Source organism: Oryx dammah, unplaced genomic scaffold (assembly GCF_014754425.2).
Source record: "Oryx dammah isolate SB20612 unplaced genomic scaffold, SCBI_Odam_1.1 HiC_scaffold_2, whole genome shotgun sequence".
Lineage (NCBI taxonomy): Eukaryota > Metazoa > Chordata > Mammalia > Artiodactyla > Bovidae > Oryx > Oryx dammah.
This window is the reverse complement of record NW_024070186.1, coordinates 5,098,310-5,241,670: the sequence shown is the minus strand read 5'-3', so window position 1 is coordinate 5,241,670 and position 143,361 is coordinate 5,098,310. Positions and strand designations below refer to the sequence as shown.

General features: G+C 48.1%; 2 protein-coding genes across 4 annotated transcripts in view; one reads left to right on the top strand and one right to left on the bottom strand.

Annotated features, from left to right (window-relative positions):
• The window catches only part of CAPN7 (calpain 7), a 47,725-nt gene extending 2,678 nt beyond the window's left edge, over nt 1-45,047 (top strand). Inside the window, exons 2-21 of one of the 2 annotated variants that reach the window (XM_040263786.1) lie at nt 1-10; nt 7,569-7,726; nt 9,318-9,385; nt 11,402-11,602; nt 13,310-13,396; nt 18,389-18,515; nt 19,322-19,407; nt 20,654-20,747; nt 22,475-22,621; nt 24,380-24,486; nt 25,225-25,345; nt 35,381-35,525; nt 35,641-35,740; nt 36,356-36,491; nt 37,057-37,132; nt 40,223-40,368; nt 41,094-41,156; nt 41,694-41,824; nt 43,699-43,791; nt 43,885-45,047. The exon at nt 1-10 is cut by the window's left edge and continues 99 nt beyond it. In XM_040263786.1, coding sequence (XP_040119720.1) covers nt 1-10; nt 7,569-7,726; nt 9,318-9,385; nt 11,402-11,602; nt 13,310-13,396; nt 18,389-18,515; nt 19,322-19,407; nt 20,654-20,747; nt 22,475-22,621; nt 24,380-24,486; nt 25,225-25,345; nt 35,381-35,525; nt 35,641-35,740; nt 36,356-36,491; nt 37,057-37,132; nt 40,223-40,368; nt 41,094-41,156; nt 41,694-41,824; nt 43,699-43,791; nt 43,885-44,029 — 2,241 coding nt within the window. In that variant the 3' untranslated portion in view covers nt 44,030-45,047. The remainder of the gene's footprint in view (nt 11-7,568; nt 7,727-9,317; nt 9,386-11,401; nt 11,603-13,309; nt 13,397-18,388; nt 18,516-19,321; nt 19,408-20,653; nt 20,748-22,474; nt 22,622-24,379; nt 24,487-25,224; nt 25,346-35,380; nt 35,526-35,640; nt 35,741-36,355; nt 36,492-37,056; nt 37,133-40,222; nt 40,369-41,093; nt 41,157-41,693; nt 41,825-43,698; nt 43,792-43,884) is intronic. The other variant, XM_040263789.1, reaches the window with a different exon arrangement.
• Nucleotides 45,048-46,210: 1,163 nt separating this feature from the next.
• Nucleotides 46,211-121,444, bottom strand: SH3BP5 (SH3 domain binding protein 5). 2 transcript variants are annotated; one of them, XM_040263794.1, is made up of 9 exons: nt 121,191-121,444; nt 119,469-119,531; nt 91,799-91,927; nt 59,389-59,553; nt 52,583-52,713; nt 51,049-51,091; nt 50,227-50,449; nt 47,626-47,886; nt 46,211-47,267 (listed from the first exon to the last, which is right to left on the bottom strand). In XM_040263794.1, the coding sequence occupies exons 1-9, from the start codon at nt 121,335-121,337 to the stop codon at nt 47,068-47,070; spliced, it is 1,362 nt and encodes a 453-aa protein (XP_040119728.1). In that variant the 5' UTR covers nt 121,338-121,444; the 3' UTR covers nt 46,211-47,067. The 2 variants fall into 2 exon arrangements, with proteins under 2 accessions (XP_040119728.1, XP_040119733.1); XM_040263799.1 differs by lacking the exons at nt 119,469-119,531; nt 121,191-121,444 and adding exons at nt 103,636-103,645; nt 113,413-113,419.
• Nucleotides 121,445-143,361: the final 21,917 nt, after the last annotated feature.

Below are 143,361 nucleotides of genomic sequence, written 5' to 3'. Positions count from 1 at the left end.
CATTCAGCAGGTTGGTAAAGACTACTAACCATGTCACTATTTTTTTTTCTTCTTTCCTATCCCATCTTACTTTTCCCTTATGTTTCTCTTTCCTTTTTGTTTTTATCTTTGATTCTTGATCTTCACTTGTTTGCTGCTCATTCCTCTTTTGGTAATCACATCTTTGAAAATAGTAATATGAAAATAAGTGATCGATCTGTGAAGAGGAACCTCAGAGATCATGTAATGTGATATCCTAATTTCCCAGAAATGGACATGAATCATCTGCATTCAAATAGTGTATCATTGGCAAAATCGGGACTAGAATCCTGTTAAAATCTGCCTTTAAGTATCTGTTACGTGCCCTCTCCTGCTATTAAAATTAAATGACTCTTTCTCTTCAGTGTCTAAAGACATCAGCAGTGGATTCACAGTCTTTACCGTATCAGTATCCTCAACCTCAAGACCTTAGCTAAACTCTTATTTTAGAGAGTTTGCCAGTATATCTTGGGAAAGTGACATGTAAGCAGAGACCTGGGACAACCTGTTTATTTTTGTAAGCCTCATGGCAAATGCTGTGGCACAAGTTCCCAGGCTTAATGTTCATAGTTCTGTTAGAAGTAAGAGGGTTCTTGGCAAAATCTGTTGTTTACATGGTAGGAAAGAAAATGATCATCTGTTGGTATTTTGTTTCAAGAATATATTCATGTCACTGAGGACTCTTTTTTGACCTTTTTTTCCCTGTGGCTATCTAATAAAGCCACAAACTTAAGAGAGGTCTTATTCAGCATTCTCTGACAGACTTTGTGCTACTTTCTACCACTTATTCTGAACAGATAGTAGCAGTTGCCAACCAGCTTATAGTTAAGATAAAGTAGATTTAATTGTTGGGTTTCTTATTAGGACAGTCCCCTTACAGACAGTATTTCCTTTTAAGAAACTGCATGCACCGACAAGTGAACTATTTGTGTCAAGCTCTCACTTGATACAAATTTATACTGATCCATATATTCAAAATACCATGGAATTCAGAGACACTTCATTTTCCTTGCTAAGTAAATGAAGTTTTTAAATTTATAAATGTGATGTTTATATGATACTCAGACGCAGAATGAGATAGCCCTAATCTCTTGAAGAATGAAAACTTGTCAGTAAAACAGAAGTAAAGCTCAAAAAAGGATTTTTAGAGCGTAACATACCTTAAATGTTTTGCCAACTTTTTGACCCATTTTGTTCAGCAAGTGAAAAATAATCTGTAGGAAATTAAATGATTGACTTAGTTATCATTTCATCCAGAAGAGTTCTTTATCAAATAAAAATCTTGTTTGTAATCCCAGTTTTTAAAACAGATAGAGTCTGCTGACAGTCAAGAAACTTTGAGAGATGACATGACTTTGTGGGTGGGGAAGGTAACCCAGTTTGTATTTCACTAGTGAAGTGTAAAAAACTCAAGACTTGGAATTAAAAGATCTAATTGAGTCCTTGCCCTTCCACTTATAGCTGTGAAACCATAGGCTAGATAGTCATTCTCAACTAGAATCAGTTTTGCCTCTCAGGAGACATTTTACATTGTCTGGAGAGATGTTTGTTGTTTATGTTAGGGGTCAGGGTGTAGTGTGCTGCTAACATCTGGTTGGGTGGAGGGCAGGGACAGTGCTACAGGGAAAATTCTACAATGCATAGGACCATCCACAGCAAAGAATTATCCAGGAGAAAATGTCAGTAGGGCCAAGGCTGAGAAACCTTGAGCTGAATATTTTAACATTCATTTAATAAATGGGATTAGTATAATACATGGCTTAAAGAGATGTTACTGAGGATTATAGTTTTTTTAAAAGATCAAGCACAATTTTGAGACAACATTTAAAGCTTTTTTAAAAAACATTTATTGAGATATAATTCACATACCATAAAATTCATTTTTTATAATATACAGTTAAGTGGTTTTTAGTGTATTCCCAGAGTTGTACAACCATCACCACTATCTAACTGCAGACATTCTCATCACTCTAGAAGAAACCTCTTAGCCATTAGTAGTCACGCCCCATTCCTCCCATCCCCTTGGTGTTGCTACTCAATTTGTCAGTCGTATCCAACTCTTTGCAACCCTGTGGACTGCAGCATGCTAGGCATCCCTGTCTTTCACTATCTCCTGGAGTTTTCAAATTCATGTTTATTGAGTCAGTGATGCTATCTAACCATCTGTCTCCCACTAGGCCCTCTGTTCAGTTCAGTCGCTCAGTCGTGTCCAACTCTTTGCGACCCCATGAATCGCAGCACACCAGGCCTCCCTGTCCATCACCAACTCCCGAGGTTCGCTCAAACTCATGTCCACTGAGTTGGTGATGCCATCCAGCCATCTCATCCTCTGTCGTCCCCTTCTCCTCCTGCCCCCGATCCCTCCCACCATCAGAGTCTTTTCCAGTGAGTCAATTCTTCTCCTGAGGTGGCCAAAGTACTAGAGTTTCAGCTTTAGCATCAGTCCTTCCAAAGAACACCCAGGGCTGATCTCCTTCAGAATGGACTGGTTGGATCTCCTTGCAGTCCAAGGGACTCTCAAGAGTCTTCTCCAATGCAGGGAAAGAGAGAGGCAGTGGAACTTCCCTCAGCAAAGCCTAGGGGTCCCGAGGAGAGGTGAGCCTGCTGTCCGCCAACCCAGCCCCTCGGTGAGCGAGAGACAATCAGACGCGACAGGGGTTCCCTCTAAGCGGTTCCTCTTTATTGCCACAAGCTCCCAACTTATAAAGGCAAGCAGGGGGCGGTTTGCGAGGGACTTTCCATAGTTGCACCAATCACATTAAAGGTCAAATCGTCCTGTGCCATCATTATAACAGGAGTCTATGGTGATCACGCACTGTCCATATGCACGGAAATCAAGAGAGCCAATCAAAAACTTTGACAGACAACTTAAGCCGCGCCCTCATCTCTTCCGCCAGGCGCCATCTTAGCTCTAAACCACAAAGCTAGCCCTTCTTTTCTAAAGTTTCCCATTTAGAGCCCCACACTCCAATACCACAGTTCAAAAGCATCAATTCTTCAGCTCTCAGCTTTCTTCACAGAAACCAACTCTCACATCCATACATGACCACTGGAAGAACCATAGCCTTGACTAGACGGACCTTTGTTGGCAAAGTAATGTCTCTGCTTTTCAATATGCTATCTAGGTTGGTCGTAACTTTCCTTCCAAGGAGTAAGCGTCTTTTAATTTCATGGCTGTCGTCAACAGCTGCAGTGATTTTGGAGCCCAAAAAAGTAAAGTCAGCCACTGTATCCACTGTTTCCACATCTATTTCCCATGAAGTGATGGGACCAGATGCCATGATCTTCGTTTTCTGAATGTTGAGCTTTAAGCCAACTTTTTCACTCCCCTCTTTCACTTTCATCAAGAGGCTTTTTAACTAAAAAGCCTCTTCTCTTTCTGCCATAAGGGTGGTGTCCTCTGCATATCTGAGGTTATTGATATTTCTCCCAGCAATCTTGATTCCAGCTTGTGCCCAGCATTTCTCATGATATACTCTGCATAGAAGTTAAATAAGCAGGGTGACAATATACAGCCTTGGCGTACTCCTTTTCCTATTTGGAACCAGTCTGTTGTTCCATGTCCAGTTCTGACTGTTGCTTCCTGACCTGCATACAAATTTCTCAAGAGGCAAGTCAGGTAGTCTGGTATTCCCATCTCTTGAAGAATTTTCCACAGTTTATTGTGATCCACACAGTCAAAGGCTTTGGCATAGTCAATAAAGCAGAAATAGATGTTTTTCTGGAACTCTCTTGCTTTTTCCATGATCCAGCAGATGTTGGCAATTGGATCTCTGGTTCCTCTGCCTTTTCTAAAACCAGCTTGAACATCTGGAAGTTCACGGTTCACGTATTGCTGAAACCTGGCTTGGAGAATTTTGAGCATTACTTTACTAGCATGTGAGATGAGTGCAATTGTGCAGTAGTTGGAGCATTCTTTGGCATTGCCTTTCTTTGGGATTGGAATGAAAACTGACCTTTTCCAGTCCTGTGGCCACTGCTGAGTTTTCCAAATTTGCTGGCATATTGAGTGCAGCACTTTCACAGCATCATCTTTCAGGATTTGAAATAGCTCAACTGGCATTCCATCACCTCCACTAGCTTTGTTCATAGTGATGCTTTCTAAGGCCCACTTGACCTCACATTCCAGGTTGTCTGGCTCTAGGTGGGTGATCACACCATCGTGATTATCTTGGTTGTGAAGATCTTTTTTGTACAGTTCTTCTGTGTATTCTTGCCACCTCTTCTTAATATCTTCTGCTTCTGTTAGGTCCACACAATTTCTGTCCTTTATTGAGCCCATCTTTGCATGACCTGTTCCCTTGGTATCTCTAATTTTCTTGAAGAGATCTCTAGTCTTTCCCATTCTGTTGTTTTCTTCTATTTCCTTGCATTGCTTGCTGAGGAAGACTTTCTTATCTCTCCTTGCTGTTCTTTGGAACTCTGTATTCAGATGCTTATACCTTTTCCTTTTCTCCTTTGCTTTTCGCCTCTCTTCTTTTCACAGCTATTTGTAAGGCCTCCCCAGACAGCCATTTTGCTTTTTTGCATTTCCTTTCCTTGGGGATGGTGTTGATCCCTGTCTCCTGTACAATGTCACAAACCTCATTCCATAGTTCATCAGGCACTCTATCTATCAGATCTAGGCCGTTAAATCTATTTCTCACTTCCACTGTATAATCATAAGGGATTTGATTTAGGTCATACCTGAATGGTCTAGTGGTTTTCCCTACTTTATTCAATTTCAGTCTGAATTTGGCAATAAGGAGTTCATGATCTGAGCCGTAGTCAGCTCCTGCTCTTGTTTTTGTTGACTGTATAGAGCTTCTCTGTCTTTGGCTGCAAAGAAAATAATCAATCTGATTTCAGTGTTGACAATCTGGTGATGTCCATGTGTAGAGTCTTCTCTTGTGTTGTTGGAAGAGGATGTTTGCTATGACTAGCGCGCTCTCTTGCAAAACTCTGTTAGCCTTTGCCTGCTTCATTCCGCATTCCAAGGCCAAATTTGCCTGTTAACCCAGGTGTTTCTTGACTTCCTCCTTTTGCATTCCAGTCCTCTAGAATGAAAAGGACCTCTTTTTTGTGTGTTAGTTCTAGAAGGTCTTGTAGGTCTTCATAGAACCGTTCAACTTCAGCTTCTTCAGCGTTACTGGTTGGGGCATAGACTTGGATTTCTAAGGTATTGAATGGTTTGCCTTGGAAACAGAGATCATTCTGTCATTTTTGAGATCGCATCCAAGTACTGCATTTTGGACTCTTGTTGACCATGATGGCTACTCCATTTCTTCTGAGGGATTCCTGCCCACAGTAGTAGATACAATGGTCATCTGAGTTAAATTCACCCGTTCCAGTCCTTTTTAGTTTGCGGATTCCTAGAATGTTGACGTTCCCCCTTGCCATCTCTTGTTTGACCACTTCCAATTTGCCTTGATTCATGGACCTAACATTCAAGATTCCTATGCAATATTGCTCCTTACAGCATTGGACCTTGCTTCTATCACCAGTCACATCTACAACTGGGTATTGTTTTTGCTTCGGCTCCATCCCTTCATTCTTTCTGCAGTTATTTCTCCACTGATCTCCAGTAGCATATTGGGCACTTACTGACCTGGGGAGTTCCTCTTTCAGTATCCTATCATTTTGCCTTTTCATACTGTTCATGGGGTTCTCAAGGCAAAAATACTGAAGTGGTTTGCCATTCCTTTCTCCAATGGACCACATTCTGTCCACTGTCCCTAGGCCCTAGCAACTACTAATCCTGCTAATCTTTAATCCTAATCTATTTTCTGTTTCCATGGATTTGTCAGTTCTAGATATTTGTTGTAAATTGAGTCATCCAGTATGTGGCCTTTTGTATCTGGCTTCTTTTATTTAGCATAATATTTTTAGCATTTATCCTTGTGGTAGCATATCTCGTTTCTTTTTATGGTTGAATAATATTTCATTGTGTTAATATACTGCATTTTATTTATCTGTTCATCAGTTGGTGGACGTTGGCTTGGTTCCACCTTTTGTCTGTTGTGAGTAATGCTGTTTTTGTGTGGACATATGTTTTCAGTTCTCTCAAAACCAAGAAGTAGAATTACTAGGTCATACAGTACCTTTGGGCACATCAGTGGCCCAATGGTAAAGAATCCACCGGCACTGCAGGAAACTCAGGTTTGATCCCTGCGTCGGTAAGATCCCCTGGAAGTGGGCATGGCAACCCACTCCAGTATTCTTGCCTGGAGAATCCCATGGACAGAGGAGTCTGGCAGGTCACGGTGCATAAGGTTGCAAAGAGTTGTACCTGACTGAAGTGACTGAGCACCCATGCACACACGCGGTAGCTTTACGTCTAACTCTGAGGAACTGCTAAACTGCTTTCCACAGCAGCTTGACATTATACAATTATATCAGCAATGTTCTATTTCCTTCACAGCCTTATCAACACTTGTTATTTTCTGTCTCATTTTAGCCATCTTTCTGGGGATAAAATGGCATCTTACTGTTGTTTTAATGTTCATTTCCCTGATGGCAAATGATGAGCTTCTTTTCAGGTACCAGTTGGCTGTTTGAGTATCTGCCTTGGAGAAGTGACTATACAGATTCTTTCCCCATGATATAAGTCAGGGTTCTCCAGAGAAACAGAACCAGTAGGGTGTACATAAAGAGATTTATTATGAGAAATTGTCCCATGCAGTTATGGAGGCTAAGACGTCCCACTGTCTGCCCTCTGCAAGTTGGAGATCCAGGAAAGCCAGTGGTGTGGTTCAGTCTAAGTCCAAAGGCCTGAGAAGCAGGGGACCTGATGGTGTGAGGCGCAGTCCAGGGCCCAGGGAAGACCAGTGTGCCGGCTCCCGCAGTCCTGCAGTAGACAGGTTCTCCCCCTCTGCCTTCTGCTCAGTTCAGGCCCACAGTGGGCTAGATGATGCCCACCCACATTGGGGAGGGCACTCTGCTTTCAGTACCAACTCAAAATGCTAATTTCATTCAGAAGTATCCCCATAGGCTACCCAGAAATCTTGTTTAGCTAAACAACTGGGTAACCTGTGAGCCAATCGAATTGACACAAGTTGATGAGATAATCACCACACCCATTTTAAATTGGATTTGTCTTTTTGTTGTTGAATTACAAGAGATCTTTACATATTCTAGATGAAAGTCTCTTATGGATATGTATCTTTATATTAAAAACAGAAGCACTTATGTCTAACAGCAATAAAAATATAGCTTACTCTGGACCCTGATGAATAGGAAACAGCATGAATTTTATCATCAAGGCCTGGTAGATTATGCAATTATTGCCTGTACTAAAAAAAAATTTAGAACATGATTGAGTTTATTTAGATCTAGTGTTTTCTAAGTTTCAGTCTTGTTTTTTGTGGGGAGAACGCTAATGTTCATTTTACTTTTTTAAATGATGAAAAGTGCTAGTAGGGACAGAGAAGAGTTCAGGGAAAATTTAAAGATTTCTTTTTACCTTGCTAAGTTTTTTACATGAAGGATTACAGAATTTTGGTAGAGTGTATTAAAATGACATGTTGTTCCCTGGATGTATATATAGGTATGTGGCTTTTTTCTGATCCTAGTTCAGTCAAAGAGTGCGGATCCTTTGAAATCAAAACATCAGTTGGACTTAGAGCGCGCCCATTTCCTCGTGACACAAGCTTTTGACGAGGATGAAAAAGGGAACGTTGAAGATGCTATAGAACTGTATACAGAAGCTGTAGATCTCTGTCTGAAAACCGTATGTATAATAATACTTACCAGTTAAGTTTGGTAGAACTGTCCTAAGAAATTTCTCCCCTTCCTAGTGAATTTTATGTAACAATTCATTTAAAAAAAAAAATCCTATTATTATAAATGTAACTTAAGTTACTCCTCATTAAAAGATAATGGGATATGTATATATGTGGCTGAGTCCCATGACTTTTCCATGAAACTATCACAACACTGTTAATTGTCTATACCCCAATACAAAAATAAGTTTAAAAAAAAAGCTAATGAAGAGTAGAATTAATAATGGATTTTTAACACCTTGTTAAAAATTTGACAGTGTTAATTGAATCACTTGGCAATTGTTTTTTAAATTACAGGTAGCACTTTTGACCATCTTACACTCCTGTAACTAAAATTAACTTATTACAGGAAGAATTCATCACAATCTGTGAATTTAAAATAAAGTTCCTGTGAGAGGGATGAATTAGGAGTTTGGGATTAACATATACACACTACTGTATATGAGATAGATAAACACCAAAGACCTACGGTGTAGCACAGGGAACTAGACTCAATATCTTAATAATAATCTATAATGGAAAAGAATTTGAAAAAGAATGAATATGTGTATGTATATAACTGAATCAGTCTATTCTACACCTGAAACTATTGTAAATCAACTATGCTTCAACTTTTTTTAAAAAAGGGGAAAAAATTGGGTGCGTCATAATAAAATAAAGCTCTTCCCCCTTTTATTCAGTTTGATACACTAAGAAACCAGTTAGTGGTTTTGGAGAGCTGTATTAATTTACAGTATGGAGTCTGTGTGCCGCGCGGTTTCATTCTTTCCTAAGGAGAAGCGGTCAGCTCTAGGAGTGGTCCGCTGTGTAGGAGCGGGCAGTGCACTGATAGGAGGGTGGGAGGCTGTCGGGAGCGGGGTTGTCAGTGCTGTTCCGAGGGCCGGCTCTTTGTCCCAGCTCTCTTATCCAGAAGAACCGTCTAGCCTCATTTCTGTAGGTACCTGAAACTGCTGGTAAGTGCTGGGGGGTTTCGGTTTTAGTTACATACAGTGCAGCATTATAATTCGACGTCTGCACGCGCAGCAAAGTGATAACCACCGCAGGTCTGGTTACCTTCCATCCCATGCACTTGACCCCCTTTGCCCATTTTGCCCGTCCCCAGCCCCCTCCTCTTCCCCTCTGGAATCCACTAATCTGTTCTCTGTGTCTGTGCATTTGGTTTATTTTGTTTATCCGTTTTGCTTTCAGACTCCACGTATAAGTGGAGCTCTGAGGTCTGTCTCCTCCTGACCTGTTTCACTTAGTGCGGTAACCCTGCTCTGCTGGGGCTCCCGCCGCCCAGCCTTCTGTAGCACCGTGATTTTTCAGTTGTGTCCCACTTACCGCTCGTCCACATTAAGTGGTCTTAGGGTTTACCTCAGTGATGAGTTTCAACACAGTTTTAAGTGATACCTTTAAGGATAAAAATAAAGTGTCTTCGTTTATTCTCATAATGTTTACAAGTATAATGTGCATTGTAAGTTTCTTTTTCTTGCTTAGAAATATCATGGATCAAGCAGATTAATATGCTTCAGAATGTCTGTCTCTCTTTTTCTTAAGTCTTATGAAACTGCTGATAAAACTCTGCAAAATAAGCTGAAGCAGCTGGCTCGGCAGGCACTAGACAGGTGAGTTTGGCTCCTCAGCTTTGGTCCCTGCAGCGTGTGGTGTAGCTTCAGTGTGACGCGTTTATCCGAATGTATGGGGAGCTCTTGGTAACAAACCTGACGTCCAGAGCAAGTCTGCCTTCTTTCTCTGTGTGAACTTGCTCCTCCCTAGTTCCCTGCTGCTTTTTTTCCCTGTGTCATTTTGCCTTATTGGATGGTAAACTTCTTAGGGGAACAGAGCTAATTTATTGCTGTGTCCTCATCCCTCCTCTAAACTCAGAAAGTAACAAATCAGTCAAGAAATGTTTCACTTAGTTTTTGCGGTGTCTAAAACAAAAACGGTTATGGTATTTAAAATGGAAGCCTTCCCTTGTGTTGTGTAATATGAGACTTCCGAAGATAAGCTTGAAGAGAGCCTTCCAGAGCCACTACGAGAAATGGAGACGTTGAGAATGAGCCAGCCATTCACATACCCCACATCATACATGCGTGAAGCTCCCTTAACTCTTTGCTGGAATGTCAGCTTTTCATTAAGGCCTGTGCTCGCCATTCTGTTTAAAATTGAAATCTCCTCTGGTACTTCCATCCTGTTTGCTCTGTTGGAATATTCTTTCCCATAACTCTTTACTGTTTTCTAAGGTATATAAAATTGATCAGTTTGTCATATTTGTTATCAGTATGTGTGTGTCTTTTCTAACCCTCGCCCTCCGAATATAAGCTCTATGAGGGCAGAGAATTTTGTCTTTGTCCATTGCTGTAACGAAGCACCTAGCAGAGTGCCAGACATCCAGTATGTGCTCAGTAAATATTTGTTGAGATAATGAGTATATTTGCACGGTAGAATTATACCTCTTGTACAGACAAAGCATTATAGACAAAGGAAAAGAGTGGAATGGCATTCATAGTTACAGCATGAATTAGTACAGTTCCTCCTTCTGAGGCTCAGACTAGGGAGCTGTGCTACCCCCAGCCCTTCTTTTGCACTGAGATATAGGGGTCACCCCTCCTTTTCATTACTGTCATCTAGCATCATTTGTTTCTCCAAATTCATGGAGCTGTGGGCACTTGACATACCGTCAGCCTCTCCCTTTTGATGTCTGACACCAGTCAGAATCACGGATGGCCCCTGCTACCTGTGTGGGTAATTCATCTCGTATTCTCTGGGTGCGCCCTCAGCACAGGGACACGGGCCAGTCACGAACGCTTCCTGTGACGATTAGTTCAGAAGAATGGATACGCTCTAGAGAGAAGATAGCATGACATTTTTATCTGCAGACAGTTTCAGAGTGTTAACAAGACTGCTAAATCGCATATTAAGGACCTCAGATTAAAAACTTCCATCCTTTAGCTTGTTGGTTCTTTGACAGGACAAAGTCCAAACGCCCTTCAGCGCCAATGAGGTCTTCCGTGGTCCAGTCCCTGCCCCCGCCTCATCTCCTGCTGCCTCACTTGTGCGCTGTTCACAGGGGCTCTCGACGTTCTGTTGAAATTGCTGTAACTCACTCCACTGTTTCACAGATCTGCGCGTTTGCTCATGCTCTTCTCTCTACTTAGAACCCTTCCCAGCTCCCCAGGTCGACTCAGAGTTCAACGCTGAGTGCAGCTCAAATGTCAGTTTGGAAAAACGCTCCCTGACTTGCCCTCTTCCCATCATTAAGTTAGTAACTTCTGCTGTGCATTCGCCGGCGTGGAACGCCTCCAGCCTCACGTCCCACTTCTGATGCAACTGTCTTTCCCTGCAAACCTAGGGGTACCTTGAGAGTAGGGATTGTGTTCTATACATTCTTATATGCCCCTTACCTTCCATAGGATCTGATAATGCTCTAAGTGCTTAATTACCGTTGTCAATAAAATGTTTGCAAAAATACCTTACCTCTGGGAGTAGCTTAAGTAGTGAACTATTGACTAGAATGTAAGAATTTTAGATGGTAATTTTACCTTAGAGATGCTTGACTGTTCTCAAAGTAAATACTGTGTTCTGAAAAACTTAAATGTGAGGAGAAAAACTAGAATGGTGTTTTTGTACCTCTATTATAGAGCAGAAGCATTGAGCGAGCCTTTAACGAAGCCGTCATGCAAAATCAAGGCAACAAATACAAAGCCAAAGCCGCCTCCAACGAGAGCACACTTTCCACTGGGAACTAATCCCTTCCTTGAAAGACCTCAGCCTTTTATAAGTCCTCAGTCATGTGATGCACAGGGACAGAGATACACAGCAGAAGAAATAGAAGTTCTCAGGTAAATAGGTTCATGATTTGTGGTAATGAACAATTTTGTTAACATCAGTGCAGATAATGTTACGCTCGTTAGGTTTGAGGAGTCATCTTTGTTGTAATGTGTCATGCTATTATCATGTAATTATAAACTGTCACACAGTCACAACTTGAAATGTTTGCAATTTGTTCTCATATATTTTAGTATTCGCGTTTCCTCTAGATGTATTTTTTTTTCCCTGAAACTCTTCAAAGTTGAATAATTTTATGGGGCAGAGTAGAACTGTGGCAGCCCTTTCATCACCTCTGCCGCCTTGTGACCAGAGCCCTAATTGCTACCTTGATACAGCAGTCTAGGCCAGTCAGCAAAGGGCAGCCGTAAGCTTTGAATGCTTTCATATATTTCTTAAAAGGGTTGCAAAAAAGAAAGCAAAAAGAGCCAGGATATGTGACAGAGACCTCATTGCAAAGCCAAAACGATATACTTTCTGGCCCTTTACAGAAAAAGTTTGCCATCACCTGGGCTGGGAAGCCAACTCAGTTCTGGAAGCAGCTCCAGGCGATATTTAAAGTGCAAAAGAACGAGATTGTGGAAACCTTTGATCGCATCCTGAGGCGGTGTGGCGGCTCCTCACCTGGGCTCTGAGCATCAGCCAGCTTAGAGCTGGGAGTGTTGTCAAGTTGCTCTTTCTGTTAGTCTCCTGTAGTTGTGCTGGAACGGTTCCTTCCTCTGCAGCAGCCACCTGAGGGCATTTTTCCCTTTTCCTGCTGAAGGTTTTACTTCTGCTTCTAGAAAAAATGGTGCTGTCTGCCTAGAAAAAATCGCTTTTGAAACTACACAACACAAAGCGGGACAAAAAGAGTGGTTTTGGACCCGAGACACAAGTTTATAACTGTCCAGCACTTTGGCTACTCAGCGTCCACATGCTGCCTTCTCCACACGTTTGAAATTCCACACTCCTACAGAACAGCTCTGCGTTTGTACCTAACAGGACGCAGCTGTCCTCCACGCAAGTGCAAAGCTCTCCCCAGCTCAGGATGAGGATACACACAAATGTTACATTCATGTGTTAACTAGCCCTCAAATTCAGTCCTGGTCTCACTGCATATTGTTACCTGGAGGCTGACTGTGAAGTTACTCTGCAACTCCTCCTAAATAAAATGCGGGGAAGGGACAGAAGGAAATAGCTAATATGTACAAATAAACATGTGACACAAAATAGGAAGAGAATATACAAAGCTGCTACAAGCCACGCGTCTTAAATTTGTCAAGAGGCCGTAACTGTTATCTGTGCCGCTTTCTTCCTCACTACCCATTCCTTAGTCTCATAACCAGAACATATAAAGAATTTATTTCCCAGAATCCTTTGAATCCTCAAAGCAACCAGGCAATTGCTTTCTTTCTCTAGGCTGAAGATACAATTCGCTTTGTGTCCTGGGGACAATTTCATTGCCTCTGGTGTAAGCCTATTTTGAGATAGTTGTTTTGTTGTAAAGGATGGTAGTCTCAAAAGAATAACTTTGGGATTAAATTGGAGTAATTGTTTTTTTGGTATTCAACTATCTCATGAAACTTTTGTTCAGATAAAGTTACCAAGATTTACATGAGATTATCAGTTTAATTTTATTACAGTACCATACCTTGTCACTTAAATTTTAAGGAGTTTAAATAAAACTGATAATTAAGGTTGACTTGACATTTACTTTAGATTTTTTTCTTATTTTTTAATAGGACAACATCAAAAATAAATGGTATTGAATATGTTCCTTTCATGAGCATTGATCTGAGGGAACGTTTTGCTTATCCAATGCCTTTCTGGTAAGTAAGCACTACTGCAATTCTTACTTTCAAAATTGTTTTAATTTTTCAGTACTTTTCCCATCTGCTGAAGTCCAATTAAATCCATAGCCTTGAAATTAAAATTTGTAATAAAAATTCTGGTTGGAAAAGAGACAAGGCTGAAGGAAGGAGGTGGGACCACATGGCAGGAGTGCCTCTGGCCTTTTCCTGGTGATAGGACTTGTGGGTCTTCTTTAGGCTAGGTTATGCTCATAGTGTCTAACATGGATCCTAGTACAAGAGAAGTAAGCAGTGAGTAAATATTTGTCTAATTTGTGTTGGACCACAACAGAAATGCAAGTCAGCCAAGGCATTGAATGGAAAGGTGGAGAGAAATGACTGGGTTGTTGTTTACTAAGAAGATCCAGTTCAGAAACAGGGTTCATTATGAAGGTGTTGGCATAGCCTTCCAGAACAGTGGCAGCTCATCTCAGGAACCTTAAAATCATTGTTTCAGGACTCCCAGATTCTAGTCGTCCTAAGGAAATTAAAATTGGGACAAAGATGTCTATCATAAGAGCACTTATCAGAGTGTTTGTTACAGCAAAAAATTATCAAAACAAACTTGGTATCCAGTAATATCAGAGTGATTGAACAATGGCATGTTCATATTATTCTGTTACATATTATGTTATCCACAAAAAAAAAACTCTTTGAAAAATATAGGGAAAATGTTTGTAATATATAAATTTTAAAAGATGGAAAATTATAAATATAAAATATCCGAATTTTATTTTTTTTCATGTATTTATAGACATACAGAATGAAATGATGTAAAGTGATAGGTGAGAATGTTCACAGTGGTTACCTCTGCTGCTGCTAAGTCGCTTCAGTTGTGTCCAACTCTGTGCAACCCCATAGACGGCAGCCCACCAGGCTTCCCCGTCCCTGGGATTCTCCAGGCAAGAACACTGGAGTGGGTTGCCATTGCCTTCTCCAATGCAGAAAAGTGAAAGTGAAGGCGCTCAGTCGTGTCTGACTCTTAGCGACCCCATGAACTGCAGCCTACTAGGCTCCTCCATCCATGGGATTTTCCAGGCAAGAGGACTGGAGTGGGGTGCCATCGCCTTCTCCAGTGGTTATCTCTAAGCAGCAAAATTAGGTGATTTACTTCTTAAAACATTTTTATTTTTTTAAATTTGTGCCATTAGCCTATTTATTATCAGAAAGCATCAGGGAATTGAATGCTTATTGTGTACAGAATACATAAAGACTATAAAAACAAGACCTGCTCTCACACGTCTAGTGCTTGTCATTCTTGGATGGGCAGAAGGTAGACATCTCAAGGCCAGGAAGTTACCAGCATAAGGTTTTCACTCAGGCACCTATGTGATGCTGGTGGTTGATCTGGATCTAGGAAATGGTTGTTGGCACCCCACTCCAGTACTCTTGCCTAGAAAATCCCATGGACAGAGGAGCCTGGTGGGCTGCAGTCCATGAGGTTGCTAAGAGTCGGACACGACTGAGCGACTTCACTTTCATGCATTGGAGAAGGAAATGGCAACCCACTCCAGTGTTCTTGCCTGGAGAATCCCAGGGACGGGGAAGCCTGGTGGGCTGCCGTCTATGGGGTCGCACAGAGTCGGACACGACTGAAGCGACTTCGCAGCAAGACGCTTACAGCACTAACATCAAGGGCACAGATCCCGGACCCATGCTCTCCAGCGTCATAGCCTCTGTGACACCATGCAAGCTTTTCAATCTGCTTCAGACTTGAATAATAGAATCCACCTTCTGGTGTTACTGTGATGATTAAACGAGTTAATAAAATGTAAAGCACTTATGGTGGTGCTTGTTCTATAGAAAGCACTTTGTAATAAGAATAAACTGTTAGGAAATAACTATCTTGCTGAATACTAAATTATATAATTTAGCTGTACATTTCAAATACTTTAAAAATGTTTGACCAGTGATTTCACTTCAAGAAACCAATTTTTAAAAGTATTTACAGATCTAGTCAAAGATTTATATAAGAGACAGTTAGCAATATTATTCTACTTATGAAAATGTGAATCAGTTATTCTAGGATGCTCTTAAATGGTAATATCCAAGTAGAGATATAAACTTGTAGTTCCAATCTTTGTGTAACAGGTGAAGATAAATCATGTTTTTAGTGCTCATACAACAGAATGTCCCTGGAAAGAATTGTATACACTCATGAACAAACAAGTTTTCAAGAAATTAAGTAACACGGGAAAATGCTTACACTGTAATTAAAAATATAACTGTCTTATAACTATCAAAAATATAACTGTCTTACAACAGTTGTTAAAATGTAACTCCCCTTATTACCTGGAAAATGCAATGGATGGAGGATCTTGGTAGGCTACAGTCCATGTGGTTGCAAAGAGTCGGACACGACTGAGCGACTTCATTGGCAGAGCTGGGATTTTACGTTGTGTGTGACCCCTTGCTCTCTGCTTGTCCTGCACGTGGGAACCTGAGCTCCATGAGGACAGAGAGTGTTTGCCTACACGGTGTCCCACGAGGCAGGTGCTCAGTGAATGCTTACCAAGGTAGTTAAATTTTAAGAAAAATCAAGTAAAATTAAATGCTCTAACTGGCAAGATTTTTCCTTTCTTGTTTTATGGATTATTTCACAGAATAATCAGAAGAAATAGTAACAGTAAACATTTTAAAATTCAAAGATTGCAGACTGGTGGCAAAAAGCTCCCCAGTGTATGAATCTTTGGTTAGAAAGATTCAGTTCAGTTTAGTGCAGTCGGTCAGTCATGTCCGACTCTTTGCGATCCCATGAACCGCAGCACGCCGGGCCTCCCTGTCCATCTCCAATTCCCGGAGTCCACCCAAACCCATGTCCATTGAGTTGGTGATGCCATCCACCCATCTCATCCTTGTCGTCCGCTTCTCTTCCTGTCCTCAATCTTTCCCAGCATCAGGGTCTTTTCCAATGAGTCAGCTCTTGGCATCAGGTGGCCAAAGTACTGGAGTTTGAGCTTCAACATCATTCCTTCAAGTGAACACCCAGGACTGATCTCCTTTAGGATGGACTAGTTGGATCTCCTTGCAGTCCAAGGGACTCTCAGGAGTTTTCTCCAATACCACACTTCAAAAGCATCAATTATTCGGCACTCAGCTTTCTTTATAGTCCAACTCTCACATCCATACATGACTACTGGAAAAACCATAGCCTTGACTAGATGGACCTTTGTTGACAAACTAATGTCTCTGCTTTTGAATATGCTGTCTAGGTTGGTCATAACTTTCCTTCCAAGGAGTAAGCGACTTTTAATTTCATGGCTGCAATCACCATCTGCAGTGATTTTGGAGCCCCCCAAAATAAAGTCAGCCATCATTTCCACTGTTTCCCCATCTATTTGCCATGAAGTGATGGGACTGGATGCCATGATCTTAGTTTTCTGAATGTTGCGCTTTATCTAATCTTTTTTAGAAAGATTGGGTGACTAATTTTTTTACTTTTCTGGCCATGTATTATAAATTATAAAGTACTTTAAATATTTCAAAGTTCTAAGAAAAATTTAGTAATTCAGTGGTGACTTTTGAGAGAACAAGTATTAAGGAGTCGTGGATTTACTGAATTGTGGTTCATATGGCAGGGCAATAATATTGAGTAATTTGATTATAGATTTGAGTCAGTTATTTTTTCTCAAACTTTTGTGATGGCTGTTCTTAAATTCTTCTAAATTCATTCAGCTCACTGTGTGTTACCAGTCAGGTCCTGATACTACACAGGTACAAATTGCCTGGAATGCTAGTGGTTCTATGAGATGTATGAGGTGATCATCAAAAAAGTTTGAGAAGTATTATATACCATATAATGCTCTAAGAGATTTCCAGCAAATACTGGCTTACTAAAGGTTTAGAGGTGTCCTTCCAATGGAAAAAAAAGAAAAAATACTTCAGCCAGGAGTTTTCAGATCACACATCACCACAAAACCCTCTTTTTCATTATGTCTGTCAGCATTCTGCTTTTAAAAAAACACATTTTTTTCAGGTTGCGTATCATTCACCTTATATCATCCTATAAATCTTTCAAAACCAGGTTTGTTGCCCTTGCTCTGGAAGCACTTTGAAGAATGGCAGGCTTAAACTTTTGTGCTGCACATTAATTATAGAGAAATACTTCGCGTGTATTCCCTACACATTTTGAGTAGCGAATAATGGATAAGATGCTGGATTTGGCACCAAAGACCTGGAATCCGATACCCTTCCTTCTGTGTCTTAGCTCAGCAGTGTCACAGATTATTTGATCACTTAAAACTTTTTCTAAAAAATTTGCTCTAATAAAATTGTTTTGAAGGTCAAATGAAGAAGATATGTAAAATATTTTGTGTGATGCCCAGCACACGTTTAGTGCGTGGGTATGTGCTCAGTCGTGTCTGACTCTTTGTGACCCCATGGATTGTAGCCTGCCAGGCCCCTCTGTCCATGAAATGCTCCGGGCAGGAATACTGGAGTGGGTTGCCGTTTCCTACTCCAGGGGATATTCTTGACCCAGGGACCGAACCCGCGTCTCTTGCGTCTCCTGCACTGGCCGGCGGATTCTTTACCATGGTTGCCACCTGTGTATTAGTAACTAGGTATTCTCATTATTAGTCCTGCAGAGATGAGTTTGTCAAGAGCCAATATAAAGATCTGTAGCTTCCTTGATTCTTTTGAATGAATCAAATGGCTCCATTTTATTGAAACTGAATTTCTTGAATATAACCATGCTAAATTTAACTCTTAAAGTATATTCTTAAAATTAATATAAAAGTGTTTAATTGCCCTTCTGTTGTCAGTTATGTGTGTACCTTTTTTTTAAATTGAGGTGGATGATCAGATTGGATTCAAGGTCAAATATAAAAAGCCAAATTTGACCAGAGTTTTTTAGAATTCACTGTATAGCTGTGATCACTATACCAAAAAAAATTCTCTGGGAAATTTAATCTTGTTTTTAAGTCATTTTTTAAGGTTAGTTTTATTATTAAATTTTTATTATCACCTCAGTGATAGATGTGGCAAGTTACCGTTATCACCTAAACAAAAAGCTACATTTTCTAAATGGGTACGACCGGAAGACCTCACCAACAATCCTACGATGATTTATACTGTGTCTAGTTTCAGCATAAAGCAGGTAAACATTTATTTTGTATAATTTTTTATGAAAAGCTAATATTTTAAAGTAATTTGAATGTACATTTGCCTTTTTTTTAGATTATTTATTCAAATGCATTAGTATGATTGGAAAAATTATTCATCTCGCATTTGACTTAGACATACTGAGATATAATAACTCTTGAACAGTTAAATAGATTTTTGTGTACCCTATTGATATATGCTTGCAGATGAGAATAATTGAGAATCTGAATTTTATGCTTGATGAGAGAAAATAGAAAAGATAAAAAGGTATTGGGCTTATTTAAAACACTTCAGTGGCAGAACAACTCTGTGACTTCATTGTAAACTTTATTAATGACACATTAGCCCTGAAGTCATAGATTTTTTTTCACAGTAGTATGAAAATAATGCTCCTGAAACACTGTGATTCAAATTTTTTGATGTGCATATTGATTTTAATTTGTCATATTGTAATTAACCAACTTTTAAAAAATGCTTGTAATTTTTTATTAACCAGTTTTTTTTAAATGCTTGTAATTTTTTGTTATTAAGTGTAATTCAATTGAATATGCTTTTATTCATTAAGAATACATCATGCATATTTAATTATTCTAAAGTAACTTAATTGAAATACTTGTTTTTCCGGGGATTTGTACAAACAAAATATGTGTTAGTTGGCACTATGGCATTTCTGTTTATTATTTTCCTATTCAAGCAGCACTCAAGATATTTAGTATAAAAAGACTAGATGCGATGCTTAAATATTGTGGTAATGTTGAAATTGCATGAGTAAATGAATGTATTAATAATTCTTATTAACAGACAATAGTATCAGATTGTTCTTTCGTGGCATCACTGGCTATCAGTGCAGCTTATGAGAGACGATTTAATAAGAAGTTGATTACCAGGTAAGATTTTATATTTGTCCTTTTAGCCCTTTTCATGGAATTGTCTCTTACTTGGAAATAGAAGCTTAGGCTTTGTCTGCACAGAAAGGGCATATCACTTAGAACTGTTACGGCCTTTGTATGTCAAGCAGATGGTTTGTGAATGTGGAAGGATTTGCTAAAACAATCTAAGAACATATGCACATATAGTTAGAATAATATAAATGAAATAAATGAGATTGATCAAATTAAAATCATATCATATTTATAATTTGACTGTACTGCATAGTAGCCACAAGTCTCATTTGGATATTACACACTTGAAATGAGCTGAATTTGGACAGGCTATAAGTGTAAAATGGATCAGATTTTGAAAATTTAACACACAAAAAAAAAATCTATTGGAAAATGTCTCAAATTTTTATATCATTTGTTGAGATAATGTTTTTAATGGGTTAAATAAGACATTAATATAAAACATACAGTATATAGGTCTATAATATAACATATAGATCTGTATATAACATAATATATATAACATTTTTGTTGGCTAGAACAATGTACTGAAATGTTACCATGAAGTACTTTTTCTTTCAATTTTTGGAAGTTTTATTAGCTTAAAATTATTCATTATAAAAATTAAGCATTATAATTTTTTTGTACAGCTTTTCCTGAGTTGTTTTTGTTATGTTAAGTCCTGAAAGAACAAAGGTAAATAGATACAGAACTTAGTTTCAAGTCATTTGCCATTTTGGATAAACAGAGCTTGTAAATAAATCTTACGCAGTTTGAGAAAGAAAATTGATACTGATAGTTTCTACGAGTATCTTACTAGATAATTTTGTGTACGTTATCAGCGCTCTGCTGACTTTCGTCAGAGTTATAATTTCCTTAGTTGTGATTAACTGAAATGATCTCTTTATGTGTTAGAGCCAATAGTAGGTTATTTTAACTAGTTTAAAATATATCCAGTTACTAGAAAATTTATTAGAGGATATAATTAATTAAAAGAGCATTTTTCAGAATATTATGAAATGTATGTGCTACTGTATGATCTCATAAGATACTGTCTTCATTTATTTATATTAAATAAAAACTTTGAGGTGAAATTCTTTTTCCATTACAGGTCTATTATAGACAAATATTCTTACATTTATTTTTGTAAAATTACTAAGACAATAGCATATGTCTAAACAAAATTAATATTCTGCATAGTTTATATTGAATATTAATGTTGGTATTTCACCATTTCTTTCCCTTACTAAAGCATAATTTACCCTCAGAATAAGGATGGTGAGCCAGAGTACAATCCTTGTGGAAAGTATATGGTAAAACTTCACCTCAATGGTGTCCCCAGAAAGGTGAATAACGTTTCTCTCCATATCAACCCCTTCTCTCTTCCCTACCTTTGAATCTTGAGTAGAGTCATTAAGAAATGTTATTTATGTAAACATTTTAAAAGTCAGTTTAGTTGATTTTGACTCTGTGATATTATACATATTACTACCAATAACATCATCAATAATAATTAAAAATAAAAAATCATGGCAAGCATAAAGTCTTTTAAAAAATGAGTTTGGGAAAATTTATAGAAAGCTCCAAGAAGTAGCATTGAGCTAATGATTGCTTATGCTTAAAATGAATTTTAATCTGGTGGTCATTAATTACCTTTTTGATTAAAAAGATATCAGACACAGTGTGTCCATTAGACAGTCCATTAGAACAGTTTGTGTGTGTAAATCAAGATGTAAGACACCTTTAATATTGTTTTCCTTTGTGAAATATATACATAGTTTTAAATTGCAAATCTTTCTTTAAGGATTCTGAACCATGTTGTAAGGGCCTTGTATTGTTAGGATTCTCTAGCTCCTGTCAACTTATTAAGTCCAGGGATCAACATTACTATCACTTGGGAATTTGGGGGGGCTTCCCAGGTGGTGCTAGTGGTAAAGAACTCACCTGCCAATTTAGGAGACATAAGAGACATAGGTTTGATTACCTGGGTCGGGAAGATCCATGGAGGAGGGCATGGCAACCCACTCAAATATTTTTGCCTGAAGAGTCCCATGGACAGAGGAGCCCAGGGGGCCTACAGTCCGTAGCACTGCAGAGTCAGACATGACTGAAGTGACTTAGCATTCATGCACAAAGGAATTTGTTAGAATTTCTGAACTTGGGCCTCATCCTGGACCTGCTGAATCAGAATACTCATTTAAACAAGATTGCATACTGATTCTAGTGTGGGAAGCTTAGAAGTTACTCTCTAGTTGAATAAGAATCAAACTTTAGGGTGCACAGAATCATTTGGAGTGCTTGTTAAAAAAGATTCCTGGGCTCCACCCCCAAAGCATCTGATTCAATAGGTCTGCAAAAGAGCTATAATTTGCATATCTACCAGGTTTCTAGGTGATGGTGGTGATGCTGTCTGAGAACAATCTTTGAGAATGACTGCTCTAGCTAATTTCTTAAGGACTAAACAGAATTTTTGAGAATGGTTTTTCTGAACTATAATTTGTAAATAATCTCTGGTTTAAAGAATCTTTCAAAATGCAGTTGCATAGTTTTTCTATTCATAAATCAAAATTCTTTTTATCCTCTCATTTCCCAAATCACTCTATAATGTGAATTAGAGGCTGCATGTTTGTGGTGATTACTTCTATGCATCTATATTATTTAAATGTATTATTTAGCCATAATGTCTTACTACTAAGTATAGCATGAATCTTTTTGCAGATTTAGGGTACTATTGTTATTTACCTTAATAGTGAGAGGCCCTTTTGTAAATTATTTTAGATATAAAGTACATTTCTAGAATCCCTAATAATTTTGTTGGTAGATCCATAACATTTTCCAACCAATTAGCTCCAAGTTAATACCTGAGAGGGAGATTAAATTGTAAACCTTAAGAAAGGCATCACAGAACATTTTATAATTGATCAGTTTCCAGAAATATGAAACTACCATTATCTTAGTAATTGACATAGCATGCCTTTTATTTTATCAGTATAAGAGGTGTGGAAGTTTTTTGATAAAAAAGATTTTAAGATATTTTGTACCACCCAAGGAAATTAATGTTCTCTTTCTCCAGGTGATAATTGATGACCAGTTACCTGTTGATCACAAAGGAGAATTGCTCTGTTCCTATTCTAACAACAAAAGTGAATTATGGGTTTCTCTCATAGAAAAGGCATACATGAAGGTCATGGGAGGATATGATTTCCCAGGATCCAATTCAGTAAGTAATAAGATGATCCAGACACGGGCTTATGCTACCTAATGTGATTATTCTCAGTTTGAAAGATTGTAGATGATGTATTTGGTTTAAATGAAAACATTATCAGCCCCTGAAAAATATTGATCAGTCAGTTACTATGGGAGTGCATGTTTTCTTTTGTAAGATTTGCACGTTGTATAGATTCAGTATTCAGGAAAGCCTAAAGTGTATGTGTCTACTGTTCTGGTGGGATACAGGGCCAAATAAATGTGTACCTTTCCAAAGAACCCTCTGCAAATCTAAGCAATGAGTCATATTGTCATCCTTCTGTGTTTTGTTTTGTTTTGTTTTTTTAATAAATTCAGGCTCAAGGACTTTGGGGTTAGTTTTTCCCAACCTTAACACAATTTTATCTGTAAAATCAAGGTATCTGCCAGTGTCCTTTAGTTGTCAACTACAGCCTTAGGCCAGAAATTATTGAGACTAGCATGACTTTAAATTATAACACTAATCAGCCTTAGAAAAAGTGTTTACCCTTTCTTAGCTTCTTTGCTTGTCTATAACATGAGGATAATATCGGCCTCTCAAGAACTGTAAAGATAAAATGAGGTAATATATGCAAATCACCTATTACTCGTACCTGGTTAGTATACTAGCCCAGTGCCTGGCCTCCTGCTGCTGCTGCTGCTTATAATGCTAGTCAAAGAATGTGTAGGTCATAGTTAAAGGTTCAGTTCAGTTCAGTTGCTCAGTCGAGTCCGACTCTTCGTGACTCCATGAATTGCAGCACGCCAGGCCTCCCTGTCCACCACCAACTCCTGGAGTTCACTCAGACTCACATCCATCAAGTTGGTGATGCCATCCAGCCATCTCATCCTCTGTCATCCCCTTCTCCTCCTGCCCCCGATCCCTCCCACCATCAGAGTCTTTTCCAGTGAGTCAGCTCTTCGCATGAGGTGGCCAAAGTATTGGAGTTTCAGCTTTAGCATCATTCCTTCCAAAGAACAACCAGGACTGATCTCCTTTAGAATGGACTCTAAAGAGTCTTCTCCAACACCACAGTTCAAAAGCATCAATTCTTCGGCACTCAGCTTTCTTCACAGTCCAGCTCTCACATCCATACGTGACTACTGGAAAAACCATAACCTTAAAGGTAGAAGGATGTTAAAAAATTTCTTCCCAGTCTCCATGTTCAATTGCTCTGTCCTTCAAATATTTTTAGTTTAGCTTTCTAATCCATTGCATGTTGATTTACAGAGTCAGCTTAGAGAGGGAATGAGCATAAATGCAACTGTCATCATCATCATCAAAGCAGTTTTTTCTATTAAATGTTTTGAGTTTTCATCAGATATATCAGTAAATATATTCTGGAAAAGCAGCAGAGAGTGTGAGGAAAAGATAGGTTTGTGCTTAAATCCAGCCGGGAATTTGAGTTAAGTAAGAGGTTTATTTTTCTGAAGAAGGAAAATGCAATGCACCCAATAATAAAAGATTTATTATCCCTGGAGAGGGAAATAGCAACCCACTCCAGTATTTTTGCCTGGAAAATCTCGTGGACTGGGGAGCCTGGCACGCTACAGTCTGTAGCGTCACTAAGAGTTGGACACGTCTGAGCACACACATACAAGAGATTCATACAGATAGAAAAAACTTAGTGCCTTCTGAATTATTCCTATCAGAATCATCGTATCAGATCAGTGAGATTTAATAGCGTACCCTGGGGACTTATTTAGGAGCTTGAAAACCACAGTGACAGTCCTAACTGGGTTTATGTTGCAGAACATTGATCTTCATGCCCTGACTGGGTGGATACCAGAAAGGATCGCCATGCATTCAGACAGCCAGACTTTCAGCAAGGATAATTCTTTCCGAATGCTTTACCAAAGGTAAACACTTCTCTCTCTCTCTTTTGTACTAAAAGAGGCCATTTAAAAACTTCATATCTTGTTGAGACTGGATACTGCAGAGGCTGTCATTCTCAGTTATTAGGGAAGTTGTGTTTTTAAAATATTCACTTGATGCACTCGCTCCAGCCAGCCCTCAGTGACGCTTGCGGTTAATCCAGATGGTAGATAATCCAAAACATTTGGATAAAGGAATATTGGAAAGACTATTTTGTACTTCCTGAGTACTTACCAATTTGAGGGAAGGTGGGAAAAGAGGAGAGTGAGAACATAAAGATAGCTTAAGCCTTAAATGGATCATCCATGTGAAGAGCTAGAAAACTGTCTGTACGGTAATACACATTCAGTCTTGAAACCAGAAAGCTCAGTGATTTGACAAATAAAATTACATGGCTTTGGGAGAAATGCATTTGGTATTTTCCATCTTCACCTTTGTTTGTAAATCATTTGAAAATTTAGTATTTATTTTTCTTCATTGATAGGTTTCTGAGAATTAGTTTGTCTAAAACTGGGAGGGAAAAGAAATAAATGTGATAGTTTTTTCTGATTTGCTATAAAATAAAAATGTACTTCTCTGGTGAGTGTTGAAAATAGCCTGTTTTAGAAAAGATTTCCACTTGGTGGAAATTTTGATGTAAACCACAAGATGTAAGGAAAGATGTGTAATCTGAGGTACGGATGTGTTTACCTTTGGTTGTTTATCTGTTGGGTCCATTCCAGATTTCACAAAGGAGATGTCCTCATCACTGCGTCCACTGGAGTGATGACCGAGGCTGAAGGCGAGAAGTGGGGCCTGGTCCCCACACACGCGTACGCTGTGCTGGACATCAGAGAATTCAAGGTTCTGCCTCACATTTCATTTCCCTTGCTTTTCTCGTTTGCTAGTAAGACGTTGCAGGCATTCCAAATAACATGCGAGCTTTTTAAATACTGAGAAGTCAAGGTTTAGACCCAAGTTTGAAAACCGTTCTACCTATTACATTAAACTTGACCTCTACCTCTACCATTGGAGGTGATGAATAAAAAGGTGGGAAATGTAAAGACAGTGGCAGTACAGATATTGACAATGGAACGGGAACGTTGTACGCCTCTTTTTTAGGGTTGAGGTGAACACATGTCCCTCGAGGCTTTGGGCTGTCTGTTGGCTTTGGGGCTCAGACACAGTGTCAGACTGTAGAGCCTTCAGTGAATACTTGTGCCCGGACGAAAAATAAGAGGATACCTATGAATAAGGAACATGCCAGTGTGTCTGCAAGTGTTTTCCTAGCAGCCCTTGCACTGTGTGGCCTTTTTCAGACCCTTTCTCTGTGTTCTGGTATTGGCACATTGACTTTATTACTTCTCGTGTTATTGGTTAGTTTTTTTCACCGAAAAATACGTCTGTACATTGGATTAGAAAATATAAACATCATTAAGGAAAGAGCTCTCTTTCCCTTATGGTATAGAAACTAAGCTGTCTAGTTACTGAAAAGTTTAACTAGCTGTATATTCAGTTTTCCTGCTTAAACTTAGAGAAAGAAGTAGTGATCAATCACCAAGAACAGGGTACTACTGTGTATTTAAATTGATTTTCTTATGTGGCACATGGAACTGTATGAATTATGAAGGCAGTAGGGATGTGCTGCAACGTTTAAAAGTTTATAGTCTTAAAGCCACCATTGTGCCACTAACCATTCTGTATAGAATTATCTCTCCCTTTAAAAGTGGTGTAAAAATTGACTGCATAAAGAAAAAAATTTTTTAATTTATGTGAAATAAACTGAAATATCTGTGTTTGTTTAGGAATGTATCTTGCCACAAAAACCAAGTAAAACATTGAGAATAACAGTTGCTATTATTTAATAATAAGTTTACTGTTAGAATATCCTTTGAAATAGATGTTAATAAATGTGTCTGGCAAGAGACTTAAATTTAGACAATGAAAACAGTATGAAAGTAAGCTTGAATGTGAGGAGAATTTCTGTAAAGATACATCATTTACTTCAAGCAGTAAGTATTTGTTCTGATTGTTTAGGAGAAACTGGGAAAATAACATATTTAAGAGAAAAATAGGTACCTGTGGTTCGACTTGAAAACAAAGCATTAAAAAGTTATTAAATCTCGGTGAAGTAAGCTTCTCAAATAATAGCCTTGTTAAGAATCAGTAGCATTAGTCAGCCAGTATCAGTTTGGCGTGTCGGTTACTGTGTAATGATAAAGGTTGCTTGTGTTTTTCATACTTTGTGTTAAATCGAGGTGTGACAGATGTGCAGCCCTGGGTGGTGGAGAGCATGGTGAAGTGATAGCTCCGTGCATCACAAAACAGTCGCCACAGTCAGTCACCATCGGTCCCCACGCAAAGTCATCACGGTATTATTGACTGTATTCCCGGCGCTGAACATTTCATCCCCACCGCCTGTTTATTTTGTAGCTGGCAGTTTGTGCCTCTTTGCCTGCCTGGCCTATTTTACTCATGACCCTCCCTCCCCATCCCACTCAGGCAGCCACCTGTATTTCTTCTGTATCTGTGAATCTGTTTCTATACTCTTTGCTCATTTGTTTTGTTTTTTAGATTCTACACATAAGTGAAATCATACGGTATTTTTCTTTCTCTAACAGTTTCACTTAGCATAGTACCGCCAAGATCCAAGACAAATGGCAAGATTTCATTCTTTTTTAGTGGCTAACATTTCGTTGTGTATATGTTTACCAGTTCTTTTTCTTTATCCGTTCATCCATCAGTGGACAGTTAGTTGCTTCCGTATCTCAGCTCTTGTATATAATGTTGCAGTGAACGTTGGTGTGCATTTGTGTTTTTCAGATTAGTGTTTTTATTTTCTGTGGACAAATGCCCAGAAGTGAAACTGCTTGATCATATGGCAGTTCTGTTTTTAATTTTTTGGGGGGTCCCCATACTGTTTTCATTATGCCTACACCCATTTCACATTCCCACCGAAAGTGCATTTGTTTACATCCTTGCCAACGTTTGTTATGTGTTGTCTTTTTTACTGTAGCTGTTCTGACAGGTGTAAAGTGATGTCCCATTGTGGTTTTCATTTACATTTTCCTGATTAGTGATGTTGAGTATCTTTTCATATATGTGTTGGCCATCTGTATATCATCTTTGGAAAAAATGAATGTTCAAGTCCTTTGCCCATTTTTTAAAATTAGATTCTATTTTTTTCATGTTGAGCTGTATGAATTCTTTGTTTTGGATATTATCTCTTTATCAGATATATTATTTGCAAATATTTTCTGCCATTCAATAGGTGGCCTTTTCATTTTGTTGATAATTTCCTCCACCTTGCAAAGTTTTGTAGTTTGATGTAACATTATTTGTTTGTTTTTGCTTTTGTTTCCCTTATCTGAGGACACAGATACAAAAATACTTTCAAGGACCATACTGCTTATGTCTTCCTCTAGGAGTTTAATGGTTTCAGGACTTACGTTTAAGTCTTTAAATCCATTTTGAGTTTATTTTTGTATATGGTGTAAGATATTGTTCCTGTTCCTTTTTTTTAACATGTAACTGTCCAGGTTTCCTAACACTATTTATTGAAGAAGCTTTTCTTTGCCTCTGTGTATTTTTGACTCCTTTGTCTGGGTTTGTCTCTGGGCTCTGCACTGTTGCATTGATATATGTGCCTGTTTTTGTGCCAGTACCATATTGTTTTGATTACTGTAGCTTTGTAGTACTGTTTGAAATCAGAGAATTGTGAGACTTCATAGCTTTGTTTTTCTTTCTCAAGACTGTTTTGGCCCTTTGGGGTCTCTTGTGTTTCTGTGCCAGTTTTAGTTATTTGTTCTAGTTCTGGGGAAATTGTTGGTATTTCAGCAGGGATTGTAGTGAATCTGTAGGCTGCCTTGGGTTGTGTGGGCACTCTAACAGCATTAGTCCTTCAGTCCGTGAGCTGACATGCTTCCCATCTGTTTGTGTCATCTTTCATTTCTTGCATCCGTGTCTCACAGTTTCAGAGTGTAGGTCTTTCCCTTCCTTGGTGAGTTTTGTTCTTCAATATTTTATTATTTTTCTTGCGATTGGAAATGAAGTTATTTTCTTAATTTCCCTGGTTGTTGTTAGTGTATAGAAGCATAACAGATTACTGTATATTAATTTTGTATCCTGTAGCTTTACCAAATTCATTTAGTAGTTCTAATAGTTTTTTGGTGGCATCTTCAGGATTTTCTGTGAATAGTATCATGTCTTGTGCAAACAGTGACAGTTCTGTTTCTTACTTGACAATTTGGGTTCCCTTTATTTATTTTGCTCGTCTAGTTGCTGTGGCTAGGACTTTGAATAAAAGTGGCAGGAGTGGACATCTTATCTTGTTCCTGATCTTAGAGGCGATGTTTTCAGTTTTTCACTGTTGAGTATGAAGTTAGCTGTAGGCTTGTCATATATGGCCTTTATTATGTTATGGTCCCTCTGTACCCACTTTGTTGAGAGTTTTTATCATAAACAGATGTTGAATTTTGTTAAAGCTTCTTCTGCCTCTATAGAAATGACCATATGATTTTTATTTTTCAATTTGTTTATGTGGTGTTACCCCTTGATTGATTTGCAAATGTTGAATTGTCCTTGCATCCATGGGATAAATCCCACTTGATCGTGGTATGTGACCTTTTAATGTATTGTTGGGTTTGGTCTGCTAATATTTTGTTGAGGATTTTTGCATCTTATATTCATCAGTGATACTGGCCTGTGGTTTTCTTTTCGTATGGTATTTTTAGTTTTGGTATCAAAATTGCTGGTCTTTGAGATTGAGTTTGGAAGCATTCCTTCATTTTCAGCTCTTTGGAATACTTTGAGAAAGATAGATGTTAATTCTTCTTTAAACACTCAATAGAATTCACCCATAAAACTATCTGGTCCTGGACTTTGTTTGCTGAGAGTTTGTAAATTACTGGTTCAACTTCATCACTGGTCGTTGATTGGTTCATGTCTTGTGTTTCTTCCTGATTCCATTTTGAGAGATTGTACGTTTCTAGGAATTTATCCATTTCTTCCAGGTTGTCCATTTTACTGGTGTATAATTGTTTGTAGTAACCTCTTATGATCATTCGTACTTCTGTGATGTCAGTTGTAACTTCTTTCTTATTTCTTATTTGACTTATTTGGGCTCTCTTCCTTGATTAGTTTAATTAAAAATTTGTCTATTTTGTTTATATTTTCAACAAAGCAGGTCTTAGTTTCACTTTTCTTTCTTTCTTTTTTTTTTTTTTAGTTTCTATTTCATTTATTTCTGCTCTCTTCTTTATGATTTCTTTCCTTCTACTGACTTTGGGTTTTGGTTGTTTGTTTTCTAGTTCCTTTAGGTATAAAGTTCGGTGTCTGAGGTTTCCTTTATTTCTGAGGTGGTCTTGCGTCGCTATAAACCTCCCTTTTAGAATTGCTTTTGCTGATTGTGATTGTTGTGTTTCCATTTTTATTTATCTCAAGATGTTTTTTTTCCTCTTTGACTTCTTCAGTGACCTATTAGTTGCTTAGCTCTTAGGTGTTTGTGGTTTTTGCAGTTCTTTCTTGTGGTTGATTTCTAGTCTTGGATTCTTGTGGTCAGAAAAGATGTTTGATGTGGTTTCAGTCTTTTTAAATTTATTGAGACTTGTTTTGAGCCCTGGTGCGTGATTTGTCTTGGAGAATGTTCTATGTGCCCTTGAAAAGGATGTGTATTCTGCTGTTTTGGGATGGGATGTTCTGTAGATATCTATTAAGTCCATTGGGTCTAATGTGTAAGATAAGTGGTTTGCTTAATGATGATTTTTCTGCCTAGGTAATTTATCCATTGATACAAGTGGCGTGTTACTACCTCCTAGTAATATTGTGTTACTGTTCATTTTTCCCATTATGTCTGTTAATATTTGCTTTATGTATTTGGGTGCTCTTATGTTAGATGCATATGTATTTAAAATTGTATCTTTTTTTGGATTGATCCATTGTCTCTTGTTACAGTCTTTGTTTTAAACTCTATTTTGTCTGATACAAAGTATTGCTATCCCAGCTTTCTGTTTTCCATTTACATGGAATACCTTTTTTCATACCCTCACTTGGAGTCTGTGTGTGTCTTTAGATCTGAACTGAGTCTCTATAGGCAGCATTTATATGGGTCTTGTTTTCTTTATTTTTTTATTATTTATTTTTCTTTTCTTTATCCACTGTATGTCTTCTGATTTAGTCTGTTTACATTTAAAGTAATTATTGATAGGTATTTGGTCATCATTTAGGGTTATTTTTGTAGTTTTCTTTGGTTCCTTTCTTCTTTTGTTCTCTTTCATTATAATTGATGACTATCTTTAGTGGGTTCCTTCTTTGTCTTTTCTGTGTGTGTCTATTAGAGATTTTTGACTTGTGGTTACCATGAGGTTTGTGTGCTCTATGCTGGGCTCACTCAGTCATGTCTGACTCTCTGTGACCCCATGGACTCTAGCCTGCCAGGCTCCTCTGTCCGTGGGATTCTCCTGGCAGGAATCCCATAGTGGGGTGCCATTTCCTCCTCCAGGGGATCTTCCTGACCTAGGGATTATTGAACCCATGTCTCTTATGTCTCCTGAATTGACAAGCAGATTCTTCACTACCAGCACCACCTGGGAAGCCCCAAGGTGTGCATATAACAATACATATAATCATGCGTCTGTGCATATACATATATTTACATATGATTATTTTAAGTTCATGTCCTTTTAAGTTCAGATGCATTCTAACAACTGTGCATTTTTACTGACACTGTCCACATTTCATGTTTCTGGCATCACATTTTACATCTTTTTGTTTTATGTATCCCTTCAGTTCAGTTGCTCAGTTGTGTCTGACTCTTTGTGACCCCATGGACTGCAGCACACCAGACTTCCCTGTCCATCACCAACTCCCAGAGCTTGCTCACACTCATGACCATCGAGTCAGTGATGCCATCCAGTCATCTCAACCTCTGCCGCCCCCTTCTCCTCCGCCTTCAGTGTCCCAGCATCAGGGGCTTTTCCAGTGAGTCAGCTCTTCGCATCAGGTGGCCAAAGTATTGGAGTTTCAGCTTTGGAATCAGTCCTTCCAATGAATATTCAGGACTGATCTCCTTTAGGATGGACTGGCTGGATCTCCTTGCAGTCCAAGGGACTCTCAAGAGTTTTCTCCAACATCACAGTTCAGAAGCATCAATTCTTCGGCGCTCAGCTTTCTTTATAGTCCAACTCTCACATCCATACATGACTACTGAAAAAAAACATAGCTTTGACTAGACAGACCTTTGTTGGCATGTATGTATCTCTTACCATACTTTTAAGTTATGTATGTATCCCTTAACCATACATATTGTGGATATAGATGATTTTGCTGCTTTTGTTTATTAACCTTTCTACTAGCTTTATAAGTAATTTATCTACTGGCTTTACTCTATGTAGTGTGTGTGTGTGTGTGTGTGTGAATCATTCAGTCATGTCCGACTCTTTGTGACCCCATGGACTGTAGCCCACTGGGCTCCCATGTCCATGGGATTCTCCAGGCAGGGCTGCTGGAGTAAGTTGCCATTTCCTTCTCCTTGGGGATCTTCCCAACCCAGGGATCGAACCCTGGTCTCCTGCATTGCAGGCAGATTCTTTCCCATCTGAGCCACCAGGGAAGCCCCTTTTATTGTACACCTACGTTTACCAATAAGATTTTTCCTTTTGTAATTTTCTGGTTGTGGCCTTTTCTTTTTCACTCAGAGACGTGCCTAGAGATGTAAAGTGGGTTTAGTAGTGCTGAACTCTTAGCTTTTGTTTATCTGTGAAACTGTCTTCCCTTTTTCTCAAATCTAAATGATAATCTTACTTGGTAGAGTATTCTTGGCTGTAGGCTTTTTTTCCTTTCAGTACTTTTAATATATTGTGCCTTTCCCTTCTGACCTGCAAGGTTTATGCTACAAGTCAGCTGATGGTCATATGGGAATTTCCTTGCTCTTCTCTTGCTGATTTTAAGATTTTCTCTTTGCCAATAATTTTTCCTATTTTAACTGCAGTGTATCTTGGTGTGGACCTTTAAGTTCTCTACCCCTTTCTCTATTCTCCTTCTCAGACCCCTGTGATGGGAATGTTAGGTCAATATGCTTGATGTTGTCCCAGAAGTCTCTTAAAGTATCCTCATTTTTAAAAATGCTTTTCTTTCTTCAGCTAGGACAGTTTCCGCCTCTCTGTCTTCCATCTCAGTGATTCATTCCTCTGTATCATCTAATCTAGCACTGATTACTTCTAGTACATACTTCTTATTTCCACTGTTGTATTCCTCAGCTGTTTGTTTCTTTTTCTAGTTATTCTCTAACAGTTTATTAAACATCTCACTGTGTTCATGCATTCTCCTGAATTCACTGAACATCTTAATGACCATTACCTTGAACTCTTTATCAGGTAGATTGCTTAGTTCTTCTTCTGGGGTTTCTTTGTTCCTTCACTGGGGACATTTTCTTCTTTTGCCTCTTTCTGCCTCGTTTTATTTTTGTTTTTATGTGTTAACTATGTCACTTGTGTTTCTTGGTATTGGAGAAGTGGAGACGTCCCTGTGGAGGAGACGTTCTGTGGGCCCGGTGGCACGCCCCTCCGCTCAGCCAAGCTCGGTGCCCGAGCAGTGCCCTCTACGGGTTGCATGGGCCCCTCTGAGGGGCTGACTACCATGAGTCCAGTTGGATGCCAGGCCCTGCCTCACATACAGGCTGCCAGCCACGGGTGGGCACAGTCAGGTCCCAGAGCAGCTGTCTGAGAAGCCCAGGGGCGCCTAGAGCTGGTGCTGGCGTGTTGATGGGTCGGGCTGTGTCCCATGATTAAGGCACTTTGGAGTGTGTGAAGATGGAGTGAAGTGTGGCCTGGTGATGGGTTTCTTTACCGTGATAATGCTGACATTCACATCAAAATGCTATGAAAGTTACTGAGCAGAAACACAACCAGCCTGAGCAGGCTTCTCACATGATGGATTGGCTCCGGGAAGGTTGCTGCTGTGAGCCCCATGTTATGCCGGAATTCATGATCTCCAGAGGAGAGGATTTTGATCCGAGTTCAGAGATGAAGCATGACTACTTGGAGCTTTTTGTATAGCCCAAGGGATCCCTGAGGCTTTTCCTTTGCTGCCACTTGGAAGTACCTGGACGTGGAATGTTTTATCATAAAGCTGATTACTTTCTCAGTTCTCTAGCATTTATTCCCCCATTCAGGTTCCTCTGAATTGCTGGTTTTCTGTCCAAACAAAATTTGCAGCCATGCCTTCGTGCCCTTGAATGTCAGTGATACCTGGGACCTTCCTCTGAAAAGCTTAGCAGCAATTCTTGTTTATACTTTCTACTCCTTTATACTCCTTACGTTAAAGAGTGATGAAGTCCTGAAATAAAGAGATGTTCTGCTCATGTAGAAATAGGTTTCATGTGTCAGAAAGGAGTTTAGCGTTTGTTGGCTGATGTGTGGCAGGGGCAGGGTGAGGCACAAATGATATAGAAGAGACTAAGAACAGAAATTGTATTGATGAGCTTCTCGGAAATGTGGCCTTAGAGAAATTAGTCTGATTTATGTCCAAAAATCACATCTATCCCAGGCCATGATTTGCCACATTTAAAATAGCAAAGAAATGTGTGTATGTGTGTGTGTTTTTAAATATCTTCCAAATTGTTTGGTTTGTGACATCATTAGAAAAAGAATATAAGTTTCTAAGTTGACTCCTTGAAATAAGACAGATCTTTTGGATTTATACGCTCTTTTGTTTTTCTGAGTCAATATGATCAACTCTGTAGACACACCCAGTATTTATTGAGCGTATATGGTGTTCTGTAAACTCAGTAGAGACTTCTGAAACAGGATAATAATGTTAACCATTTCAAGGATTTTATAGTCGCATTGGGGAGACGAGACTCCTGCATTAGAAGTAGGAAATGATGTAAGATAGGATGTTGTTTGTTGTAAACTAATGTAATACAGATTGTTAGCCCTGTGAACTTTAAAGGAGAGGTAGTAATTACAATGAGAAGGGCCTTCCCTGGTGGCCTCAGTGGTAAAGAATCCGCCTGCCAGTGCAGGAGACGCAGGTTTGATCCCTGGTCTGGGGAGATTCTGCATGCCACGGGGCAACTAACTCCTGTGCCGCAACTATTGGACTTGTGCTGTGGAGCCTGGAAACCGCAACAGCTGAGCCCACACACTACAACTGCCGAAGCCCCCGTGCTCCAGAGCTCGAGCTCTGCACCAGGAGAAGCCCCCACCATGAGAGGCCCGTGCACTGCGCCTGGAGAGCAGCCCCCCTTGCCAGAACCGGAGAAGGCCTATGTGCAGAGGAAGGTGCTAAAGAGCATCTGAAAGCAGAGCAGTCAGAGGGGACCAGAGGGCCCGCCAGGAGCAGGGGCAGCGTGAGCAGAGGCGTTCAGTGTGGGGACTGAGTGTGGGCCCCAGCGGGGCTGAGAGCAGGGCCGGGGAGAGCCAGGCGTGGGGACAGGGCACTGGGGGCCGGGGAGAGCCAGGCATGGGGACAGGGCACTGGGAACCGGCAGGCCAGAGCAGAGGAGGCCTTGAGAGGACAGGAGACACCTCATGCTCTAGGGCAGCCTGGCCCAGAGGCACTTCCTGCCAGGATGAAACGTTCTGTGCCCATGCTGTGTGATATCTAGCTCCCAGGACGCTTGGTCCTTGAGCTCTTGAAATGTGACTACTGTGACTAAGGAGCTGATTTGTAAACTTAATTATCTATGACCACGAGTGAGTAGTGATTACGTACGGATAGCGTAGCTCTAGAGATAGGTAGCCGTTTACAGCTTCTGATCGGATGTAGGACTCAATCAAGTGCTGATTAAAGAATAGTAATTTCAGATTCAAACTGCATCCTCACTTGGAGAATGATATAACTAATAAAAATGTGGTAAAACTGTTTTGTAACTTTGTTATCTCCTGGCTTTTTTATTAGGGGCTGCGATTTATCCAACTGAAAAATCCTTGGAGCCATTTACGTTGGAAAGGAAGATATAGTGAAAATGATGTAAAAAACTGGACCCCAGAATTGCAAAAGTATTTAAACTTTGATCCTCGAACAGCTCAGAAAATAGACAATGGTAAATAACTTTTTAATTTAATAATACGTGTTTAACATGCTTTAACAGTGTAAAATGTACTCAACTGACAAGTGATTAAGGTCTTTTTAGACTAACAAAGACATTTAATTTTTAGGAATATTTTGGATTTCATGGGATGATCTCTGCCAGTATTATGATGTAATTTACTTGAGTTGGAATCCAGGTCTTTTTAAAGAATCAACATGTATTCACAGGTAACTTTTTTGCACATTTCAAAATATGCTTCATAGTAGTGTCCCTTTTTTCATTTAAAATGAAATTATTTGGGAAGACTAGTATTCTCTCTTTTTATCATGCCCATAGAGGGCTTCCCTAGTAGCTGAGCTAGCAAAGAATCTGCCTGCCAGGCAGGAGACCCCGGTCATTTCCTGGGTTGGGAAGATCCGCTGGAGAAGGGACAGGCTCCCCACTCGAGTGTTCCTGGGCTTCCCCTGTGGCTCAGCTGGTAAAGAATCTGCCCGCAGTGTGGGAGACCTGGGTTCGGTCCCTGGGTTGGGAAGAGCCCCTGGAGGAGGGCATGGCAACCTACTCCAGTGTTCTTGCCTGGAGAATCCCCATGGACGGAGGAGCCTGGCGGGCTACAGTCCATGGGGTCACAGAGTCGGACATGACTGAGCGACTAAGCACACTGCTTGCATAGAGAACTACCATGTAATAGTCACTCTTCCTCGTATGCTTCTTGATTACGCCAAAAGAACAAGGAAACCTTATAACCTAACTGTATTTGAAGCCAAACTTTTTAAAATAGCGTCTCAGCTTAGCTCTGTGAGAAGTTTCACTACGACCTCCTTGCTGATGTTGTCTCTTAGTACGTGGGACGCTAAGCAGGGACCGGTGAAGGACGCCTACAGCCTGGCCAACAACCCCCAGTACAAGTTGGAGGTGCAGTGTCCACAGGGGGGCGCCGCCGTCTGGGTTTTGCTCAGCAGGCACATAACGGATAAGGTACTGGCACCCCCTTGCACCCACGCAGACACTGTCAGACACAGACCCGTGCGAGCGGGGCGCAGCTTGGCCGCCGGCCGGTCTCCGGCACGTGGGTGGCTCGAAACCGTGTTTCCTTAGATGAACGAACGTTTTCCCCAAAGCAAGTTGATGGTTTACAGTTACACACTTCAAATCTCTTTCAGAAGTCATGTATGAAGAACAGTGTGAGGGGGTCTGTGCTTTCTAGTGAGAGTTGTAGTGTTGATTATATACACTTTAGGTCTTAAGAATATGAACGTAGAAATACGCTCCAGGGGTCTTGGAAATGCCGATGCATTAGGCCTGGTTTTATAACGGGAAACCATAATGTTAATGGTTTCAGAGTGTTTCTGTAGCACATGCTTCATACAGCGTGCTCATCTACTGAAATTACAGTTTAATTGACACATTTTATAACACTAAATGGAAATGCTTTTAAACTTAGAAATAATCTCCTCCTCCCCTCCTCATCTACACACACACACACACACAGGAACATAGTGAGTCGATTTTCCTAACCATATTGAATTCTTTGTGCTTTTAGGATGATTTTGCAAATAATCGAGAATTTATCACAATGGTTGTATACAAGACTGATGGGAAAAAAGTTTATTACCCAGGTATGTTTAGTAAACAGACATTCAAACAAACACTAAAATTCTATTTGTGTGGTTAATTTGAAAAATGACAAATTTTATGTAGGTAATACAAATAAATTAATAATTATGCTGATAAGACTAATAGAAACCGCTCACACAGATGTGTGGCTATTTATGCTACTTGTGTGTGTTATTTTTTTTTAATTTAGAGACCTCAGGAATTTCTGCACTCGCACATTGCTGTCAGAGCTTTATTTCTAAAATTTAAATCCTATCTTTTTCTCTGATCAGAAAATCTGTGGTTTTCTGTGGACTCTTGGATAAAGTCCAGGCTCTTGAGTGAGATGTCTGAGGCTTTTTATACTCTGGCCTTCTCCTTAAGGCATCCTCGGCACAGGTCTGGCTGCTCCTGAATACATCATGCCCGTGTTGTCCTCCTCTCTCTCAGTTCTTCCACCAAGAGTCTCTTCTCCCTGGCCTCTTCCCGCATATTCCTTTTCCTCTATTCTTTGTAATGAATGTGTTAAGATCCAGTTCATGTTATTTCCTCTGTGATAACCTTCCTGCCAGATACAGTGAATCTTCCCCTAAGGCATTGACTTACTGTGTTGAGACCATTTTGCTTTCACGTTAAAAGAAAATTTTTTATCATTTACTCCATGGTAGGAACTACTGGTTTATATTCTAGTTTGGGAGACAGAAAGAGAAAAAAGTTTAATACTGACACCTGTGTAGAAAGAAGTAACATAGGGTGTTCATGACTGCTTGTTCACTTTGGTTGGGTGGCCGTGGAAGGCCTTTTGAGAAGGAGGAAGAGAAACTCTGAATGACGAACAGGAGTCAGTCGTGCAAAGACAGAGGTAAGAGCGTCGCAAGCAGAGGGAACAGCCAGTGCAAGGACCCTAACATGGGCCAAACATTGTTTTCTGGGAAGAGAAGGAAGACCCGGAGGCCTGGGCAGTGGGTGTCAGAAGTGGTCAGATGTATGCAGGCTTAGATCACGTGAGGTTCCGTCAGCCCAGCCCAGGAAAGGGTCGGAATTTTGCTCCAAGCATGATGGAAATCTTTGGAGGGTCTCAGGAAAATGACATTATCTGATGTGTGTATGTGTTTTGTTTTTAAGAAAATTCTTTGTAGAATATATTTGAGGGGACAAAAAATGGAAGCAGAGAACCCAATTAGGTGATCTTTATTTCTGTGAGAAGCGACGGTGGGTTGAACCTGTGGTGGTAAAGTGGGGATGAGGAGGGGACAGGTTTGCGTTTGGTTAGGATTGTCAGGACTTGCTGGGTTAGAGGGGGGATGGCAGGAGTCCAGGACGGCGCCTGCGCTTTTGGCTTGAGAAGCAGAAAGGCGTGACGCCGACTGCGGTGCGGGGGCCGGACAGGGAGCAGAGCTGCTGTGGAGGGAAGCAGAAGTTAACTTTGGGTCTTGTTAGATTTGAGATCCCTGTTAGCTCTCCCATTGCTGTAACCTATTGAGATTAGATTAGAGACAGGTGGACTTAGCTCCCCAGCAGCATCTTTGACCTTGACAGGGACAGAGTGGCCACAGGTGGGCTGGGATCCCAGGGGAAAGGATCAGGCGTGCCTGAGGTGAGGCTCTCTCAAGAAGGCCATGTGGAGGAGCAGACAGGGATGGCTAAGGTGGGGTCAGAAGTGGAGGAGCAGGCACGGATGGCTAAGGTGGGGTCAGAAGTGGTTTTGTCGAGTTTCATTTTGCTTGATCTTAGGAAAAGGTAGCCTTCTTCCCCGCTGCACCAAGGGTATCCTGAGGTTCTCTGGGGTGGGCACGACACACAGTCGATCCAGTGATAAACATCAAGTTAAACAAGCCACATTTTCCATGGTGGTCATTATACATCGAAAACACAAAGGTGGTGAGTTACAATCCTAGCGTTAACGTATTACACGGCTTTGGAATTTCAGAGAACTTGTTACTCTTTATGCTGGGATTTTTTAAAAAACAATTTCCTTCCTCTCTTACACAGAGCGACTTTGCCACTCCAGGGCACTTTCTGGTTTACAGTTTTATTTTGATCACGACACTCAGAAGTAAATTGGACTGTTCTCCATCCGACAGAAAAGTACATTGAGACATAGGTCAGACTATTCTGGATCACAGACGCGCCAGTCCTTTCCCGCTCACACTGGACCACACCACCTCTAAGCACGAGAGACTCACTACATTTGAGATACTAAAGTTTTTTCTACAAGTTACATTATCCAATATTCAGTGTTTCTAAATAATATCAGCAATATAGCATTGATCTTAAATGACTTAATTGATATGCATGAAATGACTTTATTGTATCAGCCTTGACTCGAGCCTGTCAAAGAATATCTCAGGCAGCATTTCCTATAGCAGCAAAATCCTGGAAATAAACCAGATCTCCACATCATCTGGACACCTAGATGGGGAAGCACAGATACAGTGTGTCCGCCTCACATGATGGCGTATGTTGTTGCACATGCAGATTTGAAAGGAGTGAACCTCTGTAGACCAACACGGATCTCAAAAGCCTGAGTGAGAAATGAGGTGCAGAACAAGACACACTGCTTGTTTCTTTAGATACATGGTCACGAGTGTGTGTGTGTAAAAGTCTGCAAAGATGCCCATCAAATCCATCAGCGTGGAATGGAATAAGACTTAATGGTGGTGGTTAAAGGAGCTGTTTTACAAAGAAGCTAGAATGACAGAAAAGGATAACTGGATCCTGAGTGGTGGAGAATATAGATAACGTGTTTATATACTTCTTTGTGTCTTTTTAAAAATTTTCCTCAAAAGGAAAAAAGAAGTTAAGGTTGATTTTAAAATCTTCTGCCAGGAGAGAAAAATAAGAGACAGGGCAAATAGCAGGGATTATCATATACCTCGTTGAATGTATTCCAAAAAGATTGCTTTCTGTGTATTAGAAATTATTTAATTTTCAAGTTTTAAGTTGTTTAAAGTTTTAAATTGAAATTGTAATTCTTTAATACCATTGTATTTTAAAGACAGAATTAAGGGGATGTCCATCCATTTAATTATTTTTCCTACCGTCAACCATAAAACTTAAAAACTACAGAGAATGAAGTCCCATCTTCTGTAAACCCACTTGTTTATTCGCAGCTGACCCACCTCCATACATTGATGGGATTCGAATTAACAGCCCTCACTATCTGACTAAGATTAAGCTGACCACTCCAGGGACCCACACCTTTACGCTAGTGGTTTCCCAGTATGAAAAGCAGAATACCATCCATTACACAGTGCGGGTAAGTAAACCAGCACGACAGAGTGATGATAGAGAGTACATAACGCCTCTGCTTGTGAGACTACCTACAAAAAGGCTTATTTATGAAGATTGACCTTTATACACTGCTGAGTGTGTATTTATCTGTATAACAGTTTTGTTAAATTATGACGGTGATTCATGCAGAAAATAATGTTTTTGAACAGTAATGAAATGTTTTTATTTTGAATAACATTTTGAATGAATATTTTAGGTTTTAGAGTAGTGGTTTAGTCCCGAGGCAATGTGGTATATTGGACCAATAAACCTCACAGAGCAATAAAAACTCCTTTAGTCTTCATAATACTTTTATTGACTTAAAAAAGAAAACTTTGAACTTAGTGAAAGGAAATTGACTGCCTGTAAACATATTGCTCTCATGTAACTGGGAAGGTCATTGTAATTGTCTTCTTCATAGATCTGTTTGCCGTAACTTAGTAAAGAAGCTCGAACGAATAGATTTTTAGTGATGAAAGGGACACTGGGGAGCTGCTTTCTTAAGATGCAGAAGCCAGGACCTGGGGGGTTGTGGTGTGTCCCGAGATAAGCACCCTGGCCACCCCCCTGCAGTCCTTTAATCCTGCCCTGATACAGGAGGCCCACAGAATCGGGGCTGTCAACTACCCCGATTTCTTAGTCTTCCAGAACATTCTAAAGTGTATTATAAGTATACATTGTATCACTATAATAATTTTTTTTTCACTCTAGGTGTACTCAGCATGCAGCTTTACTTTTTCAAAGATTCCTTCCCCATACACTGTATCAAAACAGGTAAAAGAGATTTTTTTTCTTTGGGTCACAGTCTCATTGAAATCTTAGAAGTCCCCCTTTTTTTTTCTTTCACATTTAACAGTTTCTTACAAAGTAAAAACATTGTAGGATTTGACTGTAAGTATAGTCTCCAGTCCGGGTTGGGACACACGCACTTCAGTGGGCACAGAGTGATCCTGTGGGGAAAAGTTGAATTCAGAGAAGGAAGATGCGTGCACACCTTGGTCAGCAGGGACGGCGGTGTGCAGGAGCCTTTTAAACAGCATATGAGACTGATTCTACAGGGCGGGCTGGACGTGGGCAAGAGGATTTGAGGGGGAGTCCTTGGCAGGGAGGACTCCAAGACGGGGGGTGGAGACAGGGCTGAGACAGCAAGGTGGCCGGGCTGATTGGAGAGTCACACTGGAGAGATAGATGATGGAGCCACAGTGGAAAGCTGCCTTTTTTCTTTTTTAAAGGTGCAGAGGAATTTTATTGTCTTTAAAGCAGAATTCTAGAATGTGAAGTTTTGTTAATACAAAGGCTTTGTTTTATTAGATTAATGGAAAGTGGAGTGGTCAGAGTGCCGGAGGTTGTGGAAATTTCCAAGAGACTCACAAAAATAACCCTATTTACCAATTCCATATAGAAAAGACGGGGCCGCTACTGATAGAGCTAAGAGGACCAAGGTTTGTGATAAAGTTAACTTTCTTAAATTAATGATACTGTGTTAAAAATGAGCTTAGTGGAACAGGATAGGGTTTTGAAACATATTTGTATGGACACTTCGTCTGTGATTAAAGACAGTATTGCATAAAAGTGAGGAAGATGTGCTGGAATAATTAATAGCCATGTACAAGAAAGGTGATCAGGCCTCTGACTCACATCCAGTCTAAAATTCAGTTCCAGGTAGCTTACTGAAAATAGGAGATAATAGCCTCAGGATAAGGAAAGACGTCTCAAGACAAGTACATGAAAAGATTTGTAAATATCCTACGTTATTAAGAAAAAAGTCTGTAGGTTTTAAAAAATAACAAGAATAAAAACTTTTAACAGGCATGTCATAAGAGAAACAATCCAAACAGCCAATAGATTGTAAGAGCCAAAATTTAGACCAGCCAGTGTTCATCAGTGGCTTTTAAAAGACTATAAAATAGTCATGCGGTAGAGTCCTATGTAACAGTGAAAATAAAGAACAGCTCCCCACAACACGCTTGGTGGGTCTCAGGACCGAGGCTGAGCAACGGAAGCCACACAACACAGTATGTACTGCGCTTCCACTTGCATGAAGCCAAGAGCATGTGGAGCTGAGCTGTCGCTGAGGGTGCACTCAGGCAGCCACAGCGCAGGCAGGGCAGGAGCGGGAGCAGCAGACGAGCTCGCTCTGGGGACAGAAGCCGTGGCCAGAGGCCCACATGGGGGCGCTCCTCACGGCGCTGCCGAGGGGGTGCCTGGGCGTCTGTTCACTTTTGCTAAGCTTCGTTTGTTTCATGTGCACTGTTATATTTCTTATGTATTGTGTTGTATTTCCCAGTTTTAAAAGGTTTAAAAAAGAGAATACAAATAAAAATAGTACCAGCTTCTAAATAAAACTAGGCTTAATTTTGCCTGCCGGTAATTACAAACTGTTTTGAAAGAAACTAATAATCCTTTAGATAGGACTAAGCTATTTTTCTACAATCATTTTCAAAAATGTCTTTTGATTGGCAAAACAAGGTACATAATTGCCCTTTTGTATTTCATTTCTAGGAAGCTTGAATATGGAAAAATGTTTATTGACTGTGTATTTTTTCTCTCTTCATATATTTATTCATATCTTTAGCCCATTTTTCTGTTGCACTGGTCATGTTTTTAATTGTAAGCATGAATAGGGTATGTATGTAGAATATTAACTCGTTCACATATTTGCAGGCATTTTTCCCAGATTTTTTTTTCTCACGTAACAAAAAATTTTTCATTATAATCAAACCTGTTTCTTTTGGTTTATTTTGCTGTGGCCAGGAAGTCTTGCCCTAATATCAGAGTTTCACTGTACTTTCTTCTAGCTCTTTTATGGTTTTAATTCTTTTTTTTAAATACATATGGATTGTGTTTTATATTTGGTGTGAAATACAATGAAACAATTTTTTTTTTCTAAGTTTTTGTCATCACCACCTGCGTAAATAATCCTTTCCCTACTGATTTGGAATGTCATGTCTACCATAGGCTAATTCTTCTGTAAATTTAGATTTTATTTCAGGGTTCTCTCCTTTTCCTTTTTTTTTTTTTTTTGCCTAATACACTGTTTTAACATTATTCTCTGAGGGCCTGTGATAAAAATAGTCTTTTATAAAGTAAATTTCGTAAAATGTCCACCTTTATGGCTTCAACTTAAAAAGATAAATGACATTTTCTGTAATTAAGAGTAAAAATAGTATGCATGTGCCTCAGAGTGCTGTTTCCTCCTACTGAAGCTTTAGAAACCTGTACTTAATAGTCTGTCTGCACTTTAGGTATAGTGATTTTGGGTATATGTGTGAGACAACTTAATAACAGCAGTGATTTACTCTTTTTTTACTGCTAGGCAGTACAGTGTTGGATTTGAAGTTGTAACAGTTTCTGTGGTGGGAGACCCTGGTCCCCATGGGTTCCAGAGGAAATCTAGTGGTGACTACAGGTAATGTTGGCTTTCTGATTGCTGTCTAATTCACACTCTGCTTTCTGGGGCATCATCACTTAAAAACCTTGTTCTCATTTTCCCTGAACACAGGTGTGGGTTTTGCTACCTGGAACTAGAAAATATACCTGCTGGGATCTACAATATCATTCCCAGTACTTTCTTGCCTAAACAAGAAGGACCCTTTTTCTTGGACTTTAATAGTATTATCCCCATCAAGACAACACAGCTACAGTGACAGAAACCTCAGCAACCACTGGATCTTACACTCACCAAACATCAGCTCTGCAACTGAGGACACAGATCTCGAGGACACTGCAACACAGCAGTCAGAACAGAGCGGACTCTCTCAAAACGCTCCTGTGGAATCTGGCGCTGAAGTCAGGCTGTGTGGTGAGAACTGTATGTAGTCAGAATTGCCCTCTGTCGCTCAGAAGTACTGTTTACGTGGTTGTGTGTGTACACAGAGTGGGCTTGCACTTAGGGGCCGTGTTATATGAAAGCGTGTAGACGATCGTAAAGGTTAGACACAGTCAAGCACTGATATGGACGCCCGTACCGAGACCGCATGAGGGAAGTGCAAACTCGCGGAGCAGAACGGCGGCTGGGATGCTTCTCTGGAGTACTTACGCTGTGTTTGTCTTTTGGCAGCACATGTTGTAAGGTAAACCTGCTTGTGTTGTTAACTCTCCTGTGTGTCCTGGGCAACAAATGACCAAATGAATTGTGTTACCATGAGATTTTAGTTCTGTGTTAATTATGACTTTAAGTGTTTACTGTTGCCCAGAGGTCATGAAAGGATAAAGCGTTCAAGAAACACAGTTGACTTTATAGCGCGGAGATGCTCATGCTTAAGAGTGAAGGTTGCTGAGGCTGGACCCCTGTCTCCCACTGACTCATTGAAGAGGACTGAGATATGGTCATCAGTGCCGTTTTATCTGGTTGAGGAAAGCAGTAGTCTGAGACACTGAAAACATTTCAATTTAGTTTGTATAGCCTTTCTTTAAATTGCTCCATACAGTTCAGTGTTCTTACGGTAAGAGCACTCTAAAAAAACATGATTAAGAATTTAATACATGGTGATTGGGTCGCAAGATACTGTTATGTGTAACCCATTGTTTACATAAAAATCCATTAGAGTAGAATGACTCAGTCAAGATTTTAAAGATCTAAAAATAGTAGAATTTTTCATCTCTATTAAAACTTTTGTATTTCTATTACCTTTAATCGAAATAAAATGTTTATACTTATGGAAACTGCATAGTTTAACCTGGAGAAATTATTAAAGAACTTCATATGGTATGTTCCATCTAAAAGAGAACTCATGACTTGCATGAAAATTCACATTTTTACCAAAAAAAAAAAGTCTATTCTTCATTCAGGCTAGTGGCAGATTGTTGTGTTAGTGAGATGTCATTTTGGTAAATACTTCAGTGCTTTCACTTTTAATATATTTTAGGTAGGTTAATTTTCCGTGACTTGAAAGAAAAATCTAAAGCCTAACAGGTATATTTATTATAGGCATGATTTGAGCCTTTTGTGTTAAAGATCTTCTCACAGATGCAAACTGGGACCTAATCCCTGCCTTCAAAACCCAATGGAGGAGACCTATATAAACAGTTACTGTATTGCAATGCTGAATTCTGTAGAGAGCTGTAAACAGAGCACACGATGACTAACTTTGGTTGGACCGATACAGAAAGAGAACACAATCAGCTGGGGAGCTTTTCAAAGCCCAGTGCTGCCCGCATCACTCACCAGCCCCTGCGGCTTAGACCGGGAGACGCCCGGGCCTCCAGCCTAAGCGCTTGTCTTTATTTCGCGCTGTGTCTCCATACTGCTTGGCTTCAGTAGCAGCAGAAGTGGAATTCCAATTCACACCTGCTAATCAGGGCGTACACTGTTAGGACCCAGGACCTTAACAGAAAATAAGAACAGGTGACCAGTGCACGCATGCGCCTCCTTATGGCAAGAGGGCTGCCTCGAACAGAAGATTGGGGCAATAACAGGATTCCTTATCTGAAGTCACAAAAAGACATTTTCTTAAGCCATTTTTATTACACTCAAGGTATTAAGACAAGTACAAAATAACCTTGTAATTAGGATACTGTATCAGTCATTAAAAAGAGAGGACAGTGTGAAGAGATTTACAAATGACATAGATATATATATAAGTTGACAGACGTGAATGGGTTTTTTTTTTCTTTTAGAAATGCTGTTTTCTTAACAAAAAAGGACAAATAAAATACAGTGCTCTAAATACAGGTAGCCATGGAAACAAGACAAGCAGTGCTACAACACTGAACACTGTTAGCATAACAGACACCATCGCTTCTGTCAACAGCCTCTGCCACCCTGTGCCCACTCCCTCTCCTAGCTGTAAGAACAGTTTCCGCTTAAGAAATACTAGTGCAGCATAACCCTTAAATAACTGTTTATTTTCAAAAGTTGCAGCCTACAGAGAAACCAACACCCTGTCGATCTGGAACAACACTGGCCACCATTCCGCATGCACGGGTCTTAGATAAGTCCCCTTGGCTGGTGGGGTGAGGTTTACGCGACAGGACTCCCCGCCCCCCTCAGCCACAGGCCCCCATCCACGACAGGCCCCTGCCCGAGTCCCCCCATCCCCACGCGGCATTCACCCTTCCCACCCCAAAAAGTGCAGCTCATGGCAACCTTCGACAAAGAAAAGGATTTTAACGGGCATCCCAGCAAACACATTTTAAAAGCCCCCGTCTGAAAATCAGAGGTGATGAAAATGAATTCTGTTCTTGGATTTTTTTTTTTTATTTAGCCTTCACTGGATCAGAAAGCGTTGTTGCAAATATTTGAGTTTCATTTGTGTGCACTTGTTTTCCTTTAGATACCACCCCCCACCCCCCCACCCTGGGATCTAAAGGAGAGAACAAGGCCGTTTTCCCAAATAAGTGGGCCCTTGAGTCTGCTGGGGGCTCAGCTCCCCGGGCCCTCGGCTGGCTCAGGGTCTTTTTCTGGGAACAGGTTACTGCTTGCACGACACTGTAACCGGGACTGTTCCAACAAAGGCCGTGGACCCGGTCACAGCCCACCCGGAACAACTGACTGCACCAGAAAACACACCAGCCCAGGAGCACTCGCCCCGAAGACAGACCTCCAGCCCTCGAGCCCACTGAAGCGTCACTCGTGCAGTTTAGAGGAAAGGGCTGGGATTTGGCATATATTTTGTGATTATTGGCACAATGTTCTCCGTCCGGTTCGTGTATAAACACTGGCCCGCGCCGGGGCCAGGGCACGTCAGCCGATCCGCACCACATGTGTGTCTGTGAGGCCCGCACGCCCCGGGCCCCGCAGGGACAGCCGCCGCACCCCGTCCTCCAGGGCCTGGCCCGCGGGCTTCGGGGGGCTCCTGCTGCCATCGCCGCTGCTGCTGCCTAGCCTCCGGTGGCTGCCCGCCTTGTCACCCGTCTTATTCTCTGCCCCCTCTGCTCTGTCCCCTGTGGAAGCAGAAAGACCCTGCAGTGAGTCCTGACAGTCCCAGGGGTCACCCGGGGCCTCCCCACATCCAGCCAGCCAGCTGCACCTCCAGACGCCTAGGGGGCACAGAAGCGCCTCCTGCTTTCCCTCCCTGAGGAGCTGTAGACATCCCTGACCCTCGGAGATGAGACCTGTCCTATGCTAACAGCCGGGAAACAGAAGCCTCTCTGGCGGGGGTGCCTGTCCAGAGGACTGTTGTGATGAGAGCGAGCGAGCGAATCACGTCAGGAGCCACACCGCGGCGCATTCAGAGAGGCCCCGATCGCAACATCCAGCCTGGGGTCCCTGCCTCCCCCCGACTCAGGGGGCTGCACTCACCTCGCTCCACCTCACACTCGGGGGACGAGGCCCCGCTGCACTCGCTGCGGGGGCCCAGCCCCGGGAACAGCACCCCGAACTCTGACAGGGACACGGGGCTGGGCAGGTCCAGGCTGGCGGGCCGCATAGCCGCGGGGAACTGCTCAGGCATCTCCGACGGGCTTGTGGGGCCCGAGCTGAAGCTGGACAGGGACTGGGTTTCCGAGTCATCCTCAGACACAAAGGCGCTGCAGTTGTCATCTTCGAAGGCCTCGGAGGCCACTGGGACGAGGGAGAGAGAAGAGCCATCACTCAGGTCTAACCGAGGGCCACGCAGTCCCTGACACACCCTCCGGGTGTCCGCACTGCAGAGACAGGGCCAGGCAGCCGCAGGACCCGGCCACAGGACCCCGGAGAAAAGGGCCGTGGCCGCCTCAGCTCGCGAGACCAGACTGCAGAGCACCCTGAAGGGAGGAGGCTGGACCCACCAAAGGCCAGGGTCCTTAACGTCACTGCAGCCCCCGTCTCAGAAGTCGCCGTCACCAGACACTGCCTGAGGTGGAATGGAAAGCGAATTCAGCCTCAGGTCGGGTTTTTCTCCACCCCGGGCCACAAAACGGACCCCACGGGCACAGGAGGAGGGCAGGCCTGCGTGACGCGTCCTGATGGAGCCAGCCAGGCCTCAGAGCTGCCTCCTCCCATAGAAGGAGCCGCGGGAGCTGACGGACAGTCCTGCATGGGGTCTCTGCTGGGACCTCCGTCACCTTCTGAGTAGGCTGCCATCTCATGAGACGTGCTCAGAGTCCACTGAGATCACCATTTGCCACAAAAGAACACAGTTCCCTTGCGGTCCTCTGTAGCCTGTGCCTCACTCGGTTTGTGGGCCGTTCTAACTGAGGCCAGAGACACAGCTTGCAAGTCACCTCAGCTCTGAACAACATCCTAGTCCCGTTTACTCCTCCCCTGGCTGTAAAGACAGTCTGAAGCGCCCCACAGAAGTACTGTTAATGCTGGGCACACAGAATGGGCTCAGACCTGAGTTCACATCCCATCTTTGCTGCTGGCTGGGTACCCTTGCTTAAGTTACTGAACATCTCTGAGCTTCATGTCCCTCTCCACAAAGGGTTTACAAGATGAGGTACACTAAAGGACTCACCCCTGCTGTTCAAATTACAGTTTTCTTTGACCTGGGCCCTCACACTTGAATGTTTGTTGCCTGAATTAAGGCACTGGGCTGGATGAAGCACAAGCTGGAATCAAGATTGCCAGGAGAAATATCAATAACCTCAGATAGGTAGATGATACCACCCTTATGGCAGAAAGTGAAGAACTAAAGAACCTCTTGATGAAAATGAGAGAGGAGTGAAAAAGTTGGCTTAAAGCTCAATATTCAGAAAATGAAGATCATGGCATCCAGTCCCACCACTTCATGGCAAATAGATGGGGAAACAGTGGCTGACTTTCATTTTGGGGGGTTCCCAAATCACTGCAGATGGTAACTGCAGCCATAAAATTAAAAGACGCTTACTCCTTGGAAGGAAAGTTATGACCAACCTAGACAGCATATTCAAAAGCAGAGACATTACTTTGCCAACAAAGGTCCGTCTAGTCAAGGCTATGGTTTTTCCAGTAGTCATGTATGGATGTGAGAGTTGGACTGTGAAGAAGGCTGAGCGCCAAAGAATTGATGCTTTTGAACTGTGGTGTTGGAGAAGACTGCTGAGAGTCCCTTGGACTCAAGGAGATCCAACCAGTCCATCCTAAAGGAAATCAGTCCTGAGTGGTCATTGGAAGGATTGATGCTGAAGCTGAAACTCCAATTCTGTGGCCACCTGATGCAAAGAACTGACTCATTGGAAAAGACCCTGATGCTGGGAAAGATTGAGGGCAGGAGAAGAGGGCAACAGAGGATGAGACGGTTGGATGGCATCACCAACTCAACGGACATGAGTTTGAGCAAACTCCCGGAGTTGGTGATGGACAGGGAGGCCTGGTATGCTGCAGTCGATGGGGTCCCGAAGAGTCAGACACAACTGAGCAACTGAACTGAACTGAGGAAGGATCGTGGGGGAAAAGCCAACAGCCAGTATTCCTCAGAAAAAGCAAAGCAGGGCATGCAGACAGACAGGGCTGGGGCAGTAGGGTGGGTTTCCGAATTGACACGGGAGGAACTACAGCAGCCCTCTGCATCCACTTCCCAGGGGTGGCCCTGGGAATAGGTCCCCGCACCCAGACACCACGTGTGGAGTGACCCCAGGGGCCAGCGCGCCTCCAGTCAGTCCTGACCGCCCCTCTCTGTAGCGGACAGCCAGGACCATCACGTGCCCCACTTTACAGGGGAAGGAACGGGAAGTCAGGCCTTGGCCCACGCCGTGTCCTGGTCGTGGCAGGACGGCCAGGACTCGAATCAGAGCTGCCCCCACCCAAGTCCCTGTGCCCGGCGGCGCTCCTGCCCTGCAGGGATTCTCAGAGCCTCGAATGCCCGAGTGCGTGCTTGGAATCTCGGGGCTGGGGGGGGGTGGTGAAAGCGCGTCACTTTCCAAACTTATCTAAACGCAGCACGCTGACTCAGGATGCTAGCAGCGCCCCGGCCCAAGCAGCGGACACGGGCCCCAGACTCACCGGAAACGGCGTCGGCTTCGGGCTTGCGCCCAGACAGGCCCTCGGCGGGCACAGCTCCGCCCTCGGCGCCGACACCGCGCCCGCGGGGCCCCATGGCGCCGGAGCGCCGCCGCTCGTGGATCTCGTCCGAGATGGTCTCCAGGTTCCGCAGCGCCGTCTTGTACTCTCCCTTGGCCAGGGCCAGCTTGGCCTGAAGCTCGTCCACCGTCTTCTTCAATTGCTGCTCGGGAGACGCGGGGGGTGGGGGGTGAGCGAGGCCGCACCCCCGCCGGCCCGGCCAGGGTCGGGGTGATGGGGTCCCTGACCCCTCAGGACGCGGCCGGGGACCTGGTCCCCCTTCCGCAGGGCTCTATGCACCAGCGCTCAGCCTCCAGTCTGGTGACCACCCTGGCTCTACGCCCAGAAACGACCCAGGCCTCCCACCCCCAGAGGCAGCGGTGGGGGTCGGGCCGTCTGAGCCCCGAGCCGTGGACCTCACGCTGCGCTGTGTCGGAAGCCCCGGCGGGCGCGTGGAAAGCCGGAGGGCTGGGCCCGCCCGCGGAGCCTCGGTTCAGTCGGTCTGGGGCGGGCCCGGGAATCCGCCCCGGCGCCGGCAAGCTCCCCGGGCCGTGCGGAGGACCACAGACCGAGGACGCTTCGGCCAGAGACGATGCAGAGGCTCCGCGGCTGCAGAGAGCGCCGCGCCAGCAGCCGAAGCCTCGGTCAAGAACGTGTCTCCCGACCTGGCGGCCGTGGGGCCGTCTGAAGGCCCACTTAGAAAGGGGGAACTCGGAGGACAGACATCGCCTACCCACCCGCTTCAAAGCCAAAGGCCACACGTACCTCAAGCTGCAGGTAGTACTTCGCCTTGAGTTCAAAGTAAGGCCTGTGGGAGGCAGACAGAAGGAAACCCGTGAGAGCCTGGTCAGCAGTGACCCCCACGCGCTCCACGGGGGTGCCCGGGGCAGCGACTGAGCCGCCCGCCAGCATTTACTCGGCTCCAGCGGGGCCGTGAGGGCAGCGGGGAGAGATGCAGCTCCCGGGCCTGACCCGTAACACGTGCTCACCCAGGGCAGAGGCGCCAGAAGGCCCGTCTCCAGACATAGGAGCCCCGCACGCGGCCCCACCCCGGCCCCCGTCCTCCCTGCGGGGTGCTAAGGCCACAGGGGGCACCCGGCAGGGAGGGGGGCCCCACTCCGCCGAGCTCACTCGGGGAGGGGTACCGAGACTCACTGGGCACAGCGGGGCCTTTGGGGGGCGCTCGGTCGGCCTCCGGGACTCCGCGTGGGACTAGAGGGAGCGGATCGCACGCAGACCCCCCAGGCCACAGGCCAGGGAGAGCGTGGGAGAGGCCAGCACAACCTGGGCTCTGGGCCAGCCGGCGGGGACACACCGGCTCCGCTCAGGGGCTTGGGGGTCGTTGGAACGTGAGGAGGCGAGCACTTTATTCTTGAGCCCCTCAACCACCGCGAAGCTTGGGGGTCTGTCTGTGGCTGAGCAATCGAGGCCACTCCAGGTCTCTGCTTGGAGGCCCAGCAACTGTGAGGGGCGCAGGGAGTCTTCCCCAAGGTCATTGTCAGACGATAATACACAGGGGTGGTGATGAGAAGAGCTGGAGAAAAGCTCCACTGAAACCAGTCTTCACAACATTGTAAATCAACTAACAAAAGTTCAACTAAATAAATACACACATACACACACACACACACATTAAAAAAATTATTCCTCTGGGCCCATCTGTGTATGCATGTAATTCGTGTCTGACGAACTGAGCTTTCAGTGTCTTTTGTGGCCTGCCTTTATTACATGTAAATGTTATGAACATATTCATGTACTAATGAAGGCAGAACCCATGTCGTCATGATTTTAACCGCTACAAACTAGTCCCGTGTGTGGAAGTGTCACGGCTTATTTAACCAAAGACCCTACTGTCAGACAAGGTTAACTGTTCCTAATCTTTAATGCTGTAAGAAACTTTGGAAATACACATCCTGTCGCTAAAAAAGAAAAGAAAGAAAGGAAACCAGTCTTGCGCCATTTCATCAGCTCTGAAGAATGCGTATTATCTACAAAGCTCACCCGCACTGTGCGGACAGGTAAAACTGAGGGGAAGGATCGTGTCCACACCGTCAGCCACAGAGCCAAGGGCACACAGCCCTGAGTTCCCCCAAACGCAAGTGCAGCCCGGGGCCCAGATAACGCCCTGCCCTTGAGATTCCTTCCTGTGTGCTCCCAGGGGGTCACGCCTGGAGGGCCCCACCCGGGGGACGCAGAGAATGCAGAGGGAGCCGGGGCAGGCACTGCTGGGGCCACGGGAAAGGCGGAGACGGTGCGGGAGGAGAGCAGCCCAGCCCAAGGGCCCGCCCTCCCAGCTCACTTGGACTTGTTGATGGCCCGCTTGAGCTTCTTCTCCAGCTGCCGCATGCGGCCCATGGCCGCGTTGTAGCGCGCCGCCGTCTCCTTGTGCACCAGCTCGCTCCTCGTCTTGGTCTGCTCTGCCTCCATGACCTGCGGACCACAGCAGAGGGGGCGGGGTCAACGCAGCCACACACAGAACGGCCCCCTGCTGCAGGATCCCTTACTCTCTTTGTTTAAAAAGATGAGGAATCTGGGATTAACATATACACGCTACTATATGTAAAGGACATCAACCACAAGGACCTCTGTATAGCATACGGAACTCTACCCAATATCCTGTAATAACCTATAATAGAAAAGAATCTGAATATACATATATACAAACATACATATACATGTATATGTATACAACTGAATCACTGTGCTGTATAACGGAAACTGACACATTATAAATAACTACTTCAATTTTTTTTAATAAAGAAAAATGTAAAAATTAAATGAGGAAATTAGTGGGGAGACAAAGATTAAACAAATTTGCAAAGAAAAGAGGGTCACCCTTCCCAACTCATCTATTCTGGAAAAAGTCATTTCGGACAAGATTAAACAACCCAGTCGGCTGAGGCAACGAGCAGGAAAAGGACAGAACGACATGAAGCACCCTCTGAGCCAGTGGGTGTCCACTTCCGCAGAGTGGCCACCGTGGGCTCCTCCTGTCCCACCGCAGGTCAGGAGCCGACCAGCGGGCAGGCAACATGAGAGGGACTCGGACATCAGGGGCCTGGGAGCCCTCCAGAGCCAGGTGTGTGCATCAGGACAGCGGAAGAGTGAGGACCTCAGCCATCTGGCCCCTTCCCAAACGTTCCGACTTAGCTGGTGGACGCGGAAAAATCCAGGATCCAGCAGGATTAAGCAGAAACAGATTCTGAGGCTCACACAGATTTTTGTGGCCACAAAACTCATCAGCTAGAATGCTGGGGGGAACGTTTTCAAAATGAATTCAAAAACCAACAGTCCAGGGCCCCCCTGTGGGGGCTCAAAGGCATGTTCCCGGAAGCAGGGACAGTGTCGGTTCTCTCCTCACTGACCTAGAAACGCATCAGAACAAAGCCAGCTGGGAGGAGAGAGGACGCGGGAGAGAAAAAACAGTTTGGACCACGGAAATGGCTGGCAACTTCCTTCCCACCTTCTACTTACAACTCACCCAAGTACGGGGTGAACTAGAAAGGCAGTAGCAAGGGGGGGGATAGAGGGCCAGCTTTTTATTTTACCCAAAGAGCAGCCAGGAGGAGCCCAGAGGGCCCTCAGATCACTGGTCCACTCTCTCAGACCCCGCAGGACAGTTTCAGGAGGACACCACCCAGGAGGCAGCCAGCAGTCCGTCACCTGCCCTGGGAAACAGCCATAGTCAGCTCAGGGTAGTTTCCTCATGCACTTAAAATTAGGTGTTTTTTAAGAATCAGGAGAAACTCTGACATGAGCAGAAAACATCGAGGCATCCTGTCTACTGCCCTCTTCTCCAGGTTATCTCTGCTTTTCGTTGTCTTGGAGCTGTTTCATGACCCTACAAGTTGTGGGAAACTGATAGTAACACAAATGATTCTTACCCCTAGAAATCAAGAGGAACTGTGTGGAGATGCATTTGCTTATTGCTTGCCCTATAAATACTGACCAATTCTGTATCTGCCTGTTAATTCACCCCGGCACTCTTGAACTTAAGCATGAGTGTTTTTCTTCTGAATTCTCTTTTCAAAGAGCTGTAACATCAGATTAGTTCCATCCTTAATTAATGCATTAAATAAAATATAAGCAAACACTTCATACATATCAGAGTTAAAACTTTACCTTCTTTTAATATATATATATATGCTTTTAACAATGGTTTTAATGCTTGAGATACTTTTAAAAACAGAATTAGAACAAAGTCAGAGAGGGAAATAGGGAACCAAGACAAGCTTGCTAAAATGACCTCTCAATCAAGATCAAGGAGCTTAGGAAACCCTTCCGCTTGGCTTCTCACATCAAAGACGTCACAGAGACATCAGATGCACACAGAACCTCACCAGCTTAGTCAATTAAGAGAAACAGCAGTAACTCTTCAGTCTAAAGCTGTAAGGATTTACTGCTGTAACCTTTATGAACACGTGAAACCCAAGCCTATCAGACAGGTGAAGACATGCAGTGGAGACTGGCTGTACTACAAGAGGACTCAGTGCAGGGTTCACCTTTAAGGACCTGTCTGAAAGCATAACGATTTCTTTTTGAACAGTTTTTTGATATGGACTGTTTTTAAAGTCTTTATTCAATCTGTATGACAGTGCTTCTGTTTTATGCTTTGGTTTCTGGCCGCGAGGCATGTGGGATCTTAGGTCCCCAAAAAGGGATGGATCCTGTACCTGCTGCCCTGGAAGGTGAAGTTCTAAACACAAGGCTGCCAGGGAAATCCCTGAAAGCATTTTAAAGAGAGACCTACAAAAGCTGTGATTTGAGGCTACGGTAAAGAGCATCCCCTGCAAGAAGCAGGGTTCCCACCAACTGCACGCACAGGCCCTCATTTTTCCTTGGTCCTTAGTCTGCAAAAGAGCTTTCTAAAGTTAAACCCTCGGAAGAACCCAAGCACTTGGCAACGTTGCCAGCTCAGACTGAGACGGCAGCAAGCATACTGCCCCCTGCCTCAGCCCCACCGGCCGCACCTATCACCCCGCCCCAACTCCGGGAACCCAAGTGCACAGAGGAGAGCCCCTCACTGTGCTTCCTGCCTCCAGGCAGAAAGTCACCAAGCGGTTTACCTTGGTTACATCTCCTCGGCAACTCAGCAGCCCCTAAAGCCTGGAATCGGGTGTGAACTGTGTGCCCAGGGATGAGAAAACGGTGGGCAGATGCTGGGAAGGTGGAGACCACCAAAGGAAGCGAAATGCAGAGGTCCCTGCAGGCCTTGAGGTGCCCAGACACACATGCAGCCCAGACCCGAGGAGCCAGTGCAGTGCCCAGACCTCCATGAAGACCAGGCTACTGGGCCTGGACTGCGGGCCCCACACCCAGCTCTGCACCATGCTCTTCAGTTTACCACCAATAAACTCAACTCAGAGCCAAGTACACTGAGGAAGCACATCCTGTGTGCCCGGAGCACGCTGGAGACCAAGCCCTGGACCGCCAGCCTCACGGTGCACACACAGCAGCACCACGCCCCTCAGGCGGCTGAGATCCAAGTTGGGGCTACCTCAGGTCGGGGTGGGGGGCAGGGAGGGGGCAGCAGCAGAGGCTGTGCAGGGGGTCTCGGTGCAGGGCGCTGGGGACTCGGTGCAGGGTGCTGGTGGAAAGGCATGAGTGAGGAAGCCCTAAGGGGGGCTTGGCACAGCTGAGCATCCACTCTTCATGGGAAGGATGCAGCTGCCCGCCTCCTTCCCAGAGCTGACAGCCTCCCAGAGAAACCACTGTTTTCTGGCTCCCCACGTGCCCTGAGAGGACTGTGTTACTGGGCTGACCCCTGGGAGCACCAACCTCTGTGGATTCTGATGACAAAGAAGTCAGCCTCCCTGAGGTTCCCCCAAACCCACAGACATGCACTCCTGCCCCCTACAGGTTGGTTCTAGATGCCCAACAATTGACCACCCGCCGCTGCCCAGCAGGAGGGTTTGGGGCCCAAGTGGCTGGAAGAGCCGCAGCCCCGGGCCCAGCGGCCAGCGGGCAGTGAGTGGGACCTGGAGGGCACGCCACGCAGCCACCCCCAGTGCTCAGGAGCCCGAGGACATGGAGAATGGGTGCCAAGCAGGCACCCTCCCGGGAGCACAGGGCAGCCCAGGCCCTCTGCCCACAGAGACACAGACTCTGCTCACACAGACACTGCCTGCCAGGACACTAGCGGGCACCGAACAGTTGTGTCAGCTGGGCTGGGGGCCCTGCCGGCAGAACGACCCGAACCGGGTTCCTCGCCTCGCTGTCCACCTCGCCCAACCCTCTCCCAACCACACACCCTCAACCCGAGCATCCCACATCCAAGAGCAGGGCCCCCTGCTCCCAGGAAGGCAGCATCGTGGTCCCCTCAGCCTGTTCAGGCCGCCTTCTGATTCTTCCTGCAGGCCTGGGTGCGTGGGCCCAAGGAGGTGGCATCTCAGGGCCTTGGGGGACAGATGGTACCCGCCCACCAGCACAGAAAGCGGGCCTGACGGTGACGGCTCATGTGCCTCCCAGGGTGCAGGGCACACCCCAGACCTCTCCTCCCAGCAGCTGCTGCTTCCTAACAGTTCACGCCCCGCCCACGACAAGCCACGTGCTCCTCCTCCTCTCTGGCCTCTGCACAGACATCAGGAGGGCCGACGGTGGAAAGCTATCACCCCCCTCTCAGGGCTGCTGCTCAGCCATACCAGGTGGAGCTGGGGGAGCAGCCAGCATCGGCTAAGTCTGAGTGGGAGCAGCAGGGACTGTGCACCCCCAGGGAGGCCCCTCAAGTGCACTGCAGAGCCCAGCTGACCCCAGCACTGAGCGCAGAACCACTCCTTGGTCTCCGCCTGCAGCCCCGCACGTGGCCAAGGAACACAGACCCCGGGGCTCCCACGGCGACCACAGCGGGGGCCCGTCACTCGAAGTCTGGAGGAACAGAAGGGACACCCAGCAGACCCTGGGGAAGGGGGTGTAGGGAACGCAGGGTCCTTCCACCACGCCTGGGGTGGGGGCCACCCCACCCAAAGCAGGGCCGCTTTCTCGAGATGGCCTCGACCCTTCTGAGATCCATATCCTTCTCTGGACGCTTCTGTGGCACTTTGTTCAGCAGAAGAGGTCCTTTCTCCTAAAGAAGCAGGCTTCCTGGAGGACCCAGGAGTCAGCTGAGGCCGGGGACATACTCTAGACCTTTCGCTTTGTCCACCAGCACTCAAGAAGCCCAGCTGTGCCAGGGCCCCAGGAGGGCAGCTCACAGCAGAGCCACCAGCGGGCATTTCTGCCCCACCCACCACAGCCACAGAGCGTGCCCCCTCCCGGCTGGCTCAGGGACACGGGGACACAGTCCCAGACAGCTCTGCCATGTGCTCTGTCTCTTGCTGGTGCCACTCTCCAGCCCTCCTTCTCCCTCCTCAGGTCAAAGAGCAGCAATCTGAGCCCCATAAAACTGGGGAGGATCGAGGGAAGAGGGCCAGGAGCCCCAGGGTGGAAATCCTGGCCGGTGACCCAGGAAGTCTGCTCATCTGCAGAGGTCATCCCTACAACCAAGAAATCGTCGGCAGCCTCAGTGAGGGGACATATCAGATGACCCTCCCAGGGCCCTCAGAGGCCCCATGTGATGTCAGGAAGCCCAGGGCTGTCTTGGACAGCTCCCTGGGTTGCGCACTGCACAACCCCAGGGAGCACCATTCACAAAGACAGGCGTGAAAGGTGTTCTTGGCCACCATCGAGGCCTAACCATCACCATCTACTATGGCCCTAGGACTTAACAAGTAGGAGAAAAAGCAGAAATATGTTCCATTATTTTTGTAAAGAACACATTAAGTGATTTCTGTGATGAGTCCTAACTAGCTGATATGGATCTTGGTTGGGGTAGAAGGGAGGGCGGGAAGAAAAGGCAGCCCTTCCATGAAGTTCTTGGAAGGCGTTTCTTTTTCCCCATCCTTTTCACTCTGTCAGGCTACTTGTAAATTTCCAAGACTCCCAACCTCCCTTTGGCGTTCCCCAGTGGACCCAGGAAAGCTGTCCCGGCCTGCATCTGGCTGCCCAGGCCTTGTGCCCACCAGGAGGCAGGAGGCTCCAGGCCACACAAGCCCAGTCAGGGGTCTGGGCTTTAAGGGGGCAGCAGTGGTGGAGTCAACGTGGATTCGACACCAAGTCCCGGCCCTTTGTGAGTCAGGCGTTCCACTTAGGGAAGCTCAAGGCCATCTTTAATCATCATGTCCTGCAGGACCTGAGCCCACAGCGGCAGGTGAAACTGGAAAAGTTCTGTTCTAGCCCTGCAGCCGGCCTCTCGGGGAGTCCAGACCAGGCCTGCAGCCCCACCCCTAAGTCACCCCACATCCAAGGCCTCAGTTGAAACTCCTGAAGCCACCGCTGTCGCCTCAGCCAGCTCCCCAAGCAAACCAGCCAGAGGAGGGGGAGGAACACTGAACATCCCGCTGGACCCTTTGGAGCCTGGGCAAGTCAGGGAGAGGCGGTAAGTCCAACAACACCCATCACTGCTGATACTCAGCCCTGTGGTCAGAGAGCAAGTCCCGGAGCTGCTGAACGATGCCCCATGATGACCTCAAACCCAGCAGGCACAGCCAGTGGCCCACAGCCTGCAGAGCCTGCTTCCCACAGGCACCCTGGTTCCCCAGACCGCACCCAGCAGGCACCCCGGGGGTTCAGGCCTAAGCCACCACGGCCTGCCTCTCACTGAGGGCACACAGGCCCCAAGACCAGTCCAGCAGGTCATCCAGATCATCCACCCGGAGCTCCAAACCCCGCCAGACCCCGGGGAATCAGAGGAGACCCTGGGGAAGCCCACACTGGTCAGGACGGCCAAGGATGGTCTCAACCAGAGGGACCTCAGATGACAAGGACGAGGCCGCTACGGCTGGCACCAGGGGCCTGCCACCGGGGAAGACGGCTTAGTTCCAGGCCCGCAGAGTCCCCGGGGAGATGACCACTTGTGGGCGAACAACTTGCCTGTTTGCTCTGCTCCGGGAAACCAGTGAGGAATCCGCGGGTTGAGAGGCACGCACACCCCGGGGACGCAGGAACCCGAGGCGGGGGCAAGCCCAGGCCCCTCCCTGCCACACGCCCACCCTGCCCGCCCACAGGCAGGTGCAACGCAGGCCCACAGGCGTGCGCGCACGCACAGGCGCGCCCCGCGGAGATTCGTACCCTCTGGGTGGCGTGGTTCAGCATCTCCTGCCAGGCTGAGTCGAACTGCCTCTTGTCGTCCTCCAGCAGCCGCTGCTCGGCCAGGGAGATGGTCTCCTTGGCGGCGCGGAGCACCTCGGTGGCCCTCTGGAAGTCCTGCGTGGCTCGCTGAGCCTCCAACTGCGCCTGCGCAGGAGAGACCTCGTGAGACCGCGGACCCGGACCTATTATAACTCCCCGCCCCGGAAGGTGGGCGTCCCGAGGGTCTGCACTGGCGCGGTCCTTCTCTGCCTGTGCAGCTGGCGGACAGGCCAGGCACCCGCAGGCACATGCAGACGCCGGATGGGGCGCGTGGAAGGTCTTCACAGCCTGGGACCCAGCAGACCCAGACGCACCGGCCGGCTCTTGATCCCAGTTAGAGGCAGCAGAGTGGCCCACGTGCGGCAGGTGTGCCCGACCGCGGGCCTTCACAGAGATGCTCTCATTTGCCCAGGGGGCCAAGGGCAGTGTCCCCAGCCCCGCCCCTGCCCAGACCCATGGTTTAGTTCACAGCACCGGAGAATCCGAAAAGCCCCGGAGAAAACACTCCAGCGGCATCACTCTGGGTGGGAACCATGGCTCCAGGAGGCCCAGGCTGACTCCAAGCTCACGCGGCTGCGAACACACTCCGGTAGCTCGGAGTCCTGGACCCGTGGGGTGACGCTGCAGAACAGGCTCCCACTCACATCGCACGCACCCACACCGGCGACAGGGTGCAGGAAAGACCTAACGGTCACACCGCCGTCCTTGCTTTCAAGGACCCTCAAGTAGGCGAATCAATAGAAACCGCGGCCAAGCTCTGGGCCTTTTGAGAATGTAACACGTCATTAATCCAAAATGAGTGTGAACACCCCACCCTTTAAAGTCTTAACACAGACAGGGAAAAGCGATCTCCTTAACTAACATCCGTGTTGCCTACATGATGAAATGACAGTATTTTGTACCTACTGGGTTAAAATATATTATTAAAACTAATTCCACCTATTTTAATTTTTTTTTTTTTTTTACTGGAACTAGAAAATTGAACGTTACTTAGCTGATTCACAGTCTATTGCTTTTGGACAGTAGAAACATTCCCGGGGTGGGGGGGGGGCGAGGAAGCATGTGGTTTGCACAAGAAATTTGCAACAAACCCTTGTCCTCATTTGGGGCAGGCTCAGCCTGGACTCCCGGCCAGAGTGCAGGCGGGCTGCTGCCCTGCGCTGGCCTGCCACAGCCTCCCACTCGCCCACCCCTGCTAACAGGACCCCTCGGCCAGTTGCATAAATTGGGCGTCCACCCCGAGGCGGTCCCTGGGACCCAGGAGCAGGGAGGAAAAGAACCAGGCCCTCCCCCATCCGGAGGCAGAGCAAGTCTTTGGAAACCACGGGCCGTGCAAACTGAGACTTGGAGTCTGTCAGCCCCCAGGTAAGGGACAGACGTGTGGCCGACCCCTCGGGGCCATCACTGGGTGCTTCAGGTCACACCCGGCCTGGGGGCGCGGACCCAGGATGACTTCTTAAAGGGGGATGATCCTGAACTGAGGCTGGGAGTCAGGATGATCTGAAAATTCTGGGTTGCTTGGGGCTGAGAGGAAGCAGAGAGTGGGAACAGAGCATCTCCAGGAGGCGTGACAGAGACCCTGATCAGGACTTTAAAGGGGAATCAAGGACTGAAGCCTTGGGGACTTCCCTGGGGGTTCAGTGACTGAGAAGCCACCTTGCAAGGCAGGGAACACAGGTTCCGTCTGGTGGGGTAGCTTAAGATCCCACATGACGCAGGAGAGCTAAGCCTGTGTGCCGCAAATACCGAGCCTGGATGCCACAAGAAAGACCCAGCACAGCCAAAATTTAAAAAAAAAAAAAAAAAAAAGGAACGGGGGCCTTGAGCAAATGTCAGGCTAAGGCTTTAACCAGGGGACCTGCCTTCTGCGACCCACTCCCGCCGTGCGGCCCTGGGCCCTCTTGGTGTGCCTCTAGGGGCTGGGGGCCACCCCCGAGAGCTGACAGACCCCTGAGAAGACAGCACGGCCTGATGCCAGCAGCAGAGTCGCCGCTCCAGGGCCTGGGCTCCAGCTCCACAGTGCCCCTCCAGAGCGGGGACAGCCCTGGACTGCCAGCCCAACACCGAAGCTCATGCCGACCGCAGGCTGCAAACCAGCGCCAGCAGACCATAATTAACCCCACGGGACTTTTTCTAAGAAGGGATTTATAAGTAGGGAAATTTTAGTTTAGGACCTCCCGATAGCTCAGTTGGTAAAGAATCCGCCTGCAATGCAGGAGACCCCAGTTTGATTCCTGGGTCAGGAAGATCCACTGGAGAAGGGACAGGCTACCCACTGCAGTATTCTTGGGCTTCCCTGGTGGCTCAGCTGGTAAAGAATCCGCCTGCAATGTGGGAGACCTGGGTTCGACCCCTGGGTTGGGAAGATCCCCAGGAGAAGGGAAAGGCTACCCACTCCAGTATTCTGGCCTGGAGAATTCCATGAACTGTATAGTTTATGGGGTCGCAAAGAGTTGGACAGGATTGAGCAACTTTCACTTTCACTTTAGTATTTCAGTTCGGCAACAAGGATAAATTCTCTTCTCCCAGGTTGTCCTGCTTGAGTTATGAAACTTTTCCTTTCCTCCTATGGCACCAGAAATGGGCTTTTCTCGTCATATGGATCCTGCTACTATGATGGTTTGGTCGACATTTAACCCACAGAAGCCAAACGGCATCTCTCCGTCACGTATCCCCTCATTCATCTGTTCACTGAAGTTAGGTGCTGGGCCTGTGTTCTGTTCCCACTGTCTGTTCTCTGCATCTTTTTTGGAAGTAGAGCCCTCACGTCTCCAGGTGAGCAAAGTCGCAGCTACGACCCTTCTTCCCAGCTGTCACTATGGTTAGTGCCCCTGTTCAGTTCAGTCGCTCAGTCGTGTCCGACTCTTTGCAACCCCATGAATCGCAGCACGCCAGGCCTCCCTGTCCATCACCAACTCCCGGAGTTCACTCAAACTCATGCCCATCGAGTCGGTGATGCCATCCAACCATCTCATCTTCTGTCGTCCCCTTCTCCTCCCGCCTTCAATCGTTCCCAGCATCAGGGTCTTTTCCAATGAGTCAGTTCTTCACATCAGGTGGCCAACGTGTTGAAGTTTCAGCTTCCACATCAGTCTTTCCAAAGAAATCCCAGGGTTGATCTCCTTCAGAATGGACTGGTTGGATCTCCTTGCAGTCCAAGGGACTCTCAAGAGTCTTCTCCAACACCATGTTACTTTTAGCTAATGAGATATAAAAGGACATGGAGTGAGACTTCCAGGATTATCATGAAAGACGACACCTAGAAATCTTTGGCACGACCGACTGAATTTTACCTTCAAACTCCAACAAAGGACTGCAGCCCTGATGTTAACACATTAGCTGAATAAGGGCTCCCTGGTGTGCACAGGGGTGGCAGCCAGTTAGCAAACCGGACCAGAGCGAGGTCGGCCCAACACGACTCTGAGGAGGAGACATGAGCAGAGCCATCAAGAGGCAACCCAGGGAAAAGGCAACAGGCCTTCGCAACCTGTGAACACATAACGGCTTTCACAGACACCGCTCCATGCAGAGAGCATTAAAAGGCAGCCCATGATCGGATCTGGTAAGGGACCAGCCATGAAATAAAAAGACGTTTACTCCTTGGAAGGAAAGCTATGACCAACGTAGACAGCATATTAAAAAGCAGAGACATTACTTTGCCAACAAAAGGTCTGTCTAGTCAAGGTTATGGTTTTTCCAGTAGTCATGTATGGATGTGAGAGTTGGACTGTGAAGAAAGCTGAGCGCTGAAGAATTGATGCTTTTGAATGGTGGTGTTGGAGAAGACTCTTGAGAGTCCCTTGGACTGCAAGGAGATCCAACCAGTCCATCCTAAAGGAGATCAATCCTGGCCACCTGATGCGAAGAGCTGACTCGTTGGAAAAGACCCTGATGCTGGGAAAGATTGAAGGCAGAAGGAGAAGGGGATGACAGAGGATGAGATGGTTGGATGGCATCACCAACTCAATGGACAAGAGTTTGGGTGAACTCCAGGAGCTGGTGATGGACAGGGAGGCCTGGCGTGCTGCAATTCATGGGGTTGCAAAGAGTCGGACACAACTGAGCGACTGAACTGAACTGAAGGCAGCCTTCATTAGACACTGGCCCCACCAGCTTGGAAACTGTCAATTCCCACGGTCTTGGAAACAAGGCTGGGGGAGCCCCTGCAGAGGCTACCCCACACCAGCCCACAGCTGGGCACCAGATGTTCGTGCTGGGTGCAACAGAGGTGAAGCTGGTGCACAGGCCATCAGCTCGACCCTTCATTAAAAAAAAAAAAAGGGGGGGGCCGGAAGAAGCACAGCCACGTGTTAAATGTCACAAAGCTCCTTGGGAGCCGGCCAGGAGACCAGAGACCCTGACCCCTTGGCAGGGCTGTTTGCATTCTACCACAAGGTAGAATGTCTGCTGCCTGGGCAGTGTTACCAACGGCACCATCGCAGGCAAGCGGACAGTCTATCCATGAATCACACACAGTCAGAGGGGCCGTTGAGGACCAAAGACTGCACAGGAGCCCCCAGCCGGGATGCCCACCAGCCAATCAGCTGCAGAAACTGAAGATGTCTAGGGGTCTTGACCGTCCAATGCCCGTGCTCCCACTGGGGGCAGCTCCAGATCACAGAGAGAGCCCACAAGACAAGACTGGCCCAGTACCTGACTGCCCACAAATGCTCGGTGTGGGTTCAGATAACTGGGAGGAAGATCACAGCAGCTACTGTTGGAGCGTCCACTCTGAGTCAGACGGTATACGATGAGCTGTTCTGGGACAGGCCACAGTAGGATCTCAGAATTACCCTGGGAGTGAGTCCAAGTGGCATCCTGCCTTGTGAAGGAGACCAGCTCAGAAAGGATAAAGAAACTGCCCGGGGCCACACAGAGAGCAAGGGTGGGTCTAGAGTCAAGCCCTCACCCAGGGCTTAGTGCAAAACTTCTAAAAAAAAATGCCACCCACTGGGCTACACACTGCTGAGCCAGCGCTGCTCCAGCGAGGCCCCTCTTGCTGCTTCTTATCCCGGGGCCACATTGGCCACTGCTGAATAGACGAGGATGAGTAGGGGGCGGGGGAGGGTCGCAGGGAGAAAAGATGTTAGCCCCCAAGGACAGCGCATTTCCCTTCCACAAAATGGGGGTGCGGGGGTGCAGGACCCCCGTGTAAGAGCTCAGCTCCTTCCCAGTCAGGAACCAGAGGAGCTGAAGGTGGGGTCTACAGAGGCTGAGGCTACATGCTCTTGAGCAGGACTGCTCCTGCACCCCAACACTGCTCCCTCCCCTCAGACCCCACTCCCAGGGGAGCGTGGGCCATCACCACTTCATACCCGCTCCCCTCACAGGCCTCCAGAGGGCTTTCCCTATCCCTGTCTAAGAGCCTGTAGCACTTGAAACCCAAAGGGATCCTCCAGGTTTACTGAAGGAGTGAGTGGGCTCCATCTGCATACACCTCCCAGCACACAATGGCAGCAGTCACGGATCCACAAGAGGCTTCTGAAGACTCTGGCGTGAAATGGACACAGGGCGCCCACAGCCTCCCAGAGAGGCCTGGAACATCCCTGACCCGGGCGGGCAGCACTGGCCCTTTGCTGGCCGTGGGGCCTCCGGGAGACAGCGCAGGGAGGCCTGGCTTCTGCAGCCCGAGGGCTCCAGCTGGGACAGCTCCCGCTCCATGGGACTCAGGACAAGGGCCAGGTGCCCACTGCACCAGGCACCTGGGTGGGGGGAAGCCCCCGTCTTTGCTTTTTTTGTTGTTTTTTTTAAGATACAATTTTGCCCTTGCCTCTTAAAAAAAAAAAAATTTATTCATTTGGCTGCACCTGGCCTTAGCGGTGGCACATGGGGTCGAGTTCCCGGACCAGGGGTTGAACCGAGGCTCCCTGCACTGGGAGCACGGCAGAGTCCTAAGCCACTGGAGCACCAGGAGCGTCCTTGGCCTTGCCTCCTCACGGGGACTGTTGCACGTGCTGCTGGGAGAATTCAGCCCCCCAGCTGGAGGCTCGTGGAGAAAACCCCAGAGGCTTCCCTAAGCCACCCAAGGAGAGGCGAGGCCCTCAGAGAGGGAGGGACGTCCGGGGGAAGATCGAAGCAGGCAGGAGGCAGGGCAGCTGCTCTTGGTGTCACTCAAGCCCCATTCATCTGTTCTGAGTCATCCTAGGGATGGGCAGTCGCCAGAGCCTGAGACGTTCGGTTGCAGAAACTTCCCCCCTTCCACGCCCTTCCAGATGTATCTGAGGTTAACGGAAGAGTGGACAGAGACAGGCAGCAGCCGCTTTGACCCTGAGGATGTTCTGGACACAAACACTGTAATCAGAAGCATCTTCTAGACAGAATGCCATGCAGCCCTTTTAGTTGCTTGATCATTTTCATATCCAGTGTTCCTAACTTTTTTCATGTGTATTTAGTCAAAATCATTTTCACTTGGATCAGTTCTTTTCAATTTCAAATCAACCTGAACCATTCAGCAGGTTCATCGACACACTTTACTCATTGCAGCCTATGCCATGGAGTTCTCCATTATTTCTGTCAAACAATTCTCCTGGAATCATTTTTTCACAGTTCTAAGAATTGGTTGAACATATGGGACATCAATTTTTAATCAGTCCCAAATGTTAGCATGTACAGTTTGAGCCATAATCAGTTAATATTAAACTGTATAATATAAAACATATTAAACAGCATTATTACAAATTAAATAAAAGATCTGTGGTCTGTATTTCTCATTACAGAAATATGAGAAAGCCTGCCTGCAGCTGGTTTAGTGGAAGGCCCCAAAGCTCTTCAATAAATGGCAAAAAAGCCACAAGGGATGGGAAAAAAAATCAAGGTCAAATAGTTTTATTCTATCCTGGGGTTAAAGATGAGCTGTTTAAAAACAAAAATTCAAAAGCTATTATCTGCTTCAAAGTAACACAGAAGTGAGAGCTAAGGGGTGGGGTGGCGGGGAGGTAAAGGTGAAATACTGGCCAATGGATTAGTTTTTACAGAAGCTGGAGGAAGAGCATATGCGGTCCCACTACTCAAAATTTATATGAAATTTCCTATAATAAAAAGTAAGGAAAGCTATTCTCATTGGCAATTACCTACTTACTATTCTCTAGAACTGGAGTGTCAGGAGCCACTGGTCACAGGTGGCTACTTGCATTTAATTACAATGAAATAAATAAAGTTTTCCGTCTTCCCGGTTGCGTCAGCCACACTGAGGCGACCCAGGCTGGTGAGTGCTCGTGAGTCACAGATGGTAGTGTCCCACGCTGGCCAGCTCAGACTCAGAACATTTCCAGCATCACGGGAAGTTCCACTGCCCAGGCTGACCTAGACACGGGCCCACCATGAAGGAAGGCTGGTGGAAGGTCTCAGCTACCATCCACCAGCTCTGGTCTGTGTTCATCAGAACAGCATCCTCACGCTCATCACCACTAACTGTTAGAGAAAAGCAGATCAAACCTACAAGGAGGCGGCACCTCAAACGGGTCGGAATGGCCGTTGTTAAAAAGTCCGGAAATACGTGCTGGAGCGGGTGTGGAGGAAGGGGAGCCCTCCACACTGTCGGGGAGCACGTGGATCGGGACAGCCACTAGGAGAGGAGTGTGCACGCTCAGTCGTGTATGACTCTTTGTGACCCTGTGGACGGCAGCCTCCCAGGCTCCCCTGTCCATATTTTCAGTCAGGAATACTGGAATAGGTTGCCATTTCCTCCTCCAGTGGAGAATAGTATGGAGGCCCCTTAAAAAAACCTAAAAATAGAGCTGCCATAAGATCCAGCAATTCCACTCCTGGGCATATATTCAGAAATGAAAGTTGCTCAGTCGTGTCCAGCTCTTTGCGACCCCGTGGGCCATACAGTCCATGGAATTCTCCAGGCCTTAGGACTAGAGTGGGTAGCCTTTCCCTTCTCCAAGGGGTCTTCCCAACCCAGGGATCAAACCCAGGCCTCCCGCATTGCAGGCGGATTCTTTCCCAGCTGAGCCACCAGGGAAGCCCAGGCATCTATCCAGAAAAAACTCTTAAGTCCCAAAGATACATGCGCCCCTGTGGTCACGCAGCACTGTACACAACCTAATCGCTGTCCAGGAAGCAACCTAAGTGTCCGTGGACAGAGACACAGATAAAGACGATGGGGTACATACGCACAGTGGAGTGTCACTCAGCCATCAGAAAGGATGAAATAATGCCATTTGCAACAACATGGATGGGCCTGGAGAGTGTCATACTAAGCAAAGTCAGAAAGACAAACAGCACGTGACACACTTATCTCTGGGATCTACAATACAATACAAATGAACTTAGTTGCAAAACAGAAACAGACTCCCAGACTGACTCCCAGACTGAAGGGGAAGGGGTCCGGGAGGAGTGGAGCGGAAATCTGGGATTAGCGGATGCAAACTATTAATATTACATGTATCAATAGCACAGATGGACCAGGTCCTCCTGTACGGCACAGGGAACTATATTCCAGACCCTGTAATAAACCATAATAGAAAGGAATACAAGAAAGGATGGATATGTCATCTCGCTGCACAGCAGAAGTCAGCAAGGGGCTTCCCAGGTGGCACAGGGGTAGAGAATCCAGCTGCCAACACAGGAGATCCAAGAGACGCAGGTTCGATCCTTGGGTCAGGAAGATCCCATGGAGAAGGAAATGGCCACCCACTCCAGAATTCTTGTCTGGAAAATTCCGTGGACAGAGGAACCTGGCAGGCTGCAGTCCGTGGGGTCGCAAAGAGTCAGACATGAACACACACAGAAACTAACAAACACTGTAAAGCAGCTACACTTCAATAATATAAAAATGCCCAAAGCAGCATGTTCATCCTTGCTTTTATTATACATACTCACACAGTTAAAAACCTGTAATAAGGGAACCCTGGGATACACCGTGTTGAGACCCTGGGTGTGGGGAATGCCCAGCCACCCAGTAGGGTGCTATGGCCCAGTTTCTGGCAAGACAATGCCCGCCTCCCCTGGTCATCCAGGGCTCCGGACTGACCAGAGCTGGGTCTGACTCCAATTCAGCTAGGAGCTTCGGGGAAGTTCCCCTAGGATGGAGCCCAGCGCCTTCTTTCCCGGGCCACGCGTGGGCCTGCTCCTGACCCCTGGGACCAGCACGCACATCTACAACTGCCCCACTCAGGGGCCGCTTGCCCCGGGCCACCGGTGGGCACCACCTGCCTCCCTACAGGAGGCCCGCAGTCCAGCCAAGAAGTGCTGGCAGGAGGGCGCACGGGGTCTTAGGCCAAGTCAGCAGGTCGAGCAGGTCAGCTGCAGCATGTGACCTTCACACCCTGCTCCCCCGCGTGACCATAGCAGATTAACACAGCCTGCCAGCCACACGGGCCCCCAGAGCAAAGCCTCGCTGCTGCTACAGGGACCAACAGACACCGAGCCTCTCCCCCCCATCACCCCAGCCAGGAGGGCGCCCCCTGACATACCCTACCCCTACCCCAGGGCTTCCTCTGCCTCCCACACTCCAAGCTGGTCAGGCTCCAAGCTGGCAAGAGTCGACCCAGGTCAGGCCCGGGGCAGGAGACGGTGCCCAAGGCCAAGGCCCCATGGCCCACCACTGTCACACCAAGACCCCCGGCCCAGGGCGCTCAAACCACCAAGTCTTTGGGTTCAGCGAGACAGAAACGACGGAGAGCAAGCATTCTCGTTTTACAGAAGAGAAATCCAGCACCTAAGAGCGCCGAAGAGCTGATGCTTCAGAACTGTGGTGCCGGAGAAGACTCTCGAGAGTGCCCTGGACTGCAAGGAGATCCAACCAGTCCATCCTAAAGGAGACCAGTCCTGGGTGTTCATTGGAAGGACTGATATTGAAGCTGAAACTCCAATACTTTGGTCACCTGATGTGAAGAGCTGACTCATCGGAAAAGACCCTGATGCTGGGAGGGATTGGGGGCAGGAGGAGAAGGGGATGACAGAGGATGAGATGGTTGGATGGCATCACTGACTCAATGGACATGAGTTTGGGTAAACTCCAGGAGCTGGTGATGGACAGGGAGGCCTGGCGTGCTGCGGTCCATGGGGTCGCAAAGAGTCGGATGCGACTGAGCGACTGAACTGAGCTGAAGACGTGAACTGGCCTGCTCAAAGGGACAAGTCACGTGCTGCCTCTGACTCCTGCAAATGTGCACTAACTCAGGGAGCCTCTCTGCTGTGGAGGGGCTCCCAGACTCGGCAGGGCTGTACCGTCCTCCCACCGATGTCCATCTCTGCCTCCCCCATCATACCTGTCAGCCCCAGAACACAAGAAGCCCAGCACCTCCAAGCCTCAAGGTCAGGGAAGCTTCCTGGGGAAATGCAGCACAGAGCCAGACACAACAGGGGGCCTGGTCACGCTGAGGATGTTGGGGGGTTGCTGCTGAGTGTGGGCCCCCAACTCTGCAATGACAGCGCTTCAAGCTCATCAACACGCTGCTGGCTTCCCAGGGGGAGGAGGGTGCATGGGAGCCGGGAGGAGCCTGGATAAAGCACGGGGTGCCAGGGTGAGATCCACACTTCCTCAGCTCAGCCACAGCCGGTCACATCCCCGCAACTGCAGAAGCCTTGGCAAAGTGCCACCCCTGCCCTCTCCTTCCTCCCCGGTGGGGGCCAGCCGGCCCTCTGGGGGCACACAGTCCTCTTCCACCTGGGGGCTGTGAGCAGAGATGCCAACCTTGCCAGGGCCTGCTCTCCAGAAGGTGCTCCCACCAGGAACGTGCACAAACAGGGCCCCTTGCGGCTCTCCAAGCCAAGGGACCCCAGCTCTTCATAGACCACGGTGCTAACAAAAGAAATCTTCCTGCCCTGCACTGAAGAGGCACTGACCGCCTGCACAGCGGTCAGTGAGGCAGTGTCCTGCACCCAAAGAGTGGGGAGCAGCAGGCGTGAACAGTGAGCACGGACGCAGGCCCTGGACCTCGGAGAGGTCACTGGACTTCTCAGACTGCAACGCCGAGCCTGCCGCTAATGCCCAGGGAGCCTGGTTCCACCCAAGAACTGAAGACACGCAGTTGCAGCAGGAATTTTTGAGGCGAGGGTCTGGAATGCAGTTTTCTGGCTTAACCATGGACAAATTGTCCAGCAGCAGGGGATTTTACCCCTGAGCTATTGTACTTTTTACTGCCATCTCTACTGTCTACACTGGCAAATTTTCCATAATGAAAAGCTTATAAAATTGCTTACTGACGCACTTCTTAACCAGCCGTTGCTTCGTTACTTATCGACCACACAGTTCTCTCCTTACACTCAAGAGTATGTCACTGGGTTGAGTAACAGCATCACATGAGGGGAAAAGGGGGGCCCACACCATTTATCAAATGAAAAACGTAACTGCCATTTCCAGTCAAATGTTTTAAACCAATCATGAGAAAAGACATTGTTCAAACAGCCAGGGAAATCTGAAAAAGAACTGGGTATGCGCGATGGTACAAAAAGAACTTTTATCCATTTTGTTAGATGTAAAAATGTGATACTTTTAAGGTTTCTTATCTGTTAGAGATAAACACAAGTATTTATGGGTAAAGTGATACAGTATCTGTGAAGAGCTTTAAAATAAAAACTGGGGAGTCTAAGGAACACAGTGATTTCAAGATATCAACCATTGCTGACGCTGGTGAGAGGCACTTGGGTTCACTGATAAATTTACTTTTGTGTATACCTCAAGCATTCCATAACAGAAAGGGGTAAAGTATTTTTTGAAGCCTTTGGTCCATCAGTTACCATTTTTGCTATTTACCTGCCACGTAGTTTTTTTCCCAGTAGTCATGTATGGATGTGAGAGTTGGACTATAAAGAAAGCTGAGCACTGAAGAATTGATGCTTTTGAACTGTGGTGCTGGAGAAGACCCTTGAGAGTCCCTTGGACTGCAAGGAGATCCAACCAGCCCATCCTAAAGGAGATCAGTCCTGAATATTCATTGGAAGGACTGATGCTGAGGCTGAAACTCCAATACTTTGGCCGCCTGATGCAAAGAACCAACTCATTTGAAAAGACCCTGATGCTGGGCAAGATTGAAGGCAGGAAAAGGGGACGACAGAGGATGAGATGGTTGGATGGCATCACCGACTCAATGGACATGAGTTTGAGTAAACTCTGGGAACTGGTGATGTACAGGGAGGCCTGGCGTGCTGCAGTCCATGGGGTCACAAAGAGTCGGACACGACTGAGCGAATGATCTAAACCTGCCAAGTAATTATAAAACTCCAGAAACACTGCTCACTATTAAAAAGAAATTTGGGAAACCAAATGTATTTTGTCAAGGGTAGTCCTCATGAAAGACAAAATTTAAATAAATAAAAATTAGAAAAAGAAAACACCTGTAGGACTGCCAATGAGGGGAAGTAAAGGGCCAATTAAGAGATATACACTGAGGGGATCTGGATCCCTCAAACCAACCCCCTCCTACCCGGTGCAATCTTGAAATACAATGTATCAAAACTGTAGAGAGTCCTACACTAGCCCCAGATATCCTGTGAGTGGCCAAACCACTGCAGCCATGCAGAATTTGTCATCTCCAATCTTGATCTCATCGGCTGTGATTGAAAGCCTCAGCTCTCTCTCTCTGTCCCGTGGCAGAGGGGGGCAGGGGAGGAAAACACCCACTTACAATGACAAAGCACATTATCAGCACAAAGTGCTTCCAAGCAGGGCAGCAATCAAGCCTGCCCCGCCCTGCACCTCACTCCTGTTGCCAGGAGGATAAAAGGAACCAGGACAAGAGCGATTTCAGACCTCTGCTGGACCAGGATTCACTTACAGAATCCAGCCTACAGCCCTGTTGCTAAGTGTTGCTATATCCATTTGATACCCAAAGAAACAGAGGTTAAGGAACTGATCCAAGGTCACACAGCTAGAAAGGAGACTGCAGCAACCTAAATGTTCATCAAGCAATGAACAGATAAAGAAAATGTGGTGTAGATATGCAATGGAATATTACTCAACCATAAAAAAAGAATGTAATAATGCCATTTGCAGCAATATGTGTGGACCAAGAGATTATCATACTAAGCGAAGTAAGTCAGAGAAATAAGACATAATATCACTTACACGTGGTAAAAAATTATACCAACGGACTTATTTACAAAGCAGAAAGACACGCAAAGACACAGAAAACAAATTTATGGTTACCAAAGGGGGTTACACCCTTTGGTAAATTTATGGTTATACCTCCAGCTCTGTACCAAGGACCAAATGGGCTCCACAGACGTTTCCAGCATCTACACGATGAAAAGAAATGGGTTCAAGAACATGTCTCCTGCCTCCGAGATAAGAAATACTCAGAAGCTGTTGAGGAGAGTATCTGTGGACGGCCCCTTCTCTGCCAGGCTGGGATCCACAGCTGGGGAGGGGGAGGAAGGGACAGATAAAGAGTTTGGGATTAACAGGTAAAGACAACACATGTAGCAGATAAACAAGGACCTACTGTAGAGCACAGGGAACTATATTCAATCCCTTCTAATAATAAGGGAAAAGAATCTCAAAAAGAATATATACATACACACTACACGCACACACACATATATGCATTAACGGAACCTCTGCGCTGTACACCTGGAAGTAACACGATACTGAACATCAGCTACACAGTTCCCAGGACTGCAGGGTCCCAGAGAGGAAAAGCACCCACCTAAGCCCTGTACTGCTCCACCTCTCCTCCAGGGGGCTCGCGAGACCCTGATGAGAAACCCCAGAAGCCACCGGCCGCCCTCAGCTGGACACACAGCCTCCACAGGGCCGTCTGCACACCCAGCTCTCTGACCAAGACATTCTCTCCACCAAGTATCCAAAGCAGGACGAGTCCTGGCCGACCGCCCCACCTCCAGCTCTGTACCAAGGACCAAACGGGCTCCAAAGACGTTTGCAGCATCTACACGATGAAAAGAAACGGGTTCAAGAACATGTCTCCTGCCTCCAAGATGAGAAATACGCAGAAGCTGTTGAGGGGAGTATCTGTGGACGGCCCCTTCTCTGCCAGGCTGGGATCCACAGAGGGGCTCATCACCTGGGCAGCTTCCTGCCTCCAGCAGTCCGTGTCCCCCTCACACAGCTGCCTGGTTCCACTCCCAAGGGGCAGGGGACACACCCCGTCCAGACAAAGTGACTTCCCTTAACTCACTGGGCAACGAGGGACGGATGGTTGGGAAGCCTTCTCAAAGCTTTCTACCCTTGACCTAAAAGCCTGGAAGACACGCACAGAGGGGCCCTGAAGGGAGGTGAGGAGGAGGGGAACAGCAGCATGCCTCAAGCCCTGGACCACCAACACACACACCGGGCGGCCAGACACCCGGGCAGCTCTCCAGACCGAGGGCCCGCGGAGCTGGTGCTGCAGCCTTAAGTAAGCTCACAGGGAGCTGCGGGATCTCTCTACAGAGCATCACCCAGTGACCCGGGGAACCTCAGTCATGGAGAGACCATTACTGAACGTTTCATTCCCCAAGCCCAGCCAACGTACACTGCAGATGCCTAAGAAATGTCTGTTTATTACTCAGCCACAGAAAAGAACAAAATCGCGTTATTTGTAAGCAATGTGGATGAACCTAGAGTCTGTCACCCAGGGGAAGGAAGTCAGAAAGAGAAAAATACTAAGTATGAATGCATGTATTTGGAATCTAGAAAAATGGCGCTGATAAACCTGCTTGCAGGGCAGGAAGAGAGACACAGACATAGAGAACAGACTTATGGACACAGCGGGGGAAGGAGTTCAGTTCAGTCGCTCAGTCGTGTCCGACTCTTTGCGACGCCATGGACTGCAGCACGCCAGGCCTCCCTGTCCATCACCAACTCCTGGAATTCACTCAGACTCATGTCCATCGAGTCAGTGATGCCATCCAACCATCCCATCCTCTGTCGTCCCCTTCTCCTCCTGCCCCCAATCCCTCCTAGCATCAGAGTCTTTTCCAATGAGTCAGCTCTTCGCATCAAGTGCCCAAAGGATTGGAGCTTCAGCTTCAGCATCAGTCCTTCCAATGAACACCCAGGACTGATTTCCTTTAGAATGGATTGGTTGGATCTCCTTGCAGTCCAGGGCACTCTCGAGAGTCTTCTCCAACACCACAGTTTAAAAGCATCAGTTCTTCGGTGCTCAGCTTTCTTTATGATCTGACTCTCACATCCATACATGACCACTGGAAAAACCACAGCTTTGACTAGACAGACCTTTGTTGGCAAAGTAATGTCTCTGCTTTTAATAAGCTGTCTAGGTTGGTCATTACTTTTGTTCCAAGGAGCAGGCGTCTTTTTATTTCATGGCTGCAGTCACCATCTGCAGTGATTTTGGAGCCCCCAAAATAAAGTCTGCCACCGTTTCCTCATCTATTTGCCATGAAGTAAAGGGGAAGGAGAGGGTGAGACAAACTGGGAGAGCAGCAGGTATACACGACCGTAGACAGGTGGCTCGTGGGAGGCTGCTGTCTAGCACAGGGAGCTCAGTGCTCGGTGATGACCTGGGGACGGGGATGGATATGGATAATACAGCTGACTGCTGTACAGCAGAAACACAACAGTGCAAAGCAGCCATCCTCCATACTGAAGAGTGTAATGCCTGTTTAAACCAGGTGCCAATGATAAGCCACGAACGACTTCCTGGTGGTCGGCCATCCTAACCTTGTGGCTTTCTTCTGTGGCTCCCACAGGTAAATCAGCATCTCTCTGGGTGCACGTATCCTCAGAAGCGTCCGTTCACGTGACGTGGAAACTCACCTGAATAAGGACCTCAGTGCACACACTAACTCACGAGGAGGGAGCGCCATTCTCTCAAGATCTAAACAGTTCTTCCACTGGACCTCACCTCCTCCAAGCTGAACAATATATAATGCAGGTCCCAGTGGGTCTTTGGGAAATTCCTTTCTGGGAACTCATGGGACCAAATTTCTATACTTCTACTAATTACAGCATTTTGCCATGTTATAAGAGAGTATAGGTAGAAAAACACTTTGGAAATTTCCCAAATACACTGCCAGCATGTCTTGAATGATTTTATCCTTCACTTGGCCTTCTTGACCAGACAGCCAACTCCGTGAAGGCAAGGATGCTTTCTGTACATCCGTGAGCCCCTGCCAGCAGGACAGTGAGGTGGAAACAGGTGCTGTTCCCAGCCCTTCATCAGTCAGGGACCTTGGCTGCCCCCTTCCCACTTTCTCCAGGCCTCGGCCTGCCCCGGATGGTATGGCACCAGAGCTTGCCGGGGACACTTAAGCACAGCCAAAGGAGCAACTGATTCACTCAGAGGTCATCCCCTCCCCACCAAGCCCTCTTCCGCCTCCAGGTTGGTGTGACTTGGCTCAGTTTTAACTACCAGCTCAAGATGAACCCAAAAAGGACTCAAGGTCAGGGGGACACAGAGGAAAATGAAAGTAAATAAGTAAGTGAAAGTAAACACACACACCCCTCCTAGCTGGCTCAGTATGCGGGAGAGCCAGCTGGCCCTGGTCAGAGGAGGCCATCGCCAGAACAGGACCCGGGAGCACACGCACCCAGAGCCCACGCCGCTGGGAGCACCTGGAGAGCTCCGGGGCAGACAGGAGCGGCCTTGGGACAGGGCGCGGCGGGGCATCCGGCTCAGGAGGGCCAGCTGGGCCCTGGCTGGCTTTCTACCAGGGATTGCCAGGCGAAGCTGGTCTCAGGACTCGGGGCCTCTCCCAGCCCTAAGCGCTTGGGAACAAACCACAGCCAGTGGAAAGGAGAGAGAAAAGACACACAGCAGGAAAATCCAAGGTCTCGGGGCTGAGACCGCTCTACCTGAAGCTGCTGTGTGACTGCAGCAGCCCCAGGGGCCCCTTCCCGCAGCACCCGTCTACCCCTGACGGAACCCCAGGCACCGCAGGGAGGCAAGATGCAATCTGAGGCCTGAGGAGCTCATATTCGAGGGCAGGCGGGTTTCTCAGCCCTGTCAGAAACGTTAGGAGCCCCCGATGCAGAGCTCAGGCTGCCTGGGTCAAACCCCGGCCAGGCCACTTGCTAGCTAGGGACCCCAAGCATCTGAACGCCCTGTGCCTCGGTTTCCTCAGCTGCAAAATGTGGACAACAGAAGCCACCTCGTGGGGCTGCTCTGAGAGGCAAGTGAGTTAAAGCACGTGAAGGAAAAAAACCCACCACCACCATCACCACCGCGTAGAACACAGAACGGGCGGACGTGAGCAGGCCAGAAGTCTCAGCTTTTTATACCAGCAAACAGGTCTCACGCTGCAGTATTAGCTTATTGTGTGGGTTATTATTAACCCACGGGACAGGGCTGAGCCTCAAGGGGAGCTGATGATTACACCTTGAAATGCTGTTTATGATGCTCACACCCAGGCGCATATGTGTGTTCTCAGAGAATGACATCCCCATTTTCAGCAAATTCTCAAAGCAAAGCTGAAGGAGACCTCAGTGCACGAGGGAGCCTGCAGGAAGCCTCCAAAAGGTGCACTGACCGGTGCCTTCATTTCATCAGGCCATCAGGCCAAGGGTGAAAGCTTCTGGCAGAATTGTCCACAATGATGCAAGTGCCCTCTGTCTGCAACTTCCCCAAATAGCCACCGTCAACAACCTGTGTTGAGTGAGCATCTGACGTGTGGCTGGTGAAACTGAAGGACTGACCTTTGAGTTACATTTCATTTTATGATTTATATTTAAGGGGCTACTGGCCACTGTTCTGAACCTCACAGAGCTAGTCAGTGTGGCAGGAAAACATCCCAGGCAAAGAGAACAGGGTGTGCATGGATGCAAAACCCCTTGATGGACCCCGAGGTTGTGAGCGAAGCAACACAATGCGGCCGGCAGCTAAGAGTGGTGGCCGGGGCAGGGGATGGGCACACACGGGCTCAGCACGCGCAGGAGCAGACGTGGAGGGTGAGAGGGGCTACAAAAAGCCTTGCGTGCCCTGGTCAGATCTGGGCTTCACACAGAGATGGAAGAAGCGCTGTGTCAGGCAGCTTTCTCTAGAGAAACAGAACAAATGGCCATGTAGACACCGCTGGTCCTCGACTCACGACGGTCCAACTTATAATTACCCACTTCACGAAGGGGCAAACGTGATACCCAGTCAGTACACTTACTCTAAAGGTGGGCCCTTCTCGGGGCAAGAGATGTGAAGCACGACCCTCTCTCTAATCGTACGCGGGGCAGATACGGCCCCGAGATCACAAGTGTGAACAACCCGCACTCTGACAACCACCTGCGCCCAATACTCCGTCCGGTTTTTCCGTTCTAGTACGGTGTTCCATAAATTCTGTGAGACAGTCAATCCTTTATGATGAACTAGGCCTTGAAGACTCTTGAGAGTCCCTTGGACTGCAAGGATAGCCAACCAGTCCATCCTAAAGGAAATCAGTCCTGAATATTCACTGGAAGGACCGATGCTGAAGCTGAAACTGCAATCTCTTGGCCACTTGATGGGAAGAGCTGATTCATTTGAAAAGACCCTGATGCTGGGAAAGATTGAAGGTGGGAGGAGAAAGGGAAGACAGAGGATGAGATGGCTGGATGGCATCACCAATTCAATGGACATGAGTTTGAGTAAACTCCGGGAGTTGGTGATGGACAGGGAGGCCTGGAGTGCTGCGGTCCACGGGGTGGTAAAGAGTCGGACACGACTGAGCGACTGAACTGCCTGCCTGACTGATGCCTTGTGTTAGAGGGTCCTGCCCACCTGCAGACTAATGTGCGTGCTCTGGGCACACGTGGGGGGCTGGGCTGAGCGAGGATGTGCGGGAGGCTGGGCATGTTAAGTGCACTTGCAACTGATGATATTTTCAACTGATGACGGATTTATCAGGATGTCATCCTGCTGTAAACTGAGGAAGATTTGTGCATAGAAAGAGATTTATTTTAAGGAACTGGCTCACATGATGATGGAGGTTAGAGGTTCAAAATCTGCAAGCTGGACCAACAGGCTGGAGACCCAGGAAAGGGCTGATATTGCAGGTCAAGTCCACAGGCCTCTGCTGCATAAATCCCCCTTGTTCACGGGAAGGGGGCTTCCGCTCTAGTCCCGGCCTTCAGCTGATTGGGTGAGGTCCACCACACCACGAATGACAACCTGCTTACTGAAATTCCATGGGTTTAAGTGTGAATCTCATCCAGTAAATCCCCTCACTGAAAAATTCAGAATAATGTCTGACCATCTGGGCACTGCAGTCCAGCCAAGTTGACACATAAAAGTAACCATCACATCCGCTATAGTTTTTGAGCAAGATTATCAGCAGAACTGTCTCTGTCAAGAGTCAGTCAAGAGGTTAGGCAGGGACAAGTGGAGAAGGGGGCCCCGGGAGGCAGGAATATCAAATGAAAGGCAGTTTCAAGAATCCAGGCAAGACACGAGGGCTTCCAGCAAAGAAGTGACAGTAGTTAATGAGTCATTTTAATTTGTATGTACTCGAAGGAAGTATGAATGGGTTCTGTGACTTGACAAAACCATACACACACGCACACACACACCCACACACACCCACCCCTTTATGAGAAGCTAGCATTTCCTCCCAGGACTCCAGCATAAAACAAAGGGAAGGAAGCTTTCCGCAGAGCAGAAAGGGACGGAAGTGAGGGAGCAGAGAGAAACAGGCCGTGTGGCGTTTCCCGCCTCAGAGCAGTCCTGCGCTAACTCTGGGTTACCTTCACCCACGTTAAACTCTTTCCAACCCAGAGCCTCTCTAGGAGATAAATAAACCACAGCACAGATGTGGCAGAGTTGGTTAGCTGCCTCCCAAGACCCACACTTCCCTCCGCCCTTAGAAACAAGCTGCTAGCTAAAACCCTCCAAGCCAAGCCTTTTTGCAGTCCCCACAGCTGTGCCCAGACTCAGTGGGAAAACACCTCTCGGCCTTCTCTGTTCAAAGGGAACCTCTGCTCGGCTGGCTTGAGCCTGAGATCAAGAGACTTAAGTTCAAAGAATGAGCGGACCTGCAATGAAAGGGAAGCAGCGTGGTTCTCTGGGACTTTCAGGCAGACTCTTACGTCAGAAGGGGCATCCCTCCCTTCCCCTTCCTCTCCTTCAGTCTGAAACACAGAATGTGACGGCTGGAGCTATCTGGACCATGAAGGGACTTTTGAGGCTAGGACTCACGTGCTAGGATTGAGCAATAAAGATGAGGCTGGATCAGATGACCCTGGACTCACAGCATGAGTCGAGATTGCCTCATTCAGGTCTTTTTTCATGTGGGGGAAGAAAAAAAAGGATTCTTGTGTGTTTTGGCCACTGTTTTTAAGTCCTCTGTTACTTGCAGCAAAATGCGGTTTCCGTTTGATAGAGCATGAGGCCATCATTTTGTGCACAGTTCAGCTCAGTCGCTCAGTCGTGTCCGACTCTGCGACCCCATGAATCGCAGCACGCCAGGCCTCCCTGTCCATCACCAACTCCCGGAGTTCACTCAGACTCACGTCCATCGAGTCTGTGATGCCATCCAGCCATCTCATCCTCGGTCGTCCCCTTCTCCTCCTGCCCCCAATCCCTCCCATCAACAGTCTTTTCCAATGAGTCAACTCTTCGCATGAGGTGGCCAAAGTACTGGAGTTTCAGCTTTTATAAATTTCAGAACTGGAGGCTGTAGAGGTTAATCTATGTATTTTCTTACAGGCTTGGGGTGGAGATGGGGCCAGACTGAAGAGGAACCTATATAAACTAATACAGTACACTTAATTTCCTTCCAACAACCACCCTCAAGAGAGCCCACTACACATGCCTGCAGCTGCCCTGCTTGAGAGCCCAGGCCCGTATGAAAACACCACCCCCGTCGTCTCTGTACCAAGAGAGCTGGTTTCAGCCTGAGATCAAGAGACCTAAATTCAAAGAAATGAGATAGCCTTGGAAGATACAGCATGATTTTCAGAAATAAAAAAGGCCTGGCACCATCTCTGCCGTATTGCTTTGCCAAGAGGCTGAGGAAGACACTTGAGACGTAACGAATCGACGAACACGTGGTATTTTTGTTTTTACTTCGATTTAAACCGTTAATACGTCTCGGAAGTGAGGCTTCCTAGTCAGCCGATCACCACCTTAAAAGTGAAAGTGTTAGTCACTCAGTCGTGTCTGACTCTCTGCAACCCCACGGACTGTAGCCCGCCAGGCTCCGCTGTCCATGGGATTCTCCAGGCGAGAAGTCTGGAGTGGGTTGCCATTCCCTTCTCCAGGGGATCTTCCCGACCCAAGGATCAAACCTGGGTCTCCTGCACTGCAGGCGGATTCTTTACCAGGTGACTCCCCCCGGAAGCCCCAGATCACTTCTTTAGTTGAAGCAAAGAGCACTCTTTCCTCTATGAGAATGCAAGCATTCCCAAGGGTCTAAGTAAGTTCTAAATGGAAACATGAATAAACAAGCTAATGAATAAATGATTAAACTAACAAATAAAGGCACTCAAAAGACAGGGAAGGGGAGAGAGCCAGAGGGAGGCTGACCACGGACAGTGGCTGGGGAAGTCGGAGGAAGAACAGCTGGGAGCCCACCTTCTGGAACATCCCTCAAAGAAACCCAGCGGGTGTGGCCTCCCACAAACCCCCGTGAAAGGCAGCGATCAAGCCAGGGAGGGTCGGGAGGGGACAGAGGGGCTTCCCTGGAGGGTCCAGGGGCTAACACTCCACACTCTCACTGCCTGGGGGAAGAGTTTGGTCCCTGGTCAGGGAACTAAGGTTCTGCATGCCTCGTGGTGCAACCATAAAACAAGAATTCAATATGAAAAAGTAAATATTAATAAATTTAAAAGAAAATTTTTAAGGACAGAAAAAAATCTCAGACTCAGGCAGCTATCTGAGAAACCCCATTTCCTCCTAGAAGCACCAAAGGCTGGGCACGTTTTAGTTATTTGGAATCCTAACACGCGAGCCTGCTGGGTGGCAAGGTAGGGACAAGCCTCCACGGCTGTGAGCGCTGTGACTGTGGGGGCCCCGAGAACAGAGGCCGACTCTGAAACTACTCTATCCATCTGGCCGATGACTCAAACCACAACTACCCTCCTCGGCAGGGCTGCCAGATTTAGCAAATAAAAACACCGAACTTCCAGGTCCACTTGAATTTCAGGTAAACAATCTGTTTCAGTGAAATGTGTCCCAAGTATTGCATCGGACAGAAAGATGCTTAAAAAAACAAACAAGGATTAGGAACTCAAACTGAACTGGGTGTCCTGTGTTCTTTCCGCTGACCCTACCCTTTAGGGCTTAAACTTCACCAGGACCTTCCACCACGCATGAAAGGAAACTCGCCTGTGGCCTAGACGCCTCATCTCCTTCTCCCTGTGACGGGGGTGGTTCCTTCACACACGTTTTAAGAAGCTCCCACTGTGTGATGAGCCCCGAGCTGGGACTCAGCCGCACCACCAGGCCCAAAGCAGAGCATCCCGAGCCATGCAGGCATTTCTAAGCAGAAGGACTTGAACATCCAAAGACCGGAAACCTCGAAAGCTCGTCAGTCATCAACTTCTCAGTGTGAATAAGCCCATCAGAGTCTTAGATGGGAAGTCTTCCTAGCAGGGAAGCATGGACATGAGGTCTTACTGGGAGCGGAGGAAGGGGAGAAGAAAGGAGCACAGAAGGGCAGGCAGGGGGCATCCCCAGGTGAGGAAAGGTCAGTCAAAATGCTCTAGAGGAACGCTATCATTGGCTGGGGACCAAATCCTGTTGCCTGGCAACATAAAAGGCCTACTCACGTTGACAAAACTGGTAGCAAGAATACTCTGCTACCATCAACTGAGAAGCCAGTCACCCTGCTGCTGCCTCCGAGGGAAGGCCCATGATTTACAGGAGGGGGCAGAGAAGACAGATGAGAAAAAGAGAACCGTTCAAGGAGACTCGTGGTTTCAGATTCAGCGCAGAACTCCACCCCCGCTGGTCTGCGGTGACAAACCGCAGCTGTCAGCTTTGAGCAGCACTTACGGGAAGAGGGCAGGCCTCAGTGAAAGGCCACTAGAGGAAAAGGGACAGTCCCCGGGAAGACCGCCGACTGACCGGGCGTTGGGGGACAGCGCTCTGGGATCACAGCTTGCCACCAGCCCTGATCCTGGCTTCCTGCTGCCCTACCAGGCAGGAAAGAGTCAAATGCAGGTCAAGATGGTCCTCGAACCACAGGAGAGAAAACCTCAGATCAGCCCCCTCCCTCCCAGCCATCAGCCAGAGGAGGACGTTCATCCGTCCATCCGACCGAGGCATGGTCAGGTCAGCAGGAGGGACAGCGGCTCCAAGGGGGGTAGAGGGGGTGGACCCTTCCCAAGGGAGCCTGGAGACCCACTGTCCATCAGGAGTATTGTTCCTCCCCCTGCCCCCCAAACCCCATCCTGACAGGAGAGTCGAGGCTTCCCAAACACAGCTGCTCCTTCCCCGGAATCAGCCACCAGGAGTGCAAGGCAGGACCCGGTCCTGTGGGCCCAGGAAGGTCAACAGCACCCCCCCCACCCCCGCCTGCTGTAAATCCCCAGCCCCGTCACCCAGCCCTCAGCCTGGGCGCCCAGGGGACGCGGTTCCCAGGACCCGGCCCGCAGCCACCCCGTGGGAACGTGGCCAAGGACGTCAATGACCCAGACCTCCTCACCCGGGCCCCCGGGGAGCGCTGCCCACCCCGGGCAGACATGGGCTCAGCAGAAACACAAGCGAAGAGGACCCAGGGAGGCAGGACAGAAAGACACTGGGGTCCCAGTGAGGGAGGGAGTTTCAAAGGGCCCAGTGGTTGGCAAGGGCCCCCCAGTTACCCCAGGGCGGCAAAGGCAGCCCTGCGAGTCGATCACTTCTCTTACCTGCTCCCCCTGGGACGTGCCAGGCTGTGCTCAGGCCTGCCAACCGCCCCTAAATGCTGTTGAAGCGTCAGCAGTGGCCTGCCACCAGGAGGAGGGAGACGAGGGTTCAAACCTCGGCTCCTCTCCCCGGGACCTGTGGTCCAGACACTCTCCTTACCTCCCAGAGCCTCAGTCCCTGTCCCCTTTGCTGCCTGGCAAACCTGTGTAGCAGCTATGGGTTCATGCCCATTAGGGACTCACCCCTGGAGGCCTGGGAGCCCCGTAGATCCTAATAAAGGGGGGCTACGGGAGCCCTTGATTCACCCAACTTCTCTAAGCCTCAGTTTCCTCCTCTGCAAAATATGCTTTTTAAACATGCTACCTGGAGCTTGCGCAGCATTTGAGAAAGGGCCTGGGGTACAAAGAGCGTTGCAACTCTCCTTCCCCTCCTCCCGCCATCCTTGACCTCTGACCACACACCGTCCTCCAGGTAAGTGTCCCCCTCCATGCTGCTGACGCCCAGCCCCCACCATCCAGCCATCTTATCCTCTGCCATCCCCTTCTCCTCCTGCCCTCAATCTTTCCCAGCATCAGGGTCTTTTCCAATGAAGTCAGTTCTTCAAATCAGGTGGCCAAAGTATCGGAGTTTCAGCTTCAGCATCAGTCTTTCCAATGGATATTCAGGACTGATCTCCTTTAGGATGGACTGGTTGGATCTCTTCACTGTCCAAGGGACTCTCAAGAGTCTTCTCCAACACCACAGTTCAAAAGCATCAATTCTTCGGCACTCAGCTTTCTTCACAGTCCAACTCTTACATCCATACATGAGCACTGGAAAAACCGTAGCCTTGACTAGATGGACCTTTGTTGACAAAGTAATGTCTCTGCTTTTTAATATGCTGTCTAGGTTGGTCATAACTTTCCTTCCAAGGAGCAAGCGTCTTTTAATTTCATGGCTGCAGTCACCATCTACAGTGATTTTGGAGCCCAAAAAAATAAAGTCAGCCACTGTTTCAACTGTTTCCCCATCTATTTGCCATGAAGTGATGGGACCAGATGCCATGATCTTCGTTTTCTGAATGTTGAGCTTTAAGCCAACCTTTTCACTCTCCTATTTCACTTCCATCAAGAGGCTCTTTAGTTCCTCTTCACTTTCTGCCATAAGGGTGGTATCATCTGCATATCTGAGGTTATCAATATTTCTCCTAGCAATCTTGATTCCAGCTTGTGCTTCTTCCAGCCCAGCGTTTCTCATGATGTATTCTGCATATAAGTTAAATAAGCATGGTGACAATATACAGCCTTGATGTACTCCTTTTCCTATTTGGAACCAGTCTGTTGTTCCCTGTCCAGTTCTAACTGTTGCTTCCTGACCTGCATACAGGTTTCTCAAGAGGTAATTCTCCACCTAGGGAAGGTCTTCTGCAAACAAAGCCAGTGTCCAGATTTCCCAATAAAGAAGACTACAGTGGGGATTAACATGGGAATTCAGGGTACTTGGCAGTTTCCTCTCATTGAAAACGTGATTTCCCTGCCGTTCAAGGTTCCCAGCGCTCGCCCATCCCTTTGGGCTTGGAGGGCTTTCCATCAGGAACAGGTAAGGTAGCTGCCCTCTTCTTGCCCTCTGCCAGATTGTATCTTCACAAGCAACTGAGTTCTTACCTGCCCTTCCTGGCGTCACCCTTCTATCAGCATCTTCCACATCCCCGGCCAACTAGAGGAGGACTGTTTGCCCCCATTGGGCATTTTTGAGGGTGGTGGTGGTGTTTTTGTTTTTTAATGTAGCAGATTCACCTTAGAAAGGTATTCTTTGATGGAAAAATACATCTGGGGCAATAACTTACAGTCTTTTTCTTTCATCCAACGCTTTACATGAACTAACTTACAATCATTGTGCTAAACTGCAAAAATGGCCGTAACCCTTTGCAGGTGCCTTGCAGATGGAGTTTGTCTTTTCCCCACCTTTTGCATTTGGACTGGCCACGTGACTTACTCTGGCTAACAGTACATTGACAGATGCGATGCAAGCAGAGGCCTGGAAAGGGGCTGCCCTTTCTGCTCCTGGGGTCTCAGTCGGACCCGACTGAGCGACTTTCACTCACACTCACTCCCTTTCTGTTCCCAGAATCCCAGCACCATATGCAGAAGCCTGCACTAGCCTGTTGGATAAGGTGCCTGTCGGCCAGCCACCCAATACCTCAGCTGACAACCAGCCAACTCCGTGACAGATAAAGCCATCCCAGGGGCCTCCCTGATGGTCCAGCAGTTAAGCATCTGCCTTGCAATGCAAGGAACACTGGTTCAATCCCCGGTCCGTGAAGATCCCACAGGCTACAGAGCAAGTAAGCCCGTGTGCCGCAGCTACTGGGCCTGCATCCAAGAGCCCAAGAGCCCTAGAGTCTGTCCTGAACAACAAGAGAAGCCACGGCTCTGAGGAGCTCTTACACTGTAAAGGAGAGCAGCCACCACTGGCCACAACTGGAGAAAGCCCGCCTGCAGCACAGCCCAGCACAGCCAAAAAATCAATCAACCTTTTACAGAGTAACCAACCCCCAGCCGACCCATCGGCTGACTGGACACTCATGAGGTCAGCCAAAAGCTGAGATCAGAAAACTGCCCAGCAAGACCATCAGATAAATAAATGTATAAAGCCACTGAGTTTGGTTTGTTTCACAGCAAAAGCTAACTGATACACAACTCCATTTTTCTTTTCTCTTTTGACCACACTGTACAGCATGCAGGGTCTTAGTTCCACGACCGGGAGCGAACCCAAGGCACCTCCACTGGCAGCTGGGAGTCTTAACCAGTGGACCCCCCGAGAAGTCCCTACAGCTCCATTTTAGAGATGAAGACACTGAGGCACCAACATTAGGCAGCCTGCCCAGGTCCCACAGCTATTACGTGGTAAGCTGGGATTCAAAGCCAGGCAGTCTGGCTCGGAGGCCAAGCTTTGCCAGCTGTCCTAAAGTCAGCTAAGCTTCAAACATTTCCCCTCCCACTACCTCCCCAAAGGAGGTTAAAGGACTGGACGTGGGCCCCGTAAATACAAAACCGGCAACTGTCAGCACTGAATAACCCTGACTACTTTGCATTTGTGCTGCACTTCAGAGTTGCAAAGTCTCCTAACACACTCGAACCATTTTAAAAATAACAAAGGTGGCCTGAAGGTTTGCGATCACAGGACTGGATCTGACTCATGGTAGGGAAATGAGCTGAATGACTAACACAGTGTGGTCTACACAAGCAGTGGGAATATCATTCAGCCTTAAAAAAGGGATGAAATTCCAGAACAGCCACCATGGATAAGCCTTGAAGACACGATGCTTAAGTGGAAAAAAGCCAGTCACAGAAGGCCAAACTCTCTACCAGTCTTCTTTCCTGGGGTACTTGGAGGAGTCACGACCACAGGCAGAGAAAGTAGAATGGTGGTCATCAAAGGCTGGGGCAAGGGTGTGGTGGGGAGTGACTATTTACAAAGTGCAGGGCTACACCTCGGGAAAATGATGAAGTTCTAAAGATGGACGGTGCTGAGCGCTGCCCAACGGTAAGAATGTACTTAATGCTACTGAATTGTACACATGAAAATAGTTAAAAACGGTAAAACCTATGCTAAATGCAGTTTACCGTAATTTTTCAAGAAGGAAAACTCTAACAAGGGTTGGGACGGGCAGTGACGATATGATAGGCTTGGGGCCACTGTTAGACTATTTAGACCCCAAGGAGCAGAGGAAGTACAAAAGTGTCTTTCAGGGCCGAGTCACAGGGCTCCACCCCCTCGTCAGAACGTCCCGGTCACACACGGAAGGTTAGACGGGCTGGCAGAGATGTCAAAGCCACCTTAAAGACAAGCTCTGGCTCACAGACAAAAACCCTCAAATAAATCAAAGTCTGTTTCCTGCCCCGGCTCAACCTGGCGGGGGGGAAAAAAGTGTCCTGCTTCCTCTTAGCAGAACCCACATTAGGTTCTCAAGATCACAGGGCTGGATCTGACTCATGGTAGGAAAATGAGTTGGCATCAGGAACAATAAAGTCAGTGCAAATTACTGATGAGCAGACACAATTTCTAATGGCCCAACAACCACAGATCTTTGCAAACTCTTTTTGGAAAACCAAGCTGTATATAAGTCTTTCCCTTTATAAATCTCCGTTGTTCCCCTGAGACTATGGATGGATGGATGGATACGAGCATTCCAGACATCATAAAACCATAAACAGTATTATCTCTGTTTTATTTTCAAGAAAAATTGTGTGTGTGTGTTAGTCGCTCGGTCGTGTCCGACTCTGCGACCCCACGGTCGCCAGGGTCCTCTGTCCATGGGATTCTCCACGCAAGAAAAAGGACATATATAAATATTAACAGGAGGTATGGGGACGTATTTTCTTCTGAATTTTCTAAAAAACAATTTATTAATGAAGCCTAAGGTCACATGGGGGTTCCGCCTGCCGATGCAGGAGATGTGGGTTTGATCACTGGGTCGGGAAGATCCCCTGGAGTAAGAAATGGCAACCCACTCCAGTACTCTTGCCTGGGAAATCCCATGGACAGAGAAGACTGGTGGGCTACAGTCCATGGGTTTGCAATAGAGTCAGACACAACTTAGGGACTAAACAACAGTAACAAGGTCATACAGGGATTCCGTCATCAAATATTATCTTATTAAAGTCGTAAGAGGGGCTTCGCTCGTAGCTCAGCTGGTAAAGAATCTGCCTGCAGTGCAGGAGACCCCGGTTTGATTCTTGGGTCAGGAAGATCCTCTGGAGAAGGGATAGGCTACCCACTCCAGTATTCTTGGGTTTCCCTGGTGGCTCAGCTGGGAAAGGATCTGCTTGTAATGCCGGAGACCTAGGTTCGATCCCTGGGTTGGGAAGACCCCCTGGAGAAGGAAATGGCTCCCCACTCCAGTACTCTTGCCTGGAGAATTCCATGGACTGTATATAGTCCATGGGGTCGCAAAGAGACATGACTGAGCAACTTTCACTTCATTAAGGCCGAAGGACACCTCCTAACTCTCACGGTCTGTGACCATCACTGTTTCACTGTATTCAGATCACTGTTCCCACAGCGATGAGGATGCCGGGGCTCTGAAGGTGCCTTATGACACACACTTGGAGGAGACGCTCTGAAGGCATCTCTGACCCCACTGCTGCTACACACAGTCAGAGGGGCTTGTAAGCATACACGGGGGCGGAGGTAAGAGTAGAGGGAGAGAACAGGGAGCCCCACTTCGCAGCAGCTGGAGGCAGCGGAGGTAAGAGCAGAGGGAGCGAGCAGGGAGCCCCACTTTGCAGCAGCTGGAGGCAGGCCCGCCCCCTTCGCCACCAGGAAGGTCTGAGGACACGGACGCACAGACAGACCCGACCACCTGGCCGAGCCCAGATGGCCCACCATCCGCAGAGATGAAAGAAGGCACGTCCGCGCCCAGCCTTGGCCTTCGAGGGGCCTGTCAGTTCCTTGGCCGGAGACCAACAAGGTCCCCGGAGGCTGAGGTGCAGGGGCCACTTTGAGCCTTCTCTGCCCTTCTTCCTGCCCACTTGTAAGGAGGAAGGAACTTGCCAGGGGGTGGAGGTGGTTTGCAGGCATAAAGCCGGGCAGGATTCCCCGACATTCATCTTGGGCTCCGCCAGCTGATGGAGAGCGTTCAGCCCCAGGGTCTGTACCGTGTCATGAGGCCTGACGACTGCACGGCTTGCCCATGGGACTCGGTCACCGCGTGACCACGGCTCTCACCAGCCAAGAGATGAGAGGGAAACGCCAAGCCACGATTCACGAGTAGCCAGCAGGAGTGCCCGCCCAACCCCGCTCCCCGCTATCTTCCATCTAAGAGGACTGGGTGCAGAGAAAAGGGAGTGGTGTGAAATCTATTCCAGGTGGGTCAAAGCCAACTGGGGACTCACCCACCAAATCAGATTTGAATCAGCCCAACCCAGATGGAGCCGGATTTGCCAGTCTGCTCACCTAGCCACACGGCAGGGGAGAAGCTGCGAGGAACACAACAATCAAAAAGGAAAGCTCGGCATGCCAAGGGAGGGCTGGGAGGAACACCTGGTCAACCGCTCCTTCACTTACCGGTTCATTTGCTCCTTTCCTCAAGACTTGAACACCTTCTGTATGCTGGCCCTGCAGACATGGAAATGACCCAAGCAGACCAAATTCTCTAAGTCTGGAAATTTCTCTAAGACCAAATTCTCTAAGTCTGGTAGTGGGATTTCACTACCATAAATAAGTGCACCGTAAGAGGTCACAGGGTGAGAACTGCTATGGAGAAAAGGCCTATCAAGGAACGGGGTTTGGGGTGATGGAGATGGTGGGCTGGCAGTTATCATTCCAATGTGAGCCCAGAAAGGCCTCATTGATTAAAAAGAAAAGAAAGTGAAGTCGCTCAGTCGTGTCCGACTCTTTGCGACCCCGTGGACTGTAGCCTACCAGGCTCCTCCGTCCATGAGATTCTCCAGGCAAGAGTACTGGAGCGCGTTGCCACTTCCTTCTCCAGGGGATCTTCCCGACCCAGAGATCGAACCCGGGTCTCCCACATTGCTAGCAGATTCTTTACCCTCTGAGCCACCATGAAGTGTCATCTGAACAGAAGCCTGAAGGAGATGGGATGGACCAGGAAATCCTCCCGTTAAGACAACACACAGAGGGACGCGCAAGTTCACAGACTCTGAGACAGGATGAGGTTTGGCATCAGCTCAGCCAGAGGAGGTGACCGCCCGTCAGCCAGGGCTGGCAACTTGAAGGGCCCACCTCAGAGGCCCCTGAACACAGAGGCCCCTTCAGCAATTCTGCTCGAAAACCTCAGTGCTGGGGACCCAATGGGGAAACTCCCAGTGGGGATGCCACCACCAAGGGTCCAAGGGGATGCTTTCACAGGCCCCTGCAAAGTCCCCCGATGGCACGGGGACCTCTGGGGCCTCAAAAGGCCCAAGGATTCAAGTGATGGAAACTTTCAGAAGAGGGGATTTCGTGCCCTCCTCAGGACTGACCCAGTGTTTATAGTATCAGAAACGTCTCCTGCAATTTAAACAGAACCCTTCACACTATGAGGTCAAGACCACTACCACTCTGGGACATGGTGGGTGAGACCCGTCCCCCAGTAGGGGGCACCTTGAAGACTGTGACACAGGGCACCCTGGATGGGGGATGCCTCGGGGTGGGGGGCTTCTGGGGACTGGTGAGCACCTTCTGGAGAAGGACTTCTCCCTGGAAAGCTGAGGGCCTGGGTGGAGCGCAGAGGGAGGAGGAGAGCAGAGTGGCTGAGACGCAGGCTTCTTGCAGGCCAAGGCGCCCGGGCCCTGTGACGTCACACAGCCCAGGGCAGCAGGCCAGGGAAGCGCAGGTTACAGGCCGCTCTGTCCAGGAGCCAAGGCAGTGTCTGCGTCAGGTTCAAAGCCGAAAGCTCGGCTCAAGGTGAGGAGCTGCAAAACCCAAGCCTGCCGCGAGGATCTGGGCAGAACCACCAGACATCAAAGGGATCCCCGATGAGACGTCTGAGGGGTACCCAGAGCAGGGCCAGGGAGAGGAACGCCCATGTCCTGGCCCCGGATCCTCCATGGATCCAGTCTTATTGCATCCCTGGGGCTCCCCTTCCCAAGGGCTCCCCTTTGCCTGCTGCTTCCCCACCTCCGGGCCCAACAACACGTGTTGCACACGCAGAGGGGGCTCACAGGGGCACCCGCCCTTGCAGAGCATCAGCTTACAGGCAGAGACTTGGGGAGGCAGCATCTTCCATCACCAAACGCATGGCAGGGACAGGACCTCACTATGGACCAACTCCTGAGCCCTGGGGGTGAGCCGGCCGGCTCTGCCGTGTGTTGGGAACTCTCTTCCTTCCTATTCCTGGAGCCTCGACCTGACCCCGGGAGGTCCTCACACCACTGACGATCCACAAAGACGCCCTCTAAAGCCGGCACCCCCAGAGGCCCCCCCCTTTCTGGTCTTGGGTCCTCTGTCTGGGCTCTTGGGACAAAGAACCAACGTTTCAAGAGAGGGAAACAGTCAGCTCCTCCCGAACCTGGAAGGAGAATTCGAGGGAAGAAGCGTTCTTCCTGGGGCTGACAGGCAGTCACTAGGGAAGCAGAGGACAAGCCAGATGTTCTAATCACAGCCTCCCGTCCACGTGAGCTGGCCTGGCCGCCTGGGAAGTGGACCAGGTTCCAACTCCAGCCGCAAGGCACTGCCCAGTGACCCTGCTCAGTCGTGTCTGACTCTTTGCGATCCCGTGGACTGTAGCCTACCAGGCTCCTCCATCCATGGGATTTTCTAGGCAAGAGTACTGGAGTGGGTTGCCATTTCCTTCTCCAGAGAGAAGAACTTTACCATCTGAGCCACCAGGGATGTAATAATACATTGTTAAAAGCTCAGTCACGTCCGACTCTTTGATACTGGAGTGGGTAGCCTATCCCTTCTCCAGGGGATCTTCCCAAGCCAGGAATCGAACCAGGTTCTCCTGCATTGCAGGCGATTCTTTACCAACTCAGCTATCAGGGAAGCCACTGGTAGGGACATCCAAACGCCAGCACCCACATGGCATTAACAGCACTGAGAGCGGGAATGAAGGCAGGCTGTGGGGCGAGAAAACAAGGCACCATCTCCAAATGCGCCTCCTGACGAAGTCACGGCTCTCCTGTGCCCTGGCCTTCAGCAGCAGGGCCTGGAGGTCAGGGGTGCCCACAGCACTGGGCAGGGCAACAGGCAGACCGGGCCCTTACCTGCCTCGCCACCCTCCGAGCCTCCCAGTAGGGCTTCGAGTCCTCCACGGCCTTGCCGATCTTCTTTACCAGCTCATCCAGCTTCACCGTCGCTTCCACCAGGACGGAGCGGAACTTCTGACGGATGTCCTGCAGACAGGAAATTGAGGACAGAGTTCAGGCTGAAGGAGCCTGCGGAAATCCACTTGACTTCCCCAGAAGCATCCAGAAGGGCCTCCACTCGACCGGGAAGCCTGTGCGTACAAGCCCGTGTCAACAACAACGGCCCCCGAGAGAATCTGGTGTGATACTGCAAGCGTCCCAGCAACTGTGCCGGCTGGTATGGCAGCCCCCCAGCTGTACGTGGCTACTGAGCATTTGACTCTGGCTAGCGAGATGGACAGAAGGAGCTTTTCACTTAGTTCATTTTATTTAGATATGCTTAAACAATCAATGAGGCCATGACTACCATATCAGACAGAGAGGGTTAGACCGCAAAGCTCCGTCCAGGGGAAGATGCCTAACCTGGTCACCCCGGCAGTTTCAGCCCACGATGATGGCAGCATTCGTCACTCGCCCATGATGTCCCCAGTCCTGTGACATGGTCAACACTAAACAGTGCGTGCCAATTTCCGACAGGCCAGATCCTGTGCTCTGCCTTGGGCTTGGCCCCTGCCTTCAGGATGCCTCCAGTCCGGGCGGTGAGATGGGGATAAACAAAGCCCATCCCCAGAGTGTGTGTAAGGATGGGACCAGCACAGCTGGCGTGGGACCCAGGACCCAGAGCCTCAGCAGGCCAGGTAAGGGGGTGGGAGACTCGCCCTTAGAGGGGGACTCATGGGGAGCTCCCAGGCGTACCATCTGCACAGAGGCCTGAGCACGGATGGGAGGAGGGAAACACTGAGTCCAAAGCAGCAGCAGAGCCACGCCCACAGCAGAGGGGAGGGATCAGGCTGGCATTTTCCAGAGACTGCAGGAAGCTGGACGTCCAGAATGTGGGGAACGGCTAGAGATGAGGTTGGCCACCCCCTCCGGGGACACCACGAGCCATGTGGGCCTGGACAGGCGTCTGGGAGAGGGGAACGGGGGCAGGGTGGGCGGCACCAGGCTTCACCGCACCATCAAAGTCAGGAAACCAGGTCCACAGATGCCCCGAGGAGGAGAAGAATCATAAAGACAGTCTGGTTCCAGCTCTAGGAAGACACTGGAAGGGTCAGTCGGGGCTTCAGAGACTCAGTCCCCTCCACCCTTCCTCCCCCAGGGAGCTGGCCTGGCACGGCCACACCCTGGGGAGTCTGTGTGCATCAGAGGGGTGACATGGGTGCTGGGAGAGGAGGAACAGCACGTGCTCACCAGCCGCAGGGGGGCGCCCAAGAGCAGCCGGCCACGCCCCTGGTACACCCGCGTGCGTCACTGGCTGCAAAGGGGCTGCCTCACTATCTGAACACTGCTTCTAAGCAGAAGATTATATGGACCTCGTGGATCACTGGGACAGCTCACGGGGGGTCAGGAAGGCCCCGATCACGCCTAACTTGCTCTCCCCCCATCATTTCGCGCTTGAGCTTTCTAGGTGGGTTTGAAACATACGAAGGTGGCCTTTGTCTTGCAGGAGCGTCTCAGCCCCTGGGCCCCCCGTCCTGTACCTGGGGCCCCTCCCCCCAGGCCTGTGTCTCATCATTGGAAGCTGCTCCGCCTTCTCTCTTCTCCCGGGTCTGCAGTCACGTGCTTCAGCTACAGCTGCTGAGGACAGAACAAGCTAGACTTGTCCTCCAGAGGACACGCCGCGCACGCGCGTGCGGGCCGCCCGGGGACAAGCAAAGCCCTGCTGAGCTGCTGTCGGGCCTGACTTGCAGTCCGTGGGAGGCAACGTGTTGGCTGCAGCTCCAGACTTTCAGCAGAGAGACGGAGCTAAACCGGGTTAAACCTTTCTGCAAGCTCCGATCCAGTCACTTCTTTACGCATCGTTTTTATTACCTATAAAATGGTTCTTTTCCATCTCATAGGGAGGGCTGTTAGCTCCTAAGAGCTAACACCTAGATCGGGCAACACAGGGCCCCCATTCCTACCTGGCAACCAGGGGCTAGAAGTAGAGGAGAAGGCACCCCTTAGAGACGGTCCTTTCCAGCCCCGTGCCCTGTGCCTGAGCCACGACCAGCCTGATTCACCCACTGACCTCCCCTCCCAGCCCTCGGAGACTTCTGATTGCCCAGAGCTACTCCTGGTACCAGTGACTGTAACAGCTGGGTGCCTAACAGCTAGCTCCTGGGCACACAGTAGGTACTCAATAAATGCACACAATGTTTTTTTTTTTTTTCCCCTGGCATAAAAAGAGACCCATGATTCTACAAAGGGGTGGCTCTGAGGGGCAGCTGACCCAGGGGAGGAAAACCTGCTTCGCAGACACACCCACAAACACAACTGCATCTCCAGGCCACAGGCAGGAAAACCAGGGCCCAAATCAGTCAGCACGTGACCGGGGGTGGGTGAGAGATGGCAGGTCACACCATCTCTCTCCATCCTCTCTGGGAACTGAGAGTAGGGCCCCAAACCAGGAGCCCGCGGACCCACAGGCTTCATGCCCTTGGCTGTATGCAATATACTAAATGGAAAATTTACATAATTTATCCACTTCAGGAAAACTCATACAATTTTATTTTAATTTAGATTCCAAAGTCCTCATAAAAAAACGAAATTTTTATTTTCTTTAAATCAGATGATCGGGCAACACTGGGCCTCCATTCCTACCTGGCAACCACTGGTTAAAAGTGGAGAAGACACCACTTAGAGACGGTCCTTTCCGGTTCCCAGGCCCTGTGCCTGAGCCACGCCCAGCCTGCTTCACCCACTGATCTCCCCTTCCCAGCCCTCAGAGACTTCAGATTTGCCCAGAGCTACTCCAGGCACCAGCGACTATAATATAAGCCACCTACCTGCGTGAAAGGGCATGCAGGGAACAGATGGCCAGTCTCCCATGGGGCAGACACAGATGCTTTTACCCGTCTGTGTGTGCAGTCACTAACAACCTTACCAGCTAAGGCGCTTCAGTTGCTCTTTCTTTTTAATTGAAGGACAGTTGACTTTCAGGGTTGTGCTAGCTTCAGATATACAGCACAAAGATCGAGTTGTACCCACCTATCTCTTCTTCCCAGATCCTTCTCCATTCTAGATTACTACAAGATATTGAGTACAGTTCCCCATGACTGCCATGGGCGTGATCCACACTGTACCAAGAGGGAAACTGAGGCACAGCATGACCAGGGAGCCTGCCCAAGCTCACAAAGCTGGGAAATGGCAGAGCTAAGATTTCACTCTAGACTTCCCTCAGTGGTAAATAAATAAGCACCACCAAGCGTGATAGGGACAAAAGACCTCGGGCTACACGCTGTAGCAGACACACCCAGGATGGCCACACCCAGAGAGTCATCCCAGCCTGGACTTGGAGAGAGGGGGATTTCACCAGAAAGAGAAGGGGGCATCGCAGCTGAACGACCAGCAGAGCCAAGGGCAGCAGATGGGAGGGCTGGCAGGAGGAAGGCCACGGGAGCCGCTCCCAGGCTCTGACCTCGATCCCACATGCATCGGGAGACAGGGTAGGTTTCCCGAGTGAGCCTCCATTTCCCCCCCAAGCGCCTGCCCTCAGTAATGCCTGAACACCACTCTGCCTCTTCCCTGGGGGACCCGTGGTTAAGAATCCGCACTTACATCACAGGGAGGGCAACGTGCGATCCCTGGTCGGGGAACTAAGATCCCACAGGCTGCAAGACCAATAAATAAGTAAATGGATACGGACAGAAAAGAATTTTTTTTTAAAAAAAGAAAAGTAAACCTCGGGACCTTGAACAGAACTTTCCAGGCTGCAACAATGTACACGCTGAAGGCTGATTGCAACTTGGTCCTGCCGGGAGGAAGGGGGGCGGGGCAGAGGAAGAAGGAGACTGGAGCCTCCTCTTTCATAATGACAAGGTGAGGTAAGAACCAAAACGAAAACGTCAAGAAGCAGCCACACAAAGCCTGCTGTTTAGAATGACGGAAGTAAATACCTAAATTATCAGCTAAAATACGTTAAATGGGTCAACTGAATTGCCTCTATGAGAGGGAAATACGGGGCTTGGGTGGGAGGATCGGATACTAGTTGGGAGGGGTTGTTTTGTCTTTTTTGCCCTTTTAAAAATTTGTAGGAAATTATCACAGTATATTTGTAAGCAGAACCATCCGCAGATCAAATCTGGGTTGGGGTCCCCACGTGAATCTGGGGAGCAGATTCAGGGACCACCAGCCTGGTCGAGCGTGTGACCATCAAAGGCTGCTGAGTCCAAGAGATATCATTTGACATTAGCATCTCTCTCCATCAGAGAGGCTGTGCTGCCAGGGATGATGACGCAGGGTTGGCTGGCAGCCAAACAACAACAACTATTCATCCAAGACGTGTTGTGTTAAGCGCTCAACACAAAGCCAGCCTTCTCCCTGATAAAAGAGAGCGGGCCTAGTTCTTCCACCATTCCAGAGGGGCACAGCTGTCCGAGTAATAATTCACCATAAAATCCTGAGGTGTGGGAGCCCACAAAACCAACATCTTCCCTGCTTACCCAGCATAACAGCACTGATTTTATTGAACCTCACCCTGGTCTCAGAACTGATCCCATGCCTGGCCATCAGTACAGGATACTCCTAGCTTCAGTGATTGTTAAGGGAGGGCACGGGATCCATCAGAATCAGTAAGGTTTCATTCTGGGACTTTTCTGAAACTGTTAAGAGGAAACTTTTTGTACTGAGATGGCTGAGAAGATGGAATAAAAGCTGGAGCAGACGGCAGCCATCCTGGTACCATGAGGGGAGAGCCCACCAGAGGTAGGGAGGGAAGCACTCCTAATGACACTTTGAGCTTCTGGACCTAGCAATGCTTTATAGTCTAACCCTAAACTCCACTTCCCCCGAGCCAAAATGGTACACAGACACACACAATCGTCACCCCTGCTTCATGTTTTAAGCTAGCTGGAACTGGATCTCTGTCCTTTGCAACTGAACTAAGTCTCAAAAAAAAATACCGAAAACTACTGTATGCCGTAAGGTAGCCATGCTAATGTACTCAGGGAGGGGAAAGTCAGTCACAGTCTTTAAGTGGCAAAGTTCTGTAACTTAAATACAGGTAATTGCTGGAGAGCTTCTGCCCCAGAGGGTAAAGCCATACATACAAGGAGCTTCTGGGGAACTTAATTCAACCCATTCTGTAGAAAGAATTTCTCTCTCTCTTTTTTTTCCCCCCCAATTCATCTTAAAGCCAGCTGGCCACAACTGAACTTGTACTTTTTGCCTTATTTCCTAGTTCAAGAAAGGACTCCACCATGGTTCTCTGTCATCTACAATTACAAGCAATGTGTCTCCCAAGATCAGAGTTGGGGCTGCTTCCTGGGGTGTCCAGGGAGGAGAGCCAACTGTTTTCCCTGCGCTAAGTGATCCACGGATAAGTTCAGAAGACACCTCTGGAGAATGAGCAGACCTTTCACTAGTCAAGAAAAATGAGCCACACACCGGCCAGGGCTGTTTACCAGCGGGTCGTTTTTTAGATCAGCATTTGAAGGAGTTCTAAACCACCCCTTGGCTTGGATGAGACCTCAGAGCTTCCGGTCTGAAACCTGTCACATCCACTAGGTGACTCAGACTGAGGGCAATTTATCCAAGCAAAGAGCTGCTGAGGGTGGCACAGTCTCCCCGTGCGAACGTGTCAGTGTGTCGGAAGCACGGCCCTGGACCAGACAAGAAACCCCGCCACACGAAGCCTGCACCGCGGCGCCTGGGAAGCGGCGGGCAGGGTGGTCACACCGGGACAAGCCCTTTTTTCTGGCCAACCCAGCCACCTAAGCCTCAATGATCTCGCCTGAAAGCTGAGAAGGGCAGCCTCTCCCCTTCACATAGGCCTCCCCAGAACCTAGCGAGGTGAGCAAAGGCCATCAGGTTTTAAAAATAACTGTCCTACAAACTAAAGTCACCAAACTTCAAAAGGTCTCGAGTCATGCCACTTATAAACACACTGCTCTCTGCTCGTGGAAAGATTTCGCAGGCATGCTCCGAGCCTCACAAAGACCCTGCAGGAGAGCATGGCCAGGCTCAGCAAGAAGATCCCCAATCCCCAGATAAGAGACCTCAGCCCCGGGAGAAGGGCTGGGCTGGCCTGGCCCGAGGCCTCGCAAGGGGAGTGTCAGTCTACAGAGCATCCACCGATCCCACCTGGCTTTCCCTTACCTGTGGTTCTCAAAGTTTGGTCCAGGGAACACGGAGGTAGGGGTTGGGGGTTCCCGGAGACCTTTTCTGGGACTCTGCTCGGTCAAAATCATTTTCATAATCAAATTCAGTTTAATTTGCCTCTTCCACTTTCGTTCTCTGTGACTGTTGAGTGGAGTTTTCCAGAGACTGCTTGATATGTGTCATCACGAGAATCCAGCTCTCCTATGAAGCCCGATAGGAAAGAGACTTGCAAAAGCCACAGAATGACGGCTTTCTTTTCACAGTTTTTTTTTTTTTGGGGGGGGGGGTTGGGAAAAGTTATTTTGATAAGATATACATGTAATAGGTTTATCACTGTCACTTTGAATGAATAGTTTTAAAAATAAAAATTCATTTAAAAATGAATACAGTTTTTAAAAATGGGTAATAGATGCTACCCATAAAAAAAGAATCTCTCTGCAATGCTCAGTGATCACAGGAGCACGAAAGGAACCTGAGGCCCCAAAGCGCCAGGTGGTGGCACCAAATCACACCCGCCCCACCCACGCCCTGGGCCGCCCTGCAGACACCTGCTGGAGGGGAACACGGGCGTGTGTTCAGTGCCAGCGAAGCAGCTACTCCTCCTCAGGCCTTCCTTCACCCCTTCTGATTTCCCCAAGGAGAAAGCCTGCATTTGGAACCACGCTGCTTCTTCACATTTGCTCATCTCCCTTCTAAGAAAGGGGGATTTGGTCAGGCTCAGAGCCTTCCCTGAAAAGGGAATCTGCTAAGAATTTGATAAGGAAGCTGATACAGTCACTGGAAACAAGAGACTGCTGCTCTCAAAGTCAGCAAGCTGGGCTCATCCACGTGATTCTTCACTGAAAACCTTGCTTTAAACGAAGTTATTGCCCTCTGATGGCTTTTCACTTATAGTCATTAAGTCTCACTTTCAAACAAAGGACAAATGTGAATCCAAGTGGGGAAAAAAAAAATACAGAGCAAGAATAAAGCAGAAATTATGACAGAGGCAGAAGAACAAGAGATTTGGGATGTAAAGTCTCTATAGCAGGAACGTTCCAGAATTCCACAGAGCAAGGCACCATCAGACACGCTCTGATTTCCCAACCAGTTCTAAGGTAACCGACCTGTTTTTAATGCTTCTACAGATCATGTCGTTTATTTTTCCTCCCCCACCCATCCAATCTATTCTATAAGTGCACTTGTGGCAGCTGCTAAAACACAAAGAAACCACTTTCCTGGGGCTCCGGTGAGAAGGATCAAGCGGCCCCCAGGCTGTCTGCAGAGCTTTCTGCAGCACCGGAGATGCTCCAAGTTTGAGGAGGGCTCCGCAGAGGAGCGTGGCTAAATGAAAACTTGATGTGTGCCTAGGGCGGCTGACTGGATACCGTACTAAACTGTCATTTTTAAAGTAGAACTCGAGTCGCCCCACAGGGCTGGTGACTGCCATCCTGGGCGGCATGGGTCCAGCTCCTGAACCCGGATTCCGCTCTGTGCTCCACCTGCAGGGATCCAGCCACCCTCCTGGGTCCCCCTGCTGCCTGCCCTCCTTGCCTCTCCTGCCCCAGAAGTGGCCATCACAACCCTGGGGGACAGACGGGCAGCCGGGACGATCTGATTTCAGCTCCAGCAATTTTGCAGCAGAGGCAGAAGGGGAAAGACTGTGCCTGGGGCAGAGCCAGCGTCTGGGGCACCAAGGCAAGAGGGCCCCAGAGCTGGGAGGAGGGCAGAGAAGGGGTTCGAGGGCAGGAGCCCCCAGGGAGCCAGGCCCAGCCCCACAGGGACCACAGCACCCCTGCCCAGCACTGCACAGGCCCAATCACCCATTAGCAAGTTTCACCCAACCAGAGAGCCTGGGAAGACAGGAGCAAAGGGATGGGAGCATACATGGGAAAAAAAAAAAAAGAAAGAAAGAAAATCGGGAGATAGCACACAGGGCCTCCCAGTCGGGAAGCAGCAGAATCACGGCTAGGGACTGGGGCCCAGCTCCCCGCCTGTGCCCACCTTCCTGCCTCACCTTGAACCCCAACTTCTTGGGGCATCTCCCAAACCCCGCCTCTTTAGGAACTGTGCCCCGAACGTAAGGAGGATCCTGCTGCCGTGCTTCTGACATACGATCCTCTCCCGAGGGCCAGAATGGAAGAAGCCAGAGGAGGGCAAGACAAGGACACAGGTGCCCACGGAGAGGGAAGAGCAAGCAAACGAGAGGAGAGCAGATGGCAGACGGAGGGTGCAGGAGACGACCTGGACCCTAACCCTGACTCTGCAACCACCCAGCCAGATCCCTTACCAACCCAGCCAAGGCTGCTCTGTAGGGGAGGGCCCCAGCGTGGCGAGTCACCGTGCTGGGCCCACAGGTGCTGGGACGCTCGGAGTGCCTGCTCAAGGCTCTTCAACACCCTTCCCTTCCCAGGGGTCCCCCTCCCTTCCACCTTTCAGAAACCCCGTCTTTTATTTAAGCTGCTTGAGTGGTCTGGGGTAAAGTGGAGGGGATTCTAGCCTCAGCTCCAGGCCCAGGGCAGGCCCCAGGCAGCCAGGCGGCTGACAAGGCCAGCCCTGCTTCCTCTTTCCATACCAGCGCACCAGCTGTCCGGGTTCTGCACCAGCAAGAACTTCCTCCCACTGAGAGAGGAGAAGAGGAAAGACGCAGTGCCGGTCAGCATGCTTTCCTGTACAAGCTGGCCTCCTCCGAGGTGTTCAAGCATCTGAAAGCTTTTTATAGGCCTAAGTGGAACCAAGTTCCTCCCAGGCACAAAGGCTGTGCTCTAGAACTCTGATTCAACTAGAGGAAGTTTCCAAACAAGCAGGTGAGGACCTCTGCCATCCCCAGGACACACAGCCGGCACAGCTACCCTGCCGTGGGACACGCAGCCTTGGCCAAAGTCAAGACGCCACCGCCATTTGCAGGCTGAGTTAAGAGAGCTGGTAGGTCTGGGAATGCAGAAAAGGCTCTTTTTTAAACATTTTTTATTTAAAATAGTTCAGACTTGGGGAAAGTGAGGGTAAGATGCAGACATGATGGCCTTTAGCCTGAGACATTTCAGTGTGTATTTCTTAAAAATGAGGACATTCTCTTACATAACAAGAGTCAGACAATCACAATCAGAAACTTAAAACTGATACACCACTAATCTGATCTGTGATTTTGTTCAAATTTTGATGTCCCACCAACATCTTTTACAGTGGAAGTGTTAATCACTCAGCTGTGTCCAACTCTTTGCAATCCCATGGACTCTAGCCTGCCAGGCTCCTCTGTCCATGGAATTCTCCAGGCAAGAATACTGGAGTGGGGTGTTGTTGTTCAGTTGCTCAGTCATGTCTGACTCTCTGCGACGCCATGGACTGCAGCATGACAGGCCTCCCTGTCCATCACCAACTCCCAGAGCTTGCTCAAACTCATTTCCATTGAGTCGGTGATGCCATTCAACCCTCGCATCCTGTCATCCCCTTCTCCTCCTTCCTTCAATCTTTCCTAGCATCAGGGTCTTTTCTAAGGAGTCAGTTCTTCTCATCAGGAGGACAAGGTATTGGAGCTTCAGCGTCAGTCCTTCCAATGAACATTCGGGGATGATTTCCTTTAGCACTGACTGGTTTGATCTCCTTGCTGTCCAAGGGACTCTCAAGAGTCTTCTCCAACACCACAGTTCAAAAACATCAATTCTTCAGTGCTCAGCCTTCTTTATGGTCCAACTCTCACATCAGAGAAGTAGATATTTTTCTGGAATTCTCTTGCTTTTTCTATGAGCCAATGGATGTTGGCAATTTGATCTCTGGTTCCTCGGCCTTTTCTAAGTCCAGCTTGAACATCTGGAAGTTCTCAGTTCATGTACTGTTGCAGCCTAGCTTGGAGAATTTTGAGCATTACTTTGCTAGAGTGTGAAATGAGTGCAATTGTGCGGTAGTTTGAGCATTCTTTGGCATTGCCTTTCTTTGGGATTGGAATGAAAACTGACCTTTTCCAGTCCTGTGGCCACTGGTGAGTTTTCCAAATTTGCTGGCATACTGAGTGCAGCACTTTCACATCATGTTTTAGGATTGGAAATAGCTCAGCTGGAATTCCATCACCTCCACTAGCTTTGTTCATAGTGATGCTTCCTAAGGCCCACCTGACTTCACATTCCAGGATGTCTGGCTCTAGGTGAGTGATCACACCATCGTGATTAACTGGGTCATTGAGATCTTTTTTGTACAGTTCTTCTGTGTATTCTTGCCACCTCTTCTTAATATCTTCTGCTTCTGTTAGGTCCATACCATTTCTGTCCTTTATCAAGCCCATCTTTGCGTGAGATGTTTCCTTGGTATCTCTAATTTTCTTGAAGAGATCTCTAGTCTTTCCCACTCTACCCACTGGAGTGGGTAGCCATTCCCTTCTCCAGGGAATCTTCCCGACCCAGAGATTGAACCTGGGTCTCCTACATTGCAGCAAGACTCTCCACCATCTGAGCCAACATCTTTTACAGCAAAGGAAGAAAAGGTATTTTTTCCTGGTCCAGGATGCGGTCCAGGACTCACACAGGATCTAGTTGTTAAACTCTCTCTAGTTTCCCAGAATCTGGAAGCATTCTTCAGTTTTTCACGGCCTTAATAGTTTTCAATAATATAAAATGTCACTTTGGGAAAGACTCACTTTCAAATCATCATTTTTTGTTGATGTTACACAGGCAGGAGCCACCAGAATGGACTCTAACCAACACAATAAAAATACGTATGTTTAGGACTTTGCTGGCACTGCAGTGGATAAGAATCCGCGCAGCAATAAAGGGGACATAGGTTCAATCCCTGGCCGGGGAAGAGCCCAAAGCCACCCAGCAACTAAGCCTGAGCGCCTCAACCACCGAGACCGCAAGCTGCAGCTAGGGAAGCCAGCGGTCCTGGAGCCCGCGCTCCCCAACAAGAGAAGTCTGCACACCACAGAGGAGGCGAGCCGCCGCTCCCGGCAACTGGAGCAAGCCCGCAAGCAGAAAGGAGGGCCCAGCCCAGCCAAGAATAAATAAGTACACTTTTAAACTATTAAACTAAATGTTTTAAAAACTGTAAACTGTTAAAATATACATATATATATATTTAAATAGCCTAAGGTCCAAAGCACCACAAAGGAGAAAACCCTTTAATCTTCAGGGACAAGGGTCAGTGGTTTGAGGCCCTGGAAGAGGGGTAGAAGTTACATAACCACACACACACACACACACACACACGCTCTCTCTCTCTCACAAACATACACACATACACACACACACACACACACACACACTCACACACTCTCTCACACATACACACAAACTCATCACACATACACACACTCTCACATACATACACACTTGCACATACACACACTGACACACACATACTCTCACAAACATACATACACACTTACACATTTACACACACAGACTGACACACACATACACACACTCACAGACACACTCACACATACTCTCTCACAAACATACATATACACACACTCTCTCTCTCACAAATATACACACTCACACACTTACACACACACAAAGCTGAGAAGGCTGACAGGACTTGCTGCTGTTTCATTCAGGGCCAAACACGTGTTTTTAAGCTCACAGGATTCTTTATATGAGAGGAGGCAGGATTGCTGAAACGGTGGCATTTTACAAGAGTTCAACCACAAGTGAACTATTTTCCAGGTCTACGCTGAGAGGCTTAACATATTTCCTGAACCTGAAGACCCACTTTTTCCCCCACGCTTGCAAATATCAGATCTCAGATGGATCATAAAGCTAATGTGCACACTTATCAGGAGTGATGCGCCAGCCACAAATGTGCACACTTAACAAGAGTGACGCGCCAGCCACGCGTGTGCACACTTATCGGGAGTGACGCGCCAGCCACGCATGTGCACACTTATCGGGAGTGATGCATCAGCCACGCATGTGCACACTTATCAAGAGTGACACGTCAGCCGTGCATCAGGTGGCCCTGCGTCACAGGTCTGTTTCAGAAGGAACACAAGTGTGGGCATCAGGGCGGTGTGGCGAGTTCAGAGCCGGCCTCGAGGGCTCCGGGGACCAGGCAGCTCAGCCTCCCTGGAAAGCACGTGCCCCCGCCCAGCACTGCAGGCAAGATGCTGCCCACTCCTCCAGGAGGACCTTCCTCCTGACACAGCTCACAGAACAGAAGGAAGGGAGGGCGGAGGACGCAAAAGAACCAAAGTTAAAACACTCCGCCGCTGCTGTGAGAGACACGGAAGGACCCAGAAGAAACGGCTGAAAACGTCAAGAGAGGCTGCTTCTAGCAGATCTGGAAGCGGGAAGGAACGCGGCAGAGGACTTCCATTTTCTCAAGGGCTTTTCTTCGACTGTGCACAAGTATGGCTTCAGTACGGATCAAGGTTTGGCCGCAGCACAGATTCACCTACGTTTTTTATTTCCCCGTGATCAAGACTGAGGACGACTCAGCCCATTCAGCGTGTTGCTAGATTCAAATCAAAATCTGTCCTGCCAGTAAACTGGTACAGCCGCTCTGGCAAAGAGCATGAAAGTTCCTCAGTCAACTAAAAACAGAGCTGCCACCTGATCCAGCAGTCGTACTCCTGGGCATGTATCTGGAGAAAACGAAAACTATCATTCAAAAAGATGCATGCACTCCTGTGATCAGCAACACTATGGCCTGGAAACAATGTGAATGCCCTGCAAAGGGGAGTGGAGAAAAAAGACGCGTGTGCAGGTGTTAATGTGGGGGGCTTCCCAGGCAGCGCAGTGGCAAAGAATCTGCCTGTTTGATCCCTAGGTTGGGAAGATCCCCTGGAGAAGGAAATGGCAACGGAAGGAAACGGATTTCTCTTGTCTGGGAAATCCCACGGACAGGGGATCCTGGGGGGCTATAGCACCTGAGGTCACAGAAGAGACAGACGCAACTCGGTGACTAAACAACAATATATATGTGTGTATGTGTGTGTGTGCACGTGTATAACGTGTGTTTGTATACATTAATACACACAGTGGAATACTACTCGGCCGTAAAAAAGAATGAAACCACGCCATCCGCAGCCACATGGGCGGACCTAGAGATATCATACTAAGCGAGGTAAACCAGACAGAGACAAACACCATGTGATATCATTTGTAAGTGTGATCTAAAATATAACACAGGGACTTCCCTGGTGGTCCAGCAGGTAAGACTGCTCTCCCGCTGCAGGGGGATGGGTTCAATCCCTGGTTGGGGGACTCAGATTCCACATGCCGCACAGTGTGGCCCCAAAATAAAAGAATAAAAAGGACATCCCCAGTGGTCCAGTGGCTAAGATTCCACGCTCCCAATGCAGGGGGCCAGGGTTGGATCCCCGGTTAGGGAACTAGAATCTACATGCAGTAAAGATCCCACATGGCACAGCTAAGACACAGCACAACCGAATAAAATAAACAAACAAAATATGACAGGAAGGAACTCACCTACAGAGAGAAACAGACTCAGAGGCATAGAGAGCAGATCCACGGTTGCCGAGGGGCGGGTGGGGTAGAGACAGGATGGAGTTTGGGATTAGCAGGTGCAAACTCTTACATAAAATGGATAAGCAGCAAAGTCCTGCTGTGCAGCACAGAGAACCATATTCAATATCCTGTGATAAACTATAATGGAAAAGAATGTGAAAAAGAATCTATATATATGTATAACTGAATCACTTTGCCATGTAGCAGAAATTAACACCACACTGTCAATCAACTATATTTCAATAAAACAAATCATTTTTTAAAGTCTCAGTCATTCACTATCAGGGATGGCAAAGCCTTTGCCCATCATCTAACTCAGAGGCTGCCATTGCACAGAGCGGGTAACTGAAGCCTCCCCCTCACCACGGATGTATATCTGGCGAGTGTCAGGGCAGAGACTGAACACCTGGTCCCCAAGTCCTAGATCAGCGTTCCTCCCCCTCACCAGCCTCAGTGCGGACCTCAGAGGATGCACCCTCGAAACCCACAAACACACATCTTAAAACTACTTCAGCGCCTGGGCTCCAGCCTCAGACTCCTGGATAGAAATCCTGGGTCCTCATCCCACTGGCTGGGTGGCCCAGGAGAACTGGCTTGGTCTCTCAGCCCGTGTCCCAGCACCATCCTGAAGAGCTGCTGTGAGAACTAACCTATATAAAACCACTTAGGACAATGCTTGGAATGCAATCAGCTTTTGATAAACAGTAGTGATTTTTATGGAGGTGTTATTATTCAATAAACAGCAATGGTTAGACAGGAAAGGACCACATTTGGCTTGAACACTTTACATGCTAGGTACAGGGGACGCTTTACAATCATCACCTTATTTAATCCTTAACAGCTCTGCAAGATAGGTATTGCCCTTCCCCTTTCCAAGAGAAGGAAATGAAAAACCTGGAAAAGCTGAAAACCTTGCCAAGACTGCATAACTTACGAAGAGGCAGGGGGAGGATTCAAATCTAGATTTCCTGAAGGCCCAAGTCCACACTTTTCCTGTATCAGCTCTAAAACAAGTTTTCTTATGCTTTTTCAATCCCAAGTTTCATAGCATTCAAGTACGATTTGCTCGAACAAGTTCCAAGCTGGGGGGTGTATGGATCCAATTTCTAGCAAACGCCTACACCACCAGGATCCTATGTCTGCAGTGGCAAGGCTAGCAAAATCCAGGGCAGGGGAAGAACGCAGCATGTCAAAAGCTGCCCGAGGGGTTTAAGAACCTTCCCCCTGAATTTATATAAAGTGTCTAGCTATTGTACTCCGGGGCCCTGGGCGCCACTAATTTTTTATAATAGGCGTTGAAGCCGCAGTGTAATATTCTCTCAGACAAAATTTTAAAGAAATGGGGCAAAGCAGCAAAGAGTCCCTTATGGCAGAAGCCGTGGCACTTCTCAAAATGGCTCGCTGCGGCTTTAATTGTCGCTGGCTGGCTTAAGGGTCACTGAGAGGAAAAATCAAAGTCCTTCCTCTGCTGGCTGGTTAACCATTACAGTAACTCGGCAAGGCCCCACGAACCGTGGCTGTTCCTGAAGCCGATGGACTTCTGCTGGCTTCGGACTCAGTGTTGCCACCCAGAGCATGGACGTTCTAAAGGGGCTCAAATGCCTTGGCACTGACCCCATCCAGAGATGGAGTGTAGGCCCGTCCTCCTGAATCTGCTGGGCTCCTGGCTGCCTGGACCAGCAGATCGCCGCAGAAGTGCCGCTGTGGGACCCCCGAGGCTCTGGTGTTTCCAGCTGGTCATCCTGAGACACCCACTGGGGGCAGCCAGACACTGCGAGGAGGTCGGAGCACCTGGGACCACCAGGCTGGGGCAGGCAGATGGAAACAGGGGTCAGCTGAGCCCACAGCCAAGACGCAGAATCTGCGGCCAGACACCATGGCGGGGGGCTCCTCAGACAATCGGACCAGCTGAGCCTGCAGCCAAGACCCAGAATCTGCGGCCAGACACCATAGGGGAGGGTTCCTCAGACAACCGGCCCAGCCAGGCCTTCGGATGAGCACACCCAACTGACATCGTGGCTACAAGTGCATGAGACTCCTCCAGCGAGGACCACCCCACAGAGCTCACTCCAAATTCCCGATCCACAAATCATGGGCAAGAGAAAGCATTTGATTTGGGGTAAAGAAGTTTGGGGGTAATTTGTTAGATACAAACAGGAACTAGGACCACGAGGAAGGACATTTCTTCTTCAAAAAAAAAGCTAAAAACCAGGGAGAAAATGTCAAATCTGCCCGTTTCAAATTTATCAAAATGAAGCTGAAGCCTTTTGTGTGCTAGCAACAAAAGGGTCAGGTGGACAAAGACACCCGAACTCCGTTCATCACGTTGTGTGTGACTCTGACCCCACACGATAGGCATTTACATTAAGCGGATTCGGCTTCAGTGAGAATACACAGCAGCAGACGGTCCTGTGATTGTCTTCCTGACGGCAATTCCTATCCGTCAGAGCAAACGCTAATATCTCTTGGATAATCCAGCAAAACACAGCATAGGAAAAAAAAAGTCAGGCCAGAAGAGATCAAAATTGTTTTCCATTTTCCTTTAAGGAAATGAAAGAGGCTGATTCTCTGAGCTCTCTAAGAGCACCTTTGCAAATCTGCAAATGACCATGAGACTCTTGGTTAAGATGTGTTGCATAAGAGGGATACAGCCTCTACTCTAGAAGCATCTATGTGGTGATGGGCAGATTAAGTAACCTTCAGAGACAGAGGGCTGGGTGAAGATACCTGGGATGCCTGCCAAAGGATGAGGTTCAAGAGATGTTTAATTCACCCAGCCAACACACACACACACAAACAAACTGCTATGTTAAAAGTCTCTACAATAAATGCTCAGAAGGAAAAACAATAGTTCAACATTAAAAGGCTGCAGCCCACAGCGACCACAGCTCTCTGGCAACAGGGGGATCTGAAGATTCTCTCAACCGTGGGGACAACAGTTCCGCCAGCCCGCGGAGCCTGTCTTCCTTTGAGGTGACGACACCCTAGACGCCTTGCAGTCAGAGGGAAGGTACCTGGATAACGCTGGGGACTCAGTTGGGTCCCTGTACTGCAGGTGGCCAGGTTCCCACAATGGTGCCAGGAAAGTTCACATACTATCTGGAGAACTGTTTAAAAGGAAGACAGCTGATGTGTTTTCAGACAGCAGACTCCATCTCAACACTGACAGCTATTTCTATATTCTAGCCAACAGCCTGCACTAATACCATTTTCCCTAAGTGACAGTACAGCGGCTGATACTGTCCAAGGGCTCTATGTACCTCCAAGTCTTTATCCACGCAGAAAGGGTGCTACTACTCAAACCCGTATCCTAAGGTTGACTACCTAAACATTCTTCATACTTGGAATGTTTCCCACTGTTCTATCTTGGGGATTGTTTTGTACTGTTACAAATGAGGGTATCTTGGCTGCAAACAACCCTACAAGGCCTTTAAGGCTCTTTTCAAAGCTCCACGAATTACCACGTGAGAATTTAACAATACAATAATTCACCAAGCAAACCCACCAACGTCAGGACTTATCCACAATTAGGGCAGCCACTACCCATCTAGAAATTTTTTCCTACCAGCCCTCATCGTTCCTAAAATTCCTTCCGTGAAAATTCACTTCTTTGATTCATAAAGACTTCTTTTTATAATAGTGCTACATTCTCCACCCTTATGCCCTGCCTGTGAAAACGGTCATTGAAAATAATGCAGAAGACATTGAGAAATGAAAAAAAAAAAATCCTCAGCATTCTTAGCAGTAACCATTAATAACATGTGAGGCTCCGTGCTTCTGAAACTATGATACTGCTTACCCCAGCCCCACCATCAATCAACATGAGTCCACATTTTTGCCGAATACAATGAACCAGAAAAGTGAAAAGCCACTGGGGTGTCACAGCAATGTCAAACGGCAAAAAAGAAAAACTTGTAAAATCTTACTCTCAATCTCTGTGGGTACTTCACCTTAATTGGTAACAAGCAGAGTCGAGTCTGTGGACCATGCTATGATTCTCTCTGTTCTAGACCCTTTTTTCCTCTTATATGTACATGTTCTGGTACTGCATGTATATTTGCTTTTACATAAACTCTTAGCATAGTTTTATACACCATTTTTCCCACTAGCTTTTTTCCCACTGAATAGATGATGGCCATGTGTCCATATCCACACATCATCCTATTCCAGTGTGAAACACTCTTAAAACTTGAGCATCTCCAAGCAGGGCAGAGTCCTACACCTCCATGAGCTCAGACGTTTGGGACTGAGGGGCTTGGGGGAGAAGAGGTCACAGGCCTTACCAACGCCGCCTCTGTGCCCGGGATCAAGGCTGCCCAGGCACGGCCCAGGGGCTGATGCAGTTCCAGAGCAGGCACGAGGGAAAAGGGCCCTGCCCGTTCTGCGGGACAGTGTGTGTGGCAGGAGCCACGGTGAGTCCACAGAGCATCTGGCTCTAACCACGACTCCAGCCATTCATTCCCCAACTCACTGTGGGCAGGCACTGTGGGAGATACTGGGGTACAAAGATGGGGAAGCCAAGCCCTTCCTTCCAGGGGCTGAGTCCAGGGCACAGGGAGCCAGGCCAGCACAGAAATAACCAGAAGACAGCCTGAGAGAGAGAGAGCGTGAGACCGGTAGCGCTGCTCAGACAGACTCCTGGTGCCAAGCCTCCAGAGATTCTGAGTCAGCAGGTCTGGGTGGGGCCCAGGACCAGGCAATCGTAACTTGGTTCTGCAGTGCAAGGACCACGCCTTGATGGCATTTCTCGAGGGCAGGGGTTCCCCCCCAGGCAACCCCGTCCCCTTTCCCCAGGACACTTGCAAGGCTGGAGATGGGCCTGGTGTCACAACTGGGCGGGGTGGGGGGGTGCGCAGGAAGTGGTCTCATTTAGTGAGAGGGTGCTGCTAAACCTCCTACAATGGACAAGACAGCCCCCAACAACGAAGAATGTCAAGAAACAGTGTCACTAGCAGAGCTGGGCAATCCCTTGAAAGCAAGATACTCAAGGCCTTGGTTTTATCAGCAGAACAGGGAGGATCGGCTCGATCACACAAAGTCCTGCTTAGGATTCAGGGATGCAAAGTGCTTAGAACAGGGTCTGGCATACGGGAGGCACTTTTTTGCCATTATTACTAGTATTAGCTCTCGTTACTACTGAAGAGCAGCTAGGAGACAAGGACATTCCAGGAGGGACACAAGTCCTTCCTGCAAGGACCCCCCCACGCTACAGCCCTCGCCTGCCCTCTCCCAGTAACAGCAGCAACGATATTTACTGACGGCTTACTACGCAACCATCGGTGGGATGAGGAAACTGAGGTTCAGAGATATCGAGTAACTTGCCCCAGGTCACACAGCCATCAAGGGGCAGTCTGTCAACATCCATCGGCTCGAACATCAAATGAGCAGCCACTATGCGCCAGGCAAACCTCAGGAGGAGACACAGCCTAACACAGCACAGCTCAGGTGGAGACACAGGTGATTTCCAGAGCCCAAGGTCTGCGGCTCCAGACCCCGCAGAGTCCATCTTGCTGTAGACCTGGCCCTACGAGCCCTCTCTCTGGCCCCTTGCCTGGAGCCTGTCTCTGACAAAGGGACCTCATGGCAGGGCCCTGGGGAGGAGGGCGGAGCATCTCGCTGGAACCTTCCCTGCATCCATCCTGAACACCCAGCGGGTCCCCACGCTCCAGGCCAGCCCCGCATGCAGGAAGCCACGCCCTCCCCGGGGCTGGGCAACGAGCAAAGCCCTCCCGCACACAATGTCTCCTCCTGCCCCAGGCCCCCCAGAACCCCCAGGCCACTCATGACTCCAATTCACAGACCGGGCGACTTAGGCTCCAAAGCAGCAAGTGCCCCAAAAGTCAGCGAAGCTCAGGTTCCGGCCACGTCACCTGAAGCCAAGATGTCCCTCCTCACATCCCTTTCCCGTGACTTTGGGGTTTTATTTTCCCCCTCTGACTATAAAGGAGTACAAACTCAAAGCAAATAATTCAGAAAACACAGAAAAAATATAAAGAGAATACATCTCACTCATCTCTCCAGCAGATATAATAGCTGGCATGTAATTCTTTCCAGATATGTTTATTCACATAAACATAGTTTTTAGAATAGCATCATGATTCTAAATCATGAACCCATGCTCTTGGAACCTGCTTTTTCCCATTCAGATGCATTTCTTGGTTAATAACAAGCTGGTCAACACGTGAAGCCCGCATTCTCTCAACCAGCGCCTGGGCTCGGTATTCATCTGTTTCAGCAACATCCTACTGACAGTCAGGCGGAGTCACAATTCTCCAGCATTTTCAAACAAGGCTGCGGTGAACCCTGCTAGACCTGGATCTGTGCCCAGTTACCCCCTTAGGACAAATTCTTCCAAATGCAATCGCTGGGTCAAAAGTCACGGACATTCCAGCAGCAACAAGGGGACTGTCACCCAAGCAGGCAGCCCTGAGTCCTACTGGCCTGATGGCCAAACTTCGGGTCAGACCTGGGTGCCCCAGAGGCCCAGAAAAGACGTCACACCCAGCTGGCTACCGAAAGGTCTTCCCCCGCGCAGGCTCCCCTCCCCGCCACACTGTCCAGGCTGCAGGGCGTCTGCACGGCCACTCTCCGCCCTCCCCTGCCAGTGGCCGGCCCTCCCAAAAACCCAAGTCCCCAGGCCTCGACGCCAAAGCCCCCGTCACATCAGAGCGCCCCCAACTCCCAAGACCCCACGCGGGTCCCCCACTCTGTGGCCAAGGCCCCCAGCACAGCGAGGACCCAGCACGAGCCAGAGCCACAGAAGGGCCTCGGGATGGGCTACACGGACGCCGCCAGGGCACTGCGCCCTGCAACCAGATGCCCCCAGAGACAGTCAGCCTCACTGTGCAACACACACACACAGCATACACACACATGCACACACCACACACACAGTCATGCAACACACACACCACACACACACCACACCACACCCATACACACAGTCATACAACACACATACATCACATACAGTCATGCAACACACACACAACACACACAGAGACACACCACACACACACACAGAAACGCACACACACAACCACCACACACGTCACACATACACACACACACACAGCACATACACAGCGTACACACATACACACACCATACACACAGTCATGCAACACGCACACAACACACACAGAGACACACCACACCACACACACAGACACACCCACACACCCATGCAACACACTCACACCACACACACTCATGCAACACACACACAGCACCCACACACACACACTTTATGAAAGTACAAAAAGATTCCAGCCTCACTCATGCAACACACACACACACACACACACACACACCTTAAAGGAGAAAGTGCTAAGATGTGACAACACCATCCTCTGAGAAAAGAATTTCTCTTCCCCTGACTTGAGCTAGTAATTCATTAGGAAGAGTCCAGGCTGCTCCCAATTCACCTGCTCTTCTCCTCCCCCACCCCAACTTTCCAAGCTCGGGACAGTTTTTTAAAGAGGAACTGTTTGCTAGTTTTTGGCAAAGGAGAAGGTTGATGCTGAGTGCAGGCCTTCTGTGAGTCTGAGGAACACAGATGTCCAGAATTCGGATGCTTTTTCAAACCGCCTCCACCCAGGCACAGAGGGAAAGAAAGAGCACGGCCATTTACAATGAAGCGCCTCTGCCCTCGCTGGGAAGGGCAGGCTGAAAAAGTCAGTGTGCAATGGCTTTCCGAGCCAGAAACATGTGCGTGGGCAACTGGGCCTGGAGAGCCCTTCCTGCTCCTCATCAGTGACCATTTCACCCCAAGACAAGCCCACCTTCCGAGAAGCAGGGGTAAGGAAACACTGCACAAGGCGGTAAAAAGCTAAGGGGCTGGGCGTGGAATGTTACAAATCCTGGTGACAGCGACTGAGAAAGTCTCTGTGCTGCTTCAAACCTTGGAGAACAGATCGCGGGGTCGGGTACAGCGTCCAAGGGTATCAGCACGTCTCCCGGCCTGCCGCACCCCAGGGCAAGGCTGCCACAAGCAGAAGGACCGCTTATCTTTCTCCAACCAGCTCCCCCAACCCCAGGGCACCGGTGCCCAGCCCAGGAGGCGCCCCTCCTTAGCGCTGACTGTTCCCTCTGGAGGGTCCTTCCCCACCCCAGGCCTGCCCCCTTCAGACAGGCTTTCAGGGAAGCACACAGTGGGTGCTCAAGAAATACTCCATGAGTTAATCATTAAAGCTGATTAACCAATGCGCCTGTGGGAAAATATTTACTTGAAATATCAGGCTCATATTCAAGAGCCTCTCTGATTAAAGGCTGGGCTTCTCTGGTGGCTCAGAGGGTAAAGCATCTGCCTACAATGCGGGAAACCTCGGTTCAGTCCCTGGGTTGGGAAGATCCCCTGGAGAAAGAAATGGCAACCACTCCAATATTCTTGCCTGGAAAATCCTATGGATGGAGGAGCCTGGAGGACTGCAGTCCATAGGGTTGCGAAGAGTCGGACACAACTGAGTGACTTCACTTTACTTCAATGTTTCTGCAATTTCAACTTCCTGTTCTGTGAAACGTGCTCTTTAAATAGGGAAGTGTGTCCTTAGAAGTAGTCATGTGTGGATGTGAGAGTTGGACTATAAAGAAACCTGAGCGCTGAATTGATACTTTGAATCTGTGGTGTTGGAGAAGACTCTTGAGAGTCCCTTGGACTGCAAGGAGATCCAACCAGTCCATCCTAAAGGAGATCAATCCTGGGTGTTCATTGCAAGGACTGATGCTAAAACTGAAACTCCAATACTTCGGCCACCTGATGCAAAGAACCAACTCATTTGAAAATCTTTCCCTGATGCTGGGCAAGATTGAGGGCAGGAGGAGAGGGGGATGACAGAGGATGAGATGGTTGGATGGCATCACCGACTCAATGGACAAGAGTTTGGGTAAACTCCAGGAGATTGTGACGGACAGGGAGGCCGGGCATGATGTGGTTCATGGGGTCGCAAAGAGTCAGACACGACCGAGTGACTGAACTTTCTACTTATGGTTAATACAAAATATTGGCTATATTCCCCACATTATACAAACATCCCTGAGGCTACCTTACACCCAATACTCTGTGCTGATAACCACTAGCTTGTCATCTACACCTGTGAGTCTGCTTCACTTCTGCCATATTCCCCAGTTGGTTGTATTTTTCAGACTCCGCATATAAGCGGTATTACACTGTCTCTGTCTGACTGCTTTCACTTTGGCATAATGCCCTCCAAGTCCATCCCCGTTGCTGCAAATTTCATTTTTCACAGCTGACTAACATTCCATTGTGTATATACGTACCAAAAATGTTTTGGCTACACCACGTGCAGGATCTTAGTTCCCCAACCACGGATCAAATGCAGTGCAAACCTCGATTCTTAACTACTAGGCCACCAGGGAAGCCCGGTACCACACCTTTATCCATTCACCCATCAGTGAGCTCATAGGGTTGCTTCCATATCGTGGATGTTGTAAACGGTGCATGAGCACTGGGGTCACCAATTCACTTGAATCACCCCCCAGTCATGAGAGGTGCTGGGCCTTGCAGACCATAATCAAAAAGCAAAGGAAAGGAAATGTGGACAGCAGAAGCCCCGCCCCAGAGGCCCTGAAATATACACAGTCAATCGTCGTTATCTGTGAATCTGTCTACTCACTAATTCCAGAAAATACTGTGCTGCTCTACAGCCATGCACGGGCCTGCAGAGAGTGCAAGAGGCTCCAGGCGCCCGCGGGGCTGTCCTCGGGGAGGAGGGACTGACCCCTCTGCCTTGCTCCAGCTCTCATGCTACAAACAGGCAACCTTGACACAGTCCATTTCGTGCCACACTTTCTGCATTTTTGTGCTTTACATTGGTGATTCTGCTGCTTAAAAGGGACCCCAAGCCTAGTGCTAAAGGGCTGGCTAGTGTCCCAAGCCCAGGAAAGCTGTGATGAGCCTAATGGAGAAAACACAAGTTGAATAACCTTTGATCAGGCTGAGTCATGGTGCTGATGGCCAAGCTCAACATGAGTGAACCAAAAATACACATTAAATAAGGTGTCTTTAGGGACTTCCGTGCTGGTCGAGTGGTTAAGACTTTGCCTTTCCTGGATCACAGGGGTGTAGGTTCTATCCCTGGTTGGGGAACAAAGATTCCACAGGCCAGAAACTCAAAACAGAGAACAGAAACACTATTTTAACAAATTAAATAAAGACTTTAAAAATGGTCCACATTTTTAAAAAATCTTTACAATAAAATCACGTGCATATTAAAAAGCAGAGACATTACTTTGCCAACAATGGTCCTTCTAGTCAAGGCTGTGGTTTTTACAGTATAGTCACATATGGATATGAGAGCTGGACTAGAAAGAAAGCTAAATGCAGAAGAAGTGATGCTTTGGAACTGTGGTGTTGGAGAAGACTCTTGAGAGTCCCTTGGACTGCAAGGAGATCCAACCAGTCCATCCTAAAGGAGATCAGTTCTGAATATTCACTGGAAAGACTGATGCGGAAGCTGAAACTTCAACACGTTGGCCACCTGATGTGAAGAACTGACTCACTGGAAAAGACCCTGATGCTGGGAACGATTGAAGGCGGGAGGAGAAGGGGACGCCAGAGGATGAGATGGTTGGATGGCATCACTGACGAGTTTGAGTAAATTCCGGGAGTTGGTGATGGACAGGGAGGCCTGGTGTGCTGCAGTCCATGGGGTCACAAAGAGTCAGACACGACTGAGCAACTGAACTGAATGTGTCTTTAAACAGAAACACAAAGTTACGAACTGATCAGTGGACGTGGGGGACCAGCGGCTCACAGGAGCCTAATGAGTTGAACTTACTGAAAGCTTTTGGTCACATTTCCCTTGGGAGCCAGTTTCCCGCAAGCTTAGCGGAAACTCCTGCAAACAAGAAGGACCATCCGTGTGCTCAGGTGGCTGCTCCCTGGCCCACACCCATCTGTGCCCGCCCTCCCCTGGCACCCCCACTGCTCCCTCCATCTGCCACTCCACACACAGGCTCCCTTGTTCCGCTCAGTGTTTTCCAGAGATTCCTCTGTCGGGTCGCTCTTCTACTGGACTCTCAATCCGTAATTACTAGCCACTTCTCCATACCCCAGCCTCAACTGAGACATCAACACGCTGAGGCAGGGCCTCTGTCTCGAACCCCTATCTGCCTGCTCAGCAGAGGCTGCAAGCCTGACACCAAGGTGGGTGCCCAGTGCCCGCCCGAAGGGGCACAGCCCAGCAGACAATGGCCATCCGCTCCCCGGTGGGCTCGGCGAGTGTGAGCCGTGCCCAGAGAGCCTGCACAGAGGCTGAGACCCCACCGATTAGACCCAGGCTGCCCTCCTAAACCCGGCTGGCCTGAAGGGAGACGTGCTCTAGGTGTAAAAGATGCACAAGACTTCTCTGGGTACAAAAATATATGCAAAACGTCTCACTCGTGGTTTTCCTGTTTTGATTCCACACTGAAATTATTCTATCTCAAAAATTCTGGGTTAAAGGAAATTGGATGGAAATTAGCTCCAGCTGTTTCTTGTTCCTTTTCAGCACGGCTGCTAAGGAAGTTTTCTTGACGTCCAGAGTTAGCACCATACTTGTCTGAATCCACCCTGGTTATTGGAGAAGGAAATGCAACCCACTCCAGTAACCTTTGCCTGGAAAATTCCACGGACAGAGGAGCATGGCGGGCTGCAGTCCATGGGTTCGCAGAGAGTCGGACATGACTGAGCGACTGAGCACACACACCCTGGTTATAATAAGGCCACGTAAAGGGCAGCCGGTGACACAGGCCAGCCTGACCCCCTCTCCCGGCGGCTGCCAAGTGCCCTCCAGAGCCAGGCAGGAAACACCTGTCAGAGTTTCCCGAGACACTCAAGGACCTAAGAGTGCCCAGAAAGGGGCTTCGGAAATCGGGGCTGAAGAGAGTTGAGATGAAACAACTGTGCCTCAGAAGGGGAACACAACCTGGACAGGGGCCGGCGTGGAGCAGCCCTATAAATACGTGCTGGATGAATAAATCGTGCGTGCGTGCTAAATCGCTTCAGTCGTGTCTGACTCTTTGTGACCCCATGGATGGTAGCCCGCCAGACTCCTCTGTGCATGGGATTCTCCAGGCAAGAATACCGGAGTGGGTTGCCATGCCCTCCCCTCCAGGGGATCTTCCCGACCCAGGGATCGAACCCACATCTCTGACATGTCCTGCATTGGTGGGCAGGTTCTTTACCACTAGCGCCACCTGAGAGGCCCTGAATCAATCAGTACTTTGCTAAAAAAAAAAAAAAAAAAAAAGACACACACACAAATTTCCAACTTGTCAGCTGGTATTTGGGATCGCAGAACATGAGAAATGGAAGGGGATCTGAAAAATGACTAGGTTCTGCCGTGTGGCTGACCTGTGAGGACACTGACCTCCGTGTCCTCCCCTGGAGAACCGGTGGTCCCTGCCTCCCACCCTACCTGCCAGGCCCAGGCCACCTGGTAGAAGTGTCTATGATAATGGGAGTTTTCTCTGATCTGTCCAACACCAGGCCTACCGCGCCCCTGCTGCTGCTGCTATGACTGAGGGAGGGAACTTTTAATTTTATTTAATTGTTATTAATTTAAATTCAAATAGCCACACGTGGCTGGAGGCGGCCATCACGAACAGCACAGCTCTGGGCTGCTGTGACAAGGTGGAAGGAGGTCAAGCTTGTAAAACCCTTGGGGGACTCCCCTGGTGGCCCAGGGGCTGAGACTCTGCACTCCCAATGCAGGGGGCCCAGGTTCAACCCCTGATCAGACCCCACACACTGCCACTAAGAGCTCGCACATCATAACTACAGATCCTGCGTGCTGTAACCAAGACTCACAGCAGCCAGAGAGAGAGACATTAAAAATTAAAAAAAAAAAAAAAAAAAAACTTTTTGGAAACGACAAACCCTGATAGAAATGAAACAGGTCATGCTGCTAAATGAATTCCAAACGTGAGATTCTAAGAGATTTCAACTGCCCAACAAAGAGTCCTGATTCATCATACGTGCAAAAAATTTCCACGCACAGAAGGTACTTCACTTGGGGGAGAAGAGGGCTCACAGATGAATCAGAACACATGAGGAGTCCTTCAGAAGCAGCTCGGCAAACTAGCTTTGCCTCTCGGGCCACCTCTGGCCTCGACATGCAGGGACAAAGCAGGGTTGCCAGGCTGGTGGATCACATTCCTGAGACCTCCCACCCCCTCACCCGGAGGGACCAGCGGCGCCGGCCCCTTCTGCTGACCTTCCCTGCCATTCCTTCTGCTACAGACGCGGGTCCTCCCACAGCTCCCAGACACAAGCAGGGGTTGTCAAACCTGCTGGGAAGTGGTAGGAAAACCGACCACTGCTGGAAAGGGATGGGGGCTAAGTGGGACCCACGAAGAGTGTCAATCTGTTCACTCAGGTGGGAAGATGCCCATGAACTTCAAATCGAGGTCTCAGCTCCCCAGATTTTTCCAGGCAGGAAAGCACTTCTGAGACTAAACAGCTTTTCTTTACCATTAAGATCATTAATATTCCACACCCAAGCAGACAATAAAGAAAAAAAGCAGGAGAGTGGAAGGGCAGGGACAGGAGGGCAGCACATGGTTAGGGCCGAAAAGTCAAAAAAGATCTAAGTCTTTTTGAGGAAACACATGATATTTCCAAGTAGCAATGTAAGGAGTCGCTGTAAAATATTTAAGAGATTTTGTGAGCTCATTCATTCTTATCCATTAAAGGGCAGAGCTAATTTCCCCCCTCAATCCTTCTAACTTTTCAACAGACACGGTAACTTTAGGGCTTAAGAGTGTCTAAAGCCCTTGGTTTGGGCCCCTCCGAGTTTCCAGGATGTAAACCACGTGAACCTGGATCCTCGTGTGTTCCGCCCACGAGCTGGCCTCGGCGGTGTAATTCATTCTGTCGGGCAGCTTGCTATTGCTCAACTTCAAGGAGGGAACGCCAGCAACCACTCTGCAGCTATTAAAACAGAATGAACCAGCCTGGGGTCAGCAGGACAGAAGCCACCTTCACTTCAGGACCCAGCTCTCTGTACCTCAAGTTCAGTCTCCCGCCTGTTGATATCATCCGTGGATTGATTGAGCTTCTCCAGTTCTCCCTGATGAAGAAAAGGGACAGAAAAAAAAGAGTTCAGGGATGCTTGTCTTTGGTTTCCACTGTGACTCAGCCCCAAAATCTGCAAAATTACTCTGGCCAGTTTGTAGGAAGAGGAACCAGTCCATACTAATTGTCAAGGAAAACAGTTGTGCCTTGGCTGGAAGAACAAATGAATGTCAGCATTTCTGAAACCCTTTTCTTGATAGTGGCCTTTTTGAAAATGACTTAAGGTTCCAGGAATTTGTCTTTTCTTAGAAGGTCAATTATTTATTGCAGGTTTGTGCCTTCAGGTAAACCCACCTGTTAAAAATGGTTTAGAGGCTAAATCAAAATAATGCTTTCTGCTTTAGAGCAGGAATTTTGCAGAAAATATAATAAAAGAAAACAAAGCCAAGCCTAAAGTATTGAAATCATGCGAACCAAGGGTGGAATTCTGGCATTAACTCACCCAAAGTTGAGCATTTTTCTGTAGAGAGCATTTTCTTTTCAAACTGCCGATTATTCAAACTACCTAGCTGTTTACAAAACAACTAAAACTAGCTTTAATCCTGATCCTTTAAATATTTACATGCTAACATTTTGTAAAAAGCGCCCAGCATGAAGTTAACTCTTTTTACTCTGCAAACAAAGGATCTTGTTAACAGAATTCCCCTACCAAGAAAACAAAATGTAGTAGCCCAACTGATTTTAATAGAATTCCTAATACGAAGCTTTTTCCACCTGATTTTTATCTTGCTCACCTGCCATAACAATTCAGTTAAACACAACAGCTGAGTTAAATGAGCTTTTTAATAGATGTGCACACTGAAAAACCAATTAGGTCTCCAGAAATCGCAGTTCATGCTGAAAAGCAGGGTTTTGTTACAAGTGACTTACGGAAGAGTAGAAAAATGGGTCTTACAAAGGGATGTGCTGTGCTTTTTTGCTTAGAGGGTGAAGAGGTTAAGCTGTCACTTTGAGATCTCGGCGTGGAAATTGCTTTTTAATCATCTCCCGGAGAAATGGAGGCGCAGTAAGCAGGCCAACCCTCTCGCCTTCTCGCGCGTCAGCTTTGCGCACCAGTTGGCCCTGGTTTCTGTTCACACTCGACCTCACAAGGAGGAAAGAGCTGGGTTTTAAACCGTTTGAGGCCAGCCGGAGGGCTGCGCCGGGGTGACAATAAACCCTTCGGTTTAATAACAATGAATCGGGGCGGGGGATGGCTCCGGACGGTCCCCTCTGCCAGGTGAGGGCTCCGACCCCCGGGCAGGGCGGCCGCCCCAGGTGTAGGGGGGTGGCCGGCGCCCACCGCCCCGGGGGCGCGCGCTACGCCGCCGGCCGGGCTCCGGGAGTCCGGAGGTTGCGCAGAGCCGGATCGGGTACCCACGAACCCGGCGAGGCGCCCCCGCCCCCTTTCCTCTTTGTTGCACGTCCGCCCCAAGCGCAGGGCACGCTGCGGGCAATCCCCCGGGTCCAACCGGGAGTCCCGGCGATGGAGTCGGGCCGCGTCCGCGCGGGCACCGCAGCCTCCCCAGGAACCGGGCGAAACCCGGCGCTCGGAGCCTCTCTCCCCCGCAGCCCCGGGCCTCCCCGGGCCGCTCCCCTGCGCGCAGGCACCCGGAGCTCGGAGGCGGGCTGAGCGCGGAGGCCAGGGCCCCCGCGCGCCCCCCGCGCCTCCTACCTGGATCCGGGGGTCCACCTCCTCCTCGTCCGCCAGCCCGGGCTCCATCCCGGCTTCCTCCTCCTCCTCCTCCTCCTCCGAGTCCCGGGCGGGCGGCGGGCGCTCCGCCGGCCCCTCCGGGCGGTTCCGCCTCGGCGCCGTGTCCATGCCGGCGGCGGCCAGGGACGCGCTGGGCTGGCGGCCGCAGGTCGCGCCGGAGCCTCCTGGCCACGGCCGGGCGGGGGAGCTGGGCGCCGCTCGCGGCCGCGGGTCCCCGGGCTCCGGAGGAAGTGGGCGCGGTCGGCCCCTCTCCGCCGCGGCCGTCAGCGCCGGCCGCTCCGCCCCCGGCCCGCCCCGCGCCGCTCCGGCTCGGCCCGGCCGCCCGGGGAACCGCGCTCCGTCACAAAACCTCCCCACCAGCAAGCCCGTAGGTGGTGAAATGGGGGAGCCCTCACCCCAGTTCTAACTTAGCAGCCGGAAGAGATCGCCAGCTCCCCAAGGTCGGCCTCCGGGTGTCCGGGTGCTCTTCCCCCTCCCGCCTCTGCCAAGGAGAAGTGACTCCGTGGAGGGAAATTGTTAATCGCTCAGTGGTGTCCGACTCTTTGCGACCCCATGGATTTAGCCCCCAGGCCCTCTGTCCATGGAGATTCTCCAGGCAAGAACACTGGAGTGGGTTGCCTTGCCCTCCTCCAGGGGATCTTCCTGACCCAGTGATGGAACCCGGGTCTCCTGCATTGCAGGCGGATTCTTTACGGTCTGAGCCACCAGGGAAGCACGGTGGAAGGAAAGTTTGGGGGTATTTCCACCATCTGAAGTCCCCTTTAGAAGCTTGTCCTCCGTGACCTTGGACCAGTTGCAAGACTCAAACCCCTGTGTACACTCCAAGCACTTCTGTTCCCTTGGATGAAGCTGAGGAAATGTATCCCCAGAAAAGGGAACGGAAACGCGGGCTCACATAGACACGAAACGACCCAGAGGAGAGCCGGCTCCAGCTCCAGGGGTGGATTCCTTGTCCAAAGGCTGTGTCCCCACTGAGCAGAGCTCCACACCCAAGAAGCTCTGCTTTCAGAGTTGTGGGATGGCCCTACCTGAATAGCTGGGAAGCATGGAAAACCCATTGATCAGGGTTGTGGGCGGTTACATGTGTGCGTGCAGCCTTCTCCAGGAAATGAGTGTTAACCTCTGTTAATGGACACACTCCATCCAAGGGGTTACTGACTGAGGAGGTTTCCTGCCCACCCTGAACACAATGGGGCGCCAGAACTTGCCCCGCAAACTCAAAAAAGTCCAAATAAAGGTCATGTCTGCGCTTTTATGAAACGTCAAGGCCACTGTGATGTCAGGGGAGCAGAAGGTCAGATGACCTTAGCAAAGCAGGCAAGGACATTGCCACTGGCCATTGCTAACGTCTCTTTCACTACAAAAACGCAGAGTGTAAAAGGCTTGTGGCCTGTGGGCTCTGTTGAGTTTGGAGGGCAGACTTACTTGGGAAAGGAGCTTCTTTCTGAGAGCTTGTCATTAAAGCCAGCCTTGGGAAACCTGTTTATGGTTGGTTTTATCAGAAGCCAAGTTGGGGGGTTACCCCTTGGGCAAGGTTCCGCCCTACACACTCTGGCACCGTGGTCCTCCCCATCAAAGGAGTTTCACTGTCTCCTGGAGGTACTACAGGTGTATGTCGTGGGTTTGTTTCTGAACAGGTCACACCTGTTCATTGTTCTTTAAATCAAGAGGGTCAGCAGTTCTTCGTGAGATGTTCTCAAATTCCTTGCTAAGGACATAGTTGCTTTCCATTTCCCAGTGATGGATGAAGGCAGGGTCAAGACGGCCATTAAGAGTCACTTTGGGACATGAGAGCCACCAGTGTCTCCTTGTTGGCTTGGAACTTAGCCTGTACCTGAACAGATTGACCCCAGCTGTGAACAAACTGAGACAGAGATTTAAAAAAAGAAAAGTGAGGTCAGCCCTGATTCTGAATGCTTCCTAGTGGTGGAACCTCATCATCACCATTCAAACAGCAGCCTCCAGAGGACATTTCTGTTTAAGTTTAGATTTAAGAGCAATAGGTGGTTCAATGCCTCTATGGGACCCAGGGAAACGGCTTCTGAACGTCAGTGTAGACTTTTGTTGCTTTATTTTTAGAAGACCTGGGCCAGCTATAGTAAGGATCCCAATTAGTGTTCTGAAGTTTAAAAAAGGAAAATAAAGCACAGCACTACTGTATATTTCTATGGACACACACATATGCACATCCATGCCTAGGAAGAGAGCTGCAAGGGAGACTCTGTGCCCACACAAGAGTGGCTAGCCCTGCGAAGGAGGGTAGGGAAGGGCCCAAGACTGGCTAGGATCGGGGGTTGCAGATGTCAGAGGGAACTCTTCATTTCTCGATAATACTTTCATTTTTATCAGGAGGATATATTTATGATTATCTGTGTAATTCTAAGATAAATTTAAGATAATGCATATTGTATTCGTTTTCTATTGCTGTGTAACAAAGTACCACAAGTTTAGTAGCTTAAAACAGGGCTTGTTTATTAACTCACAGTTTTATAACGGGGAAGGCGGCGTCCCTTGTAGGCTCAGTGGGAAAGAATCCACCTGAAAAAGCAGGAAACACAGATTGGATCCCTGGGTCAGGAAGATCCCCTAGAGGAGGAGATGGCAACCTAACTCCAGTACTCTTGCCCGGAGAACCCAGTGGACAGCGTTGCCTAGTGGGTTACAGTCCATGGAGTCACAAAGAGTTGGACACAACTTAGCAACCGAACAACTGTAGGCCTGACATTCAGGCACAGTGTGACTAGCTTCTCTGCTCAGGGTCTCCCAGACCAGACCAGAGTGTCGACCAGGCTCCAGACCATTCTGATGGCTCTAAGAAAAAAGTCCCTCCAAGCTCATTCAGGCTGTTGGCTGGATTCGGCTCCTTGCAGTTGTAGGACTGAGACGCCCGTTTCCTTATTGTCAGCCAAGGGCCATTCCTGGCTGCTGGAGGCCACCTACGTTCCTTGCGATGTGACCCCCAGCATCTTCAAAGCCAGCAGCCGAGGACCTCCCTTGTGCTGTCTCCCTTTCCAGGGGAGCCCAGTCCCTTCTAAGGATTCGTGTGGGTAGGTCAGGTCCACACAGGATAAAGTCAACAGTGCCATCTTCACAGCGTAATCGTGGAGGTGGCTGTCCCATCATAGTCACAAGCTCCCAGCATTTTACAGGAATATGTACAAGAATGGAGCAAAGGTATATTGCTGCCTACCTCACGTATTAAGGAGGCAAGCCTTATAAGGGGCTTGGAACCCAAAGAAATGCTTAATGTTTATTTTGGCTGCCATATTTGATCTGGGTGAATGACTCTAAAGGTGGGCTGGAGATCCCTGGACGTCTTTGAGAACTTTCAGGATACACATGCGATCAAAACTTGCAGAGAAATACAAGACAAGACTTGCCTTCCTCACTCTCATTCTCTTATGAATATTCACTGGGGTTTCCTAAAAGTTACATGACACATGGTATCGCAACAGATTGAGTGCAGAAGATATGAGAATCCAGCTCTCTGTTAAGCCACACATAAATGGAAACCAATGACCTTGTCAGTATTTTATTTTCTTTTGGAAACATTTATTTTTCATTTTGAAAGCTAGAGTTATCTTTCATAAAATTATTATATTCACATTAACATGTAATAAGTGTGTTGTTATTTTTAGATGAATTCATGAAAGTTTTTTAACTGGTTTTCATTTCGACACAGCAGCAACCGCCTGTAGATGTACCACATAAACAACAGCTCTTTGAGGTCTTCAATCACTTTTTAAAAAAATATAAGGACATACCGGCAATAAAAAGTTTGAGAAACATTGAGGGAGAGGAAACGTACCCTCTGGTTAGAGCTGTGCTTTTTTATTTCTATTTAAGTGTCCCACTGCCTCTTTCACTCAAAAGACTCGTCACCACCCCCAAGACCTCGAATTTGGCCCCTGGTGGAGTATTTGGGGCATAGTACATTTCTGCCCATTTCAAGAGCCTTTAAATACAATTTAACAATTGAAATGATTGTGATCAATAGATAAGGTGCTGCTCATAAGGGATTAGCTCCTGGGATCTACATTGTTTCAGTTCCTCTGAAGAATCCATTGCCCAATTATAGCATTGCCCCCTTTGGAGAAAACAGATTTTTAGTGCTGCGTGTGAGAGGTTGGTTTCCAAGGACACAGCTGTGCCTTGCAGGGCTTGGAGGGGTCGGAGTGGTGGGGAGGAGGCCTGCACCGCACTGTTGCAGGGAGGGAGACCCCAGAGTGGGCTCTGGTCTGACACTGGGACGTGAATTATCCGAGGAGACACATGTTCTGAAAGCAGGAGACTGTTGGGAAGGGGCACTGGGTGGAGAGCAGGCGGAGAAGGGCCCCAGGGGGCTGCCCTGCCTCGCGGCTCACAGTTGGGTCTCACGGCGATGCGCTTAGTGTCCAGGCTGTCTCTGGCCAGCCCTGACTCAGGATCCTTCCTGAGGTAAGATGGATGGAGTGAGGCTGGAGTTCAGCCCACATGGACTCCAGGATCCTGGGAGGCTGGCAGGACATATGCGCTGCCATCGCCTCTCTTTTTGACCTTTCCCAAGAAATGGCAGCCCACCCCAGTCCTCTTGCCTGGAAAATTCCATGGATGGAGGAGCCTCATAGGCTACAGTCCAGGGGGTCGCTAAGAGTGGGACAGGACTGAGCACTTCACTTTCTTTTCTTTCTTTAAATTCTTTCCATTGGTGATAGCTTGTTAGTTGCACGTTCCTTACCAGGATCTCCTGTTTAAGCTGACTCATGCACATGGTTGCTATCAGGCCATGGTGAGCAGTTTCAATCATTGATTCCCCTAACAGTACCAGAGCTGTGATTTGGGGCAGCTTGATCATATTGCTCACGGTATGGGCTGACAGTGGAACAAAAACCCCAGGGACTCCTTCGCTTGGAGACATACTCCCTGCTGTCCTAGGAAGAAAAATGCACAGCCTAAAAGTTGCAGGTCACGTTTTCTTCAGGGAGCTCACTGAGGACTGTGGGCGGAGAGGCAGCCTCTTGGATAGCTCTGAAGGAACTGCTGCAAAGAGGTAAGGGTGCAGCCAGGACATTAAAAAGTTTGTGCTGGCGTGGGGGGGTGCGGGGTGGCCAATGTGGTCAAACATCAAAAGATGACTGCTAAGCGCAAAAGGGGAGCTCTCAAGGTAAGACTTTAGTGCTTAGGTGAAGAGTCTGGGTTCATTGAAATTATTCCTTAGATAAGCGCCTTCACTGCCTAGGGCCAGCATCCTGGGTTTTCCCACCTGAATCCCCTCGGGGCTGCCTGGGGGCCGGCTGCATGGGTGATGGCCGCAACATTCTTTGTCCACTGGAAGCCAGGTGACATTCTTTGGCCCTCGGTTCAGTTTACTTTCACGACCTCCTTGCAGTTTGGTTAAACTGGGGGGAAGTAGCCCGTGTTTGTTTGTTCCCTGTTCCTCCACTTCCTCAAGCTGAAAGCCGTCCTGGGTGACGATCACAGCCTCCGGGTCATCCCATTTGCCCCTGAGAACAGTGGGCTAACCTTTAGAAAAAAGGGAGAGAAGGGTAGCTGGCTGATGAGCCTGGGTTTACAGATTCCTCCGGAACGGGTCCTTACTTGTCAGGATCTGGTTTCTTTCATGGCATTAATATCAACTGCTCCTTTTATAACCCCACCTCCTCACTGGGGTCGCATGTTTACCGTCCCAGCCTCTTCCTTCCTGAATGAAAAAAGGAAGCAGGTGTCCAACAGAGAGACTGTCTCCCCATCTCGTCTCCTGCTGGAATGAGTGCGTGGGGATGTTTCTATCTCCATAGGTGTGGAGAGAAACTCCAGCTTATGTAATAAACACTCAAGGAAAATCTTGCCGTGTTCAGGGGGCCTCACTCTCCTGTCTTCGGGGGAAGGGAGCTTGGGTGGACTTCAGGGCAGAAAGAGCGATGGTGTTGGCTGTTCATGCCACTGAAGGAGCAGCCTTTCCCTCCTGGCTGCTGCAAAGGGCTGTGCAAGTCCCACTGTGGAAACAAGGAGGTCACCCATCTCCTGCCTGCAAAGGCCAGGGTGGTTTTATGGAGAAGACGACACTTGGCCTTGAATGACAAAAAAAATTTTCACAAACAAGAGAGGAAGTGAAGTGAAAGTCGCTCAGTCGTGTCGAGCTCTTTGTGACCCCATGGACGCTGTGTAGTCCATGGAATTCTCCAGACCAGAATACTGGAGTGGGTAGCCTTGCCCTTCTCCAGGGGATCTTCCCAACCCAGGGATTGAACCCAGGTCTTCCACATTGCAGGCAGATTCTTTACCAGCTGAGCCACAGGGAAGCCCAATGGGAGAGGAGGATTTTGTGAAAGAAAGGGCTTTCCAGATAGGGAATAACGTGGGGAAATTACGGAGGGCCTGGGCCGGTCAGGAACAGCGGGGAGAGAGACCGTGTAGACCTGGGACCCGGGGAAGACAGTAGGGGGTGGCTGGAGCAGGAAATAAGCCTAAAGCAGAGTCTGGGGCAGGTCATCAAGGGCCGTGGGTGCCAGGCTCAACCTCTGGACTCTAGACCATGGACAAGAGGCCGTTCATTCATTTGTGGATTTATTCATCCAATGAATATTTACTGAGAACTTAATAGGCCAGAGGTCAGAGTATCACTATGAACAAAAGACGCAACCTCCCTGCTGTCATGGGGATAACAGACAAGGATACAATAGGTGGGTCAGGGTGACCAGGACCAAGGGTCCAAGCAGAGGATGGATGGGGGAAGGGAAATGGGGGTGCTGCTGTGGTTCTAAGGCTCTCTCAGGAGGGCATTTGAAGCCAAGACCCCAAAGAAGTGAGACTGCAAGTCCTGCGTCCCCTTGGAGAAAGCACTCCAGGACTGAGGATGTGCGGGGGTCCCAGGAACCTGAGGAGAGAAAGCAAGATAGCTCGGCAGGGGATGAGGATGTCGTCCTTTTCTTAGTGAAACAGTGAGCAAGGCCGTCAGCCCTGAATAAGGAGGCCGTGGGAGGCGCCGGCCCAGCCCTGGAGGCGGGGGAGACATGCAGGAGTAGCTGTCCCTGGAGCGGGGAGGTGGGTGCCAGGGGAGTGTGTTCTAGAAGCCAGGTCGCACAGGCCCCTCCTGTGGCTGGAAACTCTGGAGACCAGTCAGCAAGGATGAGTGGTTTTGCCAACCCAGCTTCAGCCTTTGGGTACAGGAGGAAGTTTGTAAGAATGCGGGATTTCACCACGGTTAGGATTACGCTGAGGAGAAGGCAGTGGCACCCCACTCCAGTACTCTTGCCTGGAAAATCCCATGGACGGAGGAGCCTGGTAGGCTGCAGTCCATGGGGTCGCTGAGGGTTGGACACCACTGAGCGACTTCACTTTCACTTTTCACTTTCATGCATTGGAGAAGGAAATGGCAACCCACTCCAGTGTTCTTGCCTGGAGAATCCCAGGGACAGAGGAGCCTGGTGGGCTGCCATCTATGGGGTCGCACAGAGTCGGACATGACTGAAGCAACTTAGCAGCAGCAGCAGCAGTAGGATTACGCTGGGTTCCCACAGAGGTGGAGGGAAGAGGTGAGGGGGTTACAGGCAATGGCAGGTGTAAGGATTTGATTGAGGCTCATGGGATCTATGGAGAAGGGAATGGCAACCCACTCCAGTAATCTTGCCTGGAGAATTCCATGCACAGAGGAGCCTGGCGGGCTACAGTCCATAGGGTAGCAAAGAGTCAGGCATGGGATCTAAGCTGGATCAAACGGGAAGGGCTTGCATTAAGGTGGGGTGAAGAGCAGCGGCTGAAATAGTTCAAGGGAGCATGGAAACAGATTCGAGACTGTGCAGAATCCAGTGACTGATAAAAGCAGGAGGAGGGAGGCGGTGTGTGTGGGGGGGAAGAGTCAAATGTGGTTCCAGCGACCTCCCTGGTGGTCCAGAGGTTAAGACTCTGTGCTTCCCCTGCAGGGAGAGTGAGTTCCATTCCTGTTCAGGGAACTAAGATCTTGCATGTCTCACGGTGCGGCCAAAAGGGGGAAAAAAGGTGATTTCTAGTTTGAGTGACTGGATGACACCATTAATTGGGACCTGTTCTATGGGAGTTTGGGCTGGGAAGGTAAGAAATTATGGTTTTTTTTATTAGAACATACTGATTTTAAAGGGAAGACCTGGGCAGTTTGACTATCTGTTGTATTTGGAAATAGGGATCCGAGTTACCCAAGGGTTGAACCAAACTCTCCGGAAGGCTTTGATACCCTTCCTGCTGCAGCAAGTGGGCGCAGCTCACCTGGTCCTCGAGGATCACGCCGGTCTGACCCCTGACCGGGGGCCTCCGGGAAACAGAGGTGCAGTGGGGTTGGTTTTGGTGGGGCTCTTGGAGAGTTACAGTAACAAGAATCATATCTGAACAGGGTTCAGATCCCAGCTGAACCCTTTGTGAGCCGACTTTGGACAAGCTGGCTATTCTTTCTGAATCTGAGTGTCCTCACCTGTGTGCTAAGGGCACCGCTCAGAGACGTGGATGTTAAATAAAATATTTACAGAATTACTGGCACACCACAAAGCTTCACTTCATGGTGCATTCTCTGTTTTCTCTTCCTCAACCCCATGGCTTAAACCTGAGGGAAACAGGTATGTTATGGAAGAGATCTTTTAAAAGTGTTTAAAAGTGAAATTTGCTGGAAGCGGTCAGCAATACGAATTCAATACATTTTTGAGCACCTCTGACGTGTATGCTGAAAAATTGATGCTTTTGAACTGTGGTGTTGGAGAAGACTCTTGAGAGTCCCTTGGACTTAAGGAGATCCAACCAGTCCATCCTAAAGGAAATCAGTCCTGAGTGTTCATTGGAAGGACTGATGCTGAAGCTGAAGCTCCAATACTTTGGCCATCTGATGAGAAGAACTGACTCATAGGAAAAGACCCTGATGCTGGGAAAGATTGAAGGCGGGAGGAGAAGGGGAAGACAGAGGATGAGATGGCTGGATGGCATCACTGACTTGATGGACATGAGTTTGGGTAAACTCCAGGAGTTGGCAATGGATAGGGAGGCTTGACGTGCTACAGTCCGTGGGGTCACAAAGAGTCAGACACGACTGAGCCACTGAACTGACATGTATGCACAATTCCAGGTCCCAGCTCGAGCACCCCAAACGTGCAGATGATAAAGTCATAGGGTCTTTCTACTTGGCGAGACACACCACCACTAGCCTTGGGCCCCAAGGAAGCAGCCGCAGATTTCCTTACTGTGAAATTAAGGCTCTTTCTGCCAAAAGTTAACGTTATTTAAATGAAGATTTCCTGCAACACAGATCATTTTAAAAATTATTCTCATCTGCTTGTTGCTGCTGCTGCTGCTAAGTCGCTTCAGTCATGTCTGACTCTGTGCGACCCCATAGATGGCAGCCCATTAGGCTCCCCCATCCTTGTTAGCCCCTTTAAAATGGAAAGTGCTCTTCCAGACTAAAGAATGGGTTGTATCTGCACTCATCCTGGTGGCAGTGGCAGGAAAAGCTGACATCAGCCTCTCCTCCTGGTCCACGTGCCATCCTGCATCCTTTCCTGTCAGAGGTGGCAAGCTGGGGGCTCCTGGCTGGATCAGACCGACGGCACGTGTGGTCCAACTGGCACAAAGCTCTGTAGATTGGAGTTAAAATCCAGCAGTTTAAATGCAGGTAATACAACAAGGAAATTCGCACTCTCTGTTTCGCAAGAGTCTAGAGATGTGAGGAGTGGCTGACCGCTTGGAAAGTATATGTTAGCTTCAGAGCCCAGCAGGCCAGCCCCCGCACTCTCACAGGCCACAGCCTGGCCTAAGGTGGGGCCGAAAGGTGAGAAGAGACACAGGTGCCCTCTGCCTTACCCCCACCCTCCCTACTGACTTCCAAGGACCGTGGCACAGGGCAAGAGGGAAAAGAGCTTCAAAGCAGACCTCAAACCCTTCAGCAATGCTTTCCACCCCCTAGATGACCAGTTCTTAGAACTCAAGGAGCACCAGAAGCCTGTTCTTTGAAAGGGATCAGAGACTCCAGATCACAAAGCATCTGTTTAGCTCTGTGACTCAGTGACATCGGTATTTTGCCAAACTGTCTTGCACTGTGGCTGCTCCCCTCCATTGAGAACCTTTATTTGTGTCCTAAATGGAATTAAGCTCAAGTCTCTTGACCCAGATAAATTGAAGGCTAGAGTACTTAGAGGATCCAGGAAAGAAACTTCCATTGTTTATCTCTGATATTAAAGGGCCTGCAGATATTTTGAATGGTGCTGGGATCATGGAGACAGGAAAAAAGTGTTCCGTTTAAAAGACAAAGGTTCCCTATGTGCATTGGAGATGCAGGCAGAGAACAGACTTACGACAGGGTTGGGGAGAGGAGGGAGAGGGCGAGATGAATGGAGAGAGCAGCACAGAAGCACACATGTGATCATACATGAAACACACAGACAGTGGAAATTGGCTGCACGACTCAGGGGACTCAGCCTGGGGCCCTGTAAGAACCTGGAGGGGTGGGAAAGGGCGGGAGGCAGGAGAGAGGTTCAAGAGGGAGGGGACAGATGTACACCTACGGCTAATTCGTGTTGGTGAATGGCAGAAATCTAACCAATATTGTAAAATAATTATCCTTCATTAAAAATAAATAAATCAAAAAAGAAAAGAAAAAAAAAAAAGAGGTTGCATACCCTGCAAATTGGTGAGCATGTCAGACTGCGGACACACTTCTAGGGTGGACTTTAAGAGTAGAGGGCGTTTCTGTGCCGCAGAAGAAAAATGATCAATCACCATGGCCTGGCTTGAGTTAGCCAAGAACAAATCACGTCAGCCTTGCCCTCCCTTCCTTATTCCACTGGTTTATTAGTTCAGCCAAGGAAGGAAACACGCAAGACAGGAGATCTTCATTGTTCCAAGACAATTGGTACAGGAAAGGGCCACGTAAATTAACCCACTTATAAAGGAAAGCAAAATTTTACATTAATGAAAAGGGAGGTTTTATTGGGGCTTTACCTGGCAAAATAAGCTTTAAATTATGAAAATAAGTTTTTTTTTTCTTCTCTTTGAAATACTGTTGACAGTTATTTACTGAGTATCAGTTATGCGACGGCCTCAGGCAATGAAGACACATCGGTGAACAAATTAGACAAAATTCCCTGCCTTCATTGTGGCTGAGAGTCTAAGGGAAGACGGGGGGAGGGGAAATTAAATATAAAAGTAAACAAAATACTTACAGTGAGTGATAACGATGAGTTGTTATGATACACAACAAAAATAGGATAATCAAGAGGCGTGAGGGTGGGGGCAGCCTCAGGCAGGACTGGAGAAGGCTCTCTGTGAATGTGGTGTGTGAGCTGAGATTTGAGGAGGAGGAGGAGTGAGGCAGTCACACTCTGCAGGAAAGGTGGTCCAGGAGGATCCGCAGGAAGGAGTGATTGAGACGGCACAGCCCCCGAGAAGGGGGCCGGCTGGACCGCCCTCGGTATGGCCAGGGAGGGAACAGAGAGGATTCGGTGCTGAAATGATCACGGTGCCACATCAGAAGGTGTGGGGCTTGGAGGGCCGCCGGCAAGCGCTTGGATTTTATTATCCGCATGAGACGAAAAGCCATTGGAGGGATTGAAGTTGAGGAAGAGCAAGATCCATCATACGTTCGAAAGATGACCGTGGCTGCTCTGCGGAAATGGGATGGCCATGAAGGCAAGACTGGGGGCAGGAACGTGAATTAGGAAGCTGTCACAAGGGCCCAGGCAAGGGACGGGGCCCCTAGGCCAAGTGGCAGCGGGGAGATGGAGTGAGTTGACTGAGAGCGTATTTTGAAGACAAATCTTTCATTAGATGTGGGAATGGGCAGAGGCAGAGGCACTAAGAGAGACTGTTGAGATTTTGACTTGAAAAGTGGCGAAAGGTGGTGTCATTTGCTGGGTGGGGCAGGGAAGACTTGAGGAAAAGGTTTGCAATTCAGAGGTGTGTTTTTATAGCCTGAATGTCCATAGACAGATGAATGGATCAAGAAGAGGTGGTACATTTATACAAAGGAATATTACTCGGTCACAAAAAAGATGAAATAACGCTATCCGCAGCAACGTGGATGGACCTAGAGAGTAGCACACATAGTGAAGTCAGACAGAGAAAGATAAATATGATATCACGCATATGTGGAATTTAAACTATGACGCAAATGAACTTACCTACGAAACGGAAATAGGCTCACAGACACAGGGAACATACCTGTGTTTGCCAAGGATGGGGTGAGGGAGGGATGGAGCGGGAGCTTGGGGTTAGCAGATGCAGACTATTACATGTAGAATGAATAAGCAAGGTCCTCCTGTACAGCACATCAAGCGAAACTCAGTTCCCATAAAGGAAAAGGATACGGAAAAGAATGTATAACGGAATCCCTTTGCTGTACGGCAGAAACTGGCACAACATTGTAACCATACTTCAGTAGAATACATTTTTTAGAATGAAGTGTGCTTTTGGACATCTAAGTCCGCGAGGCTATTGAACACACAAGTGGAGATGTCAAGTGGACAGGAGGATCCACATCTGAAGGCCAAGTCCACATTTACGAATTCGAGAGTCAGCAGCATCTGGGTAATATTTAAAGCCAGGGGACTGGGTGGGATCACTTAGGACGTGGAAAACACAGATAGGGAGAGGACCAGGACAAAGCCGGGGGCTCCCCAACGCTTGGAGGCAGGGCCTTGGAGAAGAGTTTTGCCACTGGCTCATTAGAATAGCAACACCCACCACCGCGAAAATGATCAACTATTGAAGAATTTTCTTCTGATGTATTTTTTCTGATAAACCTTTAATATCATACAATATGAAATTCTTCAAATAAGGTCTGATGTTTACAGCACAGTCATAATCTGTGTAACTTTGGACTTGCCTGGTGGTCCAGTGATTAAGAATCTGCCTGCCAATGGAGAGGACAGAGTTTCAACCCCTGGGCCGGGAAGATCCCACCCTCTAGGGGTGGGCAGCTAAGCCTGTGTGCCTCAGCAACTGAGCCTGAACTCTGGAGCCTGTGAGCTGCAACTGCTGAAGCTGGGCACCTAGAGCCCATTCTCCACAGCGAAGAGAAGCCCCTTCTTGCCGTAACATACAGCAACGAAGGTGCAGTGCAGCCAAAAATAAATAAACTTTTAAAAATAAACAGTATAACTTCAGCAAAAGTATTTGAGGAGTTTGTTGATTTTTTCCCTGGGTGCCTCTTACCCTTTGGACAGTAGTATCTTCTCACTCAGAGCGTCTTGACGGCCCCCATCCTCCTGATTTAACACTGCCATTTCCACATGTGTCAATGACTTTGCCAATGACAAGGGCAGTTTCCCAAAATGGCTTTCCTAATCTTGAAATCTTGTTTCTTTTGCAAGACGGACATTCCTGTTGCCATCAAGGCCAATGTTATTTCCCTTGTATGTACATTGTGTTCTTGTAGCCTGACTACTCTAGAGACAGGGTACTGGACAAAGATTTCAACCCAGCAGACAGGCACAGAAGCTTGGTTTTTCAGGAAGGGATGTGAGTGGGTGAGGTCAATTTTCAGTGATTAATCTTGTGGCATGATGCCATTAGTTGTCTACAGCACATTCTACCAGCTCTTCACCAAATCCATTCTCGCTGTCTTTAAGCTCTTAGTTGAACAGCACCTTCCTGCCGCCTGCTTTGCTGAGTGAGCGACAGTGATAGCCGTTTTCACGCCTGACCCACATGACCTTCCCGTGTGTGCTCATCTATGCGCTGTGCTCATCTATGCGCTGTGCTCATCTATGCGCTGCACTCCTCCAGGCTGATTGCCGATGACAGCCAAGCCCTGGAGAACGGCCCCCAGATCCCAAGGGCTGCCCAGATGAGAGTCCCAACCTGAGTGCCCTGAGTGGTTACCTAAGCTACAGATGGAATTCCATTGCCTTTAGCTATTGAATATTGGGTCTGTTTATTTCCGTGACTTCATTTATCCCAGATAACACACTGCTCCACTTCCCTTCAGGAATGGGATACAGCAGACCCAGAAACGAGGAGCCCTTTACAGGTTTCAGTAAGACACTCAGGTGTCATGTGACTTCCTACACATCTGCTGAGAAATGCATTTGCTAGCCCAGGACACAGAAGTCGTGACTGACTTAACCAAACCCAACAGCTAATGAATCACTGTCCAGCCACACACTCTCCTTTGGGCTGGACTCTCAGCTCTGTCCCTTTCAACATTTGCAGTGACTCAGCTGAGTATAGAGAAGACATGCTTCTCAAACATGCAGGGTCCACAATGCTGGAGGAGGTTCATACAGATCTTGGAATTGGATTTCCATCGTACTGGCGTGCTATAGAGAAAGTGATTGACAAAGACTCTGACTTAATGGGCAATGGTGGTCATTCCTTACAGGCTTCAGGGAAAGTGGGCTATAGAGAACAGTGAAATTCACTGGGGCTAAATACAAGGTCCTGAACTTAGTCTAAGATATTCTAGAACAAGATGGAGAAACATGGCTTAAGATAGAACATTTAAAAAATAATTTGGATGTTTAGGCTGCATTACAGAAGATATTGTGTCTAGAATGAAGACCCCAGAGGGAGACCCCTTCCTGGAGTTTGCAGTCAAGGAACCAGCCTGGACATGAGGTTTGTTCAGGGTGAAGTGACCAGGGTATAGATTTTCATTTTAGAAAAATAATTTTCTGTTGGTTAGCTTGTTTTTTCTTTTCTTTTTTTTGGCTGTGTGACATGTGGTATCTTAGTTCCATAACCAGGGTTTGAACCCATACCCCCTGCATTAGAAGCAAGGTATCTTAACCACTAGGCTTCCCAGGTGGCTCAGTGGTAAAGAATCTGCCTGCAATGTAGAAGCCACAGGAGACATGGGTTTGATTCCTGGGTTGGAAAGGGTCCCCTGCAGGAGGGCATGGCAACCCACTCCAGTGTTCTTGCTTGGAGAATCCCATGGACAGAGGAGCCTGGCGGGCCACAGTGCATGGGTTAGCAGAGAGTTGGACTCGGCTGAGCACACACTTAACCATGGGCCAGGGAAGTTCCTGTTGGGTAAGTTTATCTAATTTTCAATTGAGCTGTCATAATAGGTAGTGAGCTCCCTGTCTTTAGAATGTTTAAACAACTTAGCCAGATGAAATTATTGATGTTCAGTCATTTTTTACCTATAAAGACAGCAATTTCATATGGCTTAACCTAACCCTTGGTGGAGATGGTGGAGGGTGAGTCAAACAATTGAGCAAGTGACAGAAATGCTACTCAAATTGGCTTAAGAAAGGAAAGGAGGGGTGACCGTGGAATAGTAGGGTTCACTCAACTTAAAAATCCAGGTACCTAAGGAGACAAAGGAACAGAAAATTAAGACACTGATGAGAGAAATCAAAGACTACATAAACACATGGAGAGATATTCCGTGTTCCTGGGTAGGAAGAATCAATACTGTGAAAATGACTATACTACCAAATGCAATCTACAGATTCAGTGCGATCCCTATCAAAGTACCAACGGCATTTTTCACAGAACTAGAACAAAGCCTTTCACAATTCATGTGGAAACACAAAAGACCCCGAATAGCCAAAGCAGTCTTGAGAAAGAAGAATGGAGCTTGAGGAATCAACCTTCCTGACTTCAGACTATCCTACAAAATGGCAGTCATCAAGAGACTATGGTGCTGGCACAAAAACAGAAATATAGACCAATGGAACAAGATAGAAAACCCAGTGATAAACTCATGCCCCTATGGGTACCTTAGTTTTGACAAAGGAGGCAAGAATATACAATGAGGCAAAGGCAGCCCCTTCAATAAATGGTGTGGGAAAACTGGACAGCTACGTGTAAAAGAGTGAAATTAGAATACTACCTAATGCCATACACAAAGATAAGCTCAGAATGGATTAAAGACCTAAATGTAAGACCAGAAACTATAAAACTCTTAGAGGAAAACATAGGCAGGACACTTGATGACATAAATCAAAGCAAGATTCTCTATGACCCACCTCCTAGAGAAATGGAAATAAAAACAAAAATAAACAAGTGGGAGCTAGTTAAAAGCCTTTGCACAGCAAAGGAAACTACAAACAAGGTGAACAGACAACCCTCCGAATGGGAGAAAATAATAACAAAGGAAGCAACTGACAAAAAATTAATTTCCAAAGCATACAAGCAGCTCATGCAACTAAATACCAAAAAAGCAAACAACCCAATCAAAAAGTGGGAAAGGGACCCAAAGAGATATTTCTGCAAAGACGTACAGGCAGCTAACAAGCATGTGAAGAGATGCCCCACATTGCTCGTTATCAGAGAAATGCAAATCAAAACTACAACGAGACACCACCTCACACCAGTCAGCATGGGCATCATCGAAAAGTCTACGAACAATAAATGCTGGAAAGGGTGTGGAGGAAAGGGGACGCTCTTTTCAAAGGGAACATTGATGGAGGGAACGTGAACTGATGAAGCCACTATGGAAGACGGTATGGAGATTCCTCAAAAAGCTGGGGATACAACCACCAAAGGACCCAGCAATCCCGCTCCTAGGCATAAGCCCTGAGGAAACCAGAATTGAAAAGGTGAAAAAGACACGCGTGCCCCAGTGTTCACTGCGGCACTATTTACAATAGCCACCACACGGAAGCATCGACAGGTGAATGGATAAAGAAGTTGTGGCACGTATGTACAATGGAATATTGCGCAGCCATAAAAAGCAACGCTTTTGAGTCAGTTCTAATGAGGTGGATGAACCTAAAACCTATTATATGGAATGAAGTAAGTCAGAAGGAGAAAGATAAATATCCTATACTGACGCATACATATATGGAATCTAGAAAGATGGCACTGATGGGTTCATTTTCAGGGCAGCAGTGGAGAAGCAAATGTAGAGAACAGACCTATGGACACAGGGGGAGATGTCTGGAGAGAGTAACAGGGAAACTTCCATTATCGTATGTAAATAGATAGCCAACGGGAATTTGACTCAGGGAACTCAAACAGGGGCTCCGTGACCATCTAGAAGGGTGGGATGGGAGGGAGACAGGAGGGAGGTTCAAAAGGGAGGGGACATGGGTGTACCTGCGGCTGATTCTTGTTGATGTTTGACAAAAAAACACAAAACTCTGCAAAGTAATTATCCTTCAATTAAAAAAATCTAAAAAAAATGTTTGGGGGGAAAAGTAAGCTAGAAAAAGAAAAAAAAAAGCTTTTTCTTTATAAGAAAATAACATAGAAAAAAAAAATCCAAGGAAATTCTAGCATCAAGTACGGTTCAGTCCAGGCGTCTTCCTCACCGTATCCACCTCTTGTCTATGCCTGCCCCTTGTTGGCCTTGTTTCCAAACACGCCTGCCCCTGGCGTGGACAGCTGGGCCCCAGCAGCTCCAGGCTTGGGCTGAACCAGCCTGACGACTCTCAGCCACAATTCCTGCACTGACACTCATTGAACTGACCTGGGCCATCCCTGAGTCTATCACTGAGGCTGAGGGGTGGGGATGGGAAGAGGAATGAGCAGCTGGCTTGGCCTTCACTGCAAGTTGATCCTGGAGTCCAGACAGGGTGGGATGAGAAGAATGGAACTTGCCACACGGCCTGAGCAAAGGAAGGGCAGCCTTGCAGAATAGCGACAAAGCGTGAGGAGCTATGGGTCGAGCTGAGTGATGAAAAGGACCAGCCCCATGAAGGTCCAGGGGAGGTGTGTTCCAGGCAAAGCGACCAGCTGGAGCTGGTTGGAGGGATGAGCAGGTGGGTGTGAAGGATGGAAAGCAGGCCAGTGTATCCATGATCTCTGGCTAAGACAGAGCATCAGAATCTAATGGCTTAAGGGGATAACCATTTCCTTCTCACTGTCTGTGAAATGTCCAGTCCCACCAGGCAGCTCCGAGTGATCCCAGCTGTAGTCCTGTGGAGGCTGGGATCTTCTGGGGGGCTCACTCACATGGCTGGGGGCCCCCTGGGATGACAGCCAGAGCAACATTCTCCTGCACGTGGCCTCTCCATGTGGCTTTTGTTTTTTCACAGCTTGGTGGCTGGACTCCAAGAGAGGAGGCAGAAGTTGCCAACTCTTAAATCTTCAGTTCGAGAAGTAAGTCCTGGAACATCCCTCCCACCACATTCCACTGGCCCCAGTCGTCATGAGGCCAGTATATCCGGGAGTGTGACATTGGAGTCCAGAGACCAAAGGAGCCAAAGGGACTGGGGACAGCTGTCTCGGGAGGCTTCCTACCCCAGCCAGCCTGTCTGGTCACAGCGAGGTGCAGAGCGTGCGACGGGGTTGGAAAGGCAGACAGAGGCTCGACGGGGGTCAGCAAACTGTGACCCACAAGCCGGATCCAACCCATAGCCTGTTTTGTAGACGAGGTTTTCTTGGAACGAGCCACGCTTATATTCCTGCGGCTGCGATCGTGGTCCAACAGCAGAGCTGAGAACCAGTAACACAGACCATGTGGTTCACAAAGCCCCAAACAAGTACTACCCCGCCCTTTACAGGAAAGTTTACTGACCAACCCCTGGGTGAGTCAGGGGGTGGCTTGTACATCATGATGAGAGATTTGGATTTTCTTCTAAGTCATGAGAAGCCACTGGGGGCTTTTAAACCAGCGATTCAGATGACCTAACCTCCATTTTTGAAAGACCTGCTCTGGGAATGGATCGCAGGAGGATACACGTGAACATGGAAAACCACTTGCAGACTATGGGCTCATCCAGATGAGACAGGACAGAGTGAAAAACCAAGAGGAGGTGGGTCTGGCACACGTGTGGGGAAGAGGAGGCCCACAGGACTTGCTGAGCCGTTGGCTTCAGAGATGAGGGGAAAGAGGAATCAAACATGACTTCCAAGTTTGGGCTTAAACAGCTGGGCCAGTGGTCCCATTAACGACAAACAGAAAAGGCCCCAGGAGGAACAGGTTGGGTGGAAAAGAGCTGGTAAGAGTTCTGTTTCGCACATACTGTTTGTGACGTTTGTGATGCATCTAAGAGGCAAAGTCTTGTAAGCAGTTAAACACTTGAGCCTGCAGCACAGAGTCTTAGTTTGAGAATAGCTAGAAAATAGATATTGGTAAAAGCCAGAAGCCGGGGAGAAATATCTCCTGGGAGGTGGTAAGGAGAGACCCCCTAGGCTGAATGAGACCAGAGGCCCTGAGGCAGGGAAATCAATGGAGAGATTAAGACAGTATCTGGGAAGGCAGGAGAGAGCTGGGAGGTAACAGGAAGGGGAGATCCACTGGCCTGAATGCTCCTGATTGGTGGAGAGACAGGTAGATAAAGAGGTGACCACCAAATCTGGTGACAGGAGATCTGTCTGAAACCATGACCAGAGCAGTTTCAGTGAGTAGGTCGTGGGCACTGGCTGGACGGGATTGACGGAAACGTGGATGTGGGCTGGTAGAGACAGCAAATACACAGAAGCCACCTTTGACGAGTTTTGCTGACTAATGACTCAAAACCACGCATGTCGGCTATAGGCTCATGGCCAGTCCCTTTCACTGCTGCGGAGCTTTGACTCCACAAAGTGCCTACTATGGGCCGGCTTATTACTTGTCTGTGACCCTGATGAGGCATTCTCTTCCTGATGGTTTGTTGGGAAGATGGCAGACATCAGAAACCCACACATGGAGATTCAAGAAAAAGGAAAGCTTGCAGCCACGGAGAGATGAGCGTAGATTTTCAAATGGGTTTCTCCCCGCCGTCAGAAGGCTGCAAACCCAGAAGGCCAGCAGTTTCATTTCTGCTGGGTGGACACACAGCTCTTCCGTCTTCACTTTTCCAAGGAAGCTCCATCATGCAGACTTCTGAAACCTGCTGATAAATATAAACGTGCCACCCAAAGGATAAGCAGATTTCTGGAACTGGGACACAAATGTATCTTGCAGAAGGAGACAAAAGATCCTTTTTGTTTCGATTCTTCTTTTTTTTTTTTTTTTCTTCTGGGAAACATTTAGTTTCTTATGAGGAACATCCAGGACAAAACACTCAGGCACAGAACCTATTGTTGTTATTTTTAAAACTAGTTAATCACAGACTGTAGAGGAGATCATTTTGTATCTAATTAATTCTGTTCCCCAGGTCTTCCAAAAGATGATGTGGCCCCAAAGTCTGAGCTATGAACCATTTGCCATCCTATTTTATAGAGGTGCAGACCGACGCGCTAGGCTGCCTGTCTTCTATGTCATAGAAAATGTGTACTTACAGTCACACACATTCCGAGCTTCCACCTTCCCCCATGACCTGATTTAGAATCCCAGATCTGCTCCTTCGAAGGCCATGTGACCTGAGTGGGCACTCAACCTCCGTGAGTCACAGAGGCCTCATCTGTCAACTGGTGATAATAGGTCTACCTTGCTGTCATGTATTAAATAAGCTAATATAAATAAAAGCACTGCTCACTCAGTCGTGTCCAACTCTTTGCAACCCCATGGACTGTAGCCTACCAGGCTCCTCCATCCATGGGATTTTCCAGGCAAGAATACTGGAGTGGGTTGCCATTTCCTCCTCCAGGGGATCTTCCTGACCCAGGGATTGAACCCAGGTCTCCCGCAGTGTAGACAGACGCTTTACCATCTGAGCCACCAGGGAAGTCCTGTGATTAGCAGTGCAGTTTTAAGCAAGCATCTTGCTCTCGAAGGTCACCTGTTGGCATAAGTGTCTCCCATAAGTGGCCCCCAAGGGCTCCTTGCCAAGTGTCCCAAGCTCTCCTCTTCCCAGACCCGAAGTTCCAGGCAGCCCCTGGCCTTGCTTCCGTTGCCCCAATGAAGAGGACCTTCTCCCTCGTTTTCTCTAGCTCTGAAGAGGTCACCATGGGGACTGCCAGGTGGTGGGAATAACGGAAGCACTAGTTTGGGCCAGTTTGCAGCTTGGCTTTAAAGGTTCCCAAAGCCACAGCTTGCTTAGGAGGGAAGGTTCTGTCCCCAAACCATGTGGGACTCTGGGTCAGCCTCTTAAAGATGGACGAAGGGTGACAACCGGGCTAGGGAGGACCCTTGCTTGGGCCTGACTGTGGCTGTGAAATGTGTCTGTCCTGAGAGCAGACAGGAGTTGGAAGGCCAGGCCCTCCGGGGGAAAGGCGCTTGTCTTGGCCCTGACCTGACTGTGTGTGAGCCAGCCACCTTCGCCTTTTCCAGACTCTTGACACAAAGAAACAGCTGCAGAAGTTACACCAGGTCCTAGGGACATTTCCACCTAAATAGTCAGGCTTTGTTTTTTGAGAGGCTGAGGATTGTGAACAGAAGCCAGGGGTTTTCTGGTGCCGATCACCTCCCCTCCACCCGTCTGGGGCTTCAGGAGGAGGGGGCACACTCTGTGCACACTGCTAGGGAACCTCAAGTCCCCTCCTCAGGGTGTTTTGCAGCTTTGGTGGTTCACTTCACCCTTACACCGGCAGCCCGAAGTACAGGGGGCTGTTAACATTCCCAGGGCAACCCTCAACCCCGGGGGAACGGAAAGTCAGGGACAAAAGGCCTCGGTCTCTGGTTCTTCAGGGGAGCAATTCTGGGAGACATTCTACAGCATCCCTTGGAGGGTCCCCAGCAAGAGCGGGCCCCCACGGCTCACAAGGAGAGCCAGTGAGGCATGCAGCCTCTGCTGGCCTTTCCTCCCCCTCCTCTCCCTTCCCCTCACTCCTGGCCCCAGATCCCTGCCCTAGAAGGCTCCTTGAACCCAAGATCCAGGTCTCGGTGAGAAACTAAGCTAAAACACGCATCCCGATGGGAGTTTGTTTTCCTTGAACAGTCAGAAACAAAGTTGTTCCTCTGAACCAGAGCACAGAGGGAGCCCGCCCATTGGCAAGTGGAGTTCCCAGAGGCCGCACCAGCATGGGCTCAGCTGGGCCCGCCCCTAACACAGGGAGGCCGCCGGGCAGACTGTCGACAGAGGCCAGGGTCTGTGGACGGCGGGGGGAAAGAGTCTGGCCCATCCTGGGCCAGGGGGACACATTTCTCCACCCTGGTTCTGTTGCAGGAAGAAGGACCCCTTCCAGGGCCCCAAACTGGGCTCTTGTCTAACAATCTGAGGAGACACGTGTGCTGACAAAGCAAGAGATTCTATTGGGAAAGGGCGCCCGGGTGGAGAGCAGCAGGGTGAGGGGACCCAGGAGAACTGCTCTGCCGCGTGGCTCGCAGTCTCGGGTTTTATGGTGATGGGATTAGTTTCCGGATGGTCTTTGGCCAATCATTCTAACTCAGAGTCTTTCCTGGTGGCGCACGCATCGCTCAGCCGAGATGGATGCTAGCGAG

Excerpts from the sequence above, each read along its gene's own strand:
- SH3BP5 (XM_040263794.1), bottom strand. The coding sequence starts at position 121,337 with ATGGACACGGCGCCGAGGCGGAACCGCCCGGAGGGGCCGGCGGAGCGC. Across the intron at positions 91,928-119,468 it reads GGCGGGAGACTGAACTTGAG|GACATCCGTCAGAAGTTCCG; the intron begins GTACAGAGAGCT and ends TCCTGTCTGCAG. Across the intron at positions 51,092-52,582 it reads CGGGCCATCAACAAGTCCAA|GCCTTACTTTGAACTCAAGG; the intron begins GTGAGCTGGGAG and ends TGCCTCCCACAG.